Genomic DNA, 121896 nt, shown 5'->3' with positions numbered 1-121896 from the left:
ATGCTGCCATGGTTTGGCATCAAAAAAGGAAAATTACGGTAAGTATTTGATACAATTTTCCGTTTTCATGAACTGGTTTATTGGTATATTTTCACATGATCAGTGCTTGCAGCCAATCGGCTGTAGCGCTGATCAGTGTATAAAGATGGTGGGGAAGTCCTGCTTTCAGAATACAATGACACAACAGGGTGTGTTTCCCCATCCACCTTAACTATGTGAATAGAAAAATCGGTTCTGTTTTTCATTCAGCCAGCCAGAAAAAAACTGAGCCTTGCGAGGTCACCTTTAAAGTTGGATCCAATTCATATTCAAAAAGAATAATTACCACATAATGTTGAAAAAGAGCCGCTCATTTAGCCCGGGTTCACACCATAATATGCTGCGCACCACACAGGAGCGCTGTGCGTCCCTGTTCACCGTTTCAGGGACGAATCAGGGCCGATTCTATGCCTGAATTCGGCCCTGAAACGCAGCCAAAGACGCACAGCATTTTTGTGCAGTGCGCACCGCAGCCGCCCCGGAGATATGTGAACCGGCTCCATAGGGAGCCAGTCACATTCTCCTGCTATGCGAATTAGAGGTGCAGAAACGCACCTCTAATTCGCATAGGTGTGAACCCGGGCTTAAGGTGGGGCCATATTTGTCACAGATATATAATTGTGCACTTGAAGGAGAACTTAGTACTTAGCAGAATTGTTTCACAGTAGAGCTACAGCAATTCTAGGTGGCTTTGGGAAATTCACTTTAAATATTTGCAGAGCCATGAATGTGTTTCAATCCTATTGTGCACTAGGTTTACTGTAATAGCCTGATTAAGTATTCACAAGAAGTCAATTGTTACATTCCTTAATTATATGCTACCTGTCTAGTTTAAGCTTACATCACTCCATCACAGTACAACACAGAGGTTACAACAAGGGACTTGCTAACTACTTAAAAAGAGGACATGGGAAATATAGCGATACCAGGATTTTTAAAATGCTGTGGGAAAAACTCAACAAAAACTAATGTAAGTCATTTTCAAATAATTTATCTTGTGTACATTTTTTAGTGCATTTGTAAGGATTTATCTAACCAGTGTCAAGATTTAATTTTTCTATGCTATGTGATCTATAAATATGACCTTCCTTCCTTCCTTCCTCCCTCCTTTGCTAGGATTAGAAGGGAAAAAAAGGTTTCAACTTGATTTATGATGAAAACTTTTGTGTTATAGTTTGTTACATTTCATTGTAATTAACACATATTACTGTGTTATTGCTATATGCACTAAACGTAGTAATGGAATAATTTGAAAAGAAAACCATAAGCTATTAAATTCAAACAATTTACTTGTCTTCAATAAAATGTAATAAAAATCTGCTTGGGAAGTTGGGATTCGAAGAGTAGTAACATTCTTTACTTTAGAACTATGAGCATTTGGTGTTTTTATTTCTGGACAGATTCCAATTAAAAGTCAGTTGAAAGGGACAGAGAGAGAGAGAATCCAGGGCATGAATCCAAATTGCATGAAAAATGCATTGCAATCTCAGCTGAACCACATCTGAAAATGCTCATTGAATTTACACTAGAAATCTGAATAAACTCGCACCGCATCAGTGAGAACCTAGCCTAAATGTTTTGGGTTTTTTTTTCAACTAGGTCATAGTATATACCACCTCTTTCTAAACTGTCATGGTAATGGTAATAGGGTGATGGATTACTGCAGGAGAGCCATACAATTGATCATCTGACTATGCAATATGCATTAAATAAATCTACTATTAAAGTGGTAGTAAACGCAGTATTTTTATTTTTACTTACAGGTGAGCTTATAATAAAGCTTGCCTGCAAGTTAAAATAATATTTCCTAAACATGCACCATTTAGGAGATATTTTAGGGAGCAGCAGCTGGTGATAGCACCGGCGCATGTGCTCTGAAGGAACGGCATACCCATTGCGCCGGCGCATGTGCAGGAGTGATGTCATTGAGGCTCGTTCATTCAAGAGGCCCGTGATCCTGGAAGGAAGACTAGGAGAAGATAGTAGCCTCTGCAGCGGTGAAAGTGTGCCACTGGAAGGCTTCATTTCAAAGTAAGTCTTTCATAATGTCCTAGTATGCAATGCATACTAGGACATTATGCCTTTACCTTGCAGGGTTTTTTTTTAAACCTTTACTACCGCTTTAAGTTGAGTTTGCCCAATTATAGACTATAGGGTTAATGGGATTAGGCATGTTCACTTTATAAATTGTGTGTACACTCAGCTTGTGTGTACACTAAAGCCTAGTAAATACGATCAGAAAATTGTAGGAAAAATACCGCTTTTGAAGCGATTGTACCATAATCTGATCGTTAGTATGCCGTTTTTGTCCAAAATTATCCAAAGGGACAAACAGAATTTATCTTGTACAAGCTATTATTTTCATTTAATTGGTACAGTTTTCGTTCGAAAATACATTACAAATACAATACAACACATTATATCATTTCCGAATTTTTATTCTGACGTATGAGAATTTTATTAACTTTAGTAACCTCTTTGATATGGAGACTAGCAAAAAAAAACGGACAATCATTCATTCGATAATTTCTTAGTGTGTACCAGGCTTTAAGTTGTGTTCACTGCAATCATCCAATCATGGATAAAAAAATCCTGTATTTTTATTGCCCTTGCACAGGATTGGGTATTCAAAGTGAACATAGCTTCACCTTTTTTGGTAGGTTAAGTGAACTTTCACTTTGCTAAATAACTAACCCCTTTGTTGGAACATTCTTAACCTCCCTAGCAGTATTCCCGAGTGTGGCTTGGGGTGAATTTTCACTACCAAATGCGGTAATTCCGAGCCACACTCGTGATAGCATCGCAGGATCCAGGCAAAGTTACTTACCTTGTCCCCAGGATCCTGCGATGTCCTCTCGCTGTGTCCACGGCTGTGTCCCCCACCCGATGTACTGTGTGCCGGGCTCCATTCCCTGTGAGCATCGCGACGCATGGGGCGGAGCCTTGTGGCAAATTCAAAAAGTGCAAAATACATAACACATACAGTACACTGTAATCTGTAAGATTACATTACTATATCAAATGATTTCACATCCCTTTTGTCCCTAGTGCTTTGTCCAGTGCCCAGATTTTCGGATGAAAATTTGATTTTCTGAGATTCGCATGTATACGAATCGCTGAATGGACATAGTAATAAATGTCAACGAATCTGAAGGAAAGTTATAAGGAACTTAACGAGTGCATTTGTTTCATTTGTTTCATTCGGATGATGTCACATGAAGCGATAGTAGTTCGGGCCCATGGGTAAATAAATACAATTTTCAAATTTGTTTGATAATTTGGATTGGAGTACATTTATGATTTAAATTGAATTTGTAATTGTCACAGTCAGTCAGTTCAGTTCCACAGCCTAATGAAATTCTTAGGTTTGAAAAATTTGGGGGGTGCCAAATATGATCTTCCATCCCTCCTTTTGCTAGGATTAGAAGGGGAAAAAATGTTTTAAACTGGATTTATGATGGAAACTTTTGTGTTATAGTTTGTTACATTTAAATGGGACAAATAATTAACACATATTACTGTATCATTTCTACGTATATGTACTAAATGCAGTGATGGAAACATTTGAAAAGAAAACCATAAGCCTATCTTCAAAACATACATGCAAAATACAGGTCAATCAGTACTTGTTAGCCAAGCAAGTGAAAAGCAAATTCCTACTGTATTCACTGTAAATACCCAATCATCTGTACATGACTGGATAATTAAAATTAATATTGACGCAATTGTTTTTTCTTTTGTTTTCAGTGGGATTTTTTGTAATTATGTCACACATTTAACATGCTTCAACATTATTTTTCTCTTTTTCAGGATAACACAAGTGTGAACAGCACAAATGAAAATCCAGAACGAGAGTTTTGGTCTAGCAAAACAGATTACTTGTTGTCTTTAGTGGGGTACGCTGTAGGACTTGGAAACGTCTGGAGATTTCCATATCTCGCGTACAAACATGGTGGAGGTACTGTAAAGAATAAACGATCTGCTGAATTCCATGACTAAGTGGGTGTAGATTAGTTTTTTTTACAAAAAAAAGTGTATCCTGTGTATAGTAATTCCCTTGCAAACAGAAAGGTACAATTACATACAGTACTTTCCCAAGTGTCTGAAGGAAAAAAATGTTCTTGCTGCTTATAGCAATCAAACAGATAAAATGCAAATTAAAAATTGTCTGAAAAAAACTATGAAAAAAGGAGTCAATTTTGGCACAATTTTTATTGAATATATTAATATTCATCAAAATATACTCAGTAAGAATTTTCAGCTTTTTTATCTAGAGGGGTGCTTTCATTTTTTATCACATTTCACATCCAAAGAATGAAAATGAGCCATTGCATTTCCTCAATTGTGCCTGCTGTTTGCCTTGATACATACAGTAATTTTCACAGTAAAAGCCTTGCCATGTTCCTTCTTAGGGTCTTTTTATTAAACTTTTATTGTCTTCTTTTTTGCCGTTATTTGGTTACAAGATAACTTTCTAAAATGCATAGTCATCACTGCTGATTTTGTTTCATGTCTCCTGTATCTACATTTTATAGTTGTGTAAAAAATTAAAAAATAAAACCTGGTCTGAAACTACCGGTATTAACAAATGGCCCATCCAAGGTCAAAATGTAGACCATTAAAGGATAAGATGCACATATTTTTGCATAATAAAGGGCATTTATTATTTTTCCTAGAAGGAGCCTGGAAATCATTGCACACGTGTTCAGTAGATCACAGATGCAATGTTGGCTCCTGTCTGTAGACATGTCCTCCGGCATTCAGCCCATATCTTTGTATGGGCCTTCTGTTTGTAAGCAGAAGGGCACATCAATGGACTACAAGAGCGCTCATCACCACCCCTGCAGCCCATTAAAACTACAAATCCATCTTCTGTGGTGGCAGATGGTACTTTTAGTTTGTTTATTCACAGGAAACTGTGAATGAATGACGCAGCCCTGCACAGCTTTGCTTTTTTCAAAAAGTGACAGCAGGTTCAGGGAGAAGAACCCCCCTCCCACCCCCACTGTCATGGTGGAAGAGGCATCGGGGGCGTCAGGAGCTGGAACATGTTACATGTTCCACCCTAAATACAGGTGGAATATGTAACATGTTTCAAAGGTGAAATTATCCTTAAAGCGGAACTTCAGTCATTGTCTCATCTTTCCATCTATTAAATCTTCTGCTCTTGTTGTTTGGATAGTAAAACATTTTTTTTTCTGTCAGCAAATACATTATACAATCCACTTCCTGTTTCTTGTCTGGTAAAAAGCCTAGGCTTATGACATCATGCACAGCTCCCTCTCTCACTCTCATGAGAAATTGTCAGGAAGGGAGGGGGGTGAGTCATAAGAGGGCCAATGAGAGCTGCAGAGCTAGATATGTGCCTCTGTGTGTCTGTGTAAATCCAGGAAGTGAACAGGCAGGAGCTTCAGCTGCCCACAGTTGAAATGGTCGAGGGACTCAGTCAAGGGAGATTTATGCAGCATTTCACTTTAAATGGTTTCATTGGACCAAGCTGGCCCAAACAAACCATTTCTATTACAGAGTCAGAGGCTACTGTGTTAGCTGTAATGGACTGGACTGCTCTGTGTTCGCGCAGCAGTACAGGCAACTTCCCATCTGCTTCTGAAATTAAAGAGAGTAAGGCTGAGTGCTTCTCCAACATTCAGGAGAAGCCTAGTATTTTTTAATCAATAAGTGTTTATGTATATATGTTTGTGAATAACCTTAAAGTGTAGAGGAGGGCAGATGATATCATGATTTTCACAATGACCAATTAGAGGAAGCAGTGCATTGTATAATGTCTTAAAGTCTAACTTTTGCCAACATGTTTTATTAGGTTTTATGTAGAGTAGTTGGTGTTGGAGCTTCTGATACTTTTTTTATTGCAATCGGTGTCCCTGTTAGTGACATTCCCCTCACTGTTAGAACAAGAAATGATAGGAATTCTCCCCAATGGGGACACATACTGTACTGTATGCAAATAATTTGATACAATGAAAAATGTATAGAATTTCTACTAATATTTTATGGCTGTTTATGCTTCCCTGCTCTAGTGACACCTACAAACTCATTTTTGTATAGGTGTCACAGTAACAAGAAGGGAGGGGAAATTGTCTCAGTAAGGTCACAAACATGAATAAGACTTAACTATTTCCCACTCTATGCAAAAATAAAAACAAAATTGGTTGGAGTTAGGCTTTAAAACAGACCTGTGTGCATGGTCTAGAATGTTGCTGTCAATAACTGAATCTGTTGCATCACCAGGGCTTTTTTCAGATGGAACTTGGTGGAACTCAGTTCCACTACCTCTGGCTCAGGCCCTCTGTTCCCTGCTCATCACTATCACTTGTAAACACAGAAGTCTGGCTTCTGTGTTTACAAGTGACAGATTGACTCTCAACGGCTCCCGTAGATCCAATCTCCTGAATGGCTCCCACTGAGTACAGGATCGGGACAAGGGAGATGCAGGTTCCGGGGTGGAATGAGGATGCCGATACCCCCAATGGATGATCTCCCTGCAAGTGCGAGAGTTGGAGCCACCTACAGTGTTTGGGTAGGTACTAGAGCCGGCTGCATGCTTTAACTTAATACAGCAACAAAAGTTAAGTGGAAGATGGTGGAACTTTTAAGGAAGGGGGGAGAATATGTGGGCAGTAGAGGGGGTTGCATGCAGAGGTCAGAGCTGAAGGGGGGTGAAAGTGAGCTGTGAATGGGGAATGCAGAGGTTAGCAGCTGTGGAAGAAGGCTGAATCCTGCACTCTGTGTGTAGAGCATCCCTGAACTCTGAACTCTGTATGCAGCGCAACCTGAACCCTGCACTCTGTGTTACCCCCCAACTATGCACGCAATGCACTCCTGGTATTAAATGCTCCTTTGAGACCCTCCCACTGATAAGGAAATTTGACCACACCCACTAATTGATGCAGTTTGGAGGGTGTGTGTGTGGGAAAAATGGCTCGTGGTTGAGTTCCTGCACCTGCTTTCAGAGAAAAAAGCCCTGTGCATCACTATTATCAGGTCTTGTATATGGTCACCCTAATGCTATAGCTTTAAATGCTACTGAAACACCCACTAATCCTGACATACTGGTTGATAATTTCTTTAAGCAATGCAGATGTTAGCACAACTTAAATCAACTTATTTAAATGATTGCAATCATTCTTGTTAAAACCGTTAACCTGCTGTTCTTATCTGTTTTAGGTGCCTTCCTGATCCCTTATGTAATAATGCTGGCTCTGGCAGGTTTACCTTTATTATTTTTAGAGTGTTCACTAGGCCAGTTTGCCAGTCTCGGCCCCATTGAAATATGGAGATTTGCTCCCTTATTCCAAGGTAATCTTGAATTACTCCTTGTTTTACTGTCATTAAGAGGTCCTGTTGAGTCAAGATTATTGAAGGGCACCTGACATGAAAGAAGTATACTGATCTAGAAAAAATATGCAACACACCAAAGTGAAGCAAAATTCCGCATCTGCATCTTTGTTCCAGATAATTGACTTATTTTATATAAAATATATCATTATTTTTATTATATTATTATTATACGCGATTTATATAGCGCCAACGGATTACGCAGTGCTTTACAATGTATAGAGGAGACAACACAATTACCGTAAAGTTCAATACAAAAGGTACAGATGGGCTCTGCACGTAGAGCTTACATTCTAAAGGGAGGGGGTGGTGGTACAAAAGGTAATAGCTGCAGAGAATGATTTCATGGGGGTGGCTCGGGAACAGTTGTTATGTGGGTGTGGGATAGGCTTCCCTGAATAAATGAGTTTTCAGGGATCTCCTAAAGGTGGACAGGGTAGGGGCTGATCGGACATACTGGGGCAGGGAGTTCCAGAGGATGGGAAAGGCTCTAGAGAAGTCCTGAAGGCGAGCATGGGAGGAGGTAACAAGGGAGCTAGAGAGCAGGAGGTCCTGGGGGGAGTGGAGGGGACGATTTGGGCAATATCTGCAGATGAGGTTGGTGATGTAGCTGGGGGCGATGTTGTGTATGGCCTTGTATGTTATGGTTAGCATTTTGAATTTTATACGGTGGGGTAGGGGAAGCCAGTGAAGAGATTGGCAGAGAGGGGCAGCAGTCACGGATCGATTAGTGAGGTGTATTAGTCTAGCAGCAGCATTCATAATAGACTGAAGGGGGGATAGCCTGCTTAAGGGTAGGCCATTAAGGAGAGAGTTGCAGTAGTCAAGGCGGGAAATAATCAAGGAGTGAATAAATTGCTTTGTGGTGTCATTAGTCAGGAAGGGTCGAATTTTGGAAATGTTGCGGAGGTTAAGGTGGCAAGATTTATCCAGTGATTGGATATGGGGGCTGAAGGAGAGGTCAGAGTCAAGGAGTACACCCAGGACCCTGGCATGTGTGGAGGGACCAATGGTTGTGTTGTTGATATTAATGGTGAAGTCACAGGGGGTGACCGTGAAGGAGGAAATATAACAAGCTCAGTTTTAGAAAGATTAAGTTTGAGGAAGTGGTGTGACATCCATACCGATATGTCATTCAGTACGTTTGAGATTTGTGAGGAGATCGAGGGGGTGAGTTGAGGAGTGGAGAGATAGATCTGGGTGTCATCGGCATAGAGGTGGTATTGGAAGCCATAGGAGGTTATCAAGTGGCCCAGGGAAGAAGTATAGAGTGAGAATAGGAGAGGCCCAAGGACGGAGCCTTGGGGTACCCCAACAGAAAGAGGAAGGGGAGCGGGGGAGATGGAGTTGTAAGTGACATTGAAAGTGCGCTGAGATAGGTAGGAGGAGAACCAGGATAATGCAGAATCACGGAGGCCAAGGGAGTGTAATTTGCTGAGGAGGAGCAGGTAGTCAACTGTGTCAAAGGCAGCATAGAGGTCTAAAAGTATAAGTATGGAGTAGTGGCCATTGGTTTTAGCAGTTAGTAGGTCATTGGTGAGTTTTAGTAGGGCAGTTTCAGTAGAATGTTGTGGGTGGAAGCCAGATTGTAGGGGGTCGAGAAGGTTGTTGTCCGTGAGGTAGCGACTCATTTGGTCATGGACAAGGCGTTCGATGAGCTTGGAGGCAAACGGGAGCAGGGAGATGGGTCTTAAGATATTCAAACAGGTGGGATCTAATGAGGATTTTTTCAGTATGGGGGTAACCAGTGCATGTTTGAGTGGGGATTATATTTCTTATAGGACAGGTGTCCTTCAAGCAAATATCATTTATAAATATAATTGATAATAAATAATTGTGTAAATGTTTTTTGTGATATCTATGCATTCAAAATCAATAAAGGTATTTTTAAATATATCTGGAATAGGTAAGGTAAATCTATCTTTATATTAGCTTTGTGTGATCTCTTGCACAGCAGGTCTATGAGAGGGAGGGGAAACCTCTGTGAGCTAATCAGGCTCTAAGGTATTGTACAATGCTCTTAATCTTACAGAAGGAGCTCACTGTCAGGAAGAGATAGCAAAGTGATTACCTGCACAGGGTGGTATTGACCTTCAATTGTCTAAACCAGTTATAGATATATGCAGCCTATTGCATTAAGGTGAGCACCCCAAAACTTAAATACATATGTGTGTGCATGTGTATATACTGACAGTCTCAGTAGAGCAGTGAATGGTGTCAGTAGGGCAGAAACTGGTGTCTCATTGGTTTTTATTTTTATTATTTTATTTTTTACAATTTTTTTTACTATTTTTTTTAGGAGCCCCATTAGGGGGCGTTGGTGTCTTTGTATACCAGGGGGAATCTGCACCACATGAGGTGATTAGGGTGTGCCCGGGCACACCTGGATCACACGGTGTGCCTTTTTTTCAGTCAAAGCACCCTTTAAAAAGATGCCCAATCTCGAGGCATCCCATTCTAAAATGTAAAAAATGTAACTAATAGTTTTACATAATGCAGCAACATCAACACACGTAGGACACCCAACGTTAGAGGTGATTTATTCTTGCAAAGCAAAAACACCTTGCGTGTGCACTGGTACTGACTAGTACACCAGTGTTTCTCTTCTTCCTTAGTTGCTCTCCCTCACTCAGCTAATGTGACCCCAGTGCTGATGAAGAGGGTAAGGAGTGGGGTAAACAAGAATGCTGTGCAGGTGCTTAACATCCTCCTTATCAACCTATGAAGTCATTGATTTTTAGGACGCCGGTAGCTGGAAGATTGTAATGGTTCACAGTAAAAACCTGTGGCTTTGTGTAACTAAAAGGCAGGCTTGGCCCACTTACTGGCTTGTATACAATTTTGGAGCAACTTTTAGGCATTTTGCCAAGGCACCCCTGAAGAAAGCTGATCACCCTGGTTGAAAAAAGCTGGTCTAAACAGTGGTCTGAGAGGTGATTGGGTGACCAAGCTGCATAGAAAAGTGAGGCTACACATTTTGCTGTGCAGTGTCCCGTAAGTGTTTGGTTTACAGCACTGTCTGGGCAGAATTAAACATTATTTAACCTTTTATTCCAAATATATATGTGTTTTAACTGTGTTTTAGATGTTTACCTGAAGTTAAGCTTCAATAAACTATGGTAAAGGTCAGTGATGGCGAACCTTGGTATTCCAGATGTTTTGGAACTACATTTCCCATGAACTACACTGCAGAGTGCATGAGCATCATAGAAAATGTAGTTCCAAAACATCTGAGGTGCCAAGGTTTGCCATTACTGGTATAGGTAAACATTTGATTATTGTAAAATATGGGAACATTTAAGTAATTTAATTGATTGAAAATATCAGATGTTGAGTAACGGCGTGTTTATACAGACCTATACCTTTAATCCTTTCTAGAAAAAAAAAGACTCCAATGCTTACCTAACACCTGACCCAAGATTGGTCCACCTGCAGGTTCTTCTGTCTGTAGATTTAGCTAGGGACTCACAGTATTGCTATCATCAGACAGGAACTGTGCCACTGATTGGTTGGTTAAAACTCACGTGAATCACCTAGTCATTCATATAGCTACGAACCCAGCCAGATCAGGGGATTCTACTGTCCAACTGTGAATGTGACTTTGTGTCAGGGCTGGACTCAGCCCTTCCTTCTCTGAGCTGGCCGCTCAGCTGTCAGCTCATTGCCAACTCCTATCTCTCCACAGTGACTCACCTGTTGATGATATCCTGCTCATCAGTCCTGCCTACTTAAGCCGTCCAGCCCACATGATCTCTGCCTTTGTCTTGGTCAAATCTCTAGAGACACTCTCCTGTGTTCCTGTTAAAGACTTTCCTTCTGGCTCCAGATCCTGCTTGCTGTTCTACTATGCTCATCTCTGGCTCCCTGACATTTTGGCTTGTCTGACTATTCGTTCCGGTTCCTGAACTCTGGCTATGTTTTGACGACGTTTACTCTGTTTACCCCTTTTTTTATTATTATTATTATTTGGGGGCGATCCAGTCCAATGCAGAGGGTTTCTCAACCAGGTTAAGATATACTTTGAGATGTTGCCCCAGGCGTTTCCCACAGACAGAAGCAAAGTAGGTTTTGTGATATCCTTGCTGTCTGAGAGAGCCTTGGCCTGGGCAAACCCTCTATGGGAGATGCAAAAACCTGTTGTCTTGAGTTACCCTGAGTTTGCGGCTTCCTTTAAAGGGGTATTTGACGTTCCCACACACTCCGCTTCTGCTGGCAAGTGCCTCATGTTCATCAAACGAGAATTGTTGCCGATTACACCATTGAATTCCGTACTCTGGCAGCAGAGGTTGCTTGGAACAATGAGGCCCTCGTGGCTGCTTTTTCTCATGGTCTCTTAGATACCATCAAGGATAATATAGCAGCCCGAGATATACCCACTGAGCTGGAGAAGTTGATCACATTTGCCATCCTCATTGACTCCAGACTCAGAGAAAGACTCTATTTTAAGGAGCGCTTGCAGAAGCCTCCTGTATTTTTGTCTCCAAGCTTTGCAGTCCCACCCTTGCCTCCCTCACCTCCTATGCCTCCTGGTGCCGAGTCGGTCATTGAAAGGTGAACCCATGCACTTAGGCTTCACGCGTCTCTCTGCAGATGAGAAAACCCTTAGGAGGAGGGAGAGATTATGCCTTTATTGTGGCCAGGCAGGTCACTTTTTGAAGTCTTGTCCTACCCGTCCAGGGAACGCCCGAACCTTGAGTTCCTCTCACGGACAGACCTTAGGTGGCATTGTTTCATCCCAATTGTCCAGAAGGTTAAGTCCCTGATTTCGGTTACCCTTTCTTGGGCTGAGTCGTCCATCGAGATACAGGCTTTAATCGACTCTGGGGCTGCAGACCTGTTCATTGATGCTGTCTTTGTATCCAAGCACTCGATTCTGCTGCAGCTGCTTGACACTACACTTGCCATTGAGGCTCTTGACGGGAGACCTCTACAGCCTGCCCATGTGACTCATGTGACTGTTCCGTTGTCCATGGCTGTAGGGGCTCTTCACCATGAGATAATCCAATTCCAAGTTATTTCCTCACCTAAGTTTCCACTGGTCATTGGTTATCCTTGGTTACAGAGGCACAACCCCTCTTTTGATTGGCTCCGTGCTGAGGTTCTCTCCTGGTCGCCACAATGAAGTAAGACATGCTTCCAGAAGGTAGCCAAGGTCCTGTGCACTTCTTCTCTCTTCTCCCTGCCAGAGGAGTACTGCGATTTTAGTGATGTCTTTGACAAAGGTCAAGCCAGTAGTTTGCCTCCACACCAGTCGTATGATTGCCCTTCAACCTGGTGCCATACCCCCTCGTGGCAGGATTTACCCTTAGTCAGTCTTGGAGGATAAGGCCATGGAGGAGTATGTTGCAGATGCACTTTCTCGAGGTTTCATCCGCAAATCCTCGTCTCCTGCTGGTGCTGGTTTCTTCTTTGTGAAGAAGAAGAGTGGTGAGCTGAGACCTTGTATTGATTATAGGTGTCTGAATCGTTTCACGATTAAGAATGCCTATCCAATTCCATTGATTATGGAGTTATTTGACCGCCTCAAGGGAACAACGGTTTTCACAAAGCTTGATTTGAGAGGGGCATACAATCTCGTGAGGATTAAGGAGGGCAGCAAGTGGAAAACTGCGTTTGATACCAGAACAGGCCATTATGAGTACCTCATAATGCCTTTTGGCCTTTGTAACAGTTTTCCAGGAATTTATTAATGATGTTATCTGAGATTTGTTGCAGTTATGTGTGGTGGTTTATCTCGACGATATCCTCATATTTTCCAAGTCCCTGGAGAGCCACCACACAGATGTCTGTCCTGTGCTTTAGGAAATAAGAGAGAATAATCTCTGTTGTAAATTGGAGAAGTGCAAATTCCATCGTGAACAGGTTAAATTCCTGAGCTATGTCATTTTCAATGCTGGTTTTTCGATGGACCCAGAGAAACTTTTAGCAGTCCTACAGTGGCTCCGACTCATGGGTTTACGTCCTCTGCAGCGTTTTCTTGGCTTTGCCAACTATTATCGAAAGTTTTTTTTGTAACTTCTCGTCTCTGGTTAAGCCCCTGACTGATATGACCAGGAAGGATGGTAACCCACATGGTTGGTCTCTGCAGTCCATTAAGGTCTTTGAGAGTCTCAAGGCTGCCTTTGTTTCTGCTCCTGTGTTGGCACATCCTGATCCTACGTTACCTTTTATCCTTGAGGTTGATGCTTCTGAGACTGGAGTTGGCTCCCTTCTTTCTCAACGTCCTACCTCTGAGAGCGCTATGCATCCTTGTGGCTACTTTTCAAAAAAATTGTCACCCGCGGAGTGCAATTACGAGATTGGTGACAGAGAGCTGTTAGCAATCATTTTAGCCCTGAAAGAATGGAGATATCTCCTCAAAGGTACCACTGTGCCGGTTCTAATTCTTACTGACCATAAGAATCTCACATTCTTGTCTGAGGCTAAATGCCTCTCTCCCAGAAGGGCACGGTGGGCTCTTTTCTTGTCTTGTCTGTTTCAATTACATTGTCTCATTCTTACCGGGTACTAAGAATGTAAGGGCTGATGCTTTGTCACGACACTTTTCCTCCACTTCCAAGATGGAGTCGGTTCAGGTTCCTGTGATTCCTCTTGATCGTATTCTGGCTATGGTTTGCACCAGTCTGACTTCTCCTTTGGGTGACAAAATTCTTGCTGCTCAGGTTCATGCTCCTCCTGAGAAACCTTGTGACCACTGCTTTGTCCTAGAGAGTCTCCGTACTGCTGTGCTCTAGACTTACCATTCTCCCAAGGCAGCTGGCCACCCTGGGAATAATCAACTCTTTTGGGCCATTTCCCAACAATTCTGGTGGCCTAGTCTCCGTGCTGATGTAACTGCCTTCGTAGCTGCCTGTTCCGTGTGTGCTCAGAGTAAGACTCCACTACACCTTCCAGTGGGCCTCCTACAACCCATACCCAATGGAGAGAGGCCCTGGACCCACCTGTATATGGATTTCATTGTGGAGTTATCCAACTTCCAGGGCAACACAGTTATCCTTATGGTGGTTGACTGATTCTCAAAAATGTCTCATTGTATTCCACTTAAGAAGTTGCCCACTTCTAAGGAACTGGCTTCCATCTTTGCCCGGAGATCTTTCACTTACATGGGCTATCCAAGGTGATTGTCTCAGACAGGGGTAGTCAGTTTGTGTCCCAGTTCTGGCGAGAGTTTTGTGCACAGTTGGGAATTCAGCTTGCTTTCTCCTCTGCGTATCACCCGCAGTCTAATGGGGCTGCAGAACGAGCCAATCAGTCCTTGGAGCAATTCCTACGTTGCTATATTTCTGACCATCATAACAACTGGTCAGACCTCTTACCGTGGGCGGAGTTTGCTCACAATAGTGCCTTGTTTTCTGCTTCCTGATTGTCCCCATTTATGGCAAACTATGGATTCCAACCTTCCATGTTACCTGACTCATTTGTTCCGCAGAGTATTCCTGCATTAGAGGAGCATCTCCGTGGTCTTCATTTCACTTGGGCACACGTCTAGGAGCATTGGAAAGGGTACGGTCTGGAGGAATGCTCTTGGGTCTCATCCTTGGACGTACATGCCCCTGTCCTCCTCCGTGTTTTCCATAGATGTTTTCCCCTCAAGCCTGGTGGTCCTCCGAGGGGAAGGGGTCATTGAGGAGGGGGTACTATCAGGGCTGGGCTCGGCCCTTCCTTCTCTGAGCTGGCCGCTCCGCTGTCAGCTAATTGCCAGCTCCTATCTCTCCACAGTGACTTACCTGTTGATGATATCCCACTCGTCAGTCCTGCCTACTTAAGCCGTCCAGCCCAGATGATCTCTGCCTTTGCCTTGGTCACATCTCTAGAGACACTCTCCTGTGTTCCTGTTAAAGACTTGCTTGGCTGACATTCCTTCTGGCTCCAGATCCTGCTTGCTGTACTAGTACGCTCATCTCTGGCTCCCTGACGTTTTGGCTTGTCTGACTATCCGTTCCGGTTCCTGAACTCTGGCTATATTTTGACTACATTTACTCTGTTTACCTTTTTTATTATTATTAAACAAATGAGATTTAACTGTACATCTGTCTCAGTCTGATTCATGGTTTCTGACACTTTGCCTGTACACTTCAGAAAAAATGAAAGGCTGTCTCTGTGTGTTGCTCGGTGAAGAATATTAAATCAGGCAAAAAAGATCACTCTATAAAAGCCATCATTAGCAGAACAACTGTAACAGGTTTCATAGAGCCAAGTAGAGAGTTTCAAAGAAAACAAAACTTTAAAATGATGTAACAAAACTGATCCCGGAATGAGTTAATCTGGGAAAATGCTTAATGATGAAGTTAAAAGTTTAGGGCTAGTCAGAAATAATTAGGAAAGGCATTATGAATATGATTTGGAATATGTAGGCAACCAGGACAGTGACACAAATATAACAATTAATGCTGCTGCTGCTATGTCTAGGGCATGCTAAGGAGGGCAAATGCCTTGCTAACAAATTTCCTATGCCTGTCTTTTCATTGATCTGCCAGCCCACACTGCTGCTGTACTGAGGGAGGGGATGCAGGATATGGAATAGGAAGCATAACAGGTGGTTTACATATTGTAGGGGCAGCCTGACTATTGCTGCCTATGAGATGGTATAGAGTAGAATTGTGAGTATTAACTACCTTTGATGTTAAAATCTGTTCCTTTACAAAATCTCTGAAAGCCATTACAATTATGAAAACCAGGATCATTATTTTGTTTAACTGATTTAAATGCAAGCATTATTCTGTTTAATACATTTTGTTGCTTATTACATTTTGTCCCTTTGAACCAAACACTATTGCATTTTAAAGATTACGTCACTCGCAGTGTGTACACAAGAGATTTGTATCTGGCAGAGAGATGTCACAATGCAAACTTAAAAGTGAAGTGAAACTGATGTGACTATTTTCTGTGTTTAGGTGGCACATTTCCAATTCTACATTGGAAGTAAGATGGCCGTTACATGTCAAGAAATAAGTGTCTGAATCTGGCAGGTAGCAGAAATATGGTTCAGATGGAGCTGCCTCAGGCAGTACCTAAATGTGGCATCCTTGCAGAAGAGGTACACGTTAGACCACATACACTATATTGTCAAACGTATTGGGACACCTGCCTTTACACGCACATGAACTTTAATAGCATTCCAGTCTTAGTCCGGGTTCAATATTGAATTGCCCCCCCCCCCCTTGTAGCTATAACAGCTTTAACTCTTCTGGAAAGGCTGTCCACAAGTATTAGGAGTTTGTCTATGGGAATGTTTGACCATTCTTCCAGAAGCACATGTGTGAGGTCACCCAGTGATGTTGGACGAGAAGGACTAGCTTGTAGTCTCCATTCTAATTCATCCCAAAGGTGTTCTATCGGGTTTAGGTCAGGACTCTGTACAGGCCAGTCAAGTTCCTCCACCCCAAACTTGCTCATCCATGTCTTTATGGACCTTGCTTTGTGCACTGGTGCGCAGTCATGTTGGAAAAGGAAGGGTCCACACCCAAACTGTTTGCACAAAGATGGGAGCATGAAATTGTCCAAAATGTCTAGGTATGCTGACGCCTTAAGAGTTCCCTTCACTGGAACTAAGGGGCCAAGCCCAACCTCTGAAAAACAACCCCACACCATAATCCCCCCTCCACCAAATGATTTGGACTAGTGCACAAAGCAAGGTCCATAAAGACATGGATGAGCAAGTTTGGGGTGGAGGACCTTGACTGGCCTGGTCCTAATCTGAACCCGATAGCACTCCTTTGGGATGAATTAGAATGGAGACTGCGAGTCAGGCCTTCCCATCCAACATCAGTACCTAACCTCACAAATGCTCTTCTGAAAGAATGGTCAAACATTCCCATAGACACACTCCTAAACCTTGTGGACAGCCTTCTTAGAAGAGTTGAAACTTTTAGCCCGGGTTCACACCTATGCGAATTAGATGCGGATTACACCGCATCTAATTCGCAGGACATTTTAAAATACATTCATATGAATGTATCTGGTTCACATATGTGCGTTGCATTCGCACTGCGCATTGCACAAAAAACGTGTGCGTTTTTTGGGCATTGCGGTGCGAACTACAAGCCTATTATCTCCTATGGGAACGCATCTGATTCGCAGATGCATTGCGTTCTGAACAAGGATTTTCTCTTTCTCCTCACTACACCTCCCCCTCTCCCCCCCCTCCCTCCCCCTCTCCCTGCTCTCTAATCCTGAGCAAAAACGCAATGAATCCGTTGAACAGGAGATTGTTATCTCCCCAGTGAAACCTGAGCTTCAATTCGCACCGCACATGTGTGAAACCAGGCTTATAGCTGCAAAGGGTGGGCCAACTGAGTATTGAACCCTACTGACTAAGACTGGGATGTCATAAAAGTTCATGTAAAGGCAGGTGTCCCAATACTTTTGACAATATAGTGTATGTTATGTTCTGTGCAACTCTTCATGCAGGGATTTCAAGGCTTGCACCCCAATACTTTTGGGAATATAGTGTATAGCTAAGGAGGAATCAAAATATTGCTTATAGACCCTCAGGAGCCTGTCTTCGAAACCAGCTTGTAATACTATCAACCTGCAATTTGAATTTTGACCCGGAGCTGCCCCACATTTGCCCCATATTTCATAAGTTTCCGTATATTTCCTGTGTACCACGTCAAACCTGTTTCTTTAGCTATACACCTTTCTATCCTCATTATCTTTATATTCATCTACTGTTTTGTTATTACAGACTATTTTATATTCCAGTAATCTTTTATTGAAAAAGTAAGCAGGCTGGTAGAACCTGTTTGAAGAAAAAGCCTTTCTGAGCTTTCAAATTCAGATTTCGACATTTATAAGTATTGTGGTACTTAGTAAAAAAAATTAACACTGATTGTAATTATTGAGCATTCAAATCTATCTTGCGTTTACTGACAGTAATTGCCACGTGTCACAAATAACCTTATTTGACCATTTAAAATGAATCTTTAAGGACATAAACATGTAAATTGCCATTGCTGACTTGGCAAAGAGAAAATGTGTTAAGGCATTACTTTACTAACAAATGAGTCACTGACCCAGCCCAGAACAACCATACAGACAGTGATATGTATATATATAGGAAGGCCAGTGCGGTGGCCTGAAAATATGGGAGGAGTCGGGGGGGGTATTTAAGTAGACCACCCACAGTGGTCTTTGTCGGTTCCAGTGCGTGGTATTACATTACCAGGCCGACTCTGCCAGCTCACTGCGTGTTCGTGAGTCTGTGTATTCGAATTCCAGGGTGTTGCAGTTCCCCGTTCGAAGGTTTTCATTGATCGTTCCGCACTCTCTGATGCAGGTAGGATTCGTTATTACCTTTTCCTACAAACGAACCATTGGTTATCATGTTCCCTGTTCGTAAACTGTCGTCACCACATGTCGTAAAGTTCCTTGCCTTATTCCCGCTGCTTCCAAATAACTTACCACATCATTCGCATGTATTCGTACCTAGTAGGTTTTTCAAAAGTCACTACCACTCATTTGTAAAGATTCTATACCTCATTCAAGTCCAGTCGCATCGGCGACATAACGACTCGTGTCAGCCCACTGCTCAGGCCTATTCTTATCAAGACGCCTTGGTGGCATGAACGATTCGAATCCACATAACTCACTCACACTACAGCCGCTTCCAAATCAAGTCGCACCAGTGGCATATTTCCCAAATCCTCTGTCCTACATACCACACCATTCACTGACCCTTCAGCCTGATCCAAATCTAGTCACATCAGTGACACAACAATTCGGATCCTCAGCACTACAAATCCCTCCATTTACTCACACTCCAGCCGATCCGAATCTAGTTGCATCAGCGGTACAATGCAGAGGCACAACAATTCTGATCCTCAGCTCTACACACCACACCCCTCACACTCTCTTCAGCCCGATCCAAATCTAGTCGCATCGGCGTGACATCACGGCGGCACAATGATTTGGATCCTCGGCTCTACACTCAACACCATTTACTCACTCTTCAGCCTGATCTGAATCTAGTCGCATCGGCGTGACATCATGGCGGCACAACGTTTCGGATCCTCGGCTTTACATTTCTCTTATTAAGCATAAACATACACATATCACTCCATCTATTTGTACGTTGTTGCGGTCGGTCATTCCTACATGCTCAAATTCCACTATATTTGTTTTCACCTTCCTGATAAGGCTGCTTACTTGCAATCTTTGCAAGCATTTCTGCAAATGGCTCAAATCGGTCACTGTTCGTCTTCAGTGGCAAATTGGCCATTCACCTATTCTCTGTCGCTTCCCCCTTTAGGTCAGTAGAGTTCAAGTTGGTCCATCCTGCACCAGGTTTGGACGGTATTCTCTCAGGTAATAGAAAAAAAAAAAAGTGGGTTCATTAAAAAAAAAAAAAAATACACACTGAATTGCAGGGCTCGCACCTTCACCAGGGGGCCAGCCATGCCCCAAACAGCTCTTTGCAACCCCCCTTACTACAGGTTCCTGGTCAACCCAGTTCTCGACCCCAACCAGAACTTCACAAGCTAGGGCATCGAGTCAGGTGCGTAGTACAAGAGGCGTTAGTATCTGTCACATATTTTTGTGCACTGCACTTCACTCTGTTTTCAAAGCGAGAGCCTTCACCACGCAAACAAGGTCGCTTAATGTCAAGCTTGCTGGCAGTGCAAGCGTTAGCAGGCCAAACATACATCAATAAACTACAGATCGAACATTCCTACATAGAATACCAGACTGAAGCTCCCCGCCCCATTATGCCCTGGGGGCTCTGGTTCACAGGTGTGTGCCAAGCAAAGATGGTCACCTGAGCTATCAGTTACCTGGCCAGTCACCTCCTGGCTCACCTCGGTTGCCATGCACTATTTTGAGTTTTCTAAATTTCCACTCAACAGCAAATCAGCTTCTTCACTACGCCTGTCATTTCTTTTCCTGTGCTTCTCGTTTTTCTCCTTCTTTTCCATCTTACCTACTCAACACATCTGTCCCCTCCTGCCTTTACAACTTATCTTAACATATGAATTTCCTCTCCTTGTCTTCTAGCTGAAGCCATGTCGCAGGTCGACAGCGAAGACTTCGCCTCTGCCCCGCCGTCACCCTGTGCAGGTTCAGGAAGCGGCGGCACTCAATCTCCCAGAGCTTGGACCATTCCCAAGCTCACAGCAGAGCTGTGGCACAGGGGTATTTCCTACCCTGCCACAGCAAGTAAAGCCAAGCTTTTTAGGCTGTTATTCCCACCGCCAGCGGCAGCCCAACCAGGCACCCAGGCATCACTGCAGTCTATATCCTCAGCTATTGCTCAGCTCCACTCCATGGTGACCACGCTGTCCACAGCAGTCACCGACATCCAGGCCAGAGTGGGAGCCCTGGAGGTACACACAGCTATGGCTTTACCAAGCCCAGTCACCATCGCCGTCCCAATGCCTTCAACTACAGGTATGCCCGACATCTGCACGACTATATTCCCTACGCACCTCATCCCAGCCGGCATCAGGAAGGACATCTTGGATGGCAAGGATGTTAACCTAGCATCCCTCCTCATATAAGTTCACAATATGGCTGACAACAAATCATATAACTGGGGGGACGTCTCAGTCATCCTGAAAGCTAAAGACCCTAGGCTTAACCGCAAGCTCACTATCACGAAGTTTGTGCTAGCCTTTGGGATGGTCAGAGATGTTCTTTGCACAACCAAACCCAACAGGAGGGAAGAACTGGACCTGTATCTACATGCAGTAGTGGATTTGGGTCACCAGTATGGGGAGGGGTTTCATTCTATGACTACCACTGGTCATTTTCATCTAAGGCAACAGCTAGACTCTCTCAGTTTCAGATTACCACCACCTGGAGCACCATTGAAACAGAGCTATTCTGCCGCCACTTTGCCGGCCTACGTAACCAACTCTGTGCTAACTGCCAGTCTTCCACCCATACGGCAAACTGGTGCTCCGAAGTAGGTGGCAGACATCTCCCCAACTATCCCTCCACCTCTAGTGCCACTCAAAATTTGCCGGCTTTCACACAGTCATCCCAGGTGGACAAGTTAGGACGACCAATCCGGTCATTGGGGGGCGTGACTATCTGCAATAATTTCAATTTCGAGACTTGCAACTACGCTCACTGTAAGCTCCTTCATATTTGGCTCGTATGCCATAAAGCACATCCCAAAGTCTCGTGTGGCATCAAGCAACTAAATTCCTCATGACTAGGCCGCGTACACATCGGGTGGCTTGGGTTCTACCTACCTACCTAGGTTTTGAGACTAGTTTTGTAACACATTTTTTTAACCTGCATTACCAGGAATCATGCTTTCGCTCCACTACTAGATTTGCGAATTGTCTATTATTAATTTTCATCTGGTATCACCGGGGTTAAATGTATGAACTACTGCCTAATATCATTATCTAATTTAGTTACGGATAGGACTAACTCTCTACATGTGGCATTTATGAAAGCTGAGCAAACTGCTTTGAAACCACATCAACTTATGTCAATATTGGGATCCTACTATATGAATTAGTAATTAATGATATTGGTGAAGGAGGTGTGTCTGAGTGTGGTGGCCATCTGTGTCATAAGGCAACATTGTCTATTTTTATTGTATGTGGTGGAGGTGTGTCGTATATATATTTGTAAGTTATCAGTGTTACATGGATTCTTGCAATAAAGACTTTATATTTTTGATAATTTTGCCTGTTCCTCCTAGAAAAATTATTTAGGGAAATTCTTCTCCCCTTTTTTTCTGTATGCTTGTCTTAATTCAGAGGAACACACCTCAGACTTCTTAAGAAGTTAACTTCTGAGGTGACGGTATGTGATGGCTTTTTGAGGAATTACTGTAACGATTTTTTCCTCTCTAGTCTAACTTAAATTATAGGTGCAGCCGTTGTGCCATTTTTACTGCCCCCCCTTTTCTGTTAGTTTTGTAACACGCCAATAGATGGCAGCACAAGGCTGCACTCACAGTCACAGGGAGCATCGACCTTCATGAGTCAGTGTGCCAAAATACATTGGGGATTATTTACTAAAACTGCAGAGTGCAAAATCTGGTGCAACTCTACATAGAAACCAATCAGTTTCCAGGTTTTATTTCCAAAGCTTAAATGAACAAGCAACATTAGCAGCTGATTGGCTACCATGCACAGCTGCACCAGATTCTGAGTGCACCAGTTTTAGTAAATCCCCCCATTGTCCTGTGTACATCGTGAGCTATGCAACTGGTCCTATTTTGACCATGTGTGTTACCACGTCTGCTATTTCATTATGGACAGCAATGATGTCAATGATAACAACAACGGTGATACTACAATGAGTCGTTTGAGGTGTTTTGAGTGGCACACGCGCTTTGAAAGCATCACTGAAAGATAACGAGAGATCAGGAAGACCTTTAACACACCCAACCCCTGAAAATGTTGAAAACCATAGGCTCCAGGAACAATGTTAGACACAATTTAAAATGTGTCTTTACATTTTACAGCTTTACGTTTTAAATATCATTTATTACTTTATACTGCATAAATATTCCTTCTGATAAGAAATATTATAAATCAGTGTATTATCTTTTTCTGTTCTAGGTGTTGGATATACTATGGTGATTATATCAACCCTTGTATCTATATACTACAATGTTATCATTGCTTACAGCTTATTTTATTTATTCTCTTCATTTCGAAGCTATCTGCCATGGAGTGATTGCTATGAATGGGCAGATAGTAGCTGTCAAGGTACCATAAATGGTAAGTAGGCCTTTTCATGATAGCTGTATAAATCATGAAAATTCAGATGAGAACTGAAAGTTTTGTTTTCCAGGTTTCTGCAACGTCACTTTGGACAATGCTACAATAACTATGAACATGTCTTCAGTACATGAACAAAATCTAACTTGTATTTCAGAAAACACAACAGAGCTACCAAGCAAGCAATACTGGGAGTAAGTTTCATGGATATTTTATTTATTTTTTTATTGGCGAGGTTGGGTTAGGTTACAGATGACAGAAAATAAATGACAGAAAATAATCAGATGAATGATAGCTATTATACTCTTAGAAGCTTGCCCTTTTCTCTCTCCCCTAAATCACAGCCCCCCCCATCTTAAAATTCCATATTGCTTATATTAATGTGTTGTATAACCTGGCCTTTCTATGATAAACTCGATCAAGACATATTTGACCTATAATCTGAGAAGTTGGCTAGGCCCCCAGCCTATCCTAACACCTTTGCTAACTACGCAGTGTAAGAAAGATATTATACTTACCTATATTTACGTGATCGCTGTGTCAGCCAGCAGAGAGCTCCCCAACAATGGCTCGTTAAGCCTGGAGCAGTGACGTCAACCACAGGCTTCAAAGACCCATCCATTGTTGGAGAGTTCTTTCCTCTACTCTGTAACCACCGTTGGCTTACACAGGGGATCATATGACCCGATTAGAGCAGCCTGAAACTAAGTACGTAAATACATCTTTCTTACACAGGTTAGTCAGCATGTAGCCCGGTTGCCTAAAAAGGGAATATTTTCTGTTAGCAAGAGAATCAGACTGCCCAGGCTGGGAAGGGGTTAAACCTGCCTCTGCAGTTTCTTGGTCTTTTCTGATCTCTGCTCTCTCCCCTCTGCTGTAATAAAAAGGTGAGGGCTCTGCTCACAGGTCAGTCTGCATAAAAAGATGTAATCTCCAGCTATTTCAAAGAGCCCCTGCTTAATCAGGATGCCGTGATCTCATGGAGCTATGGAAATCAGTTGACCAGGGAAATGCCACATCATGGCAAATACCAGAGATGGATTGATACCTGGCTGAGTTGTGCCTTGGTCACCTAGGTTAGTGAGTTAGGGAACGCTGCTTATTATTGTTTATGTTGGACTGTGTTTCAAATCATTAAGTAAAAGTTGCATTAACTGTTCTAAGCCTGGTCTGAAGTTATTCAAAGAGGTGCATGATGGCTCAAGGCATATGCAAGAAACTACTGAGGGGGATGAGGAGGGCATCCTGAGTAAGTTCACCTTACAGAAACAGTTGAACCCTATTCAAAGCTAAAAAGTGGAGCTCCAGGCTCCTTCAGAAAAAATTAAAACTCAGCAGCTACAAATACTGTAGCTTCTGATTTTTAATATTAGGACACTTACTTGTCCACGAATCCAGTGGTGTCTTCACCCCAGGCAATTTTCAATTGGCTCTCGGGTGCTGCTGCTGCCGCCATCTTGGCTAAGGGAAATGGACAGTGAAGCCTTGCAGCTTCACAGCCTGTTACCTACTGTGTATGCATAAAGAAGGCTGCGCTCTGTGAATAGCCCAGTGGTGGGGGAAGGAGTATTGGGGCCGAACTTCTGTTTCAGTGGGCTGCAGCGAGCTCAGCCGGAAGTGGGAGCAGGTACCTGTCAAAACCAGTAGCGGGGGGGGGAGGTAAATAAGTGGAGCTTGCTCTTTTGGGTGGCGCTCCCCTTTAAACAAAAAACTTGGGCCGGAGTTGAGCTTTAAATACAACTGTGCTTTACAAATGTTAATGCTTAAAGTTCAATTTGAGGCAGATAAAAAGACACAAATTAATGCATCTCTCTGTATGTTCTGCAATGCATCATTAAATGTATTTTTAAAAGCAAGCAGTGCGCATGATCTCAGCCTTCCGCAGTCCCTATACAGCTGATAGGAGAAGAAGTACAAACTGGCATTCAGGTGTGCTGAAGTGCAAGGAATGTGTTAACAAAAGGCAAACGCAAAGTGACAGAGAGATGGGATCATCAGTCTGCTGCTTCTCCCTTTACTGTCCAATCACAGGCTGGGGGAGGGGCAAGAGCTGAAGCTAAGCTTGTGGGTAGGGTCTGCCTGCACCTGTGCACGTGGGGTAACACGTCACCCGAAAGCATGCTCACCAATCGCTGTGACCGGTCGAAGGCTGTGCTAATGTGAAGAATCAAACATTAAGGCAGTCCCTGACTCAGAGGTGAGCCACTTGTATCCAGCACTAATACAGGTACTCCTCATTTAACGACCAGGTTCCGTTCCAGCGACCAGGTCATTAAACAAGGAGCCATAAGTAATCAGTATTTTAAGCATTCTTAACTACTGTACTGTACTGTATTCTGAAAAAAGGTCTAAACACAAAACTCCAATGGAAAAACATTGTCTTAATTTGCATAAGTACAGAACACACAAATATAAACAACAAAAATACTGTACTGTACCGGATACAATGACGTACACTGCCCAAAAAGTAAACGTATACAGTAGACATTTCGAGTAACATTTTAATCATCAAACCCTTCAAAGAGTGATAGTGCTTCAGGGTCATTAGTGTCATCATCAAAATTACCAGCAGGGTCATCAATGTCATCACTGGAGTTACCAGCAGGGTCAACAGTGTCATCATTGGATAATAATACAAATAATAGTGTGCTAAAGATTAATTTCTTAATATCTGTATAAACTCCTAAATAAACAGTGAAAATGAGTGATATATATAGATACTAATGCCGCGTACACACGAGCGGACTTTACGGCAGACTTTGCCCGGCGGACAGGATTTCGTCGGACAATTCGATCGTGTGTGGGCTCCAGCGGACTTTGTTTTCTCAAGAAAAAATCTATCTGACGGACTCGAGTCCAGTCGAAAAGTCCGCTCGTCTGTATGCTAGTCCGACGGACAAAATGCCAAGCTAGGGCAGCTATTTGCTACTGGTTATGAACTTCCTTATTTTAGTCCGGTCATACGTCATCACGTACGAATTCGATGGACTTTGGTTGATTGTGTGTAGGCAAGTCCGTTCATTCAGAAAGTCCGTTGTAAAGTCTGTCGAAAAGTCAGTCGAAAAGTCCGCCGGCAAAGTCTGCTCGTGTGTACGCGGCATAAGTGATAAATAATATATAAACAGCAATAGGCATATTAAAAAAACTTTCAATATATGCTCTTAGTTAATCAGCTGTGATAGGTCATGGTGCATTCTCCTACACTATAATGGATATAGCCAGAGTCAATGTAATACCCAAAGAGTATGTATATAAAACCAAACCAATTCCTGGATGTACTAAAATCACTCTCACTCTCAGCGGGTTACACAGCCTGGGTCACGCTGCTGCCGACTCCCGCTCTACCACTTCAATCCTCCGGTTTAAGATGTTAACCCCCTACTGTGAACATCTTTTGTACTTCTTCCATTGTTTCCTCCTTTTCTTCCTCTTCCTGTTCTAAGTGCTGCTGTGCTTCCAACTCTATTAAATCTTCATTACTTAGCTCTCCCTTAACAAATTCCACTAATGTCCTGTACACACGGTCGGATTTTCTGACAGAAAATGTGTGATAGGACCTTGTTGTAGGAAATTCTGACCATGTGTAGGCTCCATCACACATTTTCCATCGGATTTTCCGACACACAACGTTTGAGAGCAGGATATAAAATTTTCCGACAACAAAATCCGTTGTCGGAAATTCCGATCGTGTGTACACAAATCCGACGGACAAAGTGCCACGCATGCTCAGGATAAATAAAGAGATGAAAGCTATTGGCCACTGCCCCGTTTATAGTCCCGACGTACGTGTTTTACGTCACCGCGTTTCGAACGATCGGATTTTCCGACAACTTTGTGTGACCGTGTGTATGCAAGACAAGTTTGAGCCAACATCCGTCGGAAAAAATCCTAGGATTTTGTTGTCGGAATGTCCGAACAAAGTCTGACCGTGTGTACAGGGCATTACTCTTTAAAATCTGTCACTTCAACATCTAAGTCAAGCATGTTAGCAAGTTGCACACTTTTTTGATTTATAACCTCAACATCTGTTTCATCAAACTATTCACTATTGTTCACAAAACTCTTACAGCATTTTTTTTTTTTTCATATACCCTGCACACAGTTTTCTGCTACTCCCTCCCAAGCTGATGCAATGTTTTTTATGCAGTATAAAATTTTGTAAGCTTTCCAAAAATCACAAAGGATAACTTCATCATTTTCAGTTTCTGTTACAGCTTTGGAAAAGGTGGTGTGCAAATAGTAGGCCTTGAATGTTGCTATTGCACCCTGGGTTTGAGGATAGCAGTTGTGTTTTTAGGCAGATACACAACTTTTATGTCTGGATGTAGGTCATCAAGATGCTGGGGGTGGCCTGGGGCATTATCAAGCACGAAGATAATTTTAAAGAAAACACCCTTTTGCTGGCAATAACGCTTGACCAAGGGTATGAAACAGTTGATGAACCAGTCATCAAATAATGCTTGTGTCATCCATGCTTTGTTATTTGCATGATAATAAACAGGCAGTGTGTGCTTACTAACCTGCTTCAATGCACGTGGGTTCTGCGAACGATAGATGAGGAGAGGCTTTAACTTGTTAACTTGCTTTAACAATGTGACCCTGTCTTTAAAAGCCTTAAAAATTGGGCATTGTTTTAACTTCTTTGTGTATGTAGGACCTTTCGGGCATTTTTTTCCAAAAAAGTCCAGTTTCAGCCATGTTAAATATCTGCTCTGGACAGTAGCCACCTTTTTCGATGGTTTTATCAAATTCAACCACAATTTTTTCTGCTGCTTCCACATCTGCACTTACAGCCTCCCCACTGATACGCCGATTATGGAGGTCCCACGAAATCTCACACGAAACCTTTGAAACCATCCAAGGCTTGCTGGAAATGTTTCAGTCGATTCTTATCCTTTGTGCAGTTTCAAATTCTCAAAAATACTGTCTGCTTTGGTTTGAATCAATAAAAGACTCATTGGTATTCTTTTTTCTATTTGGTCGTCAATCCATACTGCCAGCAATTTCTCCATTTCATGAATGAGGCCTTTCCACTGCCTAGTTATTATGGCTTGGTATCCTGTCGATGCTTTTACTGCCTCTTTCACTTTATCCTTATCCTTTTGGATTGTTGAAATGGTAGAATGTGCAAGTTCCAATTCACTTGCTAGTTCTTTAACTTTCTTGCAAGCCTCATAGTCCTTAACGATCTTAATTTTCATATCAAGATCAATAGCTTTTCTTTTTTTCTGAGCACTTTCTGCAGGTCCAAGCATGCTTTTTCTTTTGCTGACATGGTGTGGGCAATACCTGTACAGTACAAGCACACATTACATTACAGTACTATACATAAACACATAAAACAGTACAGTATAAAGACATAAAACAGTGCTGTATACAGTAAAGACATAAGATATAAAACAGAACAGTATAAAGAACACTGGAAGGGGCCTTTAGATGAACCGAGTACAGTACAGTACAGTACATACCTGTAAAACAGCAGGCCGGGAATGAGAACAAGGCTGATGCAGAGTGATGATATGAGGTACTGTGCATGGGTCGGGAGAGCTGGTCATAAGTCAGAGTGTTCGCGGGTCAGGAGAGCTGGTTGTAAGTCCGAGCAGTCGTCCTGTGTGGGTCGGGAGAGCTGGTCGTAACTCTGAGCAGTCATTAAACAGGTAAGTCGTTAAACGAGGAGTATCTGTATATGGAGTTTGAGATTTTTTGTCCCAAAACACTACGCACTTGTACTAATGTATGTGTTGCATTTCGATGGGGCATGCAGAGCCATTGCCCACTCCACCAGTCCAGGGCTTTGCTGTGTAGCAAAGCTGTGTAAATCTCAGAACTGAGAAGAAAGAAAAACACTTTGGCAGGTAAAACAGTTCCCTTATACTGTATGTATTTCATCTGTAAATTTTCCGTTTTGCCTGGAGGACATTTTAAGTCACAGAGACAAGAAGACCTGGGAATATTTGTTCATGACATGTGATGCTCTGAAAGCAGAAATTAACTTGTTACTTAGTTTTATGTCTTTTTTATGACATTTAAGAGGTCCATGTAGACGGATCATGTAAGGTCATTATCACCTCCTAGGACCAGACATTGAACAGAATACAAAAAGTTTTAAAGCCCAACTCAAAAAGTTTTTCCTTGCAGTGGGGCTGTGCCATCAAACCCACAACAGTAGCAAAAAAACAAAAAAAAAAACAAAGGAATTTGGAGATTTGGAGGAGGCTGAGAGCAATAGAAGTTCATTTTTGGGTAAAGAATATATACCTGATTATGATTTTTTTTTAAACAAGAGTTTTGTGTCACTTAAATGCTCTAAATTAATAAATGTAATTACTTTGATCCATTGCTTGTGTTTTCTTAATCAGCAATTGGACTTTTATGTTTTATTTTGAGTAACTCATGAAACAAATGATCATATGTTTTATATATAACTTTTTACATCATGTGTGATATCTTGGCTTTAAGAAAAGACGTGTATTTCTGAGTTGACCTTAAGGCCCTTTTCACATGGGGCAGATTCCAGTGCGACCGTTGTCCATTTACACCAGACTGCCCTCTTATCCGATTCAACTAGACAAAGGGGGACGGATCCCCTTCTGCTTTTTTTAGTGAACCAGATTGGATCGGAGGTAGGCGGGTGTAAACGGACATCTGCCAGTCCATAGCGGTGAATGGAGGGTCCAGTCAGGTCCATCTGAAAAACTGACAGGCAAACCTGATCAGACCCTTCTTGTGAATGGGGCCTTATAGCTCTCCCAGTTGTTTCATGCCAAATTACTCAGACCCATCTCCTCCTCTATGGTACACAGCATATACACTAACAATTCTTTGGTTCAATATATGAACTAGGCGGGATCTCTGAGTAGGATCTCAGGCAGCGCCAGATTTATAAGGGGGCAAAAAGGGGCAACTGACCCACGTCCCCTTGACAGAAGGTAGTATCAATATTCCCATCTTTCCTGGATAAGGCCTTAGGAGTAGTGGGTGCTGCAGCAACAACCAGCTGGAATTGGAGATATCACAGATTAAAAGCACATATTCGCTAGCATACCACGGATCGTCAGTTACATTCAAATCTTTGTGGAAGGATGATCACATCACTGAAGACACAGTGCAACATTTCGGAGCTGGGCAGGACCCCTTCATCAGGCATGTGATCTATCACATGCCTAACGAAGGGGTCCTGCCTCGCTCTGAAACATTGCAGTATGTCTTCTGTGATACGATTAATCTTCCACAAAGATCTGAATGTAATGTGGCGAATGTGTGCACTTGACCCTTGACAAAAGGGGCATCCCTCTATACAAAAATAATATAAAAACAATATTTTAAAAAAATGATATTAAATACTAATAAATAAAAAATAAAATTCTATAAAATATATAATAAAAAATGACTTTCTTTTAATAAATGTATCTTGTGAAGTATTATTTTGCCTGTCATCATCTGTAAAAGATTTTACTCTGGACTTGTATATTGTATCTTTTTTAAAAAATAATTTTGTCAGCTCAAGCAAAGCACACATAGAGTGCTTACACTCTTAACCTACCTGACGGTATTCCCGAGAGTAGCTCAGGATGGATTTTCAGTAACAAAAGCAGTAACCCCGAGCTACACTTAGGATTGCATCGCAGGATCCAGAATACTTACCTTGTTCCCAGGATCCTGCAATGTCCTTACCGCTCTGTGTGCAAGCCGTCCTCCGCCGGATCTATTACAGTGCTAGGCTCCGTTCCCTGCTAGCATTGCGACGCGCAGGGACGGAGAATGGCGCCAAATTCAAAAAGTAAAAAACACACACTGTAATCTTCCATATTACATTACTGTATCAATTTATGTCACCTCCCTTTTGTCCCTAGTGGTTTGTCGAGTGCCCTGCATGCAGTTTTATATTATAAATACTGTTCTTTCTGCCTGGAAACTGGAGATTGTCCATAGCAACCAAAACTGTCCCTTTACGTCAAAAGTGGTTTTAGACCAGCTAGAAAATAGAGATAATAAATTAGAATCATTTGCAGAATTGAGCGATAGTGATTTGTGGGGAAATCAAACACTGAAAGTAATGACAGCGACAATTCTGCAACTGAGCAAATTTCAGTGTTTTTGATTTGATTACATTATTGAATAATTTTTATTATTATTATATTGTTATTTGTTATAATTATTTATAGTTATTTATTATATTATAATTTATGATTTAGTGTTTCAAACTTTATCATACCCGGAATATCTACTAGACTCTTGTTTGGGCAGATTTAAGTGTGTTATACCTAATGCCGCGTACACACGACTCGTTTTGCCGTCGGAATAAACTTCGAAGGTTTCTCCGACGGAACTCTGACGGAATTCCATTCAAGCGGTTTTGCCTACACACGGTCAACTCAAAGTCTGACCAAAGTCCAACTTTCCAGAACGCGGTGACGTACAACACTTACGACGGGACTAGAAAAAGAAAGTTCAATAGCCAGTAGCCAATAGCTTCCGTCTCGTACTTGCTTCAGAGCATGCGTCGTTTTTGGTTGGAACAGCATACAGACGATCGGTTTTCCCGAGGAATTGGTTCCGTCGGAAATATTTAGAACATGTTCTATTTCTTGTCCGTCAGAATTTTCGAAAAAGAAAAGTCCGATGAGGCCTACACAATGAAAAGCTTCCGTCTGACTTTTTCTGTCGAACATTCCGCTCGTGTGTACGCGGCTTTAGAATTACAGGCCTACAATACAAAACACCAAGTTTCCAAAATAATTGTACCGCTTTCAGCATAAAAAATCTGACATAATCATACCGCCAGGGAGGTTAAGGAAGGTAGCCTATGACTGGATGTGTCTGTGCAAGATTGACCACAGAATGATGTTGTGTCATGCATCTTGAAAATGTAAGACTGTCATTGAGAATGTAAACCAACTCTGTATGAGGGGCCAAACCTGAAGTGCCCTGGGCCCCCAAGGTCTAAATCTGGCCCTGAACACAGCTGTCATCTGCCATCTGTGTAGAAGACAGGTGACAAATCTTTTTCTGACATGAGAAAAAATATAATATTTTGTGCACCTATCAAACAGATATAATAAAACACTTTGAATGGTATATTTAACAGATCCTAGTATTACTTTTAGGGTTTACTTACATTCTAATGATAACTGTGAAAATAATACTATTATGGCTGAAAATGAATGATGACCTTTTTGTTTACAAACCTAACTTCCATCATGAACAACTACAGAAATTACATTGATATTTAAATAAAAAGCCAGAATGTACTGCTAATGATAGCAATATATAGTCTGCTTTTCATGCACAGCTACCATTTTACTATACACATTATACCAGTGGCGGCCCGTAATGCAGGGTACAGGGGTGCCATCCCCCTAATCCATGCGTCCAGCCCCCTAATCTACATGCAGGGCACCAGACGCATTGATTCCAATGGGAATTTCTTTTTTTTTTTAGACGCATGTGATTAGAGCCAGAGGCTCTGATAGGCTTCAAAAAAGGGTGGGCTTGGGGCGCAGAGCACTACGCCCCGAGCACACCCAGTTGTGTGACAAAAGCAAATTGTCCTCAGACCCGTCACCCGATTGGCCGAGAGGAGAAGCGATCCTATTGGCAAACGTGGAGACGAAGGGAAGGAGGAGGCACCGGAGGACGAAGGAGATAAAGAGGAAGCCACTGTGAAGCATCAGAAGGAGGAGACACCACCTACCGCCCAGAGGAAGTGCTGCCGCGACCTAGATGGGGTAAGTGAAGGGGCTGGTGACTGACTGAGCAGGGGGATGCCTGTGACCCAACTGACCCGGGGGGTGGCATTGGGTGGAGTGTTTGTCGCCCCAACCAAAAAATATACCACCAGGCGCCACTGCATTATACTACTAAAAACAAAAGAGGGAATGGCTGCCTTTCAGTGGAACTGTAAGGTTTCTTGTGACTCCTTCTAAAAGCCATAGCACTCCTCTCCCATTCATTTTTATGCCTTAACTTATGTTCAGTTCTCCGGGGGGCTGAAAAAGTAGAAACAAAAAAAATGGTAATTTTTGGTAGCTAGCTAAATATGTTACTTTTGGATATTTGAGTAAATGTTTTTGTATTTTCAGTAAAGTAGCTCTGAAGCGATCAAGTGGTATAGATGAAACAGGTCAAGTGGTTTGGCACTTAGCATTATGTCTGCTACTGGCATGGATTATAACTGCCGCTGCACTCTTCAAAGGAATAAAATCCTCTGGAAAGGTAAATATTTTTATTGTGCTATTGACTCATATACTGACTTTATGGCTGCTGTCACATCAATCAGTTTTTGTTCAGTTGTTCAGTTAAAAGTGCATAAAAACCAGATCACTGTGAAAGGGGCACCAAACATGCATCAAAAATTCAGCTAGCAGGACTTTAACCACAACTGAAATGTACCTGACAGGTGTGAACAGTTACATAGGATTTAAAGGGATGCATTTTTCTTCTGCTTTTCTTCTTTTTTAACTGAAAAACTGATCAGTGTGAAAGGGCCCTTGGTCAATGGGAAGACATCAAAAACTGATCGGCGTGAATGGGAAGACATCAAAAACTGATCAGTGTGAATGGGAAGACATCAAAAACTGATCAGTGTGAATGGGAAGACATAAAAAAACTGATTGATCAGTGCAAAAGGGCCCTTGGTCAATGGGAAGGCTTTAAAAACTGATTAGTGTGAAAACAGCCTAACTGCAGGGAAAACTCTGCTAAACACCAGCATCCAAAATGTGATTTTAGTAACTACATTGACATCATATATAATTGTAGGTAAAACTTTGGCATGACATTATAGGATAAATTCTTAATCACAAACAAACCAGTGAAATTAGCACCACATCCCTAAATTGAATAGATATAGGAATAGTTGTGGGATTTTTAAGGTGCATGTACTAATAAATTGATCCAATGAAGTATATTAAAAAATATACATTTTATTTAAACAATGATTAAAGAATTGTCTAAAAACAATTCCACAACAAGTACAAAGTACAATCCTTATGGATACAGCAGATTTGACGGAGTTCTCAACATGTTTCGCCCTCGATCTTGGCTTTCTCAGGGGAGCTGTCCACTTGGAGCACAAGCCTTCTAATAAAGAAAATATACACATTGACATCAATACAAAGCATTTTTAAAACACCAAAAGCAGAAAATAAAAAAAACAGCAAAAACATAAAGAGATTGGATTTACATACATGAGCATATTCAACTCAAAGGTATCCCTACTCACCCCAGGATTTGAGACAAATCTATACACTACAGCGTAGTCAAAGAGTCTACAACCCCACAACAAGCCAAGGACTGCAGGTGACCATAGGAGGCATTTAGGGACCAGCTAAGAATAAATGAAAATTGAAAACGAAATACATAATAAAGAAATAAATTACATGGGAATAGTTATCTCCAAAGCAAAAACAAAGACTTACAAGAAATGGTCTTGCACAAAAACGCAGAACACTCAGGGACATAGAGTTTCCAAGGCAGGACATTCACATATGTAGCTACACAATCATACAAAGAAAGACTTCAAATGTATGCATTGATGTTAAAAAATCACCAGCATCTAAACATTCAAAACAAATGCTTCATACTGAAGCAAGTTTCCCCAAACAGCGGGGGACAAAGAAGGATGCTGTGCCAATACCATAAAATATATAGAAAGACTCTTATCCAAAAAACCAATACCTGATGTCCTGCAATAACGAACGTGTCTCTGTAGTTCCAGCAGTGTGTATTGGACGGAACAAGTGGCCTTAAATACCTCCCAGCCAGCCAGCAATCCGCACGGCCAGTAGGGATACCTTCGAGTTGAATATGCACATGTATATAAATCCAACCTCTTTGTGTTTTTTGCTGTTTTTTTATTTTCTGCTGTTGGTGTTTTAAAAATGCTTTGTATTGATATCAATGTATATATTTTTCTTTATTAGAAGGCTTATGCTCCAAGTGGGCAACATCCCCTGAGGAAGCCAAGATTGAGGGCGAAACATGTTGGGAACTCCATCAAATCTGCTGTATTCATACCAATTTTACTTTATGTACCTGTTGTGGAATTGTTTTTAGATTTTTTTTAATCATTGTGTAAATAAAATATATATATTTTAATATACTTTCTTGGATCAATGTATTAGTACATGCACCTTAATCCCACAACTATTCCTATATCTATTGCCATGACATTGGAATATCAAGACAGCTGAGTATTTATGAAAGCATGAAAATCCTTTGTGCTGGCACAGAGTATGAACATTAAAATCTGTTCATTGTAGATACATGGTTGAATATATAAGGATAGGATTTACAAATAGGATATTAAACTCAGCTCTAGAAAGACACTAGAAGGGAAATATACTCTCTCAGGTTTTTATTGTTGTCTGACTACGTTTGGTAGAACCCAACCCCTTCCTTTCTCTTTGACACCAGGACCAAAAGGAGGGGACAACTGTCACCAGAACAGGGAGACATACATATTGATTCAATAAAAGATCTATCCTTTCCTCATTAGCGAACATTCCCATCACCTCCATCAGTCACCAGTAGGCACACAGACAGCAATGCAAAAGCCATATAAACCCAATGGAGTCTCAAACCCTTCCCTGTTCTATCAAAAATGTAAAAATTAGTCTTGTCTGGGCTTCATTGGAAGATTTGTCATACATGTTTCCTTTTGTTACTTTGTTCTTTTGGTACTTTGGCAAAATCTTTTACAATTTAACTTTAAAGAACAACTTAAAGGGGTTTTTCTGTGTCAATGGACGCAGCAGTAGGCCTCAGGAGTGCCCCCATGGAATGTGGCTCTCCATGGGGGCACTCAAGAAGAGGAAAAGCCAGGAGAGCCACGGGGAACCCCAGAAAAGGAGGATCGGGGCCACTCTGTGCAAAACCCTTGCACAGAGGAGGTAAGTATGACATGTTTGTTATTAAAAAAAAAAGACTAAGCTTTACGATCACCTAAACCTTCAGTTTAAATCAGCTGAATACATTTGGCTACATCAAAACAAACAATGTTCAATGTCTTACTGAAAGCAGCCACAACCTGTGAGGAAAAATCTGCCCCTGCCAGCATGCTTTGGAGAAGGGCCTTTGTTCTCTGAGTGCAAGCAGTGGTCCCTCTGCAAACACATCCTGTGTTGAATCAGACCTACTGTATAGCTCTACATTTTATTACACCTTATTTAAAGTCTCTCTAATCCCAGATCATGAAAAACTTTCAATAAATGATGTATAAATGTACTCAGTCTGTATTCTGAAAAAAACCTGGTTGATCCTGCTGCTTTCTATCTCCGTCTTCTGTCTATTTCCCCAATTAAGCTAGGGATTTTGCAGTTGTGGTGGCAACTCTGCACATGCTCAGTTTTCAGAGAGTTTGTATGCTGATCATTTCCTTCATATAACATCTGAGCAGCCCATATGACTATAGGGTCACACATGTGGGCGTATACACAGTGGTAAATGACAGCCCACTCCCTCCCTCCGCCTCCATGTCCACTAACCATCCCACTCCATGTTATTGCCCAAAAAATATTAATAAAGATTTGATTTAAAATATATATTTGTATAGCAATTTAAACAGTTTGTTCATATTAATTATTTATTTGTACTCTGTATTCCAGAAGCTGTATATTTATTTTGAACATGTGACAAGCAGTCAGGGCTGGTGCAAGGATTTTTGACACCCTAGGCAAAACCTCATTTTGCCACCCCCCTTGGCTCCACCCCTGACTCCACCCCCTTTTCCTTACTCCACCTTTTTAATGAAGCGCCCATTAAATGCAGCCCACCAGCACCCATCAATTGCAGCCCACCAGTGCCTATCAAATGCAACCTACCAGCCAGTAGTGTATTTAGGTTTTGTGCTGCCCTAGGCCTGACTAAACTCGTGCACCCCCTAATTTAAATATGACCCACCCCTTCCTGTCAAGACCAGCCCCCTTGCTGTTTAAGACCCGCCCTGAAATCTTCGAGTGGGGACACTAGTTCTGAGGGCCTGGGGGGGAGGCAATAGATTGCCTTAATTTGCATAGATTTCCTCTGCCTTCCTGTTTGGCCATGGGGCAGCAAGTGAAGGGAAATCTCTGCAATGGGACAGGGATGGTAAAAAATAAACTGACAGGGGTTATAACCCTCCCTTACTCTACTCTAAAATAGTGTTGCTTATAGTGCTACTTTAAGCACAAATTTCTGATAATTTTATGGAGAGGACTAAGAAGATATAACCATGCCAGTGGTGCAGCAGAAAACATATAGCACAGTGAGGAAGGTTTGTGGTCCAGGATGAGCGGACAGTCAAAATTAGAAGCGGCACCCCCCCACAGTTGCGGAATGCCAGCCGTCCGCATACTGGAAGCAGTGAGGCCACTTTATGGGGGCGCTAGATTAATTTGCCCCTCAGCCCAGTGCGCCCCATAAGACTGGTGCTACACAAACGTGTAGCGCAAGCCGGCGGGGACTCTTTCCGTGCTGCCCCCTGCAAAGTGCTGCCCTAGGCCTGGGCCTTGTCGGCCTAGGCCAGGATAGAGTGTTACTACCAGCGCCCATCAATGCAGCCTACCAGCGCCCATCAAAGAATGTTTGCTTGCTTCCATTCATTTCGGACACAGTCCTCCTTCGCCGCTGTGCCTCTGCCACTATGGACGAATGGAGTGGTGGCTGCCTGCTGATGCTGAGACTTAGTTGCTTACTGCAAAGAAAAGAGAGTAGGAACACCAGTGGCTGGGTGCCCTAGGCAGCAGTGCGCCCTAGGCGGCTGCCTAGTTTGCCTAGTGGTAGCACCGACCCTGCCAGCAGTAGAGTACTAGAAGCTCCTCCTGCTTATGTTTCCCTGCAGACATGCTGGGAAAGATCTGGGTCATGTGACAGCTGTATATCGATTAGGAAAAAGTTACATATAGTGAGGGAAAAAAATCCCTTACTGATTTTGTATGTTTGCCCACTGACTATAATTTTATTGTTAGGTTTATTTTAACAGTGAGAGACAGAATAACAACAAAAATATCCAGAAAAATGCATTTAAAAAAAAGTTATAAATTAATTTGCAATTTAATGACTAAGTATTTGATCCCCTATCAATCAGCAAGATTTCTGGCTCCCAGGTGTCTTCTATACAGCTAACCAGCTGAGATTAGGAGCACTGTCTTAAAGCTTGTTACCTGTATAAAACACACCTGTCCACAGAGGCAATCAATCAATCAGATTCCAATCTCTCCACCATGGCCAAGACCAAAGAGCTGTCCAAGGATGTCAGGGACAAAATTGTAGACCTACACAAGGCTGGAATGGGCTACAAGACCAGCGCTAAGCAGCTTGTTGAGAGGGCAACAACAGTTGGTGCGATTATTTGCAAATGGAAGAAACACAAAATAACTGTCAATCTCCCTCGGTCTGGGGTTTGTGCAAGATCTCACCTTGTGGAGTTTCAATGATCATGAGAACAGTGAGGAATCAGCCCAGAACTACAAGGGAGAAAATTGTCAATGTTCTCAATGTAGCTGGGACCATAGTCACCAAGAAAACAATTGGTAACACACTACGCAATGAAGGACTGAAATCCTGCAGCGCCCGCAAGGTCACCCTGCAGAAGGGAGCACATGTACAGGCCCATCTGAGGTTTGCTACTAAACATCTGAATGATTCAGAGGAGAACTGGGTGAATGTGTTGTGGTCAGATAAAACCAAAATTGAGCTCTTTGGCATCAACTCAACTCGCTGTGTTTGGAGGAGGAGGAATGCTGCCTATGACCCCAAGAACACCATCCCCACTGTCAAACATGGAGCTGGAAAAATTATGCTTTGGGGGGTGTTTTTCTGCTAAGGGGACAGGACAACTTTATTACATCAAAGGGACGATGGACAGGGGCCATGTACCATCAAATCTTGGGAGAGAACTGCCTTCCCTCAGCCAGGGTGTTGAAAATGGGTCATGGATGGGTATTCCAGAATGATAATGACCCAAAACACATGGCCAAGGCAACAAAGGACTGGCTCAAGAAGAAGCACATTAAGGTCCTGGATTGGCCTAGCCAGTCTCCAGTCCTTAATCGCATAGAAGATATGTGGAGGGAGCTGAAGGTTTGAGTTACCAAAGATCAGCCTCAAAACCTTAATGACTTGGAGAGGATCTGCAAAGAGGAGTGGGACAAAATCCCTCCTGAGATGTGTGGAAACCTGGTAGCCAACTACAAGAAACGTCTGACCTCTGTGATTGCCAACAAGGGTTTTGCCACCAAGTACTAAGTCACGTTTTGTGAAGGAGTGAGAGACAGAATAGAAACAAATATATTCAGAAAAATGCATTTCAAAAAAGTTATAAATTGATTTGCATTTTAATGAGTGAAATAGGTATTTTTCTGAATATATTTGTTTCTATTCTGTCTCTCACTGAATAAACCTACCACTAAAATTATAGACTGATCATTTCTTTGTCAGTGAACAAACATACAAAATCAGCAGGGGATCAAATATTTTTTTCCCTCACTGTGGATGTTTTTTTTAGTAATGACAGTGGCATCATCCACATACAGAAATAGAAGGGGCAATGTAAATTAAACCGTGTGTGTTTAGCATCACTTTAAGTCTATTCTTGCTGATGATTGGAGAGCTCTGGTTCTGATTCAGCGGTGGTGTGTTGGACTTCTGCATAGAGACTGTTGCTTCCACCAAGAGAGCACACAGGCTTTGCAGGTTGTATTTGCTTTCATAAGAAAACAAACTGTAAAACTTTGAACACCATTTGTTTTAACCCACCAGAAATGTGTTTTGCTGATTTAAACTAAAAGTTCAGTTATGTTTAAATGTGCTATATAAATATTACTGCTCTGTAATGCAAACAGAATAGCACATCTGAGAAACATTAGAGAAGGAACTGGCAGCATCTTTATTCAGACCATAAGAAGGCAAAATACATGTTTTTTTTGTCCTATACCCAGTGGACACAGACATTCACAGAGATCTGGTACATAAAGTCCTTCTGTGCCACATCATCAGACAAGAACATGGCATAAAAATAAATTTGGGTGGGTTGTACTTGTGCAATAAACATAACAAAATCAGGACAGTGTTTATGATGTACTGACGGAGGTTGTGAATTTTTTGCACCTATCAAAACCATATATTCCATATTGAAATAGGTACAGAAAAGGCACTCCATGTGAATTGTTTGTTCTGACATGATCCACCCCATCAGATACCAACTAGCTACAAGCATATCCTCCCTAGTTAAATGTCAGGTAGGTTCACCTTTTTTTTCCTGGTTTACTGCAGGAGCATGGAGGTTGTAGCTGATCCTCCAAAATATTCACTGAGCCCTAGGCTCCTGCCTATTTTGCTTTTTGAGTGATCCAGCTCTGGATAGTATCACTGTGCTCTGCACTATGTCTTCAAAATGTTTGGATAAACACTGCAATTTTTTTTAACACTACAAAATCCATCTTTGACACTAAGAGCAAAGGTCTCACTGGTAAACACAGAGAAGTTAATTTTAGCACATCGGTTTTCCTATGTAAATTCCTTTTGAGAACTGAAAATAGTCAAAAAGGCTTTTATTACATCACTTTTCGTCACCATATTTTCTCATTAGTATTAATCTGAAAGTATTGATTGCCATGATAAGATAGTATTTATTGTTGAGACAAGGAAAAAAGAGCAATAATGGGACTTTAAATGAGGATAGTGGGGCCGTTCTATACCCCTCCTCCATCCCGGTTCAAAAATAAAGTAAAAAGGGAGAACAGGTGCGGGACTTTAAAAGAGGCACACGGGAGCAAAAGTATAAATTGAATAAAATAGCGGTTTTTAATAATATTCATACAAAAATTAATATATTCACATACTTAGGCACATAGATCTATAATGATAATTTGTATTCCAGCATAAAATACATTCCAACAAGGACTTCAAAAAGGCATAAACCTCCTAGTGATAGATTCAATATGGGGACAAACAGAGTATATAATACGAAGATTCAGAGTAAATAAAAGGATAATTAATAAATTAGAATTGGGTTGAAAAAATGTATTCGTTAGTAATGCGACCGTGTGCCTCCATCCCTAATTATTTGATTAAGACAAGGAAAAAAGAGCAATAATGGGACTTTAAATGAGGATAGTGGGGCCGTTCTAAACCCCCTCCTCCATCCCGGTTTAATAATAAAGTAAAAAGGGAGAACAGGTGCGGGACTTTAAATGAGGCACACCGGAGCAAAAGTATAAATTGAATAAAATAGCGGTTTTTAATAATATTCATACAAAAATTCATATATTCTCATACTTAGGCACATAGATCTATAATGATAATTTGTATTCCAGCATAAAATACATTCCAACAAGGACTTCTTTATCAAGCAGGATGAGGGCATTAATATAGGGGAAAATACTAATAAATGAATATGTGACACTGAAAGTGTCACTAGAAAAATTATAACAGAATCACAATACAATGAAATTGGAATGGCCATAGATAGTTGGTAATTGTGTACACATAACGGTAGTTGTAAGCTCTACGTGTTTCGGGACCTTGTAGTCACTCATCAGGAGCAGAACCGTGGTGAGCACCTATGAATATGGGAAACAGCAGTATTTAAATAGTTTAAAAAACAAGTGGGCAAATGCAAAACATTTTAATCCCACATTATTACATTAAAACCACAAACTTACAATTATATCTGCGCAATAGCTCCAATAGTTCCAATTTCATCGTATTGTGATTCTGTTATATTTTTTCTAGTGACACTTACAGTGTCACATATTCATTTATTAGTATTTTCCCCTATATCAATGCCCTCATCCTGCTTGATAAAGAAGTCCTTGTTGGAATGTATTTTATGCTGGAATACAAATTATCATTATAGAGCTATGTGCCTAAGTATGTGAATATATGAATTTTTGTATGAATATTATTAAAAAACGCTATTTTATTCAATTTATACTTTTTCTCCTGTGTGCCTCATTTAAAGTCCCGCACCTGTTCTCCCTTTTTACTTTATTATTTATTGTTGAGATTAGAAGTGAGCTTGGGAGTGTTGGATACACCCACGTAGGTGAGGCCACCAGGTAGCTGTCACTTGTAATGGGCCAATCATTTGCACTAAGGCCTTCCCCACCCTGCAGCTATACCTATGCAAGGGATGTGTATACATGCGGCTCTGTGGTGAAAATAATCTTGGCTGCAAATGATTTTCCTATGACAGGCAGTGTTGCCAACCTCCCGCAGCATTTTTTTCTGACAAAACATAGAAATTTTACTGACGGAGCACATTTTTAACTGACAAGCTGAACTTTTACAGGAACTCCTATTAAAAGCTAAGACAATCAATATTTAACCACTTTCCGACCGGCTCACGCTGATATATGGCGGCAGAGGGCCACCGTTGCATGAATCACCAAACCCGTACGGTGGCTCCTTTAAGAGCCATAGCAGGCACACGCCCACTGCACAGAGGGGGACAAGATGCGAATGGCCAGCAGCCACCTGCGATTGCAGGCACGAGAGCCAGAATGGGGATTTGTGTGTGTAAACACACAAATCCCTGTTCTGACAGGGGTGGAGAGACAGATCGTCTGTTCCTACTAAGTAGGAACAGCGATCTGGCTCCTCCTCTAGTCAGTCCCATCCCCTCACAGTTACAAACACACCTAGGGAACACACTTAACCCCTTGATTGCCCCCTAGTGTTAACCCCCTTCCCTGCCAGTGACATTTATACAGTAATCACTACATTTTTATACTACTGATTGCTGTATAAATGTCAGTGGTCCCAAAAAAGTGTCAAAAGTGTCCGATCTGTCCGCCGCAATGTTGCAGTCCCACTGAAAATTGCAGATCACTGCCATTACTAGTAAAAAAATAAAAACATTAAAAACATGCCAGAAATGTATCACCTTTTTTTGTAGACGCTATAACTTTTGCCCAATCCAATCAATATATGCTTATTGCGATTTTTTTTACCAAAAATATGTAGAAGAATACATATTGGCCTAAACTGCTAAGGAAATTATTTTCTTTACTTTTTTTGTGGGGATATTTATTATAGCAAAAAGTAAAAAATATATATATTTTTCAAAATTGTCACTCTTCTTTTGTTTATAGAGCAAAAAATAAAAACCGCAGAGATGAGCAAATACCCCCAAAAGAAAGCTCTATTTGTGGGAAAAAAGGACAGCAATTTTGTCTCGGTGCAATGTAGCACGACCGCGCAATTGTCAGTTAAAGCGACGCAGTGCTTTATCACAAAAAATGGCCTGGTCATTAAGGGGGAAAATCCTTCTGGGGCTGAAGTGGTTAAGCAGTATAGACACAATATGGAAACACTGAAAATACCCATAACAAGAAATTTGTCTGGTTTATACCTAGAAAGTTAACACAGCATGACAAAATATCAGTCCCTTATATTTACAAACAGCTGTATAAAATCACAGATCACAGATTTTTACAAACTGTCCATAAATTAACAGTTAGCAGCCCTGATTACAGATGACAGCTTCCCAGCAGGCTTGGTCGCATTGGTTTGGAAGTGCATCCAAACATTCCAAGCTCATCAGTAGTCATGATAGTATACATTTTGCCTGAAGATAACCTGTCATTAGAAACATGGGAGCTGCTGTTGACCTTTAGTGCTCAAATCGCTAGTAGCGCTATTAGTGATTTGAGCACTATATTACTCGATATATAATAACATGCAGCGCTTGATAAAAGTAGGACTATATAACATAATATGGAAATGTCCTTAGGAGGAACCAGCAAAAAAAGAAGGGATATCCCAGCACCTGCTTCAGTGTGACAGCAGGAACCACACAACACCACTGTGATCAGGCAATTTCCCTTACTGGAAGGAGTGGACCCTCAAATTATAGAGTGGTCAAACTCATTTGGTAGCCATCAGATGGAATCCTCAATCCAAAGGAAATGTGACCAAATCAGATGGAAAACTCCAACAGGTGTTAGGGAGCCGGTACCCTAAGGACAACTGTGTAGACCTCCAATGGCCAGCACCAAAGCATACATCCTCATCCAATGCTAGTATGGATCACCTCACAAAGGTATTAAAATTACCACAGTGCAATATGTTTTTAAAATCAACAGTATCTTTATTAAAAATGCACATTTGCGTGTATATCAAATAATCAGTGCTTCACATAAACAATCAAAATGATCACGGTGGCTGGCGTGCTTGCATGAGTTGTCACGCTGTGGTAAAGATGGCTGCAAAACGTATAAAAAAAGTGAAGAAACTTTTTGAAGAACCCTAGTTTTTAGGTTTGCTGTGCAAATAGGAACTCCATAACAAACGTATAGTTGGGTTTTCTCAAATATGACTGCAAAAATGGAAATACACAGTAAAGATATTTTGTTTTGTGATGGTTTTTGTTTCAATATTAAAATATTTCCTGCAGTGCTTTGTGGTCTGATGAAAAATAAAATTATAGTAATAAATAAGTAAAGCTGTAACAACTGTTTTTCAGGTGGTGTATTTCACAGCCTTGTTTCCATATGTAGTCCTCATCATACTTCTTATTAGAGGAGTCACATTGGAGGGAGCAAGGGATGGCATTGAATACTTTATTGGACAACAATCTGATATTTCAAAGCTTTACAATGGTGAAGTAAGTGTTTTGATTGTCTTTCCAGTCCCCCAAAGGAGTTCAATCTAACGTTCCTTCCATATTTATGCACAACCTAGGGTCAATTTTCAAAGGAAGTCAATTAAACTATCAGTATGGTTTTTTGCATTATGGGAGGAAACCAGGGAACTCAGAAGACATCAATGAAAACTAGGACAAAGCTACACTGAGAGCAAACCATACAACTGTTATGGAGCCCACCACTGTGCATTTGGCAAATACATTTGTATTCACTAAATGTATATAAACGCTAATAACCTCTATACAATTAGTACAAAGACAAATAGAATAATGTAACTGTGTGTAAAATAACTTATAAGACTATATTTCTACTGATAATGGATGTTACAGCTGAAAAAAGTCCTTGCTCCCATGATGCAATGCAAGCCTATGGGCCAGCTTCACACTTTTGGGTTGTGGTAACGTGTGCCATAAGGCACATAACATGTATTGCTGCATTGCAGAGCCATTTTTTTTTTTAATGACACCGCAACACACCTCCTTGTAGTGTGTTGCCATGTGTTGTGTTGCAAGAAAGAGGCATCTTAGGCATGTTAGGGTGCACTGACAGCCCATTCACTTTGAATAGGCTACCTTAATGCAACGCATGGTAATGCTTGTTAGCGCACTTGCAGTAAAGCACTGCAAAAATGTAAAGGGTCCTTAGTATTTTGCTGAGTGTAAAATTGTCACCAAGACAGAAGGTAATGTAAAATCCGAGGTTTTACGATTGTCACCAGAAAAGGAGGAAAGTGATACCTGTTCTGATGGCATTTATCTACAAGGGGAGCTCCTCTCACTTTGTAGATATTTTCTCATATTTTCTGTTGTGCCTCCAATTTGAGAATGACAAGAAGCTTCTACAATGGGAAACAAGCATTATAACATAAACTGACAGTGGTTTTAGCTTTCCCCTACTCTATCCAAAAGTGAAAAAAATATTTAGGCTACACATAAACTAGAGTAAACTATATTTTCTTTCCAGTATATATTTAGAGAAATGATTGTGTAGCATCCACTTAAGATCACCTTCTTCCCTAATCTGGAAATCTAGGGAACCAATGGAAAGCAGCACCATCTATGGACAATCTTGCTTAAAGCAGTGTGGCTACAATTATCACATGGTTAATAGGACTGTCTAACAATTACATGTTTACTTTATCACATGTTAATTATTGTGAGAAGTTTATTGGGTTGTTTCTTACTACTAGCTACCTGTAGCTTCTGTGATTATTAACTGATACAATCCTAAAGACACATAGGGGAGATTTACTAAAACTGGTGCACTCTGGTGCATGAAGGTACAAAACCTTCTGTGTACAGCAGCCCCCCCCCCCCCCAATACTTACCTGACCCCCTCTCGATCTAGTGATGTCAACAAAAACCTTGCCTCTCTGAGGACTCACACTTCTGGTTGTCTTTTGGCCAATGGTTTTCGACTGCTGTCAGTCACAGCTAGTGAGCCAGTCAGGAGACAGAGAGGGTGGGGCCAAGCTGTGTGAATGGACACACAGAGCAGCAGCTCAGCATGAGTGCTCCCATAACAAGCTGCTTGCTCTGGGGGCAACTGGCAGGAGGAAGAGGTCAGGAGCGTGGGACCCCAGAAGTGGAGAATCAGGGCTGTTCCGTGCAAAACAACTGCACAGAGCAGGTAAGTATAACATGTTGGTTATTTTTTAAAATAAAAAACTAAACTTTAATATCACTTTAACACTAACATGGAAAGATAATATTGTTTTTAATAATAAACACCTTTCATTAAATAAATGATACTCCAGTTCCTGTTTATCTGTCATACTGATGCTTTTGCTTCCATACTTTCTGAGTTTTTGACCTGGAAAAGTATAACGAAAGATATTTTTCTTTCATTCGGTGCATGCTTGTTCTGGCACTACAACTCAGTAATATCAAATAGATATGCAACTAGCACTTTCAGAAAAAGGTCATCAGCTGCAACCCTATATTTTTCTCACGATAGGTCTAAAAAATACTAAAGTTTCTCTTTAAATCATTCTGATTGCTAAAGGTAGGGTTGACAGAAGCACATAAACTTCAGCATGTCAAGAAAGGGATAGCACTGACATCACTGACCAAATATCACTGATCTCACCTCCCTGCCCACTCTATGAAAAAGAAAAAGTTTAGAGACAATTTGAGTGATTTTGATAATTATCCTTTAAAATTAATACTGTTAGTTACTGTTACTGTTTAAGTGCTTTAAAAGTTTACTTTTCCTTTCTAGGTGTGGAGAGATGCCGCTACCCAACTATTTTATTCTCTTAGCACAGCTTGGGGAGGACTGATTGCTCTTTCATCCTATAACAAATTCCAAAACAACTGTTACTGGGACTCCATAGTGGTTTCCATTATAAACTGCCTGACCAGCATCCTTGCAGGATTTGCTATCTTCTCTATCCTTGGTCACATGGCCCTAGTGTCAGGCAAGAAGGTTCCTGATGTTGTGGATGAAGGTAATTCACGTTTATTTTAATTTCTGAAACTGATATTTTATCAGCAGTAAATGGATTTCCATGTAGCAGTCCCACCTTTTTTTTGGACTGGTATTTTTCTGGCAAGCGGTATATGAAAAAACAAAACAAAAAAAAACAAAAACATACACATGTTCTCAGTAATGTTGTGCCCTGCAGTTATTCCTTAATCACTTCAGCTATCAAACCGCACATGGCCCAGAATATTTTTTTCTCATAATAAGCGATAATAGGTCTTACTTAAAGCTCAATTGTAATTGTATTTATTTTTAAATTTTATTTTACTAGATCCCCAACCTCCCACAGCCTTACCTTCAAAAATAGGGATGGATCAAACGGACCCCTGTTCTGTTCGCACCAGAACTTTCGAACACTGCAAAAGTTCAGACCCGAATAACGAACCCCATTAAAGTCAATGGGACCCGAACATCATAAAATCAAAAGTGCCCATTTTAAAGGCTTATATGCAAGTAATTGGGCACATACAATGGTGATAGGGGTCCGGGTTATGCCCTGGGGGACATGTATCAGTAAAAAAAAAGTTGTGAAAGAAGTAGTGCAGTGTTTTTGGTTTTTAAAGTGAAAGCATAAAATTAACCAATCCTTCCAATATAGTGCCTGGGGGGTGGGGGGGGGGTCCCCTTAGTCTACCTGTAAACTGGCAGATCTGTACCATGTCTAGAATCTGCTGCAGCAATAATTGCATTTATAAAGCCAAAAAAATGAAATTTTCCCTGCAAGCTGCCTTTATTTTGCTCAGCAACAGCTGGGGAGCCTGTATGTATGATAAGGCCACAATGTAGTGCAATGGGAGCAAGATTAGAGATTTTTTGGATACATTCTGGTGTCACTTTGTATAGAAGTAACGGGTGCGTAAAAATTGGTCTTTGGGTGTCGGTGGCGCCTTCCCACCATAACCCTATAGAGGTAATCTTGAAGAAAGCAAGAATTGGCCTTGCTGTAAAAAATCGCAATGATATGCACCTGTCAAACAGGTGCAGAAAAATTGGCCATTGGGTCTCGGGGCGCCTTCCCACTGTAACCCTATAGAGGTGCTCTTGATGAAAGCAAAAAAAATTGCAATGATATGCACCTGTCAAACAAGTGCTGAAAAATTGGTCTTTGGGTGTTAATTGTGCCCATGAAACCTACACCAAAAACATTCTTCCAGATGAAATGATTGAACACCCTCAAAGCTAGGCAGGCTCGAAGTCCTGCAGAGATTCCACATGCCAAAAAGACTTAATCAGTGACATTGGCATCAGGGGCTTCATACCTGGTAATTCAGGACTGATTCATTTTTATAAAAGTCAAACGGTCCACGGAGTCTGTGGACAGATGCATGTTATGATCAGTAAGGAAACCTCCTGCAGCACTGAATGCCTGTTCTGAAAGCACACTGGATGCAGGGCAGGCCAACAACTCAATAGCATACTGGGCAAGTTCTGGCCAGTGGTCTATTCTCATGATCCAGTAAGTCAGTGGATTGTCAGCAGAAAGCTCTCCATCTCTGCTTTGGCCCCAAGCTAATCGCCCACCATGTGATGCAGACGCTGCTGATGGGATGTGGAAGCTGACAGCCCTGGGTGGCGAGGACTGAAAAAATTCCAAAATGCCTCACTTAGGCGGACGCCTTCTCCAACGCTCCTCTCTTGACAAAAGAGTCAAAACTAAGTTTTCCACAACACTGTAACCTACCGGAGTCAGGAAAAACATGCAATAAAATCCTCTTTAATGTGTCCTCAAGAGATTTTATCTTCTGCACTCTCTGTGGGGACGGGATAAGTTCTGAGACCTTCCCCTTATAACGGCGGTCAAGAAGGGTTGCCAACCAGTAATCATCCTTCTCCTTTATGCCACGTATTCTTGGGTACTTTCGCAGGTTTTGAAACATGAGGTTGCCCATGCGCCTCAAATTTGCTGAGGCTTGAGAAGCAGACTCCTCGGGGTCACTCTGGATGACAGCATCTGGAACTTCCTCCTCCTAGCCACATATTACTCTCAAGGGTCCTGGGATTGCAAAGCCATCGCTTAAAGATTGACGCATATCTTTCTCTTCTTTGAAGCCTATGAAAGTGCCAGAATCCTCCTCCTCATCCTCCTCCCCTCTCTCCTCTTGTGTGTTCTGTGACATAGAAATGATGGTGTCTGGATAAAGTGGGCCTTGAGAGGAAAGGAAGTCCTCCTCTTCCTCCTGCTGCTCTGCCTCCAGTGCCCTGTCCATAATGCCACACAGAGTCTGCTCCAGCAGGAACACAACAGGGATTGTGTCACTGATGCATGCACTGTCACGGCTCAGCATCCTTGTGGCCTCCTCAAATGGTGACAATACAGTGCATGCATCCTTAATGATCAGCCATTGGTGTGGGGAAAAATGGTGAGGTGGCCTGAGCCTGTCCTCAAGCCGTTGACGGCCCTCTGCTGCATGTATAGCTGCTGCAGCATTGACAAAGTCGAGTTCCACCTGGTGGGCGGTTACGGGAGGTGTTCCTGCTGAATTTCAGCCAACGGAACACTGGCTGTGTATGACCGCCTGAAATGGCTACATACAGACTCTTCTGGCCAGCTTTAGCACATCTTGCAACCCTGGGTACGTATTTAGGAAACGCTGTACCACCAAATTGAGGACATGTGCCAGGGATGGCACGTGTCAACTTTTCCTGTCTAAGGGTGGACAGGAGGTTTGAGCCATTATCGCACACCACCATTCCTGGCTCCAGTTCGGTGATGAGATGCTCAGCCGCAATAAGACATTTGAATTGTGTAAATGTTTCAAAGATGTCCGTACTTCTGTCAGTAGCGATCCCAGCCATGGTGGTTCCCAGACCACAACAGTCATTCCTGGGAACATTCAGCACGTAGAACGCCTGATTCTGGATAATCGATGCAATATAACCATGAAATGGACTAATCTTTCTGTGGGAACATTGAACACAATCATTCACGAACATTTGTATTCTACAGAATGATGTTCATACGTGTCTGAAGAAAAAAATGGCTTGGTTTGATCACTAAGGGCGTCCTGTTTCTCCAGGACAATGCACAAGCTCATACTGCTCACTGCACATTACAGCAACACAGCTGTAGGGTATTGCCACATCCCTTTACAGCCTGGACCTCGCTCCGAGTGATTTCCTACTGTTTGGACCCTTAACCACCTAAAATGCATTCTGCTACTCCTCCTGAGTATGGCGATACCACATGTGTGAGACTTTTACACATCCTGGCCACATACAAAGGCCCAACATTGAAGTAGCACCTTCAGGCGTTCTACATGCATAAATGCACATCTCATTTCTCAACCACCTATTACACTTTTGAAGGCCCCGGAGTACAAGGACAATGGAATAGCCCACAAAATGACCCCATTGCTTTGGAAAGCAAACCCCCCAATGTATAATCTATGAGGCATAATGAGTCTTTTGAACGGTTCATTTTTTTCCAGAAGTTTTTGAAAAATGTGGAAAAAAAATGAAACCGCATTTTTTACACAAAGTTGTCCATTTATAAGATATTTCCAACACATAGCAAATACATAGCAAAAATGACACCCCAAAATGCATTCTGCCACTCCTCCTGAGTATGGTGATACCACATGTGTGAGCCTTTTACACAGCCTGGCCACATACAGAGGCCCAACATCCAAGTAGCACCATCAGGCGTTCTAGGAGCATAAATTACATATATAATTACCTGGCAACCTATCATTTTTGAAGGCCTTTCATATTTCTAACACATAGCATGTACATACCAAGAACTACAATCCAAAATACATTCTATTGCGGAAAGGGTAAAAAAAAAAACATGTGCTTTTAGTAACCTGTGCTTTTAGTAGTGTCCACAGAGGAGAGCACTGATCCAGGCAGCAGGCAGGGATGTGCTTAGCGACAGCAATAGTAAGTATCCAGGCAGCAGGCAGGAATATTGTCTATAGTCAGCACAAGGATATTGACAGCACAGCACAGTCCATAGAAATTGTCCAGGCAGAGACAGCCAGCACAGCCAGCACAGCCATAATATTGGTCCTGGTACACTGTTACCTGCAGACACTCATTATTGTACCACTCTCCAGCCCTTAATAAACATACTGCCTCTTGCTACAGCTTGTTATTTGCATAGTCCAGGTAGCGGTGTGGTCTCTTCATGCGGCCGGCAGAGGCATGATGGCTGTAAGTCAGCAGCAGGCTGTGGGCCGCAATCAGGTAAGACCTGTGCACAGGGGCACAGGGGTAGAGGCTTCGACCCACCCAAATCTCTATGAAGCCTCCGGACTCCAGACCCCAGACCGGGAATTCCGAAACCCGGAGAAAAAAAAATAGTTTTCTCCACCCGAAAAACAATTCTGGAGCCCCTCACATATGTGAGACCCCTGTGTACTACAATAGCAGGGCAACATATCAGTCCAAGCGGTAGGCAAAAGCATAGTCCATAAAACAGACCAGGGTCAGTTCACGTGCAAGCAGTCCAAGCAGTAGGCAGAAGCGTAGTTGATAAAACAGGCCAGGGTCAGTTCACGTGGAAGCAGTCCAAACAGTAGGCAGAGGCATAGTCACAAAACAGGCCAGGGTCAGTTCATGTGGAAGCAGTCCAAACAGTAGGCAGAGGCATAGTCAAAAAACAGGCCTGGGTCAGTTCATGTGGAAGGCAGTGGCATGGTTATTTGGGGAAGCATGGAAAATGGTCAGCACAGATGATGAAAATGGGGAAATGGTTAAAAATATGGGCTAATATTTTAGGGATTTATGATAAATTTGGAAGCATTTACCAATGCAAAGGCCAGGTTGGGAGGGACACTGGGGACAATGGTAGCTGGTATCTCTTCAAATCCTCTTTTGCTGCACAGGCAACATTTTTTTTCCATCTTTGGCCTGCTTCAGATGGTGGAATGTTGTACGGGAAGTGGCGCTCATGAAGCCGGCTAACAGCATCAGAGCGAAGATCTTCTGGGGGGGGTCTTTGTTGATAGATAAGGGACGTGACAACTTCTTCTATGAATTTTAGGAAGGGGCAGGGTTTCATGGATTTGGTGTAAACTACGTAGGAATTATAAATGGCCAAATGGATGAGATAAATTGCTACCTTCTTGTACCAGAATCGGGACCTTCTTATTGACAAATAGGGCTGAATCATTTGATCATTGAAATCCACCCCCCACGTAGAGATTGTAATCTTGGACATATGTTGGCTTTTCAATGGGACCTTCATTTTTTTTTGAAGCCCCATGTTTATGGTGAGGCCCATAAACAATTTGAACTTCTCCAAATTTAGATCTCTCCACTCAAACGGACGGGCATATGATGGTTGGGGGTTGTTGGCAATATACTGCTGTGCATATAAATTTGTCTCATCCACAAAGAATTGCAGCAAAGTGTCGGGCAAAAACAGATAAAAGCAATTGATCTCTGTAAAATTTTGGGTGTTGGCCTGCACAGCTGGCTGTGCTGTGAAAGGGGGAATAATTGGTGATCCCGAGTCAGAAGGCAGCCATGTTGGGTTGGCAAGACCATCTGGCATGTATGTAGAGGCCCTGGCTCTTGGGGGACGTGACACTCCAGTAGTTGGGGGATTTTAATTTCCTGTGCTGGTACTCAGGCGTGATGCGGCAGCACTAGTACTGGGCCTGGGCATTTGTTCCTGGAGCCTATCAACGGCGGTATCGCTGGTACTGAGCATTTGTTCCCGGAGCCTATCGCTGGCTGCAGCACTGGTACTGGGCTGGGAATTTGTTCTCGGGGCCTACTGCTGGCGGAAGCGCTGGTACTGGGCCTGGGAATATAATCCTGGTTGTTGGTGGCTGCCTGGTTTCCAGAGTGCTGTGTCCTTTTAGGAGGGACCCATTCTTCCTCCGAATCATTTGCTGATTCACTATTCTCAATCGGTTCAAATGCCGAATTTGATTCAGAATCAGAATTGGAATCTGATGAGAACTCCCCGCTGCTCTCATCAGTTATGGAGAGAATCTGGAACGCCTCCTCACGAGTATAAAATCTTTTGGACATGACGCTGATGCCTGTGTGACAGGTGATGGTCACTGATGGGCTGTGCGATTGGTGGCAGGTGACGTTCACTGATAGGTGATGATGGTGTGATGGTCACTGATAGGTGACAGGTGATGGTCACTGATAGGTGACAGGCCACGGACGGGGACGGGTGATGGTCACTGACGGATGACGGGTAATGGTCACAGATGGGTGACAGGCCACGGTCACTGATGGGTGATGGGTGTACCACTGACAGTCACTGATTGGTGAAGTTTGATGGATGACAGGCTACGGTGACTGATGGGTGATGGGTGCACCGCTGACGGTCACTGATGGGTGACAGGGCACGGTCACTGATGGGTGACAGGTGCACCGCTGACGGTCACTGATGGGTGAAGGGTGATGGGTGACAGGTGACGGTCACTGATGGGTGACGGGTAATGGGTGACAGGTGATGGTCACTGATGGGTGACGGGTAATGGGTGACAGGTGATGGTCACTGATGGGTGACGGGTGCACCGCTAGCGGTCACTCATGGCAGTCTTATGTGACAGGTACACTTTATGGGATGACTGTGGTGACTGTTGGGTGACAGATGACAATGGGAGGGGGCAATGGGACAAATGTTGTGCTTGGTGCATACAATACACACACAGATTGGTAACTCACTGCTCCTGGCTTTTCTCTCCTCACTCTGGAAACAGTGTGTGAGGAGAGAAGAGCTGGTAAAAGCTAGTTACCGCTCTGTGTTTACATTTAGTGATCGGCTGTGAAAGGATCACAGCCGAACACGTGGTAAACAGCCACCGGCCAATGGCTGTTTACCAGCATCGGTGACGAGCAGTGTTCCCGCTGCCACCAACGTGCACGTGCAGTGCGCTCGCAATCGTGCTCATGCTCCGCGCACAGTGGGGCGGAACCATCTGTAATCGGCCGTGACTTCATCACGGCCGATCACGTGGTAAACAGCCATGCCAAATGGCTATTCATCCCCCTCGGTGGCGAGCAGTGTCTCCCTGACATGCCGCCACTGATGGTACTGGGCTGTGCGCACACGATTGTGCGCATGTCCTGTTTAAATGGACGGACGTCATATGATCCCCGCCCAGAACGAGAACCGCGCCGCCCGGCAGGCAGCAATCGGTTAAACAGGGAAGTGAGCTTTTTTGCACTGATGATGAAAACTCACTTATTCAGGGAAGCCTATCCCACACCCACCTAACAACCCCATCAAATGGTTTGTACTTTATACTTTAAAAAACAAGTCAGCAATGCCAGATAACATATTTCTGTCCTATCAGATCACCACCTATGAGTACATGGACAAAATTTACTTCTGTCATTTTTTTTTTGTAAACCAAGATATTTAAAGACAGTCTTGTTTTCACCCTGGTTCCACTATCTTGTAAGGGATTGACCTGAAACAAACATGCGGCCAGTTAGTCTGAAAGGTCTAAGCTCGCTTGTACATTCATTCCTGGTCAGTAAGTCATAAGGAAGTGAAACGAGAATCAAACTGAAAGCCCCAGTCACCAAGCAGTAACTGCCATACAGTAAAACGTTGGTTTGAGAGTAACTTGGTTTGAGAGCGTTTTGCGTTTTAATGAAGGTACAACATTTAGAAACATATTGCTACACTTAGAGGTGCCGCTCTTCTCTTTTATACTTTATACTGTAGCTAATGCTGGATTTTGCTTCTAAGCCCCTTGTGGAGGCTTCCATTTGTGGATGGACATTTTATGGTTACGCAACCTGGTCACATTGCTATAATCTTTTTATATGGACTATAAATTGAAGGACCTATGAATAAATGGTTGTGGAATGAATCATTTGAGTTTTCATGATTTCTTATGGGGAAATTTGCTTTGATATACAAGTGCTTTGGATTACAAGCATGTTTCTGGAACAAATTATGCTCGCAATCCAAGGTTTTACTGTATTTACATTTTTAACAGGTGCACTTTAAAACTATAAAAAAAAATCTCTCCTAATATCTATCATCCTACAGGATTCGGGCTTGCATTCATTGCTTACCCTGATGCATTGGCCAGGCTTCCAGTATCACCTCTCTGGTCTATTTTGTTCTTCTGTATGCTCCTGGCATTGGGGCTTGACTCTCAGTTTGCACTAATTGGTGAGTTACATAAATATTCTATGCTCCTTTCATGTTAATACAGTGTTCACTTCAATGTGATTTTCCCTTATTTCTCTAGTAAAATAGCCTGACCAATATGTATGTAGCAATGACCTTTGAAGGAACTGCTGAGTTTTGATGGGATCTTCCACCTTAAAAATGACCTGCTCTGTTGGCTTGAATGTCTAGAGGGAGCTGGTTAAGGGCACAGGATTACCTTAACATTAAAAAATATATCAGGCCTTCTCAAGTCAGCAAAAAAATAGCTGGTGGGTCTAGTTTTTCTAGTAGCAGCCTCCCAGTAATATCAATGTTGATAACATATGGGCGGCACAGTGGTCTAGTGGGTAGCACTCTCACCTAGCAGTAAGAAGGGTCGCTGGTTCGAATCCCAACCACGACACTACCTGCCTGGAGTTTGCATGTTCTCCCTGTGCCTGCGTGGGTTTCCTCCGGGTACTCCGGTTTCCTCCCACACTCCAAAGACATGCTGGTAGGTTAATTGGATCCTGTCTAAATTGTCCCTAGTATTTATGAATGTGAGTTAGGGACCTTAGATTGTAAGCTCCTTGAGGGTAGGGACTGATGTGAATGTACAATGAATATGTAAAGCGCTGCGTAAATTGACAGCGCTATATAAGTACCTGAAATAAATAAATAAATAAAAATAAATAACAGCTGTAGTGCGTTAGTGGCAGCCTGCCAGTTACAAATAGATCAGCTAAGAAAAACTCATTGGTGGCCCTAAATTCTTCAGTAGAAGCTTTCCAGTGACAATAAATCTTTCAAGTACCTCCAGTGGTAACTAAAAATACTACAGTAGCAGCATCCCAATAAGAATTAGTCTTCTGGCCAAGCAGTCACAAATACATTACAGAGCTGACTTATGGGGTCTCCATGCAATGTCCATTGAGGTAAGCTCTCCTGGACATTTTTTCACAAAGCAGACTCATCTGAGAATACTTTTAACTGCTAGCCACCTTTTTAATTCTCCAGTCCTAACACAGGCCAGCTTAGTTTTTTTGGATCAACACTCAGGCCACAGGAAACACTTTTCTCTGTGAACACATCTTCCTCAGCTATCATACCAGGGAGGTAGGAACTGAATCCTTCTAAATGCACATTCCCACTAGACAGAGCCTGGGAGGAAAATACCTTTTTAGAAATTCTCACTAAATATTTATTAAAGGAGAAGTAAGGCCAACGCTCATTTGACTGTACTTCTCCAATGGATCACAGGAGTGCAGTTCATTCTGCACTCCTGTGACCCATTTTCAGCTGAAGCCCGCTGTCTGCTGACATCACAGAGCCAGGCTGGGGCAAGATCATGACAATCAAGTCAGGACTCACCCACAAACCTGGACCTGCACCTGGCTCAGCCTCTCAGTGAGCCCCTAAGAACCTGAGCCAGCCGCTCCCGCCCCCTCCACAGCTCAGCGCTGCATTTGCCTAGGCAAGCATGATTTTGAAGAAAAAAAAAAACCTGAACTTCTCTTTTAACTTCTCCAGCTCACATCACTAGCAAGAACCCCTCAGTGAATGGCTAGGGCAAAAAAAATATTCATTACTCAATACACTATATCTTTTCACTCTAGCTACCGGAGAACACTCTCAAGAAGCAGACAGTCCTTGATCTTAGGAAAAAACCTAATGATCCCAGATAACATAAACAAAGCTCAGGCTGGCACTAAATTTAGACTCCATCCTAAAACAGGATCCCTACATGTGTAAACACATGTCGGCCATGGGATCACGTCCCCCCCCCCCACCACCACACACCTTCCCTTCTTTAGTATAACAGGGCTTGTATCTTATTTGTTGAGATAATTTATTGAGCAAGGCACTGGCTGTGCTCATCACAGTCCGACAGCCCAATATGATGCCAGGACAAAGATCAGGACATCTAAAGCAGACCTTGCATGAAAATGCAATTCATAGCAGAAGCTGAGGTGTAACATAAGTATTCATCACTTTTATTCAGATTGTTTTTCTATTTGAACTTAAGGTTTTAAATCAAGAAAGGGGAGTGCTAATTTATATTTTATATATATATGGGGGGGGAGGGGGTAGCTAACTTGCATTTTTATGAAAGCTCTACTTTAGGACCCCAAAATGGCAATGACAATATCAGAAGCACTTGTTTCTTTTTTTAGAGATTTTCTAATTTGTTGGAAAATTTTCAAGTGAATTTACCTTCTCAATCAGATCATAGAATGTCCATTAAATTTGTACCATTTATTATCAAGTACAATTAATCTTCAAGCAAATCTTTTTTTTTCTAGAACCTTTATTAGTTTTATATATATATATATATATATATATATATATATATATATATATATATATGGGGATATTTCTCCTCATGTCTACTTCCAGAGACAGAACAGGAAGAAAGAAACAAACTGAGAGTAGAGCCCTGCTTTAACAGTTTTTCCCTCTCCTTATGCTCTTCCGACAGTTGCGATGTTTTGAATTCACCTTCTTGGAGGTATCCATTCATATTACAACACTAAAGCAATAAATGCCTAACAGATATCTACAAAAAAATTATCTAAGGTTGCATTTTAAAAACAGTTGCATATGCATGATTACTTTCAGTACTACACTTTGAAAATGTGTACGGGTGAAATTATTAATGAATAAAAGTGGAATTTTCCTATAAACTTTTTGGTGGTAAAAGCATATAATATACTTAATATTGGCTTTTTGTTTGGATATAGTCATGTATGTTTAATCTACTTACTTTTGTTTATTTTCTTATAGAAACTCTTACAACAACAATACAAGATGTTTTCCCAAAAGTAATGAAAAAAATAAGGATTCCTTTGACAGCTGCGATATGTGCTGTGTTATTCTTACTGGGGCTCCCGTGTGTTACACAGGTAAACTTTTGCCTGACTGTTGCTGCATGCCTTAAAATAAATACATTTAAATATCCTTTATGATTAATAACACCAGGAAAATTGTAAAAACTGAAAATTTTTCCCTTTTTTCTTGAAATTGTGGATTTATGCCCAACAAAAACATAATTTATAAAAAAAAAAAGATCTAAATAATTATAAGTAAAAAAATGTTGAAACAGCACAGTTTTCTTGATACCCTAATCCTTAATCAATGTTTCTCAAGGATGGTCCCACTGAATAAGAATGGCTTCACAAACATCTGTATGGCTTGGGTAAACTGGGACGGTCTTTATCTTATATTTGGAAAGATTTAGCAGCATCCTTATCTTGGTTAATCAAAGGGTCAGTCCAACCAAAAAACAATAGTTTAGTTCTAGGTGAGCTGAAATATCATCTGTAATTTTGAACCTCTTGTGGAGTGAGATCTCCATACCATATATGCCAAATACTTTATCTTGGAGTGTTGGGTTTTTCTTTTTGGGTGATTCCATTCCTTTTGCCTTTTTATAGTAAATAGTATAAATGAAATAAAAAATCTAATACAGAGAGCGGAACCCCTCGGCAATGATTTCCATAGGTCTGCCAACCTATGCTTTCAAAGGTGAGTCTGCAATCTTTGGCGTTCCCAACAAATATACAAAGCCATTAGATGGCTTAAAGTGATGTTCCACCCAAAAAAAAAAAATCATGAATGTGCCTAAAAAAAATTTAAAAAAACATTTTATTTTATTTTTTTTCCTCACCTCTAAATGGCTGTTGCTAGGGGGTCCATCGTAGTCTGCCTCCTTCAGTGCCTGGGCTCTTGACATCACTTCCCCTCAGTGCAGGAACGGCTCAGCTCTGCCCCCTCCCTCTTGTCAATCATCTGGGACACGTGACAGGTCCCAGATGATTGCGCGGCCAATCATGGCGCGTGCGCCGTTTGCGCATGCGCAGTGGGTGCCCGGCTGTGAAGCCACAGCCGGGTGCCCACAGTTACAATGCCTGTGCTGCCGAACGGAGGGGGAGACGAGCAGGGCTTCGATCCCCCGCATCACTGGACCCTGGGACAGGTAAGTGTCCAATTATTAAAAGTCAATATATATAAATCAAAAGCTCTATAACATGGTGTACTAGAAATAGCAGACAAACATTTAACTGATTATGTCTACAGGCAGGAATATATTGGGTAAACCTCATTGACTCATTTTGCGGTGGATGGGCTCTTCTATTTGCTGCTGTTTTGGAGCTGGTGGCTGTGATCTGGATATATGGTACGTTCTTTAAAATGTTCTCACTTATTATGACTGTGCACCATGCATATGTACAGTACATAACAACATATTAGGATCAATTCACAAAGCTGCTGATCCATTGAGTAGCTGTCATGTTTTGGATACCACACTTTACAAAGCTCATATCCCTAAAATCTGTAATACTCTTAGCCAAAGCAGTCCAACCGGATTGTTGTCTGCATATTTTATGAGCAGTCAGCTAAAAAAAATTAGAAAGCCTGACTATCTGTTTTATTACAATAATGAAAATACAAAACAGCAAGCATGTAAAAATGTCACATCAAAATTTACTTTTAGGTAAGAGTAAAAATATCAGTTAAATTTCCAAATGTATATTCATTGGAATACATTTGTTTAATACCTATATTTTATCATAGGATTAACCTTTGCGCATCAAACATTTGACAAAGGTGATATATATTATTACTGTTCATTTTAACAGGTGGGAATAGAGTTATCCTGGATATAGAGATGATGATTGGGAAAAAGCACTGGATATTCTGGTTGTGGTGGAGAGTATGCTGGTATTTTGTATCCCCGGTATTACTAGCAGTAAGTTCTATTATGGCTTTATCTAATTAATACAGCAATAGAGTGCAGTCATGTATTGAAGCACATCCTGACATAAAGTGATCATTTCGGTAACAGTGATTATTTCTGTAACACATTTATTTGCTCACGTTAAAACAAAAAGTTTACAATTCTGTTTTCCCTAATTTCCAACACTGTGTCCAACATTAACATTTAAAACTTAAAAATATGTTTTTACGTTATTGCATAAAAATACTTAATTTATACAGTATTGCCTCGTACACACATTCGGATTTTCCGACGGGAAATGTTCGATGTGAGCTTGTTGTCGGAAATTCCGACCGTGTGTATGCTCCATCTGACATTTGCTGTAGGAATTTCCGACAACAAATGTTTGAGAGCAGGTTCTCAAATTTTCTGACAACAAACTTTGTTGTCGGAAATTCCAAGCGTGTGTACACAATTCCGACGCACAAAAGTCCACGCATGCTCGGGATCAAGCAGAATAGCCGCACTGGCTATTGAACTTCATTTTTCTCGGCTCGTCGTACGTGTTGTACGTCACCGCGTTCTTGCCGATCGGAATTTCTAACAACATTTGTGTGACCGTGTGTATGCAAGACAAGTTTGAGCCAACATCCGTCTGAAAAAAAAATTCACTTTTTTTTGTCGGAATGTCCAATCGTGTGTACGAGGCATATGACTTAAAGCCAGCAGAACAAAGACTAGGCCCAGTTTCACACTGAACCCCTTTACCTTACATGAAAATGCAAGGTCAGTTTATGTTTCAACCCTCATCCCTTGTAAAAAAACGTATAACGTAGAGAAAAGTTATGTCTATCTTTTTTTTTTTTTTTTTATTGAAGATTTTCAAGAAGAACAAGACAGGAAAAAAAATAATAAACATTGTCTCTCATGCATTAGTACATAGTAAGAAGAACATCTGAGTGGATATACATGTCTGAGCATAAGTAGCAAACATAAAATGTACAATAGAGTCAGTTCCAAGTGCTAGTTGAAAGGTGGTAGGTATTGTCTTACACCTCCAGACACCCCATCTTGGGAACAAGCTGTGTCATGGTGGGGAGACAACTCGACCGGCCTTAAGTTTCAAATTCTTTCTATTGAGATCTTCGTTTAATAATTTTTTATTGGGATTTCAAAGAATCAAAACCTATAAAAGCAGAAGAAAAAGACTACAAATGCATGAAAGGGAGAATAAATGGGTGAGCAAATGAAGACACCAGCCCTGGGTTCTTTAGTGATAAATACACTGAGAAGGCTAGAAGAGGAGTGGCGTAACCTGCTAATACCATTTTCATTAAACACAAAGAACTGTCTAACAGTTGTTTAAACACTAACTTATTACCAAAAGGGTTTTGATTCAACCACTTCCTCCCAATCAGAGACTGAGCCCAGGATAAAGCTACTGATATGTCCAAAAGCAAGGATAATCCCTGACATGTTGATCGGCCTAAAATAGCAATGAACAATATAGGGGGAAACCAGAAATAGAAAGCTAGGCAGATAAAGCCTACAAGAGCATAGGGGTATGGCACCAAAGAGTATTCCAGAGCAAGAATCATTACTATTCAACCAGGAGGTAATTGAATATAGTTCTTCCATAAAGGCACGGACTGCCCCTTGAACTTCTGTAATGTTTTCAGGAAGCCCTCAAATCCAAAAGTTGTAACGCCTGGAACGATTTTCCAGGTCATCAATTTTGGAGAGGGCCGTGTCCAATTGATCCTATAAATCTTGTATGCGGGCCGTGTTCTGGTTAGTTCTGGAGATTGTCTGTTCCATCTTTTGTTCTATGACCTCAATCCTGGTTCTGCTTGAATGGTGGAAGTGATTTGAGATGCCGTTTGGGCTAGGCCCCTGGAGAGCATTTTAGAAAATATATTACATAGTTACATAGTTACATAGTAGGTGAGGTTGAAAAAAGACACAAGTCCATCAAGTCCAACCTATGTGTGTGATTATATGTCAGTATTACATTGTATATCTCTGTATGTTGTGGTCGTTCAGGTGCTTATCTAATAATTTTTTGAAACTATTGATGCTCCCCGCTGATACCACGCCTATGGAAGGGAATTCCACATCCTTGCCGCTCTTACAGTAAAGAACCTTCTACGTAGTTCAAGGTTAAACCTCTTTTCTTCTAATTTTAATGAGTGACCGCGTGTCTTGTTAAATTGCTTACGCAAAAAATTTGTATTCCTATTGTGGGGTCACCAGTACGGTATTTGTAAATTGAAATCATGTCCCCTCTCAAGCATCTCTTTTCCAGAGAGAATAAGAGTTCAGTACTCGCTACCCTTCCTCATAACTAACATCCCACAGACCCTTTATTAGCATTGTTGCCCTTCTTTGTACTTGTTCCATTTCCAATACATCCTTCCTGAGGACTGGTGCCCAAACTCTAGGTGCGGCAGGACTAGAGTCCTGTAGAGTGGGAGAATTATCATTTTATCTCTGGAGTTGATCCCCTTTTTAACACATGCCAATATTCTGTTTGCTTTATTAGCAGCAGCTTGGCATTGCATGCCATTGCTGAGCCTATCATCTACTAGGACCCCCAGGTCCTTTTCCATCCTAGATTCCCCCAGAGGTTCTGCCCCCCAGTGTATAGATTGCCTTCATATTTTTGCCACCAAAATGCATTTTTTTACATTTTTCTACATTAAACCTAGCTTGTCATGTAGTTGCCCACCCCATTAATTTGTTCAGATCTTTTTGCAAGCTTTCCACGTCCTGCAGAGAAGTTATTGCCCTGCTTAGCTTAGTACGGGCCTTCCTTTATCTAGATGGCAACTCACCTCCTCATAGAAGGTTAATAGATTGGTTTGGCAAAAACGATTCTTCATGAATCCATGCTGATTACTGCTAATGATACCGTTCTCATAACTAAAACCTTGTATATAGTCCCTTATCATCCCCTCCAAGAGCTTGCATACTATTGATGTTAGGCTAACTGGTCTGTAATTCCCAGGGATGTATTTTGGGGACTTTTTAAATATTGGTGCTACATTGGCTTTTCTCCAATCAGCTGGTACCATTCCTGTCAGTAGACTGTCAGTAAAAATTAGGAACAATGCTCAAGCAATTACTTGACGGAGTTCCCTAAGTACCCTCGGGTGCAAGCCATCTGGTCCCGGTTATTTATTAATGTTGAGTTTTCCAAGTCTAATTTTAATTCTGTCCTCTGTTAACCATGGAGGTGCTTCCTGTGATGTGTCATGAGGATAAAGACTGCAGTTTTGTTTACTGATGCCCCCCGATTTCCTTGTGAAAACTGAGGAGAAGAATACATTCAATACCTTCGCCATCTCCCCATCCTTTGTAACCAGATGTCCTTTCTCATTCCTTATGGGGCCAATATGGTCTGTCCTCCCTTTTTACTGTTTACATACTTAAAGAATTTCTTGGGATTTTTTTTGTTCTACTCCGCTATGTGTATTTCGTGATCTTAGCCGCCCTAATTGCACCCTTACATTTCTTGTTGCATTCTTTATAAAGTCTGAATGCTGATGATGATCCCTCAGCCTTGTATTTTTTGAAGGCCTTCACCTTTGCTTTTCTATGCATTTTTAAATTGGAGTTAAGCCAACCAGGACTTTTGTTCACTCTTTTAAATGTATTACCCAATGAGATTAATTGGTTAATGCCCTTATTTAATATGCTCTTAAAGAAAACCCATCTCTCCTCCGTGTTCTTTGTTCCTAGGATTTTATCCCAATTTATGCCTTCTAGCAAGGTTCATTAATCATAAACTAAAAGCCCATCGGGTCTGCCGGGGATTGTGTGCCCAATAAATCTGACATTGCTGGGCTAGCTGCATGATCCCTCAATGGGGTGGTGATTAGCTCATCCAGCGTTCTTTCTAGGAGGAATACTGTGGATGCAGGCAACAATAGCTGGGGGAGATGATTACTCACAATTTTAGGCCCAGGAGTAGTGGCTTGAGGGCCTCCATCTGTGCCTGCCATGTTCTCTTTCCTGTCTTCCTCCTCGGCTGGGCTCCAGACACCATCTTTACTGCTTCAGTAGGGGTGTCGGGATAGATGACCGACCCCGCTTTCATGTGATCAGTCCCTGGCTTCTCCGTTGCTGCTTGTCCCCAGATAAAGAAACCAAAGTGCAGGCTGATTGCCGTGGTGGGATCAAGTAGGCTGTGGCGGGACTGGGAAGGCTGGAGCGGAAAGGGTCTCTCCTGACCGATCCTGGATGTGCTGGCTCAATCCCCAGCAGCGCTGCTCTCGATTTAACCCGGAGGATACGGAGATCGCGCTGCTTGGGGTGGTGGGGCTGAGAAGGCCAGAACGGGAAGGAGCTCCGATGTTGGTTGACCTTCTAGGAATCTCCGCGCATGCGCACTTCGAATTATGTCTATCTTATGTCTGCTTCCTGTAGGCACTAATGATACCATATAAAGACACTCCAGCACTGTGTAGAAGTAATTGCTCATGGGATTTGGAACACTTGGAATCACATGAGCGGGCCTAGTGTAAGGGTGTAAGATAAGATTTTCTTCTACAATTTCTCTCTAATTTTTCTGATACATTTTACTGTACATCTCCCTCCACTGAGTCTGGCTGCAGCCATTTTAACTGTGGGCAGCTGAAGCTGCTGCCTGTTCACTTCCTGGATTTACACACACAGAGGCACACCTCCAGCTCTGCAGCCCTGTAGCTCTCATCGGGCCTTTTATGACTTACCGCCCCTCCCTTCCCCGCAAACTCTCACGAGAGTGAGAGAGAGAGCTGTGCATGATGTCATAAACCTAGGGTAATGACCAGACAAGGAACAGGAAGTGGGCTGTGCAAGGTATTTATTGGCAGAAAAAAATGTTTTACTATCCAAAGGGAAAATAACAAGGACAGAAGATTTAATAGATTCAAAGTTGAAAAAACTACTGAAGGTCCTCTTTAACCGCTTGCCGACCAGCCGCCGTCATTATATTGCGGCAGGTCGGCACGATCCCGCATACAGTCATAGCTGTACGTGCTGCACTGTGGGTGCCATGGCACGTGGCCAGCTGTCGCAATGACGGGCATGAGAGCCAGAACAGGGACGTGTGTGTGTAAACATACAAATCCCTGTTCTGTGAGAAGAGGAGGGACAGATCGTGAGTTCCTACTAGAGGATCTGTCATTTCCTCCAGTCACTCTCATCCCCCTACAGTTAGAACACACACATAGGGAACACAGTTAACCCCTTGATCGCCGCCTAGTGTTAACCCCTTCTTTGCCAGTGACATTTACACAGTAATCAGTGCATTTTTATAGCACTGATCGCTGTATAATTGTCAGTGGTCCCAAAAATGTGACAAAAGTGTCCGATCTGTCCGCCATAATGTCGCAGTCCCGATAAAAATTGCTGATCACCACCATTACTACTAACAAAAAAATAATAATAAAAATGCCATAAATCTTTCCCCTATTTTTAGAGGCTATAACTTTTGCGCAAACCAAACAATATACTCTTATTGCGATTTTTATTACCAGAAATATGTAGAAGAATACATATCGGCCTAAACTGAGGAAAAAATGTGCTTTTTTAAAAAAAAATTGGGGGTATTTATTATAGCAAAAAGTACAAAATATTGTGTTTTTTTCAAAATTGACGCTCTTTTTTTGTTTATAGCGTAAAAAATAAAAACCGCAGAGATGATCAAATACCACCAAAAGAAAGCTCTATTTGTGGGAAAAAAAGGACGTCAATTTTGTTTGGGTACAGCGTTGCACGACCGCGCAATTGTCTGTTAAAACGACACAGTGCCATATCGCAAAAAATGGCCTGGTCATTGAGCAGCCAAATCTTCCGGGGCTGAAGTGGTTAAAGTGATTGTAAAGGTTTTTGTGTTTTTAAATATAACAAACATGTCTATACTTACCTGCCCTGTGCAATGGAATTGCACAGAGCGGTCGCGAACCTCCTCTTTTTGGTTCCTGGCCCCTCCCCTTGATCAAGTGCATACTCATTTTCAAGCCCAGTTGCTGCGTCCATTGACACAGACAGCAAGACTCGACCTCCCCGCTACCCGCTCCCTCATCACTGGCTTTGATTGATAGCAAGCCAGCGAGACCCAGAAGTGAGGGGAGAGCTGCAGACATGCACAGCACTGGATCGAATGAGGGCTTAGGTAAGTTAAAGTGGGGTGAGGGGGGGTGCTGACACCTAAACGTTTTTACCTTAATGCAAGGAATGCATTAGGGTAAAAAATGTTTAGGCTTTACAATGCTAATTGAGGATAATATTAAAAGTAATTCTTATACTGGTGCTTATGAACTACAGTTCTGAAGTACCCCAATAGGTCATGTTTGGTAATGTCACATAGTGGCAAAAGTTGTGGGAATGAATAATCCAAGAACTTAGAATACATTTCTTTGTATGAGTTAAGAAATTCTGGAAAATTGAGGTCTGGAATTGAGAAACACTGCAATTGTTACATTCAATAATATTTTCATATATAAACCATTTTTAATTTATTCTTTTTTTGTTTTTACAGGCCATTTTAATCTGGTCTTTGGTCACATACGAAACTACAACATATGGTGGTGTAGGTTATCCACAATGGGCAATTATATTAGGATTTTTAATGGTCGTCTTCTGCCTTATATGGATTCCCATCATCGCTATTGTGAAGGTCATTCAAGCCAAAGGGAATATTTTTCAGGTATGGAAAAGCATTTCCTATGCTAGATCTAGGTTGGAATATAAAAACTTTGCTATCTAAAAACAAGCCTAAAAAAGATGAACTCTTACAACGCAGAAAACAGTAAGCACAACATATAGAACTATTATATCAACTAAGAAACTTTTTTTTAGTGCAGAAAGGTCTCCTATAACATGTTAGTGAACTTTCACACTAAACTCATTTTCTTTTGTTATCGCAGCGTATTGCAAGTTGTTGTAGACCAGCTGAAAACTGGGGACCTGCCCTGGTGAAGAATCGTGGAGAGAGGTACAAAGATATGAAGGATGACACAGTCAAGGAGGAGGACAAAGGAGTGGAAATTCACGAAATTAAAGGATTTGATAATGTTTCATTTCAGAGAGACTAAGACTGAGACACCATACAGTGCCTTGCAAAAGTACTGACCCTCCTTGACATTTTTTGTGTTTTGTTGCTTCACAACCTGGAATTAACATGGATTGTTTGAGGATTTGCATCATTTCATTTACAGAACATGTCCATAACTTTGAAGATTTTTTATTATTATTATTGTGAAGCAAACAACAAATAGGACAAAATAACAGAAAACGTCAATGTGCATAACTATTCACCCCCCTAAAGTCAGTACTTTGTAGAGCCACCTTTTGCAGCTATCAGAGCTCCAAGTCGCTTTGGATAAGTCTCTATGAGAATGCCACACCTTACCACTGGGATTTTTGCCCATTCCTCCTTGAAAAACTGCTCCAGCTCTTTCAAGTTGGATGGTTTGCATTTGTGAACAGCAATCTCTAAGTCTGACCACAGATTTTCTATTGGTTTGAGGTCTGGGCTTTGACTAGGCTATTCCAACACTCTTTACATGCTTCCCCTTAAACCACTCAAGTGTTGCTTTAGCAGTGTGTTTGGGGTCATTTTCCTGCTGGAAGGTGAACCTCCATCCTAGCCTCAAATCACACACAGAGTGGCACAGGTTTTGCGCAAGAATATCCCTGTATTTAGCACCCTCCATCTTTCCCTCAACCCTGACCAGTTTCTCAGTCCCGATTGCCAAAAAACATGGTGTTCTTTGGGTGATGTGATGTGTTGGGTTTGCACCAGACATAGCGTTTTCTTTGATGGCCAAAAAGTTCAATTTTAATCTCATCAGACCAGAGCACCTTCCTCCATACACTTTGGGAGTCTCCCACATGCCTTTTCACAAACTCAAAACGTGCCATTTTGTTTTTTGCTGAAAGTAATGGCTTTCTTCTGGTCACTCTGCCATAAAGCCCAACTCTATGGAGCGTACGGCTTGTTGTCGTCCTATGTACACTTACTCCAGTCTCTGCTGTGGAACTCTGCAGCTCCTCCAGGGTTACCTTAGGTCTCTTTGCTGCCTCTCTGATTAATGTCCTCTTTGCCCAGTCCGTGAGTTTTGGTGTGCAGCTGTCTCTTGGCAGGTTTGCTGTTGTGCCATGTTCTTTCCATTTGGTTATATAGATTTGATGGTGCTCCTAGAGATCATCAAAGATTTGGATATTTTTTTATAACCTAACCCTGACTTGTAGTTCTCAACAACATTGTCCCTTACTTGTTTGGAGAGTTCCTTGGTCTTCATGGAAGCGTTTGGTTAGTGGTGCCTCTTGCTTAGCTGTTGTAGCCTCTGGGGCCTTTCAAAAAGGTGTGTATATGTAATTACAGATCATGTGACACTTAGATTGCACACAGGTGGACATCATTTCACTAATTATGTGACTTCTTCAGGTAATTGGTTGCACCAGAGCTTTTTATGGGCTTCATAACAGAGGGGGTGAATACATACACACATGCCAATTATCAGTTTTTAATTTCTGAAAAATAGTTTTATGTATATGTTTTTCTAATTTTACTTCACCAACTTAGACTATTGTGTTCTGATCCATCACATATAATTCAGATTAAAAAAACATTGAACTAAAGGCTGTAATGTAACAAAATATGTAAAAAGCCAAGGGGGTGAATACTTTAGCAAGGCACTGTATATGTATATACATTGACCATCTCTGATAGACTGATGAATCCATAGACTAAGACAGGCCATACATGGTTCGAATTCTGTCCAGTTCAGTAGGAACCAGCCGAGATTCAAACCGTGTATGAGCAGGCTGAATATACCAAGTTGTTTAATCAGCACGCTGGGTTTTACCTGCAATTATCGCTAGCTTTTCCCATAGCTGCTAGCAATAATCACTGTCTTCTCCCAGCATGGAGGGTTTCCCCACCCCATCCGCCGGGAGAAGACATTGGCCCAGCAGGAGGGATTCCCGCATCAGCATATTCTGTGTTGATGGGGGAATCGAGTTGCAGGAAAGAAATTTGCTCTAAACTGCTAAATGGCATCAAGAGGTTTGCTAAAGTGACAGGGAGCTTAATTAGAGCTGTGTAAACATGCAATAGTCACTTTTTTATATGGAAAGCTCAATGTACGCACAAGGAACATGGAAAGTGTAAAATACTGTGTGAATGTTTCAAGTGCTAAATAAAAAGCATATGTACATAAAAATGCTTTCTATTAGTAAAAAGAAAACACTTTTTTGTATTGGTGTTTTTGAGGTAACCATACAGTAAATCTTAAAATTAAATATTGCATAGAAAATTTAAACGGTTGCGCATGGTTAATGCAAACCCTTACTGAAATGTGAATAAAGGAGAACTAAAGGCATAACTTTTTTTCCATTCTGGAAAGAGTAATGCCGAGTACACACGAGCGGAAATTTGCGTCGGAAAAATCTTGGATGGTTTTTCCGACGGAATTCCGCTCAAGCTTGGCTTGCATACACACGGTCACACAAAAGTTCGCTGAACTTTCGACCGTCAAGAACGTACGACGTACAACGCTACAACGAGCTGAGAAAATTAAGTTCAATGCTTCCGAACATGCGTCAAATTGCTTCTGAGCATGCGTAGGAATTTTGCGTGTCGGAATTGCTACAGACGATCGGAATTTCCTATCAGAACTTTTTCTGACCGAAAAATTGAGAACATGCTCTCAATCTTTTGCTGGCTAGAATTCCGCTGGAGCATACACACGGTCGCATTTTCCGACAGAAAGCTCTCATCGGCCTTTTGCTGGCCGAATTTTCGATCGTGTGTACGGGGCATTAGAGAGGGTCATAACCCTTGTCTGGTTTTTTTTTTTTTTTTTGCCATCTTTGGCCTATTGGGGAGCTTTTTCTTCACTTCCTATCCCAAAGCCACAGTAGGAAGTAAGAGGAAATCCCTCGAAAGAGAAATCTCTATTAGTCACCAGTCAACAGAACTAGCATTCCAATAGGAAGAATTTCTCTCTATTCCTGTTCTGCTGATCACATAAAATTTGGGATTTTCTTTCAGTTTCGTTTTCAGTGCAAATGGTAAACAGGACAAAATAGAGAGGGTATATCTCATGGGGAGACAGACAACAACCTGACAGATGTTCTAATCCTCTTCCACTCTATTCAAAACTAATGTGCATCGTAAACAAGTGCAGATGCATTGCCAGTTACTATACTTATGTGTCACAAAAAAGAAGGAAGAACCACATGCAATAGTAAAATCCAGTTTTTATTTAAACCAATAATACAAAGTTAAAGCCTACTAAATTACAGTACTGTAAGTGCACGGCAGCACTATCAATATTCACAAGTGTGCATTATTTTACAGCAGAGATCCCTGAGGTGCCATGCTTTACACATTCTCCGAATGTGTGGTCAGTGCAGGCTACCACTTCCTTGTGTGTGATGATGTAGCTTCTCTCTACCCGACACATTTGGTTAGTATACTTCCTTAGGAGAGTGGGGTAGCAACTAGTCATCACACTTATAATACATCAATTGCAGCTTCGACCCATTTCCAATGCAATTAATCACATAACCTTACAACATAACATATATATATTTACTGTATATATATACACACACACAGTAAAACCTTGGATTGAGAGAAACTAGGTTTGAGAGTATTTTGCAAGACAAGCACATTTTTTTTATAAATTTTGTTTTGATAAACAAGCGATGCTTTGATATAAGAGTAGCTTCATGTCACAACCAGCAAAATATAGCAGGAGCTGTATTGTATAAAAAAAGGGAAGTGAGATGCCTCTAAGTGTAGCAATATGGTTATATTTAATGAAGGTACAACATTTAGCAACTCACGTGGTTGATGATTAAAAGAGGCACATCTAAGTATGCAGGCATCCGGGGTAAAGCTGTCCACATAGACCATTATCCACACTGCCATCGACGTCATCTCTTCCACGCTGCGCTCCATGAGGATAGTCACCATTGCAGACTGACAACGGTGAGAGCTGGTGGTGGAGAGGGTGGTCTATATGGACAGCTTTACCCCTGGTGCCGGCATAGTTAGATGTGCCTCTTTTAATCATCAACCATGTGAGTTGCTAAATGTTGTACCTTCATTAAATGTAACCATATTGCTATACTTGGAGGAGCCTCTCTTCTCTTTTATACTCTTTAGCTTCTGCTGAATTTTGATTCTAATCCCCTTGTGGGGGCTTCCATTTGTGGATGGACATTTTATTGTTACACAACCTATCACACTGCTATAATCTTTTTTATGGAATATAAACTGAAGGACTTAAATGGTTGTGGAACGAATCATCTGAGTTTCCATTATTTCTTATGGGGAAATTTGTTTCAATACAAGAGTTCTTTGGATTACAAGCATGTTTCCGGAACAAATTATGCTCGCAATCCAAAGTTTTACTGTATATATATATATATATATATATATATATATACAGTATCTCACAAAAGTGAGTACACCCCTCACATTTTTGTAAATATTTTATTATATCGTTTCATGTGACAACACTGAAGAAATGACACTTTGCTACAATGTAAAGTAGTGAGTGTACAGCTTGTATAACAGTGTAAATTTGCTGTCCCCTCAAAATAACTCAACACACAGCCATTAATGTCTAAACTGCTGGCAACAAAAGTGAGTACACCCCTAAGTGAAACTGTCCAAATTGGGCCCAATATGTCAATATTTTGTGTGGCCACCATTATTTTCCAGCACTGCCTTAAACCTATTGGACATGGAGTTCACCTGAGCTTCACAGGTTGCAACTGAAGTCCTCTTCCACTCCTCCATGACGACATCACAGAGCTAGTGGATGTTAGAGACCTTGCGCTCCTCTACCTTCCATTTGAGGATGCCCCACAGATGCTTAATAGGGTTTAGGTCTAGAGACATGCTTGGCCAGTCCATCACCTTTACCCTCTTCTTTAGCAAGGCAGTGGGCGCCTTGGAGGTGTGTTTGAGGTTGTTATGTTGGAATACTGCCCTGTGTCCCAGTCTCCAAAGGCAGGGGATCATGCTCTGCTTCAGTATGTCACAGTACATGTTGGCATTCACGATTCCCACAATAAACTGTAGCTCTCCAGTGCTGGCAGCACTCATGCTGTGCCGGACCACGACACTCCCACCACCATGCTTGACTGTAGGCAAGACACTCTTGTCTTTGTACTCCTCACCTGGTTGCTGCCACACATGCTTGACACCATCTGAACCAAATAAGTTTATCTTGGTCTCATCAGACCACAGGACATGCTTCGGGTAATCCATGTCCTTAGTCTGCTTTTCTTCAGCAAATTGTTTGTGGGCTTTCTTGAGCATCATCTTTAGAAGAGGCTTCCTTCTGGGACGACAACCATGCAGATCAATTTGATGCAGTGTGTGGCGTATGGTCTGAGCACTGACAGGCTGACCTCCCACCCCTTCAACCTCTGCAACAATGCTGGCAGCACTCATACGTCTATTTCCCAAAGACAAGCTTTGGATATGACGCTGAGCATGTGCACTCAACTTCTTTGGTCGACCATGGCGAGGCCTGTTCTGAGTGGAACCTGTCCTGTTAAACCGCTGTATGGTCTTGACCACCTTGCTGCAGCTCAGCTTCAGGGTCTAGGCAATCTTCTTATAGCCTAGACCATCTTTATGTAGAGAAACATTTTTTTTTTCAGATCCTCAGAGAGTTCTTTGCCATTGAGGTGCCATGTTGAACTTCCAGTGACCAGTATGAGAGAGTGAGAGAGTGAAAGCACCAAATTTAATACAACTGCTCCCCATTCACACTGGAGACCTTATGAGTCACATGACACCAGGGAGGGAAAATGGCTAATTGGGCCCATTTTGGACATTTTCAGTTAGGGGTGTACTCACTTTTGTTGCCAGTGGTGTAGACATTAATGGCTGTGTATTGAGTTATTTTGAGTGGACAGCAAATTTACACTGTTATACAAACTTTACACTCACTACTTTACATTGTAGCAAAGTGTAATTTCTTCAGTGTTGTCACATGAAAAGATATAATAAAATATTTAAATATTTACAAAAATGTGAGGGGTGTACTTTTGTGAGATACTGTGTGCGTATATATATATATATATATATATATATATATATAAAATACATTGATACATCAAACAAAATACAGGCAAAAATATCCTCAGTAAACCAAGTAAAAATCCGCACTTAGAACATAGAACTAGGTGTGCAGCCTACCCTACTAGGTCCCCAATAGGGGACTATAATAATAGAAAAAAGGGGGGTATAGTGGTGCTACCTACATGCTGAACAGCAATAGACCCAGATCGCTCTTTAGGTGGTGTGTGCTACAAATGTGAATGATATTGGATGGAATGGCTGGAGGGGAGCTTGGCTGGATGACCTGATTCTGGAAGTATCATCTGTACACCAAGCCTGTCCTTTATGCGAGATACCCCCGTAGGGGTTATTGGAGCTGGTGAGTGGGGACCCAAGAGGTGGAGCATGAAAAGTCACCTGGATATTTTCTTGTACTTACAATCACTGAGCACTTTGGAATCTTTAAAGACTTTGTTTTGGTTTTTTTGATACATACTTTATTGCTTTTAGCACTTGTGAAAACATTTTTTGGACACATTTTTTTCGACTGGTTACTTATCTTCAGTTATATATATATATATATATATATATTTTTTTTTTTTTTTTGATTGGTTATTTGCAGTTTCGCTGCACTATTATAGTATCGTATGCCATGTTATTGCATATGGTATATTCACACATTCTCATATTTGTAGCACACACCATCTAAAGAGCGATCTGGGTCTATCGCTGTTCAGCATATAGGTAGCGCCATTATACGCCCCTTTTTTCTTAAAAATATTCTCAGCTTACACCCTTATCATGTGCATCACATTGTATATTGATATTATTCTGCCAAAGAGACAGTACATATCTCTTTATTTCCTAACAATCATAGATAATTCATTTCAAATTCAAATCATTACTGAGTCCCTGTGGTGACAAAAATGTCTAAAATGTCTAAAAATAAACCCATTTAGTCTCATTTTGCAATTTATGTCCAGTCAAGTTTGACTCCTCCAAAGCCTTGTAACCTTATTGATCCCACAGATTGTTAACCCTTTTGTTATACGTGTGTGTGTGCTATCCATGAAGTTGTAACCAGTTCTTAGCAGTTCTATGGACCAGCCCTCTGGGCACCATGTCTGATACTATTGAGAACCTTTTTTTCATAAAATTTTCTTGGCTAATTAGGTCACCTGTAAGGAAAAGCTAAGGTTCCCTTCGAGAAACTGTCACATGACATTATCCAGCCACTAGTCCATTCAGCTGTGGCCACGGAATTCCTCTCCTCTTAGCTGCATTTAATAAAAGGGGTTGGGATTCTGGTAACATCATTGACCTTATATGGTCATATGGTGAACCTGCCACTTTCAAAAAACAAATAAAATCCATCTTGTAAAAGAACAGTTACCTGTCGTGTTGCCTGCTCCACCAATGCGGGCTCTGCTGCAGAGCTTGCCTAAAGTATCTTCAGTATTCAACTTCCAGCAGTGTTGGATGCCTGGTTCCCGTCTGCATTCTGTGTTCCTCCCACCAACCTCTACCTAACTACAGAACACAGTAGGTGCCTCTAAAAGATTCATAAAACACTCATGTGCATATCTGGACAATCAGACAATAATTTAGCTGGACATGCATGGTCAAGACTGCAATCTCATTAGAATCATCATGGGGAACAGAGTAGTGATTGTGGAGCTGGAGTGTACAGGAGGCAGAGAGGGACCATTATGGACAACTGGGATAGTGAGCCGAATGAGAGACAATTTCCTGGAAGATATTTGTGTTACAGAGAAAGTACAGACTGTACTTATAATTTAAATAACTTAAGCTGCAATGTTTCTTCTATTACGCTTGTTGCTGAAAGTAATAACTTCCGCTGTTTATAAATACATACTCCAAATTATAGGAACTTTGCCAAATTAACTCTTATGCCGTGTACACACGATCGGGATTTTGGTCGAAAAAAGATATGACGGCTTTTCCGACTGGATTCCACTCAAGCCTGCCTTGCATACACACGGTCACACAAAAGTTCGCTGAACTTTCGACCGTCAAGAATGCGGTGTTGTACAACACTACGACGAGCTGAGAAAATGAAGTTCGATGCTTCCGAGCAAGCGTCAAATTGTTTCCGAGCATGCGTAGGAATGTTGCGTGTCGGAATTGCTACAGACGAACGCATTTTCGGATAGGAACTTTTTCTGACCGAAAAATTGAGAAAATGCTCACAATCTTTTGGTGGCTGGAATTTGGCCAGCAAAAGTCCGATGGAGCATACACACGGTTGCATTTTCCAACCAAAAGCTCTCATCGGTCTTTTGCTGGCCGAATTTCCGATCGTGTGTACGCGACATAAAAGACATGAAAAAAACAAACAAAGAAAAACCACAGGAAGATCAACAAACAGAAAAGTTTATTACCATCTGTATTCCCGTCTCAGTTAGCTATAGATAATGTAACTGGCTATTTCTTTAAAGAGCCCAAACCGATATTTCAGTTTTGGTAGATATGGAAAGGCAACCAGTTCACTGGCAGAGCAATTTGTTCACACACATGCTAAAATGCACATTCTTTTTAAAAGTATATGTACTTAAAACAATTAAACATGGGGCAGAGGACCCATTGAATAAAAACATGGTAGAATTAAAATTGTGTGCAACCACGATAAACTATGTATGATAACCAGAATTTTCCATAGGTGACATTTTAAAACCCAATTGAGCACATCACTGTAGAGTTAACTGTAAATAATGGCTCTAGAAATAATCCTCTTACTACTGTGTGTGAAGGCAATACCCAAGATGTGTTGCGGAATTGCTGTTAATGTTCCCATGTGCACCATATTTTGGCTAGTATGTGCAAGTCTTCAGGGGTTGGAGGGATTTACATTTTTTTAATTTATTTTATAATATTCTAATCTTTAACCACTTCACATCCCTCCCATATCAATATGACGTCCGCAGGAGGGATCTCCCATCTTGGGCGGGGGCGTCATATGATGTCCTGGGCTTCCCGGCCATCTGGGGGGCGCACGCGCGCTCCCGGGAGCCGATGCGCGTGCCCGGCAGCCGCGATGTCCGCCGGGTACCCGCGATTGCCCGATAACAGAGCAGGACCCTAGATCTGTGTGTGTAAAGGAGAGGAGACCGATGGTGTGTTCCCAGTACAGAGGAACACCGATCGGTCTTCTCCTCTTGTGAGTCCCCTCCCCTTACAGTTAGAATCACTCCCTAGGTAACACATTTAACCCCTTGATCGCCCCCTAGTGTTAACCCCTTCCCCGCAAGTGACATTTATACAGTAATCAGTGCATTTTTATAGCACTGATCGCTGTATAAATCTGAATGGTCCCAAAATGGTGTCAAAAGTGTCCGATATGTCCGCCGCAATGTCGCAGTCACAATAAAAATCGCAGATCACTAGTTAAAAAAAAATAAGAAGAAGAATGCCATAAAACTATCCCCTATTTTGTAGACACTATAACTTTTGCGCAAACCAATCAATATATGCTTATTGCATTTTTTTTTACCAAAAATATGTAGAAGAATATATATCGGTCTAAACTGAGGACATTTTTATTTTTTTTTTTAAATTGGGATATTTATTATAGCAAAAAGTAAAAAATATTGTGTTTTTTTTTTTCAAACTTGTCGCTCTTCTTTTGTTTATAGCACAAAAAATAAATACCGCAGAGATGATCAAATACCACCAAAAGAAAGCTCTATTTGTGGGGAAAAAATGATAAAAAATTAATTTGGGTACAGTGTTGCATGTTTGCGAAATTGTCATTCAAAATGCGACAGCGCTGAAAACTGAAAATTGGCCTGGGCAGGAAGGGGGTGAAAATGCCCCGTATTGAAGTAGTTAAACACTTTTTTCATATTTTTTTTTCTCAACCTTATTGCTACCCACAAAGGAGCTGACAAATCCCCTGCATGATAACATATGCAGATTGTGAGGTACTTTTTGCAGAGGGATTCAGTTTAGAAGTTATGGTGTACGGGCCAATGAATCTTGGGGCAAATTTGAGAGAAGGAACCTGGAGTTTGATGTTCCTGGTGGAGAGCCAGACTTTGTCTGCTGGCTGAAGAGAAGGTGGCTTACACCTGCGACGGTCAGCAAAACTCTTGAATTTGTTGGCATCTTTCTGGAGGGAATCATGAACGTCAGCCCACATGGAATTGAATGATTCCTGAACAGTAGCCAAGGCTGGAATGTCGGAAGAACAGGTCATAGGAAGAGGGAGTTGAGGATGTCTTCCATAAACAGTGATAAAGGGTGTTTTCTGAGAACTGACGTTGACATGATTGTTGTGGGAAAACTCTGCCCACGGAAGTAGTGATACCCAATCATCGTGATGAGCCGAGACCAAGGTACGGAGAAAGACCTCCAACTCCTGATTAACCCTCTCAGTCTGGCCATTGGATTGGGGATGGTAAGAAGAGGTAAAATCCAAAGTAATGTTGAGGGATTTGCAAAAGGCTCTCCAAAAACGGGACGTAAACTGAACACCCCTGTCCGAAACGACATGGGAAGGAACACCATGAAGGCGGAAAATCTCTCGTACCAAAATGGGAACCAAGGCAGAGGCAGAAGGGAGACCAGGAAGAGAAACAAAATGAGCCATCTTGGAGAACTGATCGATTACCACCCAAATGGCTGTATTATTCTCCGACAGTGGAAGATCGGTGATAAAATCCATGGCGATGTGAGACCAGGGCTCCTTAGGAATGGGCAAGGGCATGAGAAGACCAGCAGGGGCTAGTGTGGAAGATTTAGACTGAGCACAAACATGACAAGCCTTAACGTACTCTTTAACATCCGAGCGGAGGTTAGGCCACCAGTAGAGATGACTGATGAGCAGGAAGGATCAGAGGAACCCAGCATGACCTGCCACCTTGGAATCATGTCCCCAACGAAGAATCTTAGCTCTTAGCTCCGTGGGAACAAAGGTCTTGCCAGGAGGAATTTTTGATTCCAGGGTGGTGGAATGGGCAACAATGCATGAGGTCAGAATGATCGGCTCAGGATCAGGGGTGGACTCCTCATCCAAAGTGTCAAATGACCTAGAGAGCGCATCAGCCCGACCGTTGCAGGAACCAGGTTTGTACGTAATCGTGAATTTAAAACGGAAAAAGAAGAGACTCCACCTGGCCTGTCTGGGGTTCAGACGTTTAGCATTCTGTAGGTATTGTAGATTCTTGTGATCAGTAAAGATCGTAATGGAGTGAGGGGAACCCTCCAAGAGATGACGCCACTCTTCCAACGCCAATTTAATTGCCAGAAGTTCCCGATCACCAATGGCATAATTTCTCTCTGCCTGAGAAAATTTTTTGGAGAAGAACGCACATGGTTGACGTCTCTTCTCAAAGAACTGAAGAAGCCCAGCTCCCACCCCCATCGAAGAAGCGTCTACTTTAATAAAAAATGGATCCCCAGGATTTGGTCTCAAGAGAGGTCCAGAAACAAAGGCCTGTTTCAGATCGTGAAACGCAGAGCCAGCCTCGGGAGGCCAGTCTTTGGCATTCACACCCTTCTTGGTTAAAGCGATAATAGGCGCGGCAATGTAAGAGTAATTCCTTATGAACTGCCTATAATAATTTGTGAAGCCAAGAAAGCGCTGTGTGGCCTTGAGGCTAGCAAGAAGGGGCCAGTTGGTAATGGCCGAGACCTTTCCGGGATCCATGCGGAGACCCAAACTGGAAACAAAACATCCCAGAAACAGGACCTCAGGACATTCAAAGGAACATTTCTCCAGTTTGGCATAGAGATTATTCTCTCTAAGGCGCTGAAGAACGGTGCAGACATGGTTTCTGTGAGCAAGCAGATTTTCGGAAAAGATGAGAATGTCATCCAGATAGATGACAACAAACTGGTACAGTAGATCCCTGAAGATTTCATTGACAAAGTTCTGGAACACAGCTGGAGCATTACACAAACCAAAAGGCATAACCAGGTATTCGTAATGCCCGTCCCTAGTGTTAAACGCAGTCTTCCATTCGTCACCTTCCCGTATTCTAATGAGATTGTATGCACCTCTGAGATCCAACTTGGTGAAAATGGAAGCCCCCTTCAACCTGTTGAATAGCTCAGATATTAGAGGTAAGGGGTATCGGTTTTTGATGGTCACTGCGTTTAACCCTCGATAGTCGATGCAGGGTCTGAGGGTACCATCCTTTTTAGCAACGAAAAAGAACCCTGCTCCTACAGGCGACGAGGATCTCCGGATGAAACCTCTCTCCAGATTCTTGGTGACATACTCAGACATGGCCTGGGTCTCTGGAATGGACAGAGGGTAGGTACGACCCCTGGGCAGAGTTGCTCCAGGGACAAGGTCAATGGCACAGTCGAAAGATCTGTGGGGAGGAAGCACCTCAGCAGACTTCTTACAGAACACATCCCGGTAATCGCTGTATGCTGCGGGAAGATCAGAAGATACGGATGTGGTAGCAATGGAAAGTCTCTCCTTGGGGACCACCTTGAGAAGACAGGAGAAACACGAAGGACCCCAAGCCAGGATCTGCCCAGAGACCCAGTCCACATGTGGAGAGTGGAGCTGTAGCCAAGAAAAGCCCAATACAATGGGGGTAGAGGCCTTGGGTAGAATGAGGAAGGAAATCCACTCCTGGTGGAGTATCCCTACCGACATCCTAATAGGTAGCGTCTGGAAACGTATAGGACCCCCTGGGAGCACAGTGCCATCAATTGCCGAAACTATCAGTGGTGTAGCGAGGGGAGAAAGGGTAAGCTTCATAGAAGAAGCAGTTCTCCAGTCCATAAAATTGCCGGCAGCCCCGGAGTCCAGATATGCTAGGACCGATTGGGGAGAAGAGCCTACATGGAGGAACACCGGAAGAAGAAGATGAGAACATGATGTTTCTGGGTCCAATACTCCACCTTCCAAACGTATTAGACCCTGAGCATTTCCCGGACGAAGCGAGCAGGAGTCACGAAAATGACCCTTGCCCCCACAATAAAGACACAAGCCTAGAGTTCTGCGTCTAGCATGTTCTTCTGGTTTAGTCTAGTCCGGCCCAGCTGCATAGGTTCCTCAGCAGGCAGAGGATGCTCCACAGAGCGACGGGGGAAGAGTTCTGGCTGACTAGGACCTAGAGGGTGCTGGCGTCTTATTTCTAGGGACCTCTCCTGGAAACGAATGTCAATCTGATTGCACAAGGAGATTACATCGTCCAGACCGGCGGGGATGGCTCTTCCTGCTAATTCGTCCTTCACTCGGTCAGAGAGGCCATGTAAAAAGGTTGCGACCAGGGCCTCATTGTTCCTGCTCAATTCAGCTGTGAAAATACGGAACTGAAGCGCATATTGTCCCACTGAACAAGATTCTTGGCGAAGGCGTAAAAGGGCACTAGCCGCTGAAGAAACCCGAGCTGGCTCCTCGAAGATATTATGAAACAGCTTCAAGAAGTCGGGCAAGCTGGAAACCACTGGGTCATTCTTCTCCCACAGGGGGGCAGCCCAAGCTAAAGCTTCACCAGAGAGGAGGGAAATGATATAGGCTACCTTAGCCCGATCAGACAGAAAGTTTTGAGGCTGGAGCTCAAAATGAATGGTGCATTGGCTGAAGAAGCCCCTGCAGGCCTTGGAGTCCCCAGAAAAACGGGACGGAACTGGCAGTGAATATGAATGTGTGGCTGCGACTGGTGCGATAGGTGCAGCTGCTGATTGTACTTGAGGATGCAGGTTCGGGTTTCCCAAGGAGGCCTGCAGCTTCTCGAAGCGGGAAGCCAGATCCTTAAGGAAACGCATCACCTGAGTCTGATTAGATTGCTGGGCCTCGAGTCTGCGAACTATGCCCTGCAATGGATCGGCTGCAGGAAGTGACACGTCAGCCGGGTCCATGGCTGATCAAACTGTCAGGTCACCTTGAGGCTAGGTGACAGATACACACCGTTGGGATTAGGAGTGCACTGCAAGGCAGTAGACCCTACGGCTGACTGCTGCGGATGGGAGTCCGGGTATAAGGAAGGCAGGGTCGCTGGAACACCAACACGGATCCCACCAGGGTTAGAGCGTAGGATTCCCTGGGGCGCGGAGTCTAAGAGCCAGCAGGTTTTCACCAGAGCCTCTGATGGTGAGGATGGACTGGGCTGTAACTGGCTCCAGGTCGCGACCCCCAGGGTCCCCCAGCTCACACCCACAGTAGGCAACAGAAGGATAAGGATAGTAAGGAATAAGCCAAGGTCAGGGCCACAAGCAGATAAGGACAACAGAGTACACTCCAAGGTTCAGGGTCACAGGCAAACAGGGATAGTCAGGGACACGCCAAAAGGTCAGGGTCACGAGCAGACAGGAATAGTATAGAACACGCCAAGGTCGGTAACAGAAATAAATGTAGAGCACACGGCAGGCAGGGACAGGAAGCCAAACACACAAAGGTTGATCAGCAGGGCTGACCTGCAGTGCATAGGTTAATATAGAGTTCTCTGATAGGAGCTGGGGTGGAGCCATGCTGGAGGAGAGTTAATAAAAGCAGTCAGGTGAGAGACAGCTGGTCTTAGGAGATGAACATATGGAAACAGGTATGCTGACAAACAACCTCTATTGCATAACCATGACAAGATCGAGGGGGTAAGTTAAGGGGGTAACAACCCCATAGAGAGAGGGAGAGGTTAAAGATGTGGGTTAGGGAGTTTAGGATAGAGCGGGAAGGTGGTCGCAGTAATTGTGATCAGTTATTTGGATGGTGTATTATTGTTTATTATTTGTTAATGAAATTAAATAGGTTGCCATTGTTGACCTGCTGAAAATGCTATTTGCTTGTCTTTTTCTGTCCTCAGAATTTTCTAACTCACTCTTCCTGGATAAGTATGCAGCTATTGAAGTAAAAATAAAGTCAGAAATCTTGATTTACATACAGCATATATTCTAAGTCAGTGACTAAGCACAAGTGGTAGGCAATGCACAGATTCAATTTCAGTACAGCATTTGATGCATTAAACCCATAGCTTACCAAGTGCATATGATCCAACAGTATACAAGTTTACTAGTTACTATTATGTAGGTCTCATATGAAAACATTGGGTTGCTTTTTCCTTATTCTTATTTGGCTTTTTAAAAATTACAAAACACTGATAAGTCAGCCAAGGGAAAATGCACCACTGACCATGACTAGTCTTAGTTTAAATAACCATTTCATTATTGTATGTAGTTTTACATTTTAAGCCATCAAATGGTAATCTGAACATGGTAACACTGGCCCAAAATTTGCATACTTGATTATTATGCAAAACAAAGGGACGGATTGTCAATTTCTCCAATTATAGTACTGATTCTAATTATTTTGCACTACAGTACTTAAACTAAACAGAAGTTACACCTTCAATGGGTATAACTAGCATTTAATGTGAAAATTACCAAACATTCACTGTAGGTTAATCAATCTTTGTATTTAACAACACATGCATAAGGGAGATATACCTGTTGTGACTGTTTGGTGAATTTACTACTTTAGTCAGTAATTCTAGAAGTGCAACACATTACACAAGACATGGAAAATACACCCAACAGATAATTTTTACATGGGGGAAAAAAAACTGTATAATAACATACAGTGCCTTGAAAAAGTATTCATACCCCTTAAAGTTTTCCACACTTTGTCATGTTACAACCAAAAACGTAAATGTATTTTATTGGGATTTTTTGTGATAGACCAACACAAGGTGGCACAGAATTGTGAAGTGGAAGGAAAATGATAAATGTTTTTCAACATTCTTTACAAATAAATATGTGAAAAGTGTGGCTTGCATTTGTATTCAGCCACCGAATCAATACATTGTAGAACCACCTTTCACTGCAATTACAGCTGGAGGTATTTTTGGGGATGTCTCTACCAGCTTTGCACATCTAGAGAGTGACATTTTTGCCCATTCTACTTTGCAAAATAGCTCAAGCTCTGTCAGATTGGATGGAGAGCATCTGTGAGCAGCAATTTTTAAATCTTGCCACAGATTCTCAATTGGGTTTAGGTCTGGACTTTAACTGGGCCATTCTAACACATGAATATGCTTTTATATAAACTATTCCATTGCAGCTGTGGCTGTATGTTTAGGGTCATTGTCCTGCTGGGAGGTGAACCTCCGCCCCGGTCTCGAGTCTTTTGCAGACTCTAACAAGTTTACTTCTAAGATTGCCCTGTATTTGGCTCCATCCATCTTCCCATCAGCTCTGACCAGCTTCTCTGTCCCTGCTTAAGAAAAGCATCCCATCAACATGATGCTGCCACCACCATGTTTCACGGTGGGGATTTAGGGTGATGTGCTGTGTTAGTTTTCAGCCACACATAGCGTTTTGCTTTTAGGCCAAAAAGTTCAGATTTGGTCTAATCTGACCAGAGCCCCTTCTTCCACATGTTTGCTGTGTCCCGCACATGGCTTCTCGCAAACTGCAAATGGGACTTCATATGGCTTTCTTTCAACAATGGCTTTCTTCTTGCCACTCTTCCATAAAGGCCAGATTTGTGGAGTGCACGACTAATTGTTGTCCTGTGGACAGATTCTCCCACCTGAGCTGTGGATCTCTGCAGCTCCTCCAGAGTTACCATGGGCCTCTTGGCTGCTTCCCTGATTAATGCTCTCCTTGCCCGGCCTGTCAGTTTAGGTGGACGGCCATGTCTTGGTAGGTTTGCAGTTGTGCCATACTCTTTCCATTTTCGGATGGATTGAACAGTGCTCTGTGAGATGTTCAAAGTTTGGGGTATTTTTTATAACCTAACCCTGCTTTAAACTTCTCCACAACTTTATCCCTGACCTGTCTGGTGTGTTCCTTTGCCTTCACGATGCTGTTTGTTCACTAAGGTTCTCTAACAAACCTCTGAGGGTTTCACAGAACAGCTGTATTTATACTGAGATTAAATGACACACAGGTGGACTCTATATACTAATTAGGTGACTTCTGAAGGCAATTGGTTCCACTAGACTTTAGTTGGGGGTATCAGAGTAAAGAGGGTTGAATACAAATGCACGCCACACTTTTCTGATATTTATTTGTAAAACTTTTTGAAAACCATTTATCATTCTCCTTCCACTTCACAATTTTGTGCCACTTTGTGTTGGTCTATCACATAAAATCCAAATAAAATACATTTACATTTTTGGTTGTAACATGACAAAATGTGGAACATTTTAAAGGGTGTGAATACTTTTCGAAGGCACTGTAAATGTATTTTCAAAGCATTCACTATGTCTGGCAGTACTGGGTAATTTTATTTGCTCTTGGTGGCTGAATGGATTCGGGAGTGAAGCAAAGGTGAGTATGTGCTGCAAAAAAAATAAACTGTCAGGAGTTTCAACCTTTACAATAGTTATGCTAAAAAATGGGGTATTGGCTTTAGTAATACTATAGCTTCAATCAACAATAATATTTTCCTTACCTGTAAAAAAAATAAAAGTAACAAATATCCATTTTTTGGATGTTCACTGTCTAGAAGTGTGTCTATCAATAAGTAATAATAATAAAAAAAAAAAACCCATTGCTTGCATGCATAGCTGAAATGCCAAACTTTAATGTAATGCATTCTTATTATTCAATGACCCCGTTTTTAAAAGCTGCAAATGATGGTATCTCAGAAAGTAGAGGTTGTAGAACGGCCATGTTTTTTTACAATAAATAATGCAATAAATTTATAGGCTTAATATTCATTAAAGGAGATTTCCACTCAAGATAACACATTTTATAGATTATGCATACTTGGAATCACTCCTTTAAATGTGAATTGCAAAGTGGCAGTGCTAAAAGGTTACTAGCTGGATTATATCAGGTAGATTTCTTGTATTGTGATGGATGATAAATGGGGCAGGACATTTCCGGATATGTTGGCTAGTCTGTTGCCTACAACACACAAAAGCAGGATATTGCCTAAAACAGGCTTCATTTCACACCACAGACCCAAAACTGTGGAGAGCAGTACAATTTATTTTGGGTACATACAAACATAAAAATCAAACATAAATAACTATTCAGCTTCGATATTGTAAATTCATTTTGCATTGCTCCTTTTAGAACTCTGTTTCAACCAAACGTAAACGCACATTGGTATAGTGCAGTACTTCTTCATTATTTGTTGAATACATTTTTTAAACAACTACTTACAAGTACAATAAAACTGCAGAGCTTCATCACATACACAGTAGTGGCTGTGGGAGGGAGTGTCAAGAGATGAAGCCTCAAATTCAATAATCCAGAGCAGGGATATGCAATTAGCGGACCTCCAGCTGTTGCAAAACTACAAGTCCCATCATGCCTCTGCCTCTGGGTGTCACGCTTGTGGCTGTCAGAGTCTTGCTATACCTCATGGGAATTGTAGTTCTGCAACAGCTGGAGGTATGCTAATTGCATATCCCTGATCCAGAGGTTAGATCCTGTGTTTAAAACCAACCCAGGACTTCAGCTACAGTAAGTATGTTCATGGACATGATAAAGCTTTGTATTCTTTTTATGAGAAGTTTTGAAAAAAATCTTTATTCAATAAATAGACAAAGTGTATTTCCATTCATTGTGATTTCCCATACTTTATATTTGCTGCATGTTGGGCAGTTAATGTGTGAAATTTCACATTTCTGAGTTTTTGAAAAAAGCTTTCTGCTACCATCACTCCTGTTGGTCATCTCCCATCATGCCCTGCCTTGCTGCATCACAGAATAGGGTGTGATAGGACATGTTCACCTGTCTGTACCACACCTCCCTCATTACTAGACCACCTCTTGTTTTTATTTCACCCACTTTCCTAATTCTTCTCTTAAAGTGGTTGTATATCACCGGACGCTATTTATTTATTTTTTTTCCTTGTAAGGTAAAGTCATATATTGTCCTAGTATGCATTGCATACTAGCACATTATGTGAAACTTACTTTAAAAGAAGCTGTTCTGGCGCCACAATGTCAGCGTTGCAGGGGATACCATCTTCACTCGTCTTGCTTCCGGGTTCACGGGCTCCGGCTCTGTGACTGGCCGGAGAGCCGCGATGACATCCCTCCCACGCATTGCGCCCGGGAGTCACCATTCAAGGAACGGCACGGGTGGCAGTTCCTTCAGAGCGCATGCGTCAGTGATGTCACTGGCTGCATGTAATGTAAATATCTTCTAAGCTGTGCAAGTTTAAGAAATATTTACACTACCTACAGTTAAGCCTTATTATAGGCTTACCTATAGATAAAAGTCAGTAAAGGAAGTTTACTTCCACTTTAAGATGACCATACATTGTACAATCTGATTGCACAATCTCCTTTAGATCCACCTTCAGCTACAGTATCTAGTGCAAAGGCCTGTCTGATTTGATAGAAGTTAAATGGATTGTTCAGGTTGGTCCTCCTATTCCATATTTCTGGTAAATCTTAAGCAAATTGTACCGAGATTGTACAATCGGAATGCAAAGTGTATTGCCATGTTCATCCCTTTTATGACTAAGCCTATTTTTGACATTTGGTGTTTACAAGTTAAAATCCGTATTTTTTGCTAGAAAAATACTTAGAACCCCCAAACATTATATATATATATATATATATATATATATATATTTTTTTTTTTAGGAGAGAATCTAGAGAATAAAATGGCAATTGTTGCAATATTTTATATCACACGGTATTTGTGCAGCGGTGTTTTAAACGCAACTTTTTGGGAAAAGGGAACTTTCATGAATTTAAAAAAAATGAAACAGTAAAGTTAGCCCAATTTCTTTTCATAATGTGAAAGATGATGTTACGCTGAGTAAATAGATACCAAACATGTCACGCTTTATAATTGCACGCACTCGTGGAATGGCGACAAACTACGGTACCTAAAAATCTCCATAGGCGATGCTTTAAATTTTTTTTACGGTTACTCGGTTAGAGTTATAGAGGAGGTCTAGTGCTAGAATTATTGCTCTCGCTCTGACGATCGTGGTGATACCTCACATGTGTGATTTGAACACCGTTTACATATGCGGGTGCGACTTCCGTATGCATTTTCTTTGCTGCGCAAGCTCGCCGGGACGGGGGCGTGTTAAAAAAAAGTTCTTATTTATTTTATTTTTATATTAATAAATTGTGTTTTAAAAAAAAAAATTTGATCACTGAAAAAAATTTGATCACTAAAAGACCCCCGATCCCTCCTTTGCACTTCAAAGTATTCAGATCGCTGTTTTCAGCGATTCTGAATACTGTATATTTTTTTAAAACCGGTGCCACTGGCAGCCGAGTAAACGGGAAGTGACGTTGTGACATCGCTTCCATGTTTACAATCAGGAGACTGGAACAAAGCCTTTTCCGGCTTCGTTCCAGTCTGACCCTAGCCGCTGGAGGCATCGGATTGTCGATCGGGTCTTCCGGTGGGACGGGAGGCCCGGTGAGAGCGGCGGGAGGCGGCAGGAGGGGGGGATGTTCCCTCCCGCCCCCCCGGTATAACAGCCAAGTGGCTTTTAGCCGCATCGATTGTTATCCCTGGAAAGCCGATCGCCGGCACAGCTGCAGGCATCATCCCGGTATAACCCCTGAAAGCCGAGGCCGCGTATCTGCGTACGCTCGGCGGCAAGGGGTTATACAAGTACATAGGGGAGAGTGGACAGAGACACTCAGCTTTCAGGCCCCATTCACATCTTCACATAGCTGGGCGCTTTTTTTTTTTTTTTAACTTTTGCTTGTCATTTGAATGGGCTGCTCTGTGCGCAACAAATGCCCCAAAGAAGCTCCATAACTTTTTTTTTTAGAGTGCAGCGTGGCACATTTTTTACCCCCCTTTTTTTTCACTTGTAGCTTGCTTGTGGCATTCCAGATTCATGCCTGCTACATAGTTGCATAGTTAGCCTGGTTAAAAAAAGACATCCATCTAGTTCAACCAATAAAAGGGAAAAAAACATCCTTAAAAATAAAAATCATACAATCCTATATACACAATCCTATACCCACAGTTGATCCAGAGGAAAGCAAAAAACCTCAGTAAAGCCTGAACCAAGCAGGGGAAAAAATCCTTCCTGACCCCCCGAGATATTCAGATTTTCCCTGGATCAACTTTATCTATAAATGTCAGTATCCAGTTATATTATGTACATTTAGGAAAGAATCCAGGCCTTTTTTAAAGCAATCTACTGAGCTGGCCAGAACCAGCTCCTGAGGGAGTCTATTCCATATTTTAACAGCTCTTACTGTGAAAAAACCTTTCCGTATTCAGAGAATAAATCTCTTTACCTCCTGGATGTAAACAGTGTCCTCTTGTCGTCTGTGATGACCTTAAAGTGAATACCCACACCAAGTTCACTATATGGACCACTTATTTATTGTGACAGGACGAGACTCTGTCACTATAAAATTGATCACTTAAAGCAGTGTTTCTGAACCTTTTTCCAGTCAAGGCAACCTTTAAAATTCTGCACAATTTTGAGGCACCCCCTTCTAAAATATAAAAAACAAAACAAATAGTTTTACATAATGCAGCAGCATCCACACACATGAGACACCCAACTTTAGACCCCTTTCACAGTGAAGGCCCATGATGTTAGTGCTAAAGCGCCGCTCGTTTTAGCGATGTTTAAGCGGCGCTTTTTCGATGCTTTTCGGCCGCTAGAGGGGCGATTTTAACCCCAAAAAAGGGTTAAAATTTCTGTTTTGCGGTGCTTTGTAAGCGTTTTTCATGCGCTTTGAAAGCGCTGCCCATTTATGCCAAAGGGCAGGGCGTTTTGGGAGAGTGCGAAAAGTCACACTGGAATGAATGGGAGGCAGTTTTCAGGCACTTAGCAGAGGCTATTTCCAGCGCTATAGCACCTGAAGGGGTCTTAGAGGTGACTTATTCTTTCAAAGCAAATACACTTTTGCACACTGGTGCTGACAAGTATTCCAGCATTTGTTCCTAATTTATTCTCCCCCACACAGCAAACGTAATCCCAGTGTTGATAGAGAAGGGCAGGGGAGTCAGACAAGGAATCTGTGCAGCTACCCCATGTTCTCTTTATCAACCAATGATGTCAGCGGTTGCTAGGACACCGGTAGCTAACTGGCCCAGTGTCCAAGTTTGTAGTTTTGCACATTGAAAACCTTTGGCTTAACACAAACTAATTGTGATCCACCTGTTGGCTTGTACACAATTTTTGGGTAGTTTGGAGCAATTTTTAGACATTCTGCAAAGGGACCCCTGAAGAACCCAGAAGGCACCCTGATTAAAAAAGGCTGAGTTAAAGGAAACAGGGTGTGCACATTGGCTAAGCGCAGGACTACAGAGCATAGATGTTAAGTGGAGAAAACTGCTTTTGCAGCTTTCTCCAGGTTTTTTGTATTCCTGGAAGGGGCTCTGTAGTTTAGAGTTTTCACAGTGTCTTGGGTGGGATTAAATCTACAACCCTGTGTCTGGGTTTTGTGGAGGACCAGCAGGATGTGTGCGCAGGTGCACACAGCCCTTAAAATGGAACTTTAGGAATACCCCAGGGCTCCCAGTTGGAGGCTGCTCCACCCAAGACAGATAGGAGGTCTCCAGGAGGCAGAGGCTGATTGGGGCAACCAGAGAATGGGTGTCTGCAAGAGACAGATAATGGCCTGGGGACTAAGGCCAGAGCGGAGCCGTCTGCACTGAAGAACCTATGGTCTGGGTGACCAGCATAAAAAGCAGAGGTACTCTGATTAAAGCTGAGTGAGAGCTTAAGAGCCAGGTGGGATAGCATTTTCTATTCATTTGTGTATATTACTGGAGAAGAACCCCTGTGTGGGAAACCTTTATATGTTGGACTTTTGCTTTGTTTTTGCCTTTTTCTGAATAAAAATGGGCTGCCATGTCCTGAAACTAAAGTGCTGACTGACGTGAATCACTTGAAAATGCATCTATCCGGGGGCATGTCCAAGATGGAGACCAGAGCAGACGTGCAGTGAGAGAGCTCCGCTCAGTCTCTGGCCTAAAGTACTGCTTCTCTGCAGACTGGTGATTCTACATGGCCCGGCAAGGCTGCATTAACGGCTGAAGATGGTATGACCAAGGGGAGGGGGTCCCTGTCCACCCGAAAGTCCCAAAACACCGCTGTACAGAGCCCCTGTCCCGCCACTGGCTCCAATATGGCGTCTCAGACCGAGGATACTGAGACAGATCCTGCAGAGAAGGAACAATCCAAATTCAAGGCCCTCATGCAGGCAATCACCAATTGCCAATCAACCCTCACGGGCAAGATCGAGCAGATCCAGCTCGATATAAGTCTCATAAGAAGGGACATGGATACTTTCCGCTCCCGCCTCACTGAAGCTGAGCGCCGTGTGGGAGATGCAGAAGACATGCTGCAAGACCACACGGTCTCACTCCGCACGCTGCAAACAAAAATCAAAACCCTGGAAACTCATGCAGAGGATGCAGAAAAAAGAAATAGGAGGAATAACCTCCGTGTGGTGGGTCTCCCTGAGGGGGCTGAGGGAGCGGACACCACAGCCTTCACGGAACATCTCCTGCGTACCCTTTTACCCCAGGCACCATTTTCTAATTTCTTTGTGGTGGAGAGGGCACATAGAATGCCTGCTGCCCGGGGGCCCCCGGGAGCTCCTCCACACACATTCATCCTTAAGCTACTTGACATGGACATTCCTTGTACTGTTCATTTAAGCACAAGAGAATCCATTTTGTTCTCACTGTTGAAATGTGTTCTGTAACCTTCACCTAACACACAGACACATCTCCTACTAAACGCTCTCTACTCCCCCCTCCCTTTTCAAAGTTTTACTTTTGCAATTGTTCTATTCGCTAGTTTTTAATAATATATTTCTATTTGTTAGCTTTTAATAACATATTGCTATTTGTTAGTTTTTAATAACATCTCACACCACCCCTTTCTTATCTATGTATAAAATAACATGTAATAATAAATTTTTCACTGAACGGACATTTTAAACACAGTGATTGAGTCCTGTGAATCTGTTCCTGCAGCTGCAGTATTAACTTTGTTTTAGAATCCCAATCAGAAATCAGTCATAACAGTCTTGGCGAGCCAGCCAGGAGGCCTCTCTGGCCAAAGCCTTAAGTTCAGAGAGATCTAGGTTTGCATATGTGCCTTTTGATTTATGCCAATCATCTGTTTGTAGGATACGAGCCAAATCCCTCTTTGTAGGTTGATATGGGGCTGTTAAACCTCTGCTCTCCACTATATTGCATAGCTCATCTTTTGTGTGTTCCATGTAATCTAATTCTTTTGCTTTTGTGCGTGGACCCCTTAAAGCCAAACTGGCAGCCACATAAGGTGGGGGGTCCTCCTCTACAGAGTCTTCTGGCCAAACGTAGTAAATTTGGGCAGTACTTTTATTAAATATCTCCATCAAGCCAGTTTGATTTGCTACTTTAGCTTCTGTCTCCCATGTGCAAGCTATTCTCCACGTTCCTTCACTGCACAGTAGTGGGCCATAATTGTGCAGAAAAGTTTGCCATACTTTTAAATCAAAAGTCCCTTCAGATTTTAAAGGTTTAGCTGTTCCCTTTGTCCATTCTACCCATTTATCTAGGGGCTCAGTATAGGCAGAACCGTACCTTCGGTTCATATATTCTCTAGCGCTCATCTTGCGCTGGGCATTTTCTGAAGGCCTCTCTCCCTTCATTCCCTTAATTAATTTAATGCCCATAATGACTGGCCAGTCTTCTCTCTTCTCTACTTATGCCTATACCCTCTTGCCTCTAAAACAAATAGTACAGCAAATCTGCAGATTTACAAGAATAGTCTCCACTTATCTACATGGATAGAAGGGGTTTAACAGCCCCATATCAACCTACAAAGAGGGATTTGGCTCGTATCCTAAAAACAGATGATTGGCATAAATCAAAAGGCACATATGCAAACCTAGATCTCTCTGAACTTAAGGCTTTGGCCACATTCTTTAAGTATATACACCACATTCTTTAAGTATATAGCCAGACATGTTGCTTCCCACTGCTTTAATAAGAAGCTGATGAATGTCAGTAGCAGAAGCCTCATATGCTTCCTGTGCAGCACTAAGTTTGTTTGCAAATCCTATTGGATTCTTTCTAGGATCTCCCAATCCCTCTAATATGGCTCTCATATCTTGAAGGTAAAAGGGGATGCAAGGGGAAGTGACATGACAGCCAGAGGAAATGTTTTAGCGGACCAAGCGGCAAAGGATGCTGCCCTTATGGCATTTGGAGTCACACCCACTGTAGGGGTCGCCCAGGTAGCGGGGACAGATTCCCCTCATCAAGAGCAGTGGGATGTAGAAACTCTAATTCAGTTGCAGAACCAGGCCCCTGATGAAGAGAAGGATAAGTGGATCAAATGTAATGCTACCCAAAATCAGCAGGGCCTGTGGAGTGCTGACAACAGGTGGTGTCTACCCAGGAGTTTATACCCAGTTTTAGCACAGCTGGCACATGGCGTCAGTCATCTTGCTAAGGGCGCGATGGTGGCACTTACTGACTGCTATTGGATAGCCCCTGGATTTAGTGCATTTGCAGCCAGGTTTTGTGCTTCATGTCTCACTTGTGCTCTGTACAATGCAGGAAGGCCTGTTCATGTTCCCCAAAGGCATTCTCCTAAGCCAGATTTCCCTTTCCAAAGAATTCAAATAGACTACATTCAGATGCCCAGAATAGGCACCTATGAGTTTGCTTTAGTGTGTGTTGACATGTTCTCAGGTTGGCCCGAGAGCTGGCCAGTAGCCAAAGCAAATGCAAAAACAACAGCAAAGAAAATTTTGAATGAAATAGTTTGTAGATATGGAGTTCCTGAAACTATTGAGAGTGACAGAGGAACCCATTTTACTGGGGAAGTAATGAAAGAGGTAATGGAAGCCCTTCACATACAGCAAGCTTTCCATACACCTTATCATCCACAAAGTAGTGGTAAAGTTGAGAGACTTAATGGAATTTTGAAAAACAGATGTGTAAAAATTAAAGCAGATACAGGAAAAGGATGGGTGGAAGCTTTGCCATTAGCCCTATATTCTGTACGAACTCCCCCTAAACAACCACATGGGCTGTCCCCCTATGAGATTTTATTTGGAGGGCCACCCAAAACAGGGCTATATTTTCCCCAACAGTTGCAGGCTTCTCACTCTAATCTGTTAGAATATGTTCAGATTTTGCAAAGAACATTGAATAAAATACATGAAGGTGTTTATAAATCTATCCCCGACCCAGATTCTGTTTCAGGTATTTACAGAATCCAACCAGGTGACTGGGTGGTGGTCAAGCGACACGTCAGAAAGCCACTAGAACCAAAATTTGACGGACCACATTTGGTGCTTTTGACAACCGGTTCTGCTGTCAAGTTGGAAGGAAAGCCCACCTGGATTCACGCCAGTCACTGCAAGAAAATCCTGAAGTGATGATATCCTTTGAAAAAAAGATGATAATGTTTCTTTTCTTTTTGTTGTTTGTGAGAACTGAGACATGGAAAAATAACCCTTTCATCCAAATGTTAAAATTGTATGCAACCCATAGCAACGCTAGTAACTGCTGGGTGTGTTCTCACTTACATCCCCAAACTGGAACAATACCCATGATAGCAATGCCTCTCAATTTCACTGATCTAAACAGGACCAGAATAAATGGCTCATACATAGTCTCCACAGCTAATGAGCACAGATCAGTAACTTTGATGGTTTCGAAACAGATAAACACTCCACAGATTTGTTTAAACATTACATGCCCATTTAACACTAAATGTACACGGTTGGGCAGCGGAGCAAAAATTACAGTTTATGGAGGAAACTATGGTCAATATTATTATATCCCAGATGCAGAACTAAATAGAACCCTTTATAGTACAAATTGCTTACAGTTTCCAATATGTGAAAATATCGGTTTCCTGAGATTCCATGTTATTGCTTCCAGTTTTTTAGGAGCAGGCATACCGTCCATACGTAGAGGGTTATATTATATATGTGGAAATAAAGCTTACGCCTGGCTTCCTACTAATGTTACAGGTACATGTTACATTGGGAAGTTAGTACCTGCTTTGGCTGTTGGCAAAGATACAGTGCGACCAGATCAAAGTCCAGAATACCCTTTAGTGTTCAAAAGAGAGCTGTTCACTGAAGGTGACATGGCATGGTCATGGTTCCCTTCCTGGACAGGATGGGGAATTGAAGCAATGAGAAGACTAAATAATTACACTAGAATTGTAGATGAGATTTTTAACCTTACTACCACTGATATAGGTTTATTAAAATAAGAAATGGCTCAGCTTAAAAAAGTAGTATTAGAGCACAGATTAACGCTAAATTATCTCACTGCAGCTCAAGGTGGGATGTGTAAGATATTTCGCACTGGCTGTTGTATATACATTTCTGATAATGAGGACATTATTAAAGGGCATCTTGCTAAGATAAGAGAACTACAGAATAAGGCCAGAGATATTGCTAAAGATGGATGGAACCCCTTTCAGGGTTTAGGAGGTTTTGGTGATTTTTTATATGGCATAGCAACATGGTTACAGAAACTAGGCGCTTACATTGTGATGTTCCTATTTCTCATGTTTGTTATTTACTTCCTCATCAGGCTATGCCTCTGTGTGACTACCCACTGTACCAACAAATGTACCACCAGCCCTGATGAACCCATTATTGTGAGAAAACTAGGAAAGAGCTGAACAGGATGCCGTCTCTCTGCGCCAATGTAACAGGAGTTACCAGCAATCGGCTGAATGTAACGCGGAGAAGAATGGTGTCAAATAAACAAAAGGGGGGAAATGACATGGACATTCCTTGTACTGTTCATTTAAGCACAAGAGAATCCATTTTGTTCTCACTGTTGAAATGTGTTCTGTAACCTTCACCTAACACACAGACACATCTCCTACTAAACGCTCTCTACTCCCTCCTCCCTTTTCAAGGTTTTACTTTTGCAATTGTTCTATTCGCTAGTTTTTAATAATATATTTCTATTTGTTAGCTTTTAATAACATATTGCTATTTGTTAGTTTTTAATAACATCTCACACCACCCCTTTCTTATCTATGTATAAAATAACATGTAATAATAAATTTTTCACTGAACGGACATTTTAAACACAGTGATTGAGTCCTGTGAATCTGTTCCTGCAGCTGCAGTATTAACTTTGTTTTAGAGTCCCAATCAGAAATCAGTCATAACAGAACTTCAGGGACCGAGACCTGGTTCTCCGTGAGTCAAGGAAGGTTGATCAACTGAGGTATGAGGGAGCTAAATTAATGATTTTCCCAGATTTTTCGGTGGACACCCAAAAACAACGCCGATCATTTGATCAGGTCAAGCTTAATCTGCGTAATAAGAAGATAAAATATAACATGTTCCCAGCCAGATTGCGAGTCTAAGATGGCGAGACAGTACGTTTTTTCACCTCTCCTGAAGATGCATCGCACTGGCTGGAGACCCTGCCCAGAAATTGACGACCCCCAATTGATGTGGGGTATGCTTGAATTATCCTGTGTTTCTTTCTCCATTGATCCCAGGGCCTTTCTGGTCACTGAAGCTGACAGGGTTTGGGTTGTTGTCCTGTTTCCCCCCTCCCTAATATTTGTGGAAGGGGATGGGGGATAGATGGCCATGGGCTTCACGGTCCTTCTGAGCTCCAGTTGAAGGAAACAAGGCCTTGCGTACATGCCTACCGGTATGCTATATTTGGTTTTCACATGCAACTGACATGTGCTCAGGAGAGGAAGAGAGTGAGATGCCTCTGAACTTTAACTTTACACAAGGTTTGCACCTGTTCAAGTTTTGTACCCCCGAAGGGGTCTGTTTGCATCTCCGGGAGATTCATATTCATACCTTATATTCTGCAGGGAACGTTGAGCCTTACAAATTGCTGGAAGACATACTGCATGTACTGTGACACTCGGGTGTCCTTTTGTTCATTTCCCCATTTGGCAGTTGCCATGACAGTTCTTGGGAAAGAAGCACACCAAAGTTTGGGGGGTGGTGCGGGGTGGGGGCATGGTGGATGGGGTTGGAGCACATGTTTTTGCTCCTTGTTGGGACTTTTTCTTTTTTGTTTTTGTTGCTGCTGCATATATGCTAGATTTAGTACCTATGTTTTCTACATCAGGTGTCAGTGTGGTCCTGATATCTCTCCACTAGATGGCGTGAGAGATCTCACTGATGATACTTTAAAATCGAAGCATAAGGTTCTAAGACTTTTATGTATGCTCATAACCAGTCTGATTCTGTTAATGGTAATTTGCTACCCTCATTTATTCATTACAAAAAGTCAATGTCTTCACTGACTATTTTGTCTTGGAATGTTCGGGGTTTGAACTCCAAAGTTAAGAGGTCCTTGGTATTCAATTTTTTGAAACAATATAACCCGCATATATGTGTGCTTCAGGAGACCCATCTGGTTGGGAGCAGGACGCTGGCACTCCGGAAGCCATGGGTTGGTGCATATTACCACTCCACTTATTCCTCTTACTCTAGGGGTGTCAGCGTGTTGGTCCACAAGTCACTTGGGTATACTTTACTGGATCTTCATTTGGATCCGGATGGGAGATACCCTGTTTCCCCGAAAATAAGACCTAGCGTGATTGTCGGTGATGGCTGCAATATAAGCCCTACCCCCCAAATAAGCCCTAGTTAAAGTCCTTGTAGGTCTTATTTTCAGGGTAGGGCTTATTTTTGGGGAAACAGGGTAGGGCTTATTTGGGGGGTAAGGCTTATATTGCAGCCATCACTGACACTCACGCTAGGTCTTATTTTCGGGGAAACAGGGTATGTAGCCCTTCATGCAATGTGTGATAGATTAGAATTGTTGATCGTGGGTATATATATTCCCCCCCAGCCACGGTAGATATCCTTAAAAAGATTACTTTAATAATAGCACAATATCCATCGGCCAGAGTTATTTTGACTGGAGATTTCAACATGACCCCAAATTCGGCTTTAGATAGACTCAGTGGAGGTCCCACTAGTGTATCCCCCTTATCACAATGGGCGGACAACTATGGGTTTACTGATGTGTGGAGAATGAAACACCCAGATAAGAAACAATATACCTGTCACTCGGCCACACATGCGTCTTTCTCTAGGATTGACTTGATTTATACTACTGACTCCCTGCTCTCCCAGATACAGGAGGTGGAGATCTTGCCGCGTGGTATTTCGGATCATGCACCCCTCTTACTTAACTACAAACAGACTCGCCGATGGGCACTGCACTTTGGCGGCTCTCCGGGTTTTGGATTACAGATGAGAGGGTGGCTCCCCTGGTGGAGGGAGAGCTGGGAGTCTACTGGGCGCTCAATGGGGGTATGGTCCCCCCGCCGGTACTATGGGATGCCTTCAAGGCGTACACCAGAGGGCAATATAAAACAGCGATAGGGAAGGTCAGAAAGGACACGAGGTTGGCATTGGAGGAAGCAGAAAGGAAGGTTCTCCTCTTTTAGAAAACAATTATGTGCACACTAATGACGCTCTGACATACGATGCTATGCAATCTCTACACAGGGAAATTTCTCTAATGAGGATTGAGACTACTAAGAAACAACTCCTTGCTCAGTCACAAAGAATTTTCGAACAGGGAGAGAAGACAGGTAGATTATTAGCCTGGCATTACATATTGCTCACATAAGGGATGACCAGGGGGTGCTTCATTCAGACCCTATTGGTATAAATGATCAATTGGCAAGTTATTATGATCATCTCTATACCTCCAAGGCCACCTTTACCAGAGAAAACCTGCAGACCTTTCTAGACCAAATAGAATTCCCACAACTCTCAGTTGAGGCCCGAAATACACTAGATGCCCCAATTACTGACAAGGAGGTCCAGACTGCTATAATGTCACTCCAATCAGCAAAAACTCCGGGTCCTGACGGTTTATCGGCAGAATTTTACAAAACGAACAGTGAACTTCTTGTCCCTAAATTCCACAACCTGCTCCTAAAAATGCTACAGGATGGTTGCCTCCCTCCCTCTTTGTCGGAGGCGGTGATTGTGGTTATAGCCAAACCTAATTAAGACCCCACAGCGTGTGCCTCATATCGCCCCTTATCGCTTTTAAATGTAGATGCTAAGATAACCACTAAAATACTCTCAAATAGACTCAACTCAGTCATCCTCTCTGTAATTCATGGCGATCAGACGGGCTTCATGCCGGGCAAAGGCACCGACATTAATCTGCGTCGACTTTACACTAACATATCTCGTGCAGAGAAGATGGACTCCCCGGGTGTGGTGGCCTCTTTAGATGCCGAGAAGGCCTTCGACTCGGTGGAGTGGGAGTTCCTATGGCAGGTGCTTGAACGTTTTAATTTTGGTCCTAAGTTTATCTCCTGGATAAAACTCCTGTATAGTAACCCCACAGCAAGAGTTCGAACGAATGGAATGCTTTCCTCCCCCTTCTCTTTAGGAAGGGGAACCAGACAGGGATGCCCACTATCCCCAGGGCTATTTGCCTTAGCCATCGAACCCCTGGCTATCCTACTTAGAGCATCCCCAGAAGTTAGGGGAATAGCGGTTGGTCCACTGACTGAGAGGCTATCATTATATGCCGATGATGCACTGTTGTATCTTCCAGACGCGTCTGCCTCTTTGTCGGCGGCCCTGGACATTATTAATCAATATGGATCCTTCTCAGGCATTCGGATCAGCTGGACTAAATCGACTATATCTTCCCTGTCCCCGAATCCACCCTCTGCAGACCCATTGATCCCACCAGTTATGGTATCTAAGTTCAAATATTTGGGGATTGAAATCCAGCGAACACCATCTTTATACCTAATAGACAATGTATATCCCGTCCTACATCAACTTACTACCCAATGTCAGGCAAGTTCCTCCATGTCTTCCGTAATACCCCTGTACCCATCCCTAACTCCTTCTTTGACAAGCTAGACCAAGTAGTTAACACATTTGTATGGGGGGGACTGGCCCCTAGAGTCGCCCGAACCACTTTACAGCTCCCCTTGTCACTGGGGGGTCTGGTGCTCCCTTGTTTTAAGAAATACTACTGGGCGGCAGTTGTGACTGTCCGCTGGTGGTTCTCCCAGCCAAAATCTAACCCAGTAGTTAACCTTGAAGCTGCTATACTGGGATCTTACTTGGCATTGAGTAATTTGGTGTTCAGGGGTCCTAGGGCGCACCCAGACATGACAATTTCAATGCGAACAACGGTTGGAGTATGGGAACAGATGTCGAGGAAACTTACTGGAACGAACACGATTTCCCCATATACACCATTATTGGGAAATCCCAAACTAAAACATCTTCAAACAATCCCAGACCCGGCCTTGTGGGCAGGACATGGAGTTAAGATCATACAACAAATAATATCAGGGGGCAGGATCATTCCTTATGAGACACTAAAAAATGACTTCCAACTGCCCTCAAGAATGTTCTTTCGATACTTGCAATTGCGATATGCAGTACAGGCCCAATACCCTGCAGGAGTTACCTTACAGTCACACGGGGTAGAGACCTTCCTAATCTCCAGAAACGTAGATCGCATTCTATCCTCCCTGTATCTTCGGATATTGAGTGAGGAACCGGCTGGGGGGACCAAGCTCTATGACAAGTGGAAAGCGGATCTGCCTGCCCTTGCCGCTGATGATTGGGAGGAGGGAATACAGCAGTACATTCCCCTTATGGTATCAGCAAGGGATAGATATATTCAGCTCAAATTCCTTCATAGAGCATACTATACGCCACAGAGATTATCCAGAATATATCCGACACAGTCAGATAGATGCCCGAAGTGCAAGGGGGAACTAGGTACCTTTTATACATGTTGTCTGGTCCTGCCCTGTTATACAGCAGTTTTGGTTGGAAGTGGTAGATGTAATCAACTCGGTGGGCAATTTACATATACAAATGAACCCGAATATTTTACTTCTCAGAGTATGTGACAACCTTATTTCTAATACACACAAAAGATTGTTTGTATTCTACGCCTCATTCTATGCTAGGAAAACTATACTAATTAAATGGAAGCAACCTGACCCTCCCACGGTCTCCCAATGGAAAGCCTTAGTAAACTCTACATTACCACTTTACAAACTTACATATCTTAACCACATATGCCCTAAGAAATTCTCCAAGATTTGGGGAGCATGGTCAAAACAGTAAGATTGACATGACTGACAAGACCTGTGGTGAACCAGCGTCTGATGTGTCCTCTTCCTCCCCCTCTCTCCCCTCCCCCGGGTCCCCCCCCTTTTTTTTTTTCTTTTTCTCTCCCTCCCCCCCCTCCGTTCTCTCCGTCCCTCCTCCCCCCCTCCAATTTCTTGATCCTTTGTAACTCAACACTCAGATACACTGGCAAATAGATAATAGCATAATCTGACTCATTGGGTAGAGGATATTACTGCAGTCCTATATAAATATTGAGGTTTCGTTTTTCCTGACGCAATTACTTATATGTACTATGAATCATACGCATTGACATAATATGATGATTGAAATCTTATGATTTGAAATTGTCCACTATGACTATGTATATCTACTATGTAGCAGCACTCTGTTATATGTTCATAGGTTTGTATGCTTAAACTTTCTCCTTCTGGAGACAAATAAAAACTTTTCTGTTAAAAAAAAAAAAAAAAAGAAAAAGAAAATTCATCTATCACTAGGGCTAATGGTCCCCCATGTTACAGTATTGATACATGTTGATCATATCCCCCCTCTTCTCATGAGAGAATAAATTCAGTTCCTCAAATCTTTCCTCCATAGCTGAGCTCCTCCATGCCTCTTATCAGTTTGGTTGCTCTTCTCTTCACTTTCTCCAGTTCCCTGGTATCCTTTTAGTGAACTGTTGCCCAAAATGGAACTGCATATTCCAGATGAGGTCTTAATGATGATTTGTAGAGGGGTAAAATTATATCTCTCTCTCTGGAGTCCATACCTCTCCTAATACAAGAAAGGACTTTGCTCACTTTGGAAACCGCAGCTTGGCATTGCATGCTATTATTAAGCTTATGATCTACCAAAACACCCAGATCCTTTACCTCCATTGATTCCCCAGTTGTACTCACCCTAGTATGTATGATGCATACATATTCTTAGCCCCCAAAACTGCAAAATTTTACATTTATCAACATTAAGCCCCATTCGCCACATAGTTGCCCAATGAACCAATTGCCGACCCCCTGCCATCATTATACTGCGGCAGGTTGGCATGGCTGTGCGAATTGCCGTAGGTGTACGTCGGGTGCTTTAAGCACGATAGGGGGCGCAGCGCGATGCTGGAGCAGATGCGCATGGCCGGTGGCCGCGATGTCCTCTGGCCACCCGCGATCACTCCTCAGAGAGCCAGAACGGGGATCTGTCAATGTAAACAGACAGATTCCCGTTCTGACAGGGGGGGTAGAGAGAGATCTGCTGATCCTAGTGAAATAATAAATAAATAATAAAAATGCCAGAAATCTATCCCCTATTTTGTAGACGCTATAACTTTTGTGCAAACCAATCAATATACTCTTATTGCGATTTTTTTTTTTTTACCAAAAATATGTAGAAGAATACATATTGGCCTAAACTGATGAAGAATTTTTGTTTTTGGGAAATTTATTATAGCAAAAAGTAAAAAATATTGTTTTTTCTTTCAACATTGTCGCACTGTTTTGTTTATAGCGCAAAAAATAAAAACTGCAGAGGTGATCAAATACCACCAAAAGAAAGCTCTATTTGTGGGAAAAAAAGGACATAAATTTTAATTGGGTACAATGATGCACGACCGTGCAATTGTCTGTTAAAGCGACGCAGTGCCGTATGGCAAAAAATGGCCTGGTCATTAAGGGGGCAAATCCTTCGGGTCCTTAAGTGGTTAAACAGTGCATGGAAGTCGGCTTGTAAGTTTGAGACATCATGTAAGGACGTTATTCCACTGCATAGCTTGGTTTCATCTGCAAAGACTGAAATGGTACTTTTAATCCCAAACCCTATATCATTTATACATATATTAAAAAGAAAAGGTCCCAACATTGAACCTTGGGTACACCCCTAACAACCCTAGACCATTTAGAGTATGAACCATTAACCACTACTCTCCGAATATGATCTTTTAGCCAGTTTCTATCTATGTACAAACTGATTTTTCCAGGCCTGTAGACTTTACACATTAGCTGTGTGTGGGGAACTGTGTCAAAAGCTTTTGCAAAGTCCAAGTATACTACGTCCAAAGCCACCCCTCTGTCCAAGGTTTTAATTAGCATCTCATAAAAATAAATCCGGTTTATTTGACAACTTCTGTCTTTCATGAATCCATGCTGTCTGTTGCTTAAAATTTTTTTTTTCCAGAAAGAACTCATCTATGTGGTCTTTTATTAAACTCTCCAGTATCTTTCCGACTATAGAAGTTAAACTAACAGGTCTATAGTTACTTGGTAAACACTTTGATACCTTTTTAAATATAGGCACCAAATTGGCCTTATGCCAATCAAATGGCACTATTCCAGTCATTAAAGAGCCCCTAAAAATTAGAAACAATGGCTTTGAGATGACAGAGCTCAATTCTTTTAGGATCCGTGGGCATATGCCATCCAGTCCAGGAGCTCTATTTACCTTTATTCTGCCTAAATATTTCAGGACCATATCGCTTTTGAGCCATTGTGGATTATTTGGGGCTGTGTCAATACCATCCCCATTGTGGACATGAGTTCCCCCATGCCCCTTTGTATACACAGAACTGAAGAATGTATTTAATAATGCCTTCTATTTGTCTCCAGTCACCCACTCTATAGCTTTATTTTGTAAAGGGCCTACATGCTCAGACCTGACCTTTTTGCTATTAATATATTTGAAGAATGTTTTGGGGTTTGTCCTACTATCTTTTGGAATCTGCCATTCATTTTGAATGATTTCCATTTTACATATTCTGTTATATAATTTGTAACATATAAACGATGATAGAGTTCCCTAATTTTTATATTTGTGCAATGCACATTTACAGCACATTTCCAAAATGTGCAGCAAAGCATGTGTTTTCTGTGCAGTTTGCCGTCCATTTGGAAACACACAGATGTGAATGGAGCATCATTGCTCTTGCCTAAACAGACCAATTTCAGTTTCAGGCCCCATTCACCCCTAGCATAGTGAGAGCGGACATTTTTTGGCAATTTTTTTACCGCAACACACATAGGGCATCTTATTGATTTCAATGGAGTGCCCTACACGTGGCAAAGTAGCTCATGGGACATTTTGGCATGTTGCAGTTTGCATGTTTTTTATTGCACATTTTGCAATGTTGGTCACTCATTTTTTCCACGTGGCAAAATGTGTGTTTGCTTCTGCATTTGGGGTACCATTAACAATTAATGATCAAAAGCATTATTAGTTAATTTGTAGATGTATAAATGTGGCCATATACTATACAATCTAATTGTACATTCTCTGTACAATCTCCTTTAGATTTACCAATAGGAATACACCATCTAGCCAATCACTCTGTATCCAATCAGGTAGGCCCTTGCACTACATAGTTGATGGTAAATCTAAATGAGATTGTACAATCAGATTTTCTAGTGTAAGGTGAGCTTCACAAACTTTCAGGGACACACCTCTCCTGTTTTCAATACTACAGCTCTGCTGTGCATAGACTGATTGCTCAGCTCCTGCACACTCTGCAAAATGAACAAACTATGCAAGAAGAAGGTAAGGTAGAAAAAATTGATGACTGTATGTTTACTAAGAACAGTGATTGCTGGTTGCATTGGAATAGCATGAACCTGCAAAGGTGGGAGAAAGTGATCCCCTGAAAGAGAAGGGCAGATGCAGGGTGTGTGTTAATGAATACAACTAGTGAACTCCTTCCTTTGTATGAACGGTTTTCTCAACCTAAAGGCCATGCAGGAAGTAATGGAGAAGTTTCTTATACAACAAATTGAAGGCTTAGGTAAGGCCTGGTCTAGGAAAAAAAAAGGCGTATTCTTTTTTGCAAAAGATATAATTTATTGCTATATTGGTACATAGGGAAGCTGGAATTTAGAAACAAAAGGTGAACTTAGCTGTCACGGGAGTCATGTACCTGATGTGAGACTGAAGTAGTGGGGAGGCCTCCCGTGCACCTTGGGTCCTTGAAGCCTCTGGAGATGGAGACAGAGACTTGGTGGACACCGAGTGGCACGGGTGCCAGGGGTGTGGAGCACCATGTAAGCCTTAGTCCGAGATTCGAGCCAAGGTCAAGTTCAGTTGGGCAACGAAGTATAAAAGGGTTAATCAGAAGAAGAATAGTCGAGATCAAAGCCAGGGTCAGTTCCAATCTGGCAGCTGAGTACAAAAGGGGCAAAGAAGTAGAATGGTTAAGGTACAAATCCGAGGTCAATGGCAAGCAGCAATCAAGAGTAGTCAAATAGGTTTCCAGGTCACAACAAGTTCAGACAGATTACACACTACCACAGGAACAAGGGGGGATTGAAGATAATCCAGCAATTTGGCAGTGTCTGGGCTGGGCTTATATAGGGAAGTTTGAGGTCACTTCCTGTGCGCCTCCTGGGCATTTTGCCGCCTTTTTACATCAGGTTGAAGTCACGGCCTGGGCATTTTCCTGCCTTTTTCCATCAAGTCTTCTGTACAGGTGCGAATTAGCACACTGAGGCGTCCTTGGCGCATGCTCAATTGGCACGGATTTCCTCTTGTGGCAACGTGCCATTGGTGCATGCGTAGTAAGCCCTGGACTCTTACATTAGCCTTTTAAAGATTTAAAACCTGGCCTCCTGGATGTTAAGGTGGAAGTAAAGTTCCGCTGTTACATATTGTGAGCAGGCTAGTTTTTTGTTGCAGGAGAGAGATGCAATGCCTCTTCTACAATAAACTACACCTACCCGCCTACCCACAGTGTTCTCTGAACTGTAAACTGAGCTGCATGTGTGTGGACCAGCTTATAGCAGCCAGCCCGATCCCTGTGTGCCTGAATAAATAGCTCCTGCGCATATGCAGGATTGACCTCATCCTGAGTCGTCCAATGAAGACGACCGAAAAACAACACAAAGGAGAAGTTGCCGCACCGGCAAAAGACTGTTAGAAAGGTGAGAATTTATCCCTTTAGTTCTGTTTTAATGGGGATCTCACAGAACACTGTGAGATTGTTCAGAAATGTTTGTAATCTGCCATGGGGCCTTCTTCTCAGAAACATCGAAAAGGTAAAAAGTAGTTTAAAAAACGTTTTGGCCATGCTTTATAAATTGGAACATGTAACAAATGTTTTCAACATACCTCCTGACTTTCTGAGATGGGGAAAAAGGGACACCTATTAGCAAAAAGTATATAGGCAAAAGACACACCCCTGCCACACCTCCATTACATGGAGAATAATTGCACAAAACAGCTTGATTAAGTCCTTTTTTTACCATCATTATTCAATTATACTGGCTTTTGAAATTCACAAATGCAACAATTTAAAAGTTGCGTGAAAGGTTTAGCACTGTAAAATACTTTTTGATAGATAAACAGTTCATTTTCATAGAGGTATATACATCAGACCAAAATGGGGGACAAATGTGTAGAAAAGAGGTATGGAGAGACAACAACATACAGTATATGGGTGGCACTGGCAGGTGGTGTCAAAGCCCCCCCCCCCCCATAAGGATGGTTGCTCCAGTTTTAAATATAGTATTTATTATTATCACAGGTACTTACAGTATCAGCCACCGTGCTGCAGTCATTTTTTTCAGATCCTCAGAGAATTCTTTGCCATGAGGTGCCACGTTGAACTTCCAGTGACCAGTATGAGAGAGTGAGAGCGATAACACCAAATTTACCACACCTGCTCCCCATTCACAAGTGAGACCTTGTAACACTAATGAGTCACATGACACCAGGGAAGGAAAATGGCTAATTGGGCCCAATTTGGACATTTTCACTTAGGGGTGTACTCACTTTTGTTGCCAGCGGTTTAGACATTAATGGCTGTGTGTTGAGTTATTTTGAGGGGACAGCAAATTTACACTGTTATACAAGCTGTACACTCACTACTTTACATTGTAGCAAAGTGTCATTTCTTCAGTGTTGTCAGATTAAAAGATATCATAAAATATGTACAAAAATGTGAGGGGTGTACTCACTTTTGTGAGATACTGTATATAGTGCCGTCAATATTATATACATTCACATCAGGCTCTGCCCTCAATGAACTTACAATCTAAGGTTTCAAACTCACATTCATACATACACACACTAGGGTCAATTTAGACAAGATCCAATTTTTTTTTTATTTAAACTTTATTTGATTTTATATTATGAACAACATTTATATACAAAACATTATTTCAATAGGCACAGTTATATATAAAAAAAAACCTTAACCTCCTATAGGGGAGGGAGGGGGGGTGGATAACATTTATTCGAGACAGGATCCAATTAACCCACCAGCATGTCTTTGGAGTGTGGGAGGAAACCAGAGTACCCAGTGGAAACCCACGCAGGCACAGGGAGAACATGCAACCTACAGACAAGTAGTGTTGTGTTTGGGAGTCAAACCCATGGCCCTAGTGCTATGTGGAAATGCTAACCACTTAGCCATATATGTTTTCTTTTCCTATTCTTCTTTTACAATATTTATTCTTTCTGTTCAAGATGTACACATCACTGTCCTGTAAAAATTGCTCTTTTCCTTATGGTGTAAGAAGACTGCTAAGTTCTGACCTTCAATTTTTGCCCCTCTATGTTGGGCCATCAGTTTGTTGAGTGCTTGTAAATGACACTACCGCATGCGCGATTTTAAAATAAACGGCGGTAGTGTCGTTTTTTATCCTTGCTCGTTTTTACTTCGTTTTCTTGGTTTTTAATGCTATATACCGCAATTTGCCAATAAATCAAAAGTTATCTGCACCAGCGGAGCATTTTTCTTTGTTTCTTTTTTGGCATTATAAATCACATCTTTTTGCACCGGATCCGTGGTAATTTCAAGTTTGCCCCATGAGAGGACAGGATTTGGGAGAGCATCCACAGTGGTTGTCGGCTGGTTCGCTATCTGGCAAGGAATCCTGACGCATTGTTCTATCGGTGTTCCGTGGAGTATTCTTATGGTGGTTCCCCCATATCTGCTAAGCCTGTTTTGACCCCCCTGAATAAGGGCGGTCACAGGCTTTCTGGTAAGCCTTTTATTCATCTATTCGGTGGTGGGCAACATTGAATATTGAAGATGTATCCCTGAAATCTACATCGCATCAAATACACTGTTTTGGACTTTTATTTTATTTACAGGAATTTCTTTCTCACTTATTTTAATTTATATGTCCACGTTCTAAAAAATATTTTACATATATATAGGTCACTAGTTTGATATATTGATTTTGAATAACTTTTTTCACTATTTTAATAACTGGTTTATCAAATTTCACCATTCACTTTATATGTCCAGCGCTGCACTCTCTATATTATAATTCGGTTGGTAAGCAGACTGGTTGGTGAGTTGAGCTGGGAATTTTCTCTGGTTTTGTCTTTCTCGCGTTTGCCCTTCCATGTGCTCAGTGCTATGAATGCCAGGTATAGGTGGGGGGCCAGAGGCCATCTCTTTGTTACTGGTGTAAATTTGGTCAGGAAACACATTGGGCACCTTTGCTGCCAATGTACTATGTGCTGAGTGTCCAGTGTGCCCCTGTGCCTTTTAAGGAAGATTGGGATACCTCCAGGCAGACCTGCCCCTTATCTATCTGTTAGAATGCATGTGTTCCTATTGTGGAGACTCTCATAAATTTAGATGGGTTAGGACTGAAAGTAATACAGGGTGTTGTGAAGAGACCTTGCAGCTTACGAATGTGTTTGCAAATGTGTGCTAAACTAAAACCCTGTTTTTAACGCATACTGTTGGACAGGTTAATTCAGTTGGTAAGCAGACTGGTTGTTGAGTTGAGCTGGGAATTTTCTCTGGTTTTGTCTTCCAATCTAATAGTGAATATTTTTAAGTGTATTTTCTTGTAAACCAGTAAAACTTTAATTAAAGAAAAAAAAAAAAATTGGAGCTTTACTAAAATTCACATATATTTTCTATTTGGAACTTTTTCCCCTAAGGGGTGTTATACTTTGGAAACTTACATGCATGCTTATTGCTTATACAATAAGCGGTTAACTCAACTGATTCTCAACTTTCTAGCATTACTTGCTGAAAGGTAGAGTCTGCTCACAGTCACAAGGAAGAGGGATCAATACTGGCTACAAATGTAAATGTCATGAAAAGAAAAATAATACCATTATGACAGTCATCTTCCACAAAGACAGTCAACATACAGAAACATAAATAGTACACAATATGAATAAATTGGGCCAGAGCGCTGGAAGGAAATAATAAGCCACATACATGATTTTTTCATGCATATAAAACTGTATTAAAATATAGTCATAATAGCTTATGTTAAAAATATTCAGCAAAGTCACATAATCTGTGCTAACTACTAAAAGATTTTCAATTTGCCCCTATCATCATTTATGGGTTGGAAGAACCTAATCAGAGATTTGTCTTGTGCAAAGCTCCCTGTAGGCACATCAATCCACAAATAGTCTTACATTTGTAAAGAGAATGAACAGATTAAAGATGAGCACCTACAGCAAATAGAGGGCTTACTTTTGAGAGGGAACAGGATCATAACTGGAAGATACTGTTCACATATGATATACTTTAATGTTAATATTAATGAACAGAAATCCAAATATATGTGGAAATGTTTTCAGAACTTATCAGAACAGACATTTGAGAAGTGAACTGAACTCAACACAATGAGCTGAGTTATTAGGTTTTTTTAAGTTTTTCTTACAATGACAATACAATAGAGTTATCAACCTATTGTGTTAGCATATGATTTACACAGGTTTTAGAGATGGCTTACAGGTTCTTAGGTTGGTTAATTTTAAGCATATAAAATCATTAGCAAGCTTATAACTAACCATATCAACTGTCCCCAATTATCTAGGCCCAAAGTCCATGTATATGATTTGTTTCCCTGATGAAAATGATCATCTGGTCATTCTACCATGCAGAGATTGACAGAGAAATCGACAATTGTGTTTTTTCTCTGCTGATAATTAACTAATTTACATACCCCCGTCCCCGTTATATTCCTGGCTGAATAACATCTTTATATATATCAAACCACCTGGATAATGTAAGGACTGTTTTGGTATCTGCTGTTCTAAAACATCCACAAAAGCTGCTAGCTTTTTGGTTTGAAAGAATCTAAGGTGACTCTTTTTCTGTGTTAAATGCAAACTGGATTAAGGCAGAACTCCTCTCTTACCTTCAGTCTTACAGTCGTACAGGCTCCTATTCTGTACTGAAATGACTCTGATTTCACTGCACCCAAACTCATGAGGTTTTTGTTTTTTTTTTGCATGCTTGTGCTCATTTCATTCATTAATTCATGAATAATACCAATATGGTCAGCACAATGGGGGTTATTTACAATAGGCAAATCCACTTTGCACTGCAAGTGCACTTGCAAGTGCAGTCACCCTAAATCTAAGGGGTAGATCTGAAATGAGTGGAACCTCTGTTGATTTTATCATCCAATCATGTGCAAGCTAAAATGCTGTTTTTTATTTTCCTTGCATGTCCCCCTCAGATCTACAGCGACTTTACTTCCAAGTGCACTTGCAGTGCAAAGTGGATTTTCCTTTAGTAAATAACCCCCAATGTATCTATTTACACACCAGGATTTCACAGTATGATTAAAGTCTACTGACACATCATAATATATTATCCAGTTTGGTCATACTGGTGGATTGCCCATTGGTCCATTTGATTCCATCTATCTTAAGTCACTTCCCTTTCTGGAAGAGCTGTGTTGGCTGTTTGTGCTTCGTAAAAGTTTGATACTGCTCATCACATGTCTAAAATTCTCTCGAAACTGGTTCCCAACAAAGCAGTACAACAAAGGATTAATACAACTGTTTGAAAAGGCAAGGCAAATACTTATTGGCAAAGCTGCTTCAACAAGTGCCTCTGTCCTGCAGTCCTTAATAACCTCCATTCTTGTTAGGACATCAAGGAAAGTCAATGTATAGAATGGCAGCCAACAAACTAAGAAACAGACAACAATTGCTGTGACAATTTTGAGGACCCGGTCTCTGCTTTGTTTGTTGAGTATAGGTCCTTTAGAGTTTTTGAAATGCAATCCAATCTTTAAGTAACAGGTGATGATGACTGTTACTGGCATACAGAACCCAAAAGTAATCTTTGTCAAGGACATGGCCACGCACCAGCTTATATAATTGTTTTTTGGAAAGTCCATTATGCATGCGTGAACATCAAGGTACTCAAGGTAGTATGTGTTCCGAAAATGGAATGTAGGAAGAGTGGCCATGATGGCCAAAGCCCAAACACATATTGCCACAATGGCGGCCTGGGTTAATGTTCTCTTTTGTGAACGTAGCGGATATACAATTGCCATATAGCGGTCTATGCTCATACAAGTGATGAAGAAGATGCTTGCAAATAAATTCAAAGTTAAAAGGGAACTTGAAACTTTGCACATCACTGTGCCAAACATCCATTTTAAACCAAATGCATAATATGTGGCCCAGAAAGGCAGTGTTATGAGGAATAGTAGGTCAGCTGTGGCAAGATTTACCATATAGATGTTAGCCACGGTTTTCAAATTCTTCTGGAGACACAGGACTGCAATGACTATACTATTACCTATGAAACCAAAAATACAAATGAAGGAGTAAAATACTGGAAGCAAATCCATTTGATAGCCAGCAATAGTATTATTGATACATGATGATGTAGAAGTTAAGTTGCTGGTTAGGTTTTCAGACATAATCTTTAATTTTTCACTGATGATGACCAAAATAGATAAATTCTCATAGAATATTTTCCTTTGTGGATGGCAGAAGATATTCAGCTTTTGGCCTGCAACAGCTCATTACTTATCTGTAAAATAAAGTTTAATATGAATATACATACTATACTCTATGTATACATGTAAGCATAACATACATTTATAGAATATTAAGAAGAATAAGGAGAAGGTGAATATTATTATTCCTACAATTACATTTGGTGTATATCAGAGACTGCTTACAGGCAGGAGGTCATGGGAACTAAAGGTTCCTAACAGCAGATAACATAGAGAAATTAGCTTAATACATTTATTTTAATTATGCATCAAAATGCTTTTTCAAACATTATTTAGGGCTTGAAGTCTTGTAACAAGATATTCAGACAGAAAGGAAATATAGCCTGTATCACATGATAGTATATCTAATGTGTAAAATAGGGATGTGTTGTCAATATATTAATTGTTAGGAACCATGGTATTTGATTTTCTATATTTGGTGTTATGCGTACTGTACCACAGAAAAAGTCTCTCAGTGATATTATTTGTCATCTGCTTAAAAATTATGGGTTATTATACTATAATCTGTGCCACTGCATTTTGCATCTCCTTTAATAAATAAACCTAGACTGTTGTTAATTAAAATTAAATTAACCCCATACTGACCAGCCATCACAGTTATACTGCGGCAGGTTGGTTCCTCTGGGCAAACTGTCGTAGCTATATGTCGGGCCTCGCCCTTTGACCACTAGGGGGCGCGTCAAAAGTGTCCGATCTGTCTGCCATAATGATGCAGTCCCGATAAAAATCGCTGATCACCACCATTACTAGTAACAAAAAAATAATAATAATAATGCCATAAATCTTTCCCCTATTTTTAGACGCTATAACTTTTGCGCAAACCAAACAATATACTCTTATTGCGATTTTTATTACCAAAAATATGTAGAAGAATACATGTCAGCCTAAATTGAGGAAAAAATTTGCCTTTTCAAAAAAAATTGGGGGTATTTATTGTAGCAAAAAGTACAAAATATTGTGTTTTTTTCAAAATTGTCACTCTTTTTTTGTTTATAGCGCAAAAAATAAAAACCGCAGAGATGATCAAATACCACCAAAAGAAAGCTCTATTGTTTGGGTACAATGTCGCACGACCGCGCAATTGTCAGTTAAAGCGACGCAGTGTTGTATCGCAAAAAAATTGCCTGGTCATTGAGCAGCCAAATCTTCCGAGGCTGAAGTGGTTAAATTTAGCTGAAATTTAAAAACCAACCAACTAAGCCTTTGTAATTATAAACTGACATTCTATATGTCACATAATGTGAATGCCATATTCTCACATAATGAATTGTTTTTTATAGTAAGTATACTTCTTTTGGGCACAAAAAAATATTCAAATAAATTAGGCTTGATTTTCTCATAAAAAATACATAGCTTAGAAAAGAAAACTATGAAAACAATTATTCAATTCTATTTTTTATTAATACCTTGGAAATACTTTATGTTAAGATTAATGAGCAGTTACCTATAACAATCAATCAGAAATCATCTTACATTAGAGCCTACATTAACGCTACCTACAAAGCTTATAATTGTTATATTATAGCCTGACATAAGTCATATAATTTGCATAAGATACAAAGGAGGGTTGAATCTAAGAAATGCATTAAGAAATGAATATGTGGTACAAAGATTTTTTCATACAAATTTAAAGCTGCTTACCACAATGAAATATGTCCTCCGGAGTCCAAAATGCTTTTTCCTTTCCTTGTACTACAGTAATAGCTTGAAAGGTCTGCTTTCTTTCTTATAGCCTCTGTTTATTCCTTAGGGAGATGTCAGCATACATGACTGTGGGATTGGAGTGGAGAATTTTGGCACACATCTTTCTGGCAGAAACTTCTGCTATTTCATTCTGTCTTGTGCATTTAACTCATAGTAAATCCTCAGACAAGAGATGTAGGAAGCATTACTTCAGTCCCTGTTATCATGTATATTTAGAATGTAGAAGTTATACATTGTTGGTGTTATATACTGTATTTAACTTGTAAAATAGATTTCTTTGTTACACTATTCTATTCCAAAGTGCAGTTAAATTCCAACCAAAGCTGACAAAACCAGCTGCTGCCTATCCAAATGTAGTCATAATACTAACGAAACATCCCCTAACAAGTCTACTGCTATACATTATTCCATATCTTTTAAGCCCTGATGAAGGAAGCATGATTTTCCCCTGAGATGCACTGGATTTATTACTTTTTTCAATTAATTTTGCATTGGAATAAACTTGTATCTAAATTACAACAGCACAGTGTGGGGCATCGTAGAGTCCTTCAAAAGTTTCTACATCATTCAGATCTGTAACAAGCATGAAGTCAGCGAAGTCAGAATCTGATCTACATACATGGGTCAGCAAGACAACATGGAAAGTGGCATTTAAGAAGAAGGTCAGCAATGGTAGCATAAATTCCAGAGATAGGGTAGTTGTTATGCCAAATTTAAAAAATTACAGTACCATGTTGCAGAGACAACAGACAAACATATAGCACTGTGGCTGCATAGTATGTAGGCAGTTTGATTGGGCCCTGGACAGCATTGTAAGAGGGAGAGATGAATTATACAGTTGTAGTATGTTATTTCAACCACAGCAGCCAGAAATATTGTACAGAATGGCTGCACATTATGTAAGTATTTGTACTTGGTCACTTTGTTAGAGGAAGAGAAGAGGTATATTTTATTTTGAAAAATATGTCAGTGTATTATGTCACAGTTAGGGATGAGCTCGATGTTTGTTTCGAACAAAAGTTTGACTCGAGCATCGGGTGTTTGCCCATTCGCCGAAGAACGAACATTATGGGGTGTTTGCAGCAAATTTGAGCGCTGTGGAATACCCCATAATGCACTGCGAGATCACAGTGCATTGCTGTATGATGATTGGCCAAAGCATGCACCTGACCTGCACGCTTTGGCCAATCCCAGCGCCCTCTGCTAAGAGAGCCATAATTGGCCAAAGGCAGGGTGCCTTTGGCCAATCATGGCTCAGGGGGACTAAGTCCATGCCCCACACTATATAAGGCTGCCTACTCAGCAGCCCTGTGTTGTTGGTGTGGACGGAGAGATAGCTTAATTTAGATTAAGGAGGCAGGTTATTCAGTTAGTGGCAGTGTATTTGATATATATATATATATATATATATATATATATATATATATATATATACAGTCAGTCTAGTGTATAGACAGGCACCTACTTTTAGGTAGGTGACCTTTCTTGTTCGCTTTCTATGACAGGTAAATTTAGACAGGCTGATGCTAATACAGCAGGCCTGTTTGGTTAATTTCCATATTTGAGCGACAGGTAGTTTGTGTTGGTCTCGGTCAATCATTAATTTGCTTGGTAATCCCGAGACTCTCATATAAAAACGGGGTCACATGGTGCCCGCGGGAGTTCGAGTCCAGTCCTGCTCTGAGGAGCGAGAGAGCCAACCTGGTTCCCGGAGGGGAAGTTGGAGGGTTTCCCCTCCGGGGAGCCAACGGAGCTTCACCTCAGCGAGAAGGGTGGAGATCCGATCCTCATGGAGGAACAGACGATATCGAACATACGATATCTTACAGAGTGTAGTTGTGGATGTCGTAGGCCGCCCCTGCGGGGAGGGGAGCGGGCCACAAAGAGTTAGAGAAACTGAGAATCATTGCAGATAAAGTAGCACAAAGCGGAAGGAAACTGGGCGATTGATCGTTATGAGTGGCACATGGACTATTGATCACGTGAGTGAAAGCCCAAGGGAAAGGTACTGCCAGAGACTGAGGGTTGTTGGTGCACAAATCAGTAAGATGGGCAGTAATGGCCTTTGACTTTGAGTTCAGCATTGCCCCGGGATTTCAATCAGGCAAGCGGGAGGAGTTATGCAGACTGGCTCTCCTTTAGCTTAATTTGGAAGTACCATGCCGGTGGGAAGTAGTGGTAAAGAGGTAGCGATGAAGCTGCAATTACACATATAGAGATATGGATCGTTCCTTTTAAAGTTATCCAGATGAAGAAGTTATTCAGAGTGACTCTTTATCAACGAATTCTCTATCAAATCTACTTCCATCTTCCCTGAGTGAAGAGATCTTCTGATTACCCGCAATTGTTCATAGATTTTCTGTAAGAATCATTGAAAGACGACAATGTAACAAAAGAGCATCTCAAAAGAAGTCCTTCTCCCATCCCAGTTTATGATGATGAATAAAGCATTAATAAAAAGCATTAAGGACTGTGACTTTTAAATCTATGGGCTGCGAGGGTTGAGTGGTAAACGTGAATTACAGATTAGGGATGAGCTTCGTGTTCGAGTCAAACCCATGTTCGACTCGAACATCGTCTGTTCGCCCGTTCGCCGAATTGCGAACGATATGGGCCGTTCGTGCCAAATTCGTGTGGCGTGTCACGGCCCATATTTCACTGCGGCATCGCAGTGCATTGCTGGCTGATGATTGGCCAAGCATGCACTATGACCCGCATGCTTGGCCAATCACAGCGCCGTCTGAACAGAGAGCCGTAATTGGCCAAAGCCAAGGAGGCTTTGGCCAATTATGGCTCAGGGGATTCAGCACACGCCCCACACTATATAAGGCCGCCTGCACGGCGGCCCTGTGTAGTGTGTGTTCCGGCGTTCATAGATAGAGAGAGAGAGAGACAGACAGTGTCATTTGATTTGAGTTAGATAGATTAGGCAGAACAGTCAGTCAGTTAGCTGCACTTAGTGTATTGTGTATATATATGCATCCCAGGTGTTGCATATATATATATATATATATATATATATATATATATATACACTGTATTCAGTTTAGCTAGATCCGTTCCTGTTATCTTCTTACTGACAGGCAGGCTTGTCTTGTTACAGCATTTACAGCTACCTGAAGAAAATTGCTGGTGTTCTTTTGATCCTATTAGTACCACAGTCAGGCAGCTAGACTATTTACAGTTAGTGCAGTGTGTCCTGCTCACAGTGTTCAGCTAAAACTACAAGTTAGTGGGGTGCGTCCTGCTCACAGTGTTCAGCTAAACCTACAAGTTAGTGGGGTGCGTCCTGCTCACAGTGTTCAGCTAAACCTACAAGTTAGTGTGGTGCGTCCACCTCACAGTATTCAGCTAAACCTACAAGTAAATGCGGTGCGTCCTGCTCACAGTGTTCAGCTAAAACTACAAGTTAGTGCGGTGCGTCCTGCTCAGTGTTCAGCTAAAACTACAAGTTAGTGCAGTGCGTCCACCTCACAGTGTTCAGCTAAACCTAGAAGTTAGTGCGGTGCGTCCTGCTCAGTGTTCAGCTAAAACTACAAGTTAGTGCTGTGCGTCCTCCTCACAGTGTTCAGCTAAACCTACAAGTTAGCGTAGTGAGACCTCTGCACAGTGTTCATCTAAAACTACAAGTTAGTGCAGTGCATCCTGCTCACAGTGTTCAGCTAGATCCTTTCCTGTTATCTTCTTACTGACAGGCAGGCTTGTCTTGTTACAGTATTTACAGCTACCTGAAGAAAATTGCTGGTGTTCTTTTGATCCTATTAGTACCACAGTCAGGCAGCTAGACTATTTACAGTTAGTGCAGTGCGTCCTGCTCACAGTGTTCAGCTAAAACTACAAGTTAGTGTGGTGCGTCCACCTCACAGTGTTCAGCTAAACCTATAAGTTAGTGCGGTGCGTCCTGCTCACAGTGTTCAGCTAGATCCGTTCCTGTTATCTTCTTACTGACAGGCAGGCTTGTCTTGTTACAGTATTTACAGCTACCTGAAGAAAATTGCTGGTGTTCTTTTGATCCTATTAGTACTACAGTCAGGCATTTAGACTATTTACAGTTAGTGCAGTGCGTCCTGCTCACAGTGTTCAGCTAAAACTACAAGTTAGTGGGGTACGTCCACCTCACAGTGTTCAGCTAAACCTACAAGTTAGTGCGGTGCGTCCTGCTCACAGTGTTCAGCTAAAACTACAAGTTAGTGCTGTGCGTCCTGCTCACAGTGTTCAGCTAAACTTACAAGTTAGTGTAGTGAGACCTCTGCACAGTGTTCATCTAAAGCTACAAGTTAGTGCAGTGCGTCCTGCTCACAGTGTTCAGCTAGATCTGTTCCTGTTATCTTCTTACTGACAGGCAGGCTTGTCTTGTTACAGTATTTACAGCTACCTGAAGAAAATTGCTGGTGTTCTTTTGATCCTATTAGTACCACAGTCAGGCAGCTAGACTATTTACAGTTAGTGCAGTGCATCCTGCTCACAGTGTTCAGCTAAACCTACAAGTTAGTGTGGTGCGTCCACCTCACAGTGTTCAGCTAAACCTACAAGTTAGTGCGGTGCGTCCTGCTCACAGTGTACAGCTAAAACTACAAGTTAGTGCTGTGCGTCCTGCTCACAGTGTTCAGCTAAAACTACAAGTTAGTGTGGTGCGTCCACCTCACACTGTTCAGCTAAAACTACAAGTTAGTGCAGTGCGTCCACCTCAGTGTTCAGCTAAACCTACAAGTTAGTGCGGTGCGTCCTGCTCACAGTGTTCAGCTAAACCTACCAGTTATTTTTTTGCGAGCTCTGCACAGTGTTCAGCTAAAGCTACCTGTAGAAGGTTGGTGGTGTTCTCATACTACAGGCAGGCAGTTGATTTTGCTAGCTGCAGTATCAGTACATATATATATATATATCCCAGCTTAGTGCAGCTACAGGCCATTAGTATGTCTGGAAGGCCAAGAAGGAGAGGCAGACAGTCACAAGCCAATAAGAGAGGGCAAGCAGGCTCTGTGTCTAGTGCTGGTCGTGGAGACGGTGCATCCTCATCAGCACGTGGCCGTGGGACACGCTTGGCCTTTTTTTCTGCAGCTGGCCGCGTTGAGCCGCAACATGCGGAAGACTTGGTCGAGTGGATGACCAAGCCGTCCTCATCCTCCTCATCCTCTCTCACCCATGCCCAGGGTACTTTGGCAAAGCAGCGGCCTCTTCCCTTGGCTCAATGTCATCAGTGATTCCTTCCCTAGCCCCACCATGTCCTCCTGAGGAGTCCCTCGAACTGTTTGACCACAGTGTTGGGTACATGCTCCAGGAGGATGCCCAGCGTTTGGAAGGCTCTGATGATGATACTGAGCTCGATGAAGGCAGTAACGTGAGCACGGACAGAGGGGGTGCCCAAGAAGGACAGCAATCTGGCAGTTATGCTCCCCCTGCTGCAGCATACTGCCAGGTTTGCTCCAGTGATGAGGAGGGAGGGGATGATAAGGTCACTGACTCAACGTGGGTGCCTGATAGGAGAGAGGAGGAGGAGGAGGCGGCACATCACCAATGAGGCAGGATGCCCTCCAGGGGCCAGCCTAAGGGCAGCACCTTGACTGCATCACACCCCAAAGCTCCACATGTGCAGGGCGCTGCAGTCTCTGCGCGTTATTCAAAAAGTTATTTGGCGTGGGCCTTTTTTGAGACGAGTGCATCAGATCGCACCGCTGCTATTTGCAACATATGTCTCAAGCGTATCTCGCGTGGCCAAAACATCTCCCGCTTGGGTACCACATGCTTGACCAGACATATGTTGACCTGCCATGCAGTTCGTTGGCAAGCGTATCTAAAAGACTCACACCAAAGAACAAAGAGGACCTCTCCTTGCTCCTCATCAGCTGAGATCTCCAACCCCACTATACCTTCAGTCCTCTCTGAGACCTGCACTGAGAGGAATGAAGGTGTAGAATTAGGTGTGTCACAGCCAAGTACTTGTGGGCAATCTGCTTTTGGACTCATGGTCCAGCAGGCATGGACAGGGACGTTACCTAAGTTTCACGGCGCATTGGGTGACTCTGCTGGCAGCTGGGAAGGATGCAGGACAAGGTGCAGTAGTGTTGGAGGTTGTTCCGCCACCACGCCTCCAAAATGCTAATGATTGTGACACACCTCTCTCCTCCACCCCCTCCTCTTCTTCTTCCTCCATGGCCTCTTCCTGTGCTTTTTCCTCGGAACCAGCGGTGCTCCGTATCCGTTCAAGGGGCTACGCAAGTACGCAGGCCAAAAGATGCCATGCGGTGCTTGAGCTGGTGTGCTTGGGGGACAGGAGCCACACTGGGGCAGAGGTTCTGTCAGCTCTGCAGGGGCAGGTTCAGAGGTGGTTGACGCCACGCCAACTTAAGGCAGGAATGGTGGTTTGTGACAATGGCACCAACCTCCTCTCTGCCCTCCGACAAGGACAAATGACCCATGTGCCCTGTTTGGCTCACGTCCTTAACTTGGTGGTGCAGCGGTTCTTGGGCAGGTACCCGGGCTTACAGGATGTACTGAGGCAGGCCAGGAAAGTCTGTGTGCATTTCCGCCGGTCATATAATGCCAGTGCTCGGCTGCCGGACCTCCAAAAGGAGTTTAACCTGCCCAAGAACCGCCTAATCTGTGACATGCCCACCAGGTGGAACTCAACATTGGCCATGCTGCAGCGGCTGCACACGCAGCAGAGGGCCATCAATGAGTACCTGTGTGACTATGGCACCAGGACAGGGTTAGGGGAGCTTGGTTTTTTTTCCCCATGCCAGTGGGCCATGATCAGTGATGCATGCACTGTCCTGTCACCATTTGAGGAGGCCACGAGGATGGTGAGCAGTGACAGTGCATGCATCAGTGACACTGTCCCCCTTGTCCACCTGTTGGAGCACACGCTGCGTGGAATAACTGACAGGGCACTTGAGGCAGAACAGAGGCAGGAAGAGGAGGACTTCCTTAGCTCTCAAGGCCCCCTTTATCCAGACAGTGTTCCTGCGTGCCCGCCGATCACACAGGAAGAGGAGGAGGAGGAGGAGGAAGATTGTGTCAGTATGGAGGTGGAGCCTGGCACTCAGCATCAGCAGCAGTCTTTAAGGGATCAGTCCCAAGAAACACATGGACTTGTATGTGGCTGGAAGGAGGTGGCTGCGGACCATGTCGTCCTTAGTGACCCAGAGGACTCCGGACCGAATGCCTCAGCAAACCTACGCTGCATGGCCTCCCTGATCCTGCAAAGCCTGCGTAAGAATCCTCGTATTCGTGGTATCAAGGAGAAGGACCAATACTGGCTGGCAACCCTCCTTGATCCACGTTACAAGGGTAAGGTTGTGGACCTTATCTTGCCATCGCAGAGGGAGCAGAGGATGAAACATCTTCGGGAGGCCTTGCAGAAAGGTCTGTGCAACGCGTTCCCAGAGACTGGGAGGTTACAAACTCCTGTTTCTGGACAACGTGTTGCTGGGGCTTCGGTCAGTCAAAGAAGGAGCGGTGGAGAAGGTGGCCGTCTGACCGATGCGTTCAGACAATTTTTTGGTCCGCAGCCCCAAGGTATGATCGGTTCCAGCAACCATCACCAGCGTCTGTTTTACATGGTGCAGGAATACCTAGGGGCAAGATCTGACTTGGACACCTTTCCCACCGAAAATCCTCTGGGTTACTGGGTCTTGAGGATGGATCACTGGCCAGAGCTTGCACAGTATGCAATTGAGCTACTGGCCTGTCCTGCATCCATTCTTTCGGAACGCACATTCAGTGCTGCTGGAGGCTTTGTAACCGATCACAGGGTGCGTCTGTCCACCGACTTGGTCGATCGACCGACCTTCTTAAAAATGAATCAGTCTTGGATCACCACCAGCTACCAAGCACCTGATGCTGATGTAACCAAATAATTTTTTTTGAAATCTCAGATCCCTTCAAAGACTACCTATGCTGATGCTGAGTGACTATCCCTGAGTAATTATCCTCTTCCTCCTCAATGATCACGCTGATAGCTTGTAAGAACATTTTTGGTTCTGGGCACCACCACCAGTGCCTAAGGCCCAATTTTTCAGCCCCTGTTTAACAGGGGCGTGTTATTACAATTTTTGATGCAATACTTTGCAGCAGGGCTCATTTCTGCGTTCCAACTAGAGTATCTGTGAGGGGTTGCAGTGTTGTGGCACCAGCACCAGTGCCTAAGGCCTAATTTTTCAGCCCCTGTTCAACAGGGGCATGTAATTACAATTCTTGATCTAATATTTCACAGCAGGGCCCATTTCTGCACCCACCAAGAGCGAGTGAGGACTTACAGTGTTGTGGCACCACCACCACCAAAGGCCCAACTTTTCTGCCCTTGTTCAACAGGGGCATGTAATTACAATTCTTGATCTAATATTTCACAGCAGGGCCCTGTGAGGGCTTACAGTGTTGTGGCCACAACAACATCTAAGGCCCAAATTTCTGCTGAGTATATAGGGCAGGCCCCTACTTTCAAACATCTAACTTACAAACGACTCCTACTTGCAAACGGAAGGAGACAACAGGAAGTGAGATGAAATCTACCCCTAGGAAGGGAAATTCTCTCCTGTAAGAGTTAATATGGGAAAAACATTTCTCCTTTCCAGTGATGCTTTCCAATCCTTGTTCCACAAAAAAACCCAAATTTTCAAAAAACATTTGTCATTGGGACAAAAAGTGAGGTGAAATCTTCTGAAGAGGAGGAAAGACAGCAAAACAAATGTCACAGGGGTGATAACCCTTCCCTATGTTTTCCAAAAAGCTTAAAAAAGATTTTTTGGCTGGAGCTAAACACGTTAAAAATGTACCCGTTAAAAATTACAAACAGATTCTACTTAACAACAAACCTACAGTCCCTGTCTTGTTTGCACCGCCTGTATACTGCTGTTCAGAGTATATAGGGCCTGGTGGCCCCACACCTTTCCTTATTTTAATTTGGGTGCGGGGTTCCCCTTAATATCCATACAAGACCCAAAGGGCCTGGTAATGGTCTGGGGGATACCCATGCCGTTTGTCTCACTGATTTTCATCCATATTGCCAGGACCCGACATTACATTAAACCCGCAAGCAGTTTTAAATGAGATTTTTTCCTTTAAAAATGACATTTTGTGCAGGGACTGTTCTAAACAAGGGAAACACGCGCCACTTTACAGGCATACTATAGACACACCCCAGGTACGATATTTAAAGGAATGTTTCACTTTTTTTTTTACTTTAAGCATCACTAAAATCACTGCTCCCGAAAAAAAGGCCGTTTTTAAAAGGTTTTTTTGCATCGATACAAGTCCCCTGGAGTAGGACCCGGGTCCCCAAACCCTTTTTAGGACAATACCATGCAAATTAGCCTTTAAAATGAGCACTTTTGATTTCGAACGTTCGAGTCCCATAGACGTCAATGGGGTTCTAACGTTCGTGCGAATTTTCGCTCCGTTCGCAGGTTCTGGTGCGAACCGAACCGGG

General features: G+C 42.1%; 2 protein-coding genes across 3 annotated transcripts; one reads left to right on the top strand and one right to left on the bottom strand.

Moving 5' to 3' along the window:
* The first annotated feature begins 686 nt into the window (after positions 1–686).
* Positions 687–70357, top strand: LOC141107995 (sodium- and chloride-dependent neutral and basic amino acid transporter B(0+)-like). 2 transcript variants are annotated; one of them, XM_073599138.1, is made up of 14 exons: positions 687–1009; positions 3850–3997; positions 7225–7356; positions 22920–23081; positions 23239–23275; positions 33164–33296; positions 44530–44670; positions 46931–47159; positions 55167–55292; positions 58056–58174; positions 59349–59448; positions 59912–60021; positions 66515–66682; positions 66903–70357. In XM_073599138.1, exons 1-14 carry the CDS (start codon positions 947–949, stop codon positions 67068–67070), a joined length of 1836 nt encoding a protein of 611 aa, XP_073455239.1. In that variant the 5' UTR covers positions 687–946; the 3' UTR covers positions 67071–70357. The 2 variants fall into 2 exon arrangements, with proteins under 2 accessions (XP_073455239.1, XP_073455238.1); XM_073599137.1 differs by having other exon boundaries at positions 23155–23275.
* A 37465-nt stretch (positions 70358–107822) lies between these two features.
* Positions 107823–112505, bottom strand: AGTR2 (angiotensin II receptor type 2). The gene is made up of 2 exons (XM_073599136.1): positions 112410–112505; positions 107823–110782 (listed from the first exon to the last, which is right to left on the bottom strand). Exon 2 carries the CDS (start codon positions 110667–110669, stop codon positions 109656–109658), a length of 1014 nt encoding a protein of 337 aa, XP_073455237.1. The 5' UTR covers positions 110670–110782; positions 112410–112505; the 3' UTR covers positions 107823–109655.
* Positions 112506–121896: the final 9391 nt, after the last annotated feature.

The sequence above is a fragment of the Aquarana catesbeiana genome, linkage group LG09 (assembly GCF_042186555.1).
Source record: "Aquarana catesbeiana isolate 2022-GZ linkage group LG09, ASM4218655v1, whole genome shotgun sequence".
NCBI lineage: Eukaryota > Metazoa > Chordata > Amphibia > Anura > Ranidae > Aquarana > Aquarana catesbeiana.
Note: the sequence above shows the minus strand (reverse complement) of the source record. Positions and strands in the feature narration are given on the sequence as shown.

Bases quoted from the DNA above. Each gene is read 5' to 3' on its own strand.
- AGTR2 (XM_073599136.1), bottom strand. From the start codon at position 110,669: ATGTCTGAAAACCTAACCAGCAACTTAACTTCTACATCATCATGTATC.
- LOC141107995 (XM_073599137.1), top strand. From the start codon at position 947: ATGGGAAATATAGCGATACCAGGATTTTTAAAATGCTGTGGGAAAAAC. The intron at 1,010-3,849 runs GTAAGTCATTTT...TCTCTTTTTCAG, and splicing joins AAAACTCAACAAAAACTAAT to GATAACACAAGTGTGAACAG. The intron at 44,671-46,930 runs GTAAGTGTTTTG...TTTCCTTTCTAG, and splicing joins CAAAGCTTTACAATGGTGAA to GTGTGGAGAGATGCCGCTAC.